This window comes from Pteronotus mesoamericanus, unplaced genomic scaffold (assembly GCF_021234165.1).
Source record: "Pteronotus mesoamericanus isolate MK-2021 breed Mesoamerican mustached bat unplaced genomic scaffold, CSHL_Meso_final scaffold_167, whole genome shotgun sequence".
NCBI classification, from domain to species: domain Eukaryota; kingdom Metazoa; phylum Chordata; class Mammalia; order Chiroptera; family Mormoopidae; genus Pteronotus; species Pteronotus mesoamericanus.
This window is the reverse complement of record NW_026555308.1, coordinates 2,169,857-2,313,631: the sequence shown is the minus strand read 5'-3', so window position 1 is coordinate 2,313,631 and position 143,775 is coordinate 2,169,857. Positions and strand designations below refer to the sequence as shown.

Sequence of the window (143,775 nt, the reverse complement as noted above, 5' to 3'; positions counted from 1 at the left end):
TAGTTATGGGGTTGTAAAGCATAGCATAGGGAATAGAGTAGACAGATATATGCATCACCCATGACCAATGGTGTGGGGATTGCCTGAGGGAGTGAGGGGGCTGCATAGAGAGGGGCCAAAGGGGGACAACTGTAATAGCATAAACAAAATATAATTTAAATAAATTTCCTCCTTTAGGGCACTTTAGAGACTCTATACCAGAGAGAACACATAGAAAATAAGAACTTAAGTAAACAATCCACTCTTAAGTTCTAGAGGGAAAGCCCCCAAGCAAAAAGTTAACAGGTAGCCCTGATCCAATACACACGAGAGTGTACACTGAACGTACTCAGTAAGCACCTGTCAGTGGAGTGACTCAAGTGAACGCTTAAAAAATCTTTTAAGGAGTTCAAACCTTTTGTTATCACAACTGTCCAGATGGATGGAAAAAGCTGCTTAGTATCCTTCCTTCAAGCTCTTTGTGGGAATTAATCTGTTCTCACTGTTCTAAAAACTGATCAAAATTCCAGCAATCTCAGTTTTAGTTTGATTCCAAATTCTCCTCCTGTCATTCCCCTCCAGTTAAGATAGCTGAGGTTCTCATGATCAGCTTGAGGTTAAAGTCTACTTAACGGTGGAGAGAACTCTGAATCTGGGATGTTCCCAGCACTTTGGCTACTTAGACCAGGGCAAAAAAGGGGTTGAGGATTTGGGAGCTAGGCTGGGTCAATGATACAGTGCTCAGAACCAACCTTGGACCCACTGTAAGATTATCATCTGACAAACTAAAAAAGCACAGTGTCCTAGCTAGTGTGGCTCAGTGGATTGAGCACCAGCCTGTGAACTGAAAGGTCACCAGTTTGATTCCCTGTCAGGGCACATGCCTGGGTTGCGGGCCAGGTCCTCAGTTGGGGGTGAACAAGAGGCAACCAATCAATGTTTCTTTCACACACTGATGTTTCTCTCCTTCTCCTTCTCTCTCTGAAAACAAATTTAAAAAAAATTTTTTTTTTAAAAACACCTTCAAGTTTCTCCTAGAAATCTGGGTATGGAGGAGATATTTGTGAGAACTTTAATATTAGAGACTGAACCTATGGTTTTGTCCCAGATTTCAGTTTTGAAATAAGCCTCAACAGATTTTGCTTTTAGGTTTTGTTTTGTTTTGTTTTGTTAAGTAATCTGCTCTTATCCCTGTGATGAGGCTACAGAAGTTCCTTTTTCCAACTCCCACATGTCCACCTCAAATTCCAAGCATAATTTTTGAGACATTGTACTGCTGGGTACTGGCTAACCTAGGACATTCCCACTAAAGGCTTCTTACTCCCCAACTAAGGTGTCCTACTCCTGCTTTCCTACCCAAACTTCTTCCCAACTGTCATCCTTAGTTTATGAAGTGTAGCCACCTTACTTTATACACCAATATGGGTGTAGAATTTGCCATATGTCTAGGTTTTTGAGGCATAACTCACAGGTTTCACAGGGTTAGTTACCAAACCATTCCTTGAAATCTACTGTACTCACATGAGGAATTAAAAGTAACTCCTACCCTCTGCCTAGCCTACTTATCAACAGAAACACATCTTGTGTACATGGGACAGTGGTGCACAAAACAAAGAAAAAGGAAAGACTAATAAGACCACAGGGAAAGGCTGCCTTGTCCACTTGAATAACTGACCTCCCCAGGATATGTTCCCTGACAACCAATGAGTCTTTCCTTAATATCACTGGCAGTCTCCTTTTTAATTTATTATTTTACTTTTCACCTACAGTCTTGTAAGATCCTAAGTGTCCCCATCAGTGTTACATCAGTTCAGTGGAGCATCTATAGGAAGCTAAACCTCTCCTGAGGGCCAAAGGTCAAGTGGAATGAAAATAAAAGTGGCAGAGCTCAAGTAGAAGAGCCACCTCTATTAAAACAGTCCAGGTTATACTGCAGAAACACACAGCACACAATATCTCAGTGGTTAAACCCAAGTTTATTTCTTGTTCCCACAGAGTCCATTATAGGTCTGAGAGGCTGATGAGAAGAGCTGACTCTAAAAGAAGCTGCAAGAACCACAAATGCATCTGCTCCTTTAATATAGTCAGCCTGCCAAACATATTTGGGGAGCAGAGAAAAGGGAATGAAATGAACATTGATTGAGCCATCGACTGTTGGTAAGGCTGGTAGGTGCTTTTCTTTCATCAATGCCTGTAATCCCTAAATGAACCTGAGGTAAGTGTTTTCTCTATTTTATAGAGAAAATGGAGACTTAAGAGTGTTTCAGTAACCAAACAAGAAACAGAAATGTTACGCAAGCTAGAAACAGATAGAATACAATGTCATCTAGGCTGGCTCTGCAGAGATTAACATACAAAATCCTGGTAATCCTGCCTTCTGGCCTCACTGATGAGGCTAAGTGATAGCCAACAGAACTTTGTGCCTTAACTTCCTCATTTATAAAATAATAGATTTGGAAGAGATAATTCAACCTCTAAAAGCTCTAACAAGAATACATCTGAGTCAAAGGTAGAAATAAAGGGTAAGTTATAAGAATATCCACAGCCTATAGGTTTTCAGCAGTATATCAATCACCCAAGACTACCTAATGTTGCTCTGAAGAGAACAAATACAGGTAGATCTTGCCTAATAGTTTACAGTGTAAGACAACCAATATGAATATGGACTGACTCACTTTTGCCAACCACTCTGCATCAGTTCTCAAAACAATCCTTTTGGAAATCTGGTCTACTGCTGAATGGATTCCCTGGTCACTATGCACAGCGAACCACAGAATGCTGCCTACAGCACACACTCCCATTTCCAGACACATAAATCTCTTCTGATTTTTAATAACAAAAGCCAAATGAAAAGGCAAACAAACAAAATCCTGAGAAGTTAACCCTGGACTCCATTAAATTTAGGCCTCAGGAAAGTGCTAATTTTTATGGCTATTTTATCCTATTGATACTGTGAGGGAAGGAAATAGTCATTTCTTTCATTGCATAAAATTATTCTTTACATTTAATATATTATCCCATGGCTAAAAATTCCAACCTGTTTCCATATAATCTCATTAGAAATGTTTTCATTTTTTCCAAACACCAATGAGAGGAAAGATAGTGCATTATTAGTTATCGGGCAGATTCCCTAGTGGTGAAGTAAACATGATTTCATTACAGTAAAACTTGTGCTAATATGACTCAAGAGCTAAAGTTGCTAAAAAGTTCAAGGAAAAATTCATACAATGCCCAGTGACAAGAGAAGAGGAAAATCCAATTTGGTTCTCAGAAAACTTTACATTAGAATTCATTCCTGTTCCATTAGATTGTTACACCTGTTACCTTGAAAACAATGGTATGCAATTAAATGAGCATATTGCTTTTTGTTTTGGAAGATGATGCTACAAATGTTTCTCTCATGCATATTTAAGAGTAGCTGGGGAGATCAATGCAAAACCAACACTATTCACCTCTGTGACCATACAAGACTGATTCATGGCTTCATCTACTACTTGAAGCTGAATTTGATATTTTGGCAGGTACAATCCCAAAACGGCTTTTCCCATTTTCAGAATGTTCCTAAAACACTAATCTTGCTAAGGAATTTCCTATAGGTTGTAAGTAAAAACAGCAAGTAGTACAACTTTAATGAATCCCCTGCAGTCAAATTTGATGCCTTTCTGTGCAATATGATGCCAATAGCGCCAAATATTCCACTGATGAAAATTTCATGCTTCATAACTTTGTATTTTTCCACAAACTTTAGCATCAAGCTCCACTTGGTGACTTTGTTCAGACTGAGGACACTGAACAAGGTCCCCCCTTCACTGGTGGAGTTTCTGGTGCCTAAGAAGGCTTGACCGCCTGCTGAAGTTTCTTTTGCAAGTGTTACAGGAATAAGGCTGTTCGCCTGTGTGGGTTCTCCGATGTTTAATAAGGTGGGAGTTCTGACTAAATTTTTTTCCACATTCATGACACGTAAAGGGCTTCTCTCCAGTGTGAGTTCTTTGGTGTGTGTGGAGATTTGTATTTTGACTGAAGCTTTTCCCACACCATGAGCATTTATATGGTTTTATTCCTTGGTGTGTTGTTAAGTGCTTATTACGATCTGAGCTCCATCTAAACCTCTTATCACATTGTGGGCATTTATATGGTTTCTCTTCAGTGTGGATTCTTTGGTGCTTAATAAGGTCAGAGCTAACTCGGAAGCTTTTCCCGCATTCCTGGCATTTAAAAGGCTTCTCTCCTGCACGTTCTTTCTTGTGACGATCCATTAGTTTCAGCAGCTCTTGTTTCCAGGTTGCAAGTTTCTTTCTTTTCTTCACTGTTAAATCTTGGTGCCATTTCCCCACCCTGTTCATTTCACCATGATTTTCTTTGACTGTTGTTTTCTGGGGAACTTTCACTCTAGCCTTTTTTGATGTTACGTCTCTGGGTGCTTCTATTTCTAAACCAGAAAGACATATAGGCTGATGACTTTCAGTGTCATTTTTGAGCTTTAACCCTGTTGGAATTAATATGATAATCAGCCAACTGAGTACCAAAGAAAGAAAACCACAGGAATGGAAAAAAAAATCAAAGATCACTGATTTTTAATAAACAGATAAGTAGAATCTTAAAAAGTTAAGTCCTTGGCTCTGGCCAAGTAGCTCAGTTAGTGAGAGCATCATCCTGATATCCTAGGGTTGTGGACTCAACTCCCGGGCAGGGCACATAAAGGAATCAATCAATGAATGCATAAATGGGTGGGTCAACAAATCTATGTTTCTCTTTCTCCCCCTTCCTCTTCCTCTCTAAAATCAATACATAAAAATTTTAAAAAACATTCCTCTAAAAAAAATGTTAGGTCCTCTCAAAGGTTCCTATTAAGGCACATTACCTAGCTTCTCATGGTATATTTACCTATAGGCAGCTCTCCAGGACTGTCCATGAACTCCGTGGATGCTTGAACCCATGGCTCTTTCCCTTGTTCTAAACAGGAGATCACTTCAGGTTTGGGGAGCACAAATATGGCTGTGAAATGGAAAAACTGAGGTCAAAAACTGGTACCTTACCCTCACTGGTGTGGCTCAGTTGGTTGGGCATCATCCTGCAAAACGAAAGGTTGCCAGTTCAAATCCCAGTCAGGGCACATGCCTGAGTAGAGGGTTCAGACCCCAGAAGGGGCACATATGAGAGGCAACTGATCAGTGTTTCTCCCATTGGTATTTCTCCCTTCTTTCTCCCTCCCTTTGCCTCTAAAAATAAATAAATAAAATCTTTAAAAAAATAACCTGGTACCTTAACAATGATCGACTAAATCCAAACTATTTCAGTAAGAGTAAAGAATACTTAGCATTTGTCACCCCCAAATGGTTGAATGATTAGACTCTTATATCAGGTATCAATTTTATATTTTACTGCACTTATGGGTAGATATACAAAGTGGAGATTGAGAAATAAACCTAGCTTGATCAATGGAAAGGACATAGGTCATGGGAATTTTGTAAATGTTCTCCCTCTTCTGCCACCAATAACCCCACACTTGACCAAGTTGAAATAAAACTCCAGAGGCTGCAGGGAATACAGACTGGTTTTCTTACTCTGAAGACCAGGTCTAGCAGAGCCAATGTGAAGGTCAGTGGGTTGGGTATCATACACATAAGTGATTCCTGTCATAATTATACTTTGTATTTCGCTCTTGAGCACCAGACACTGAAATAGGAAAGATTTATACCACTCCTACAGCTCAGGGGTTCATATACGGTTGGACAAAACCTATCGGTATCATTTAGTGACAAATGTTTTAAAAGAAACTAAAGAAGGGTAAGAGAGCATTTAAGACTCTGCTTCTGTGAAGCTATTTGAGATATGGCTGTGTGGGAGGTCTCTTTGAGAAAGTATTTCAGCAGACCTAAAAGTGCAAGTTTTATCATATGGCAGAAAAGTGTGCAAGATAGAGAAAAAGGGAAAGTAGAAATGAGCATGGCAAGTTCCAAAAAACAAGCCCTGGCTGGATACTAGGTAGCACAGTTGCTTAGGGCATCATCCTGATATGCCAAGGTTGTGGGTTTGGTCTCTAGTCATCGCATATAATCAACCAACAAATGCATAAATAAGTGGAAAACAAATCAATGTTTCTCTCTCCGCTGACCCCTGCTTCCCCTCTCTCTCTCTAAAAACCAATTATAAATAAATAAATAAATAAATACCCAACAAGAAGACCAGTGTGGCTAAAGAGAACTGAACAAGGGCACAGTGGTAGAAGACGAAGGCAGAAAAGGGAGGAGACTCCAGATCTTGAAAGGTCTTGAGAAACTTGATAAGGAAAAATTTGGATTTTATTCTGAATGTGGTAAGAAGTCATCATAAGGTTCTGAAACAGGAAAATGTCATAATCTGATCAGGTTTTAACAGACTGGCTGCTGCACAGAAAAGATTCTATAGGAGGGCAAGAGTGTTGGGAGCAGGAGCCAGATAAAAAGCTACTAAGGCAGACCTGGTTTGAGATACTACTGGCTTACACCAGAATGCTAAGAAGGCAAGAAGATGAGATACAGCTGGACTCAGGCTACACTGTGAAGATGGAGTGAGGATGGAACCAAGAGAATAGTGATGCATTAGCAGTAAGGTATGATGACAAAATAATGAGAAAGGATGACTATGATTCTTGCTCTGAGCAACTGAGTGAAAAGAATTGCTCTCTACTGAGATGAGAAAGATATGAGAAGAGCAAGTTTGGAGAAAAGAAAGAGACCCAGAATTCGATGTAGGATAAGGAACGTGTACTTGGAAAAAACTCCCAGGTGACCTAGATACACCTTTACTCTGCAAACACCATCAAGTTGGCAACCAACCAGCTACTGGAACAGATTCTCCCACAGGGGAGTATTCACAGTAAGTCAAGAACATGATAGATTACTCAACTTCTATACAAAGCAAAGGGGAGAATCTTTACCTAGAGAGATGACAGTTTCATAGTTTTCATGCATTACATCATTGTATAGGGCCTTCTGACCAGGATCCAGTAACTCCCATTCTTCCCGTGAAAAATACAAGGCCACTTCTTCAAATGTCAATAAGCTCTAAAGAAAAGAATGGGCTTCAGCTCAGTACTTGCAACTCCAAAAGCAGCCTTAACATCTGGCCCATGAGGAATTAACAGCACATGATTTTTTACAAATGAGAAGGCAGAAAGAAAGGAGGCAAGGGATCAGCAATCAGCCTGGGAGGTGTCCAGTTCCCTAGGGAAAACATCTGGGCTAACATGCCTCTGAATATCTGCTGGGCAGTGTGGGTCATGGGCAGCAGAGAAGGGCAGCCCTAAACAGCTGAAAAGCACAGCTCACCTGAGACTCAGGCAAGATGAGCTGAGGCGCCACTGTCCAATCTTTGGTGTTTGTCTGCTCAGGAAAGGCTAGGGTCTGGTGAGTAGGCACAGCTGTGGGTGGAAAAGAGCCATCGGAAATTTTTCTTGCATCTATGAACATTCTAAGCACATTTCTAAAATATACACGATCCTGATTCTTTCAGTAGAGATAGGACTTCTTTACAAGTGTTACATGGTACCTTGAAGTGGCTATCTGTTACTACAATCAGTTCCCTTCTTGACTGTCCTCAGTTTACATGACTGAAATCAATAAAAGGAAATCTCATTATTTTTCTTACATAACATAAATTATTCTGAGTGGGGCAAAAATTAGAGATGTCTGAAAATACAGTACTCAAAGAGTCTAGTATGCCAGGTAAAGAAAGTGGGAAGGTAAAAACGAGCATGGGAAGTTCAAGAAACAGCAAGAAGACCAGTGTGGCTAAAGAGGATGGAGTCAGGGCATGAGTAGCAGGGAGGTGAGTTAGGGGCCAGATCTTAGAGGGTCCTACACACCTCATAAGGAGTTTAGATTTTATTCTGAATGTGTGAAAAGTTATTGTAAGGTTTTGAAACAGAAAAATGTCATTAACTCAGATTTTTTAGAGACTCTGACTGCTTCATGGAAAATAGACTGTGGGAGGGCAAGAGTGGTAGTTGGAGCATGAGTTGCAAAGCTGGTCAGAGAAGCCACTGGCTTAGGCCAGAATGCTAACAGAGCTAGAGAAGAAGACATGGTGGGACTCAGGCTATGATGTAAAGGTGAAGCCAAGAGGACCAGTGATGCATTAATAGCAGGGTATGATGGCAAGATCAGACTAAAGGATGACCCAGGTTTTTTGGCCAGAAATATTGGGTAAATGGTACCATTTACAGAACTGGAAAGATAAAAGAGCAGATTTGTAGGGGAAAGTGGAAAGAGGGATTAAGAAATTTAGGATAAGGAATGAGCATATGCAGTTCATAAAAGCTCCAGACGATCCGGATATACCATTCCCCTACCCACACTATCAAGTTGAGAACCAACTAAGTACTGGAACAGACTCTCACACAGGGGTGCATTTCCAGTAAGCTAATATTACAGACTACTCAACTTCTAAGCAAAGGGAAGGGAGAATCTTTACCTAGAGAGATGACAGTTTCATAGTTTTCCTGCATAACATCATTGTAGAGAGCCTTCTGACTGGGATCCAGTAACTCCCATTCTTCCTGGGAAAAATACACGGCCACTTCTTCAAATGTCAATAAGCTCTAGAAAAGAGAATGGGCTTCAGTACCTGCCACTCAGAAGCGGCCCTAACATCAGGCCCATGAACTACATGGTAGGCCATGCACTGAAGGAATTCACATCATATGATTTTTTAAAAGTAAGAAGGCAGAAAAGGAGGCAGCAAGGGATCAGCAAACAGCCTGGGAGGTGACCAGTTCCCCAAGGGGAACATCTGGGCTAACATGCCTCTGAGCACCTGCTGGGCAGTGTGGGTCATGGGCAACAGGAAAGGCAGCCCTAAACAGCTCGAAAGCATAGCTCACCTGTGACTCAGGCAAGATGAGCTCAGGCGCCACTGTCCAATGTTTGTTCTTTAACTGCTCAGGAAAGGCTAGGATCTGGTGAACAGGCACAGCTGTAGGTGGAAAAGAGCCATCGGAAATTTCTCTTGCTTCTATGCATATCCTGAGCTCATTTCTAAAATACAGAACTTGATTCTTTCAGTAGATGGAAAACCATTAAAAGTGTGTGTGATGCCCATAAATGGCCTTATCATTGTTAATAAGATCCAAGTATCTACCACTCCCCAGGAACAGGTTTTCCAGTTTTCATGAGCAAAGTTAATAAGACAGGAGGAGATGTATTGTTTATCATTTATTATTTTTTTTCCCTAGTACACAACTGTGTTCACATACTACCACTGACAGCTCATTTGTGATCCCAATTCCTTGTGTGTTTTGAGGATGGGGTGGCCCAAATCCTTCCACTTTTCTAAGGAACAGAGTTCATAGTATAATTACCATGGTTCTATGGTTTGGATATTTCTGTATCTTAGGCCAATCCCCACTTTCACCCATAGCTGGTCTATTCTAAGGCCATCTGTGGGGCCGGGGCGGGGGGGGGGGGGGGGCGGTGGAGAAGAGACGGAGTATTATAATTGCTAACATGGCTGCACTTGCATATCCACAGAGCTGGGCACCCCAAAAATGCTCACAATGTTCTGGCTGAACAAATTACTCTCATAGCTCCCAGCAGAAATTATGAAGCTTCTTACCCCTCTCAGACACAGGCTCAGTTTCTTTATGAGTATTCCTGCTCAGCTCTTGTTGTAGATCCTGATATGCACTCCAAAATTCTTCATCCTGGGACCTGCCCACTGGCTGGGCCTCTGTTGGCTTCAGTTTGAAGCCTGGGGTCTCTGCTGTTTCTCCCAATAGTACTGCCTCCTTTCCCAGCACATGGACTGCAACCTAGAAATAATTCCCATCCTTGTTACCAAAACTTACTTCAGGTTTGGGGCTTGTGGTAGAGGGAGGAAAAAGCATAGAGTCTAGACTATGGGAAGTGTGAAACACTAAAGGAAATGACAAAGAGGCTTAAAAAGATAATGGGCCACCAATTTTCCACAAAGAACCATCTACAAAATCTGGGAAATTTAGGATAAAAGAAAAAGGATGTGGCTACTGCCAGTCCTTCAACACAGCAGCCGCCACCCATCTGCATACCACTAGCAGATGACCACTCAGCTAGTGGCTCAGACCACTAGCAGGGTGGTGCAGGGCACCAGGTCTCATGTGTCCTCAAAAGCCTTTCTCTCTTGACTAAAACCCTATCTTAATGGTTTCCTGTCTTCTAGTTTTCTCAAAAGACTGAGAAATTGAATTTACCCATGGCCAGGATTTTCAGAGAGAAGGGATGAAATGGAGCAGGGGCAGGAATGATTCTAGCTCTAATCTCTCTCCAGATGATTTTGACACCAATCATATGCCCTACTCTGTATTCTTTATGGTAGGCCTGAAGCCAGTTGATGTGCTGCCGCCTGCCCAAAGGCATAACCTGGATCCCCACTCTCAACCAGAACCAAGGACCAATCACTAATGGAGGACAGGTGGAGGCTATTATCTATGGTACAAAGGACACTCTCTCTCAGTGTCTTTCTTCTCTGTCAATCTTGCGATTTCCAAATCTTTGTTTCCATTTTTTTCCCTCTTCTTTCTTCCTCTGCAGTACTGCCTAGTTTTTTGGTTTCCCTTTCCCTTACTATCCTCTCTCCTTTTGTCTCTCCATGTTCTCCCTTTCTTTTGGTCTGCCCTTCCTCTTCAACTCCCTGTTGTCCTTTGTTTCTCAGAACTTAAGACCCATCTCCTAGGCCAAGCCAAATGAGGCTTATTACTTTCAATACATTCTGGCTTCAAAGAGGGGGAAAATGCAACTCTGTAAAGCCAGAGAAGTCTCCAGGGAAGCCAGTCAGGATCTCCAAAACCTGTGGAATGACTATTACTGCAGGTTTGTCGTTTCAGGTCTTGCCTTAGATGGCCTAAAGCAACAACAGATCATTAATCCAATTCATCTTATTTCTCAGTGAACTGCCCCCAACCCCTATGTATCCACCTTCATTCTATTTCATTGTATATACCATGAATCATTCTTCTCACCCCATTCCTCGTTTGACCTGATTCACTCTGCAAGTGGTCTACCAAGGCCACGGCTTCCTCAATGCTCTGTAGGTGGTGCTTCTTTATCCGGGTCTGGGTATCTCTGGGCAGAATGGTCAGGAACTGCTCTAACACTAGCAGATCCAATATTTGTTCTTTTGAGTGTATGTCTGGCCTCAGCCACTGACGGCATAATTCCTGAAGTTGACCAACAGCCACACGGGGTCCAGCTGCTTCATGATAGTGGAAGCTCCGGAAGTGTTGGCGAGAGCTCTCAGGACTGAGACTGTCCATTTGTGTGGCGTACTTCTTACTCTGAGTGGAGCTCTCTGTTACAGGCCCCTTGGTCTCCCAGAGAGCCCTGATCTGCGAGTTCAAACACTCAGTCACCTTCAGATCTACTGTCATCATTCTGCCCAAAACAGCTGTTCCTGTGTTGGGCCCACCTTTGACAACTGAGGCTCGGTCTGGTCTGGAATAAAATCAATAAAAGGATCTTCTTCCTAAGGCACTGAGGGCACGGAAAAAAGTGCAGGTCAATAAGAAAGTCACATGAACTTTACTACTTGGTACATATTATGAGAGAAAAATGAAGAAAAAACATCCTGCCTTGCCTTCTCTTAAAGTCAACGGCCAGGCCCTTTGTTTCTCTTCTTTTCTTTATATTATTCAGTCGATCTATAGCACTGCTCATTGAAGACAAATGCCAATTAATGACTTAGCTCTACAAGAAAATGATAAATCAGGGAAGGTTGGTGGGTGAGAAAATTGGCACCCACTGGCTCCAAAGAGGGGGATTATCCAAGGAGTTCATTGATGTGCTTCCTATCGCATCTTCCCCATGTCAAAAGATTAGGAAAACATTCTAAGTTTCTCTTAAATTTTAATATATCATCTTAGTCTTCTGCTTTTAGTAAGGGTACAATTTCTGTGACCCTTAATCCTCTTGTGATGATGGAAGCCTTCACTTCGTGGAACATTTGAGACTCTCCTTTTCTTATATGAATACTGGAATGACAGCTGGGACACTGAGAACAGGGTAGAAGGAAAACAATTAGGGAAAAAAATAGCCTTTTCTTCTCAGAAAGCATCCCCCAATTAAGTAACTAGATGTTCAAATTCTTTGGTACTTCTTTGCAAGACGTATAAAAGGAATTACTTAGAAGATTTATACCTATATTTTAAAATTTCTGTTTACTTGAACTAGGAAAATTACAGCCGACCTTTCTTTACAAAATGTTTGTCCAAATATCAAGTCGTAAAAAAGGGAGAATGGCAGTTGGTGATGATTAAGGTGACCATTCTGCTGACTTTACATGGGTCTTTTAGACTTCTAAGGGAGGTTGAAGAGAGACTTTTGAGCCTCACTCTCCTTGAGGTGATGCAGCAGAACTGGCACCGAGGTTCTGTCCAGGATGCCACGGTATTCGCAAATGGCCGGCTCCTTGCTGCCCACCCTGGCTCAAGAGGCCCAGGGCCTTTTGCATCTGACGCTGAACTGCGGTTCTCTGGAAGTTAAAAACAGCCCGGAAAAACAAAAACAAAAACACACGCCAGCAGAAGTGGGAATGTGAACATTGCTGGTGGACAGTCGGGATTCATGAGCACTGTCCAAGCAGGCAGTGTACGAGAGCGCCCCCGCCGCTGGCCCAGAGCTATCTGCGCAGAAGGCAGAAAGAGTGGCCACTGGAGCCTGACGGCCGCCCTCGCCCGAGACAGCCTTGGCAGCAGGGTTCAGCCGCTCGGCCACGAGATATAACCGCTTCACCTCCAACCACCTTGCAGCGGCCCGGAGCAGCGACCGCCAGCTCTCTGGGGATCCACAGCCTACGCCGAAGGGGACCGATTCTTGGTTACCTCAAACAGCTGGGTTTTGCGGACGCCGCTCCCTCTTCCTCCGGCTCAGCCGCAAGTCGCCCCACTTCCGGCCGCCGCACCAGAGCAACAGCTCGCAGCCTCTCAACACTCATTAAAGAGGCCCAGAGATCAGAGACGCGCGTATTCTAGAGCGAAGCGAAACAGGCCCATCCGAGGCCTCGGCCCACTAAGTCCTTTTCTACGCTGCGGTCTAAAACCCCCGCGCTCCCACCGGAAGCGGAAGTGGAGGACTTCCGGGATGGCTCTGCTACCCAGCTGCGTTTGCGAGTTGCGGCTTCTAGCTTAGCGGAAGGAACCTGGCTTCTGCCTGGTTCAGCCCTGTCTCCTAGAAGAGTTAATGCCACGGTCTCCAGGCCGCAGAGCCTAGAAGGGTCCTCCAAGCAGCTCTGTCTGTGGGTGTCGCCGTCTCGCCTCCTGGCCCTTTCGCGTCCTGGTAGTTCCTGAGTCGCCTTCGGACGGCCGGAGGCTGGCTAATGGGGAGTCCCGCCGGGTAAGGGTTCCATCCCTTGCCCCCGCAGGGTTCTTGGCCTTACAGGTCCAGCCGGCTGAGCCCGAGCTCTCGTCCCGAGGCTCATCACAGTCTCCCCAGGAGGAGGCCTTTTGTTCCGTTCAGGATCAATGGCCCTGAGGGTTCTGTACCCTGTTTGGGGCTGTGCATCTTTAACAATTGCTTTTTCTTATGAGGTATGTGAAATAGGTTTCATTGATAGTTCTTAATGACAGAGAAGTTGAGGGCTAAGAAGTGACTTGCCAATGTCACATGCTATTGGAAGCCCCTAGCCTGGAATTTAGGTCCCCTGCTGTCCTTTTTCACTACAGCATGGTTCCTGTAGAATGGGAACTTTCTTCTCAGCTTGTATTTTTCCTGCAGTGTCTGGCCAAGTTACCTGAGTAAGATGGACATTCCACATATATTTATTGAATCATGTTTAAAGGAAAAGGGAGGTCATAAGCTGAACACTGCAGAAATTCTACGAATGGGAGTTGATTCTTGGTTGAAGATTATAAAAGACCTTGAGAGATTTGCCTGCAGATGGGAGTGGGCAGAAGAGAATGAAATTTTCAACCAGGGTGTCGCAAGAATTTTTAAAACATGTGATACCTGACTATTGAGTCAAGGGCACTGACTTCTTCTCCCTTAGATTGTCAAATTTAAAAAATGACAACAGCGAAAACAATAGCCTTTGTGAATGAATCAAAATTATACTTTTTTGGTTATATCGGCAAAAAATGTATTTCTTGGCGTGCCACAGAATTCTTGTGATTAGTTTATTTGTGCCATGCGATGAAAAACGTTGAAAATCACTGGGGTAAGGTAAAAGCATAGCCTTGAAATGCTGGAAGGATTAGAATGTGATATCTTTCGTATTTTTCCTAAATTTAATTGGCCTACATTTAGGGAAAGAGAGAAAATAAGTTCATGTAGATCTATGTGCTTTGAATGGGAGTGAAGGGAATGCATTGTACATATCTGAAGATCATTTGAAGGTTTTTGAGGGAGCTTTTTTCCAGGACAGTTTGTGTGGAGGTAAGTTTAAGGCGGGAATGAAAATGAGAGGCAATGAACCAGACCATTATGCTATTTTTGCTCTTAGGTGGACTCTTGTTATACTCCTCTGAGGCATAGATCTTGATACTTTTTGAGTGAAAGGATTAAACAGAGGTGATAATTATAAACATATGCCTGAGTCACACATATGTTTCAAAGGTTGATTTCCTTAGAATCTGTCAGGTTGGGACTAGACTAGTTTCTTCAAAAGTCATTGTTTCCAGTCTCTCAGAACCAATGGACAATAATGCTCTTAATATTCAGATCTGTATCAGCGAGCCCTAAGTTGGGCATATGATAGGAACTTACTGAATTGAAGAAATGAAGTTCTGCTAGCAGTGACTTTTGACATCATTGGCAGGCCTGATTCACAGTATGGGTAGGGCATTGGTCAAGGAGTATGGAAGAAAGAAGTGGGAGAAGAGACCATGTGAAAGAAAGAGGAAGCAAGGCACAAAATGGTGAACAGTGAATGAGGGTCACTGATGATTTTCACTGGTTTAAGTTTAATGCCATAATTACTTACTCTTGCTGTGGAGCCCATAAAAGTTCCCTGAGTCTTTTAATTTCACCTTGTCCTGTGTGAGCATGGTTTCAGAAATGATGAATACACAGGTAGGAAGCAATGAAAGCAAAAACGGGGAATTTATTCTGAGACACCACACAACTGCCATATTCCAGCTGAATGTTTTTGGTGGAGTTAATGGCACTACTATTGGCTGACAAACTTTTTTCTCTTTTCCATTTGTAATAGCTATTACTTAGTATTGCCTTAATTATAGCTGCCTCTTTTACAGGGTTGTCTGATCTTAGCATGTCACCACCTCCACACCCTATTAACTAGGATATCTTTTCATGATCTTCTTAGTGCTCCATAAACCAGTTGGCACTTCTTCCAACAAATGTTACAGGAAAACAAACAGGGTAGACTCTTCTGGGCTCCTAGATAAGAGGCTTGTGGGAATTCTATGTAGTTGAGGAATGACTGAAAGCCAGTCAGGCTCTTCCCTAAAGGAAAGGAAAGGAAAAATAATTGAAATACCAATCATTTTTCTCATTTCACTGACATACTTTTTTTTTTTTTAATTCATAGCACCTGGAATGGAAAAAAGTGGCAGTTTTTATTACTTCCCATGAGTTTCTGTATCTGGAATGAGAACTATGAAGTTAATATAGAGTAGGACATTTCTAAGACATAAATGGAACTTGGCAGCACCAGGACCTGAAAGGAACACTTGAGGGAGCTGAGCTATGGAAGACTTTGCCTCTTTGCCAAAGAAGGATTTATGGGAAACAATTGACCAGAATCACAACAGAGAAATTTTTAAGATTTTTTTAAGCAGTGGAAAAATTGAGTCTTGGTTCAAATTAAAGTCTACAATGAAGAGAAACCAAATGTAAAAACTGTGTTACTTAAAACCCTAATGTAAATTTAGGAAAACAAATAAAAGGATCTTTTTATTTTTAAAAATTTAGTTATGGTGAAATATTTGTAAAATTGTTAGACTCACTTCCAAGAATTGCCATGATTCTGAAACTTGGTAATAACCTACATATGGACCTGTTTCACTGAAAAATACTACTTGAGAATACAACAGATGTACACAATGAAGATCTAAGAGTGGTAAAGTGCCACTAAAAAATTATTTACCTATTTACAGATTATCTTGTTAAACACCAGTTTTTGAGAATGTGTATTGAATGTACTAAAAGTTGGATTTCATTCACATGGATAGCAGAAACTAACTTTCTTAACTTAAAGATACAACTGTTACTGAGTTCAAGCTCTGCAGGCATCCCAATGTCAGGGTAAGTTTGAGTTCTTTATCCAGGTGGGTAGACTGCTGCCTCGTGACCACTACATACAGAGCAATAGCAGTACCATTTTCTTTTCTGGCAGTGAGGTAAAATCAGGTACTTTTGGAAGAGGAGAAGCCTCACTGTGATTCTGCTACATAAGATTACTCTGTCTTTGCCTTTGACTCTTCCACATTCCCATCTTCTCAAGCACCACTTTTTATTGAGACTTATCTCACCTGGGTCTGTACTTCTTGTGAGCACATCCTGACTCCTCTCTTCCTTTTGTATCTTTTCCTGTGTTGACTTACAGAGTATGCAGGTATTCCTGTTGTTCCTGACTGGTTCTTCTATATCTGTGTCAAGGGAGAGGAGGAACAGGGGCATTCTGAAATCTGATCATCCATGTCTTACAGGAGCAACAGCTAGAGAGGACTTTGGCAATGACAGCTTTCTGAATTCATAATACCTTTAACCTCTCTAGACTAACATTTCAATCATGAGCCCTTATCCCATTTAGCCCATTACCCTTCAGTACAAATGCTTGTGCCTTATAGGGCACTGAGCTAGTTTTGGGTTTTTTGCTTTGTTTTAAAATATTTTTTTCCAATTCATTAAGGCTTTTCCCTTTTATTCTCCTGTTGGTTGTTTGAAACCAAATTCAGTATGAATAAGAGAGGGAAATATACAACACTGAATTTGGAAGAGAAAATGAAGGTTCTAAGTAGGATTGAAGCTGGACGATCTCTTAAAAGTGTAATGAATGAATTTGGAATCAGCAAATCAACATTTTATGACATTAAAAAGAACAAGAAACTGATTTTGGACTTTGTACTAAAGCAGGACATACCATTAGTTGGGGCTGAGAAGAGAAAGAGGACAACAGGAGCCAAGTATGGTGATGTGGATGATGCAGTCTACATGTGGTATCAACAAAAACGTTCAGCTGGTATCCCTGTTAGAGGTGTGGAGCTTCAAGCTGCTGCAGAGAGATTTGCACAGTGTTTTGGGCGAACAGACTTCAAAGCTAGTACTGGTTGGCTTTTTAGGTTTCGAAATAGACACGCAATTGGGAATCAAAAAGTATGTGTGGAACAAGTCCTAAGTTCCGTTTCAGAAAACATCAAGCCATTTCGAGAAAAACTGTACATGGTTATCAAAGAGGAAAAACTACTTCTAGCTCAGCTATACAGTGAGGATGAGACTGACCTCTTTTGGAAATTAATGCCAGAAAACACTCAGGCAAGTAGAAAAGATATCTGCCTTCCTGGAAGGAAAACAAACAAACAACGGTTTTCTGCTCTTTTATGTGCAAATGCAGATGGAACTCATAAGTTAAAGTCTATCATTATTGGAAAATCAAAGCTGCCCAAAAGTGTGAAAGAGGACACAAGTACGTTACCTGTTATATATAAACCTACTAAAAATGTTTGGTTCACCAGAGAATTATTTTCAGAATGGTTCTTTCAAAATTTTGTTCCTGAGGTCAGGCATTTTCAACTTAACGTTCTAAGATTCCATGAAGAGGATGTCAGAGCCTTGTTACTTTTAGACAATTCTCCTGTTCACCTTTCTGCTGAATCACTAACTAGTGAGGATGGTCGAATAAAATGCATGTTTTTTCCCCACAACACTTCAACCTTGATTCAACCAATGAATCAAGGTGTGATCTTAAGCTGCAAACAACTTTATAGGTGGAAGCAACTTGAAGAGAGTCTTGTAATTTTTGACAAAAGTGATGATGAGCAAGATAAAGGAGGAAAAGGAGTTTCCAAGATTAAAATCTACAACATAGAAAGTGCAGTTTTTAATTGGGCAAAGAGTTGGGATGAAGTCAAACAAATAACCATAGCAAATGCATGGGAAAATCTTCTTTATAAAAAGGAACCCAAATATGATCTTCAAGGATTAGAAGATAGGCATCATAGACAAAGTCTTAAGAAATGTGGGGAGTTGGAAACCCAGCTGGATGGTGATAAGGGGTGGTTTTACGGGGATGATAAAGTAAAGGGTAGTCCCCTCAAATCAAAATGTGGGATTACAAAAGAAGTTCAAAAAGGAGGAGATCAAGAGCAGATTGCTGAATTTAAATTATCTACTGTAAGAAAGAATTTGGACTACCTTCTTGACTTTGTTGATGCCACACCAGAGTTTCAAAGGTTCCATTTCACACTGAAAGAGTTGCAACAAGAAATAATCAAGAAACAGTTCCAGAGCAGAGTCCATTCTAGAACTGGTAGTTTTTTGAAAACTATGCTTCATGATATTAAGGATTTTTCCACTATGCCTTCAACTTCTAGTTCTAGTAATTAGATTTCATGTTTAAAGATTTCTGCAGTTATATGATAATATATAATGTAGACCTATTGTGAATTGTCATTGTTTTTATCAACTGACCTCATTTTGCATATCAATGCCTGTTTATATAGTTTATAAAATACACAATTTGAAAATACTAAATGTATTTTTCTTTAATATGTAAATATATTCATTAATCTATATTTTTTTCTATTTTAGACAAGAATCTGTATGAGGAATTATTGTCCCAAGTTATCTATAATAGAATGGATGTGGGGAAAGCATTAAATTATACTTTAAATGTAATCACCAAAACTATATCCTAATTAGTTCTAGTTACCTTTAAGATAAGGATAGCCCGGGGTGGTGTGGCTCAGTGGAATGAACACAGGTCTACAGACCAAAGGGTTCCTGGTTGGATTCTGAGTCAGGACACCTGCCTGGGTTACAGGTCAGGTTCTTTGTTGCAGGCATGTGAGAGGCAACCAATTGATGTTTTTCTCTCATATCAATGTTTCTCTCCCTCCCTTCCCCTCTGTCTGAAAAGAAATAGTAACTTTAAAAAAGAAGGTAAGGATAATTTGTTCTTCAATTTAATGGTATAATATGTTCTTGTTTTTTAAAATCTGTTGCCACCTATTTAGTGGTTGTTTTCCTCTTATTGTGGAAGTAATATGATGGTAGAAGATATATTAACAAGGTAGCACTCTTAACACTTCGGTATGTTTCATGTATTTTTAAAATAGGCAGATTACATTGCAAATACAAATTTATATCTTACTGTCTTAACATTCTAGGTTTTGGTATTAATAAATTAGCATTTGTTAAGAACACATTTCAGGCCTGGGGTAGAATGGCTTGTGGAAGATGTTGAAGGGGATGTCAGACGAGCATACTGGACAGCTGTCTAGTTCTTTTTGAGTCATTGAATCATTATCTTTTCCCCCAGTTCCCAGAATAAATGGTAGACAGACACACCCTTTTCAAAAGTATCTATTCTGGAAACTTCACATTGCCTTTCCTTGCTAGGCCCCCAACACAGCATTGGGCATTTAGAAGTAAATTACAAAGAAAACTAATACAAATCACTGTTGGATGTGTAAGAGCTAAGATGGGTGTGGAAAGGGCTTTGAAAGCGCAGGGGAAATCTCTGAGAGGATCAAGGGTGACTTTTGTGTGGGACTTTAAAGTTTAGTAAGGGGAGGGGAAGGGCAGTCTGGGCAAAAGGGAGCTTGAGCACAGGATCTTTGGTGTAAGAGTGCATCTCCTTGGGAAGCTGCACGGTCCCTCGATATTTGCTGTGGGAGCAGCTGGCAGGAAAGACAAATCAAGGCCAAAATTTCAATGCCCTTGGGGGTCATCCTAAAAATTCAGACTTTGATCTGGGTCCACGTAAAGTCCTGTCGAATCTACTTCCTCATGTCTCATTTCTGGTCTTCACTTGTCCCACCGCCTCACCGTTCATGTCCAAATCCAGGCTGCCATCACGCCCTGCCTTGGCTACTGCAAGTGTCTCTTTAGTTTCCCTGTCCTTACTTGTCCTCTCCCTATCCTTTCCCTAGCTCTACAGAGCTACGGAACGCACTAAAACAAAAATGTGGAGGAGCCTCTCCTGCTTAAGACCCTCTATGGACCTCCCATTGTATTCAAACCCCTAGAGTGCAAGCCTGCAGGACTGCCCCACCTCATCTCTATCCCCCACTCCACCCTCCCCCCACCCTGCCTGTGAAAGGTCCTTTTCCTAGTAACCATCCTCACCCAGTTTTGCGCTGGCCTCCTGTGGGAAGGAGAGGGCTGGCACATCCCTGCTGTCGGCCCTGGGTTGGCGCACGGGCATCTGAGCATCGGGACATTTAGGCCAGTATCTTCTTGTGTGTAGGCAGAAGGAAGCTCTACGGCATGGTTGACCTCCTCAGCCCTAGGAGCCGAGGCCTACGGGAGAGCGTGGTTGACGCGACCATAGAGCTCCCGCCAGCGGGCCAGAGCGGCCTGGGCAACGACCGTCTGGGGCGTGGGGCGGGGGCGGGTTGGAGAGCCCAAAGGAAAGGAGCCACCTGTTGAAACCATACAGCGCCTGCTGCGGGGCCAGTGACTGGGGTTGCGCAGGGCTGCAGGAGCGAGCGCAAGCCGGCTCAGCCGTGGGGCGCCCAGGCATGGGTGCTGGCGCGTGCTCGTATTCCCCTGGTTCGTCCCCGGTCCTGAAGGGCCGTGGCTGGAGGGCAGAGGGTAAAGAAAGGTTTGTCAGGATGCGGCCACCGACGCCCAGTCAGCCCTTACTCCTTCTGGGCCCGCTTGGGAGATGTCCTCGATGGGACCAGTCTGGTGGGGCAGGTGAACGGCTCTAGGGAAGTGGCTCCCTGTCCTACAAGTCTGTGGAAAGCTAAGCTGTGGCAGCCATAAATTCAGTCGCTTTGCCCCAACCTAAAAAAGGTAAGGGACTGAAATCTGGTTCTGGAAACTATCCCGAAGACTAGAGCTCCTCAAAGAACACCGGGCACCTCTCATTCCAAGGCCGAGGCAAGAATCCTAGATGTAAGCTGTACCCCTCCTAAGAAAACAGTGAATCCCTCAACGGCAGCTTCACCTTTGGAGTGGGGAACCACACCCAAGGTCTAGAATGTTTTCCTGCCTTGAGGGGAAGTGGGGATGAAGGGGCAAATAGTTGCTTTTTGTGTCTAAAACATAACCCTGGATTTCAAAGATAAACTATTTCCTTTCCCCACCCTTTCTGCACAGGGAAATCTTGCTATCTCCCTGGAGCAAGTCTGGATCCTGGTGAGTCACCAGTTTTGATTTGCCTGAAGCTTCTGAGACATTCAAGTTGTCTCAGGGGATATCACTGAGGGGACATCAAGGGGACATCAATTAGAAGATGTCAGAATTATACTTGTGGTCTGAGCCATTTTTCACCAACCATTTTGTCATTGTTGAATTTACATAGACCATTCCCATTGCCTAACTCAGGCAAGACCTAGACCCATTTAGTAAAAAGTATGTGATGAGAAGGAACTATATCAGTCTTTTTCTTTAAGTTTTTTATTCTTTTAGAGAGAGGGGAAGCAAGGGAGAAACAAACATTGCTCAGTCCCAACTGGGGACCTGGTCACAACCCAGGCATGTGCCCTGACCTGGAATCCAACCAGCAACTGTTTCACAGGCCAACAGTCAATCCACCTGAGCCACATCAGCCAGGGCCAGTCTCCCTTTCAAGAATGGCAATTACCTTTTAATCAGAAGTGCTTGCAAGCTATATTGAAGCCTTAAAAAAATGTTTCTAATAAGTGCACTGTTGCTTTTCATTCTTTTGCTATCCTTAATCTCCAGACACCCAACTAAGGAAGTCTCCTAGTGCTAATACATATGCTAGCTGGTTTCCTGTAACATACATAAAGACTTTTAATATTAAGTGGTGGTTTCAAATGCCTGTGAAACATTTACAACAATTACAAGTCTGAAAGCAGTGGTGGTGATTTTGCCTATTCCAAAATTGCATCAGTTGATAATTCAACAATTATCAATAGCAAATTTCAGATTATGATGTTGAGACCAATTCTTCCATTCCTATAGTAAAAATTCTTAAAATAATTTCTGGTAAGTTTTCCTGGGGAAAAAAAATTTAGTGCTTGTTTAACACTTCTAGTCTGATGCCAGGGGCTTTGTCCTTGTTGCTGTCTGGTCATCTTTTAATCTGCCTCTGCCAGGTGTTTTCACATTTCTTAAATGTATTATTGATTCTCCACCAAGGAGCCTTTCTGCTGGTCTCCTGTTGCTACATATGCCGATGTGTGACTGTTGCTCAGGATCAGGCCACGTCTCCCAGATCTCCTGTGTACCCATTTGAACTTAGGGGGCAGGGGTCTTTATTGCATCATTCTCCCTTTGAATAAAAGCCAGTAGGAATCTACTCCTCTTCCTTTTACAAGAGGAATAGCAGGTGAAAAGTATGTCAACAGAATGTGTGTCACATAAAAGTGTGAATGTAAACAAGCACACACTTGGCCATCCCTTGAAGTGACCTCATGGGAGCCTGCAGTAAGGGCCTGCTCTGCCATTGTGGTTTGAGGAAAGTGTTACAAACATTATCTACTCACAGATGGCACAAAGTTAATTTCTATGTGCCAGACACTGCTTTTTTTGCAGACAATAATTTGTAACATTATCTCATTAAAACAAGGCTCAGAATTAAAAAATTGTGAAATTTGCTAGAAAGGGAACTACGCTATTGGAAAGTAGAGGCTCCTACTGGAAAGTCTTTCTAGTGCCAAAAGCAAATATCCACAGGCACCTGTTGCTGTAAGCCTCAGGGAGCAACACCAGTTGGATACATCATAAAATCAACATCGGTGATATTATTGGGAGGGAGGAGGTGAGAGGAGGGAAAGTGAAGGGGGAGGAGCATTTTCCAATCCTGTAAGATTTACAATGCAGTTTGCCATCTTAGCCAGAGAATCCTTAGTGACATCACCTTGATACCACCCAACCATTTCATGGCATCAGCAGCCACATGTGATCCCCGTTCCACTCCTACCAATGTGGATCCTTCATTAATCTCTCAAATCCTCAACCCACAACTACCACTGCCCTCTTACAGATAAAAAAGGCAGAGAACTGAAAAACAGCAAGTTTTTAAAAATTGGCTCAGAAAACCAAGGAAAAACTCATACTACACTGAGACAAGACTGATAATGTCCTACTTCTAAAATACTTCTTGGTATTCCACCTCTTTCCCATAGATACACACTCCTAAAATTTCTATTGTTGATTACCCATTCTAAAATATGTTTTCTTATGATTTGCCCACCCATGTATTTTCTCTCCACTAATGGGCAGTAACTGTTATATCAGGACCTTCCTTTCCTGGGAATCATTTTTAAGACCAAAATATCCTGTCTCTGAAGAGCCCAACCTTTCTTCATTCAGTTACTCTCCCCCCCCCCAAAAAAAAAAATTCTAAAAAAATCAGACATTTCTGTACACCACAAAAAGAAAACCTTGGAGACATCACCCTAAGCAGCCAGAGCTTGACCCTTTATTACCATGGTGTAGCAGTTCCACCTTGGAGTTGGTGAGGGCCACAACCTACCTCATTCTGTCTGCTTGGCACTTTTGTGGGACCCTTCAAGACCAACACAGCAAGACTACAAACACCAGGTCCTCCAAAGCAGATGGGAGACAGATCAACACTGGGGGCCAGGGCAAAGGCTCTCAATGAAGAGTCGCACACTTTCATGTTTCCTGAAAATATTTATTACCATCCAAACATATTTTCAACAGGAAAAGGAATGATCTCTACTTTCCCTAAGATCCACGTTTTCAAAGACTCCTAGGGAACCCATCCTACATGGAACCCTCTGAAGACCCAAGAGCTCTTTTTATCTTTCTCTGATAGAGGTGGGGGAAGTCTTGATCTCTGCAAAGGGTAGACTAATTTAGACTTCAGCTCCCTCTGCCAATTCCTAGACTGACCTGCAAATTACTACTTTTTACTGTTTTCCTTAGGTCTCTGGGTCCTTTTTATCTGAGGTGACACTGATATGCATGGCCTGCCAATGGGCCCTCCTGTCAAGCTATTGAGGGGCACTGTCGCTTGCTTCCCTGTCAGGGCCTTTGGGAGAGCTAAACTTACCACCAGTCTTTCCTTGCCCTCAAGGTGGTTTCCCAGGAGACTCACCCCCTCTTCTTTGGTATCAAGGGCCTCAGGAGCTCAAATGCTCCTGCTGACTGTCCCAAGTGAGGAAGCAGTAACAAAAAGTCAAATGGATTCCCAAAGTTGCTAAGACACTGGACACAGACACAGTAAGGCATCCAAATCACAACTTGGCTAAATATACCAAGGGGGTGGGTACACCATGAGACAAGGTGGACTTCATAAGGTAATTCTGCCCTGAGCAGGTTGCCTCAAAGACTTGTCATCCTCACTAATTCAAAACAGAATTCCTTTTTAGTTTTATGCTAATCCTTTGCTGTCTCTGCTCCTTCCTCACACAGATTCCCTTACACTTCCTCTTCAGGTCAGCAGGACAAGAAGTACCGGCTGTCTGGGGCAAAATGAAACCCCATGGTTTTTATCCAGTGTGAGTTCTCTGATGACTCATAAGACGTGAACTCCGAGAAAAGCTTTCTCCACATTCAGAACATTTATAGGGTCTCTCTCCTGTATGGGTTCTCAGATGACGAATCCGATTGGAGCTGTGAGAGAAACTGTCTCCACATTCATGACAGGTATAGGGTTTCTCTCCTGTGTGAATTCTCTGGTGCCTGATTAAGTTGGATCTATGAGAAAAGTTTTCCCCACAAAGGGTACATTTATAAGGTTTCTCCCCTGTGTGCGTTCTCTGATGTCTGGTGAGATGCATGCCCTGCCGGAAGCTTTTCCCACAAGTCAAACATTCAAAGAGTTTCTTCTCTGCTTTGTGGGTTCCATGATTTGTAAGAAAAGGGCTGTCACTCATTGCTTCCCCATACTCGGAGAAAGGGTAAAGTCTCTCTTTCTCATGAGTTCTTTCATGTATGACAAGGTGGGAACTGCGAGAGAAACTTTTTCCACACTCAGCACACTTATAGGGTCTCTCTCCTGTGTGAATTCTCTGGTGCCTAAGGAGATTGGAACTGTGAGCAAAGATCTCCCCACACTCAGGGCACTTGTAGGGCTTTTCACCAGTGTGTGTTCTCTGGTGTCTATGGAGGTTGGAGTTGCAAGAGAAGCTTTTTCCACATACATTACATTGATAGGGCTTCTCGCCTGTGTGGGTGCGTTGATGGCGAGTCAGGTGGGTATTCTGACTGAAGCTTTTTCCACATTCGAGGCACTTATGGGCTTCCTCTCTGAAGTGTGCTTTGTGTAGTGATAAAAAGTGGGGGCTCCCACCAAAGATTTCACTGCACTCCACACCCATACACAGTTTTTCTGCTGCATGTATTCTCTGGTGCCTAATTAGGTTTGAGTTGTTAGAGAAATTTTTGCCACACAAGGGACATAAATGGAGCTTCTTTGGCAGCAGTTCCTTTGGTTGTCCCACTTCTCTGGAACTTGTGGCCCCCACTAAGGACTGCTCCATCCGATCATCTGGGGGAGGCTCCCAATGCCCTTCTGCCACATCCCCAGGCCGTCCCTGCTCAGGACTCCAGGGCACCTCCCCTCTGGCCTGGCCAGGCAGAAGCACCTGCAGATGGATGCTCTCGGGGGAAACAGACCGAGTACTTTCTTCTCGGCTCTCAAATTTCTCTTCCCCTGAGGGAGAGGGAGGGTGATTGGGAGAGAGGCGGTGGGGGACGGGGGGAGAGAAAAACCAAACCTCTACATTATTTCTACCCTAGAGAAAAAGAAAATCCCATAAGCCTGCTGCTACTAATGGTAGGTCAGTAGTCCAGAGAGGTTGCATCTGTGTCCTATCTTCCCTATACAGGGAAAGTACTCTAGAGAGGCACCTGGATAAAAGGTGGGGCCATGAAGGATAAAAGGTTCAGGAATCAGAGCTCAGGCCAATCTTATTCTCTTGGAGGGGTCCCCATATACATCTTTAGCTGAGCCTCTGATTCTGCCCTTTTGAAATGGGAAGGATGGAGCAAAGCTACTGAATAGGATGTGCAAGTGAGCCCATGAGTGAATGCTTCCTTATGTTTTGAACTCTTGGGTGTCTCGCCTGCCTCATTGGGATGGAAGTGGGCAGTGAGGACAAAGGACACATTGTACCTCCCTGGCTGCTGTGATGGGCTAGCTCCACACTGAAACACTCAAATACCTCATTCCTAATGGGGGAAACTAGCTGGGCTACTCATCTTCCTTACCTGAAGCTGGGCTTCTGGGGTTCAGTCCCTCCTTGCAAGTCTGGACACTGGGGTCCCATGGTTTTCTTCCTTGATCCACCTGAGTGCTCAGAGCCTCCTGACTGGGAACCTGAGATTCTGTTCACAATGAAAAAAATAGATTTCTGTGGCCACCACTTTCCTCCACCAGGTAGGGCAAACAAAGATAGTCTTGTTCCCTGTCCTCACTGGGTGGATACAGAGGGTGCAATTAAGTCTGACAGCAATTACTTGGAATATATACACTAACCTGTTCCCAAATTGGGTGAGACTATAGTTTTTATTTTTACACTTTTGTAGTACTTGGAACTTTTATTTTGCAATGTACACTTTGGTAATGAAAATAAACAAGAGTGGTCAAGGTAGTCAGTTCCTTGAGGTATTAGTTTAATATTGTAAAAGAGGCTTGACTCTTAACATGTAAATAGAGAATAGAACTTACTTTGACTGGGCAACTCCAGAAAGAGAAAATATATTATGATGGATAATCAGAAAAGGATCAGAGGGTTCTGAAAGGACCCTGAGGCCAAAATCCAAAGTGCTATTCCTGTGTTATGCTAAAAACAAAGACCTCACTCCAATTCCACTAAGCATGGCCTTTAAAACAGGTGACTTGAACTTCTCTTCATATTTAGCACTCACTGAAAGAGCTGTGCTAAATTTAGGGTACCAAACCACAGCACAGTGATGGAAAACCTGGAGAAAGTCCCAATGAAGGGAAACAAAAACCCCCAGCTGTGACCCCTTTGCAGAATTAGTGCAAATAGGCTGACAGCTGTGGTACTCTTTACGAAAACCTAATGTATGAAAACAAAGTCCAATGTGACTCTTCTACTGTGTGTGGGTCAATGTAGTCATAATCATAAAGGACATATTCCTGTCTTAGGTTGCTTTTTAAACCTTCCCCAACTTTTATTATGAGAGTTTTCATACATACATAAAAGTCGAAGGAATTAAACAATACCTGCACACTCTCCATCTAAATCCTATGAGTTTTGTGTACACTCTCCACCTAAAAAACTGTTTTTTGTGATATTTCATAGGCCTTATTTTAGATCTTTGCATAACAAATCAACACACAGATGCATCTTAATTTATGCTTGACTTATTAGCTCCAGTTTTGGATATATTTATCATTTCCAAATTTCCATAAGGTCTTCCCCACTTCCTGAATTTTTAAGGGCTGGGAGAGCTGCTAAACTGGAATGCTGATGCCACTGCCACTGATATTTGTGTCTTTGGGGAAGGGTCTAAGAATACTAATGAAGCATAGAAAACACAAGTGAGATCAGAAGAATAAACTTTTCAAAATTGCAAGGCATCAAGACCTTACAGTTCCACAGTATCCTAGGACACTGAGAATGTGTAATGTGGTTGGGGCGGGGCGGGGGTGGGGGCAGCAGTTACCCGATTTGACTTGTTCTGCCTTGGGAAACCCATTATGGCTCAGACTCCCTGCCTTCGGTTCTGGCAGTTGGGGCCCATAGGTTTGCCAAATGTGCGATTTGGAAGCTGTTTAACTGACCCTAGTTCAGTGGATTTTAGACAATGAGAGGTCTTCTGGAAAAATTGGGAACTTATATCCAGGAGGTGAGTGGGTAAGAGAGAGGAACCCAGTCAGAAATGGCTCAGTCTTCATCCCTGGAAAAGAAGTCCTTACCCAGTGAGTCCACATTCTCATAACTCTCCTGCACCGTGTCCCTGGAGACAGCCCTCTTACTAGGATCCTGATGCCCCCACTCCTCCTGGGAGATGTACATAGCCACGTCCTCTAAGCTCTCAGGCAACTGAAACAGCACAAGATCTTCTTTAGCCCCAGAGACACCAAGAACAATTCAAGCAGAGTCATGGGTTAAAGGGGCAAAACCTGGGAGTGCTGAGGATACATTTCATGAAGAAGAAGGATACCAGGCCTAGGAGTGAGGTGAGGAGGAGGCATATAAAGAAAGTGGGGGAGGCGCAGTGGTGAGGGAGAAAGGATCCTCTCCAAGTGACAAAAGGACCCCACCACAACAAGAGCAACACAGGGTATGGGGGTGTGTGTGCTGGGGGAAGACATTGGGAACTTCCACATCACCTGGGGCCCAGTCATCTTGTCTTCCAGGTTTCCTTCAGGAGGAAAGAGAGAAAGCCAGGGAGCAGATAATGCTGAAGGTGACAGAAATCATGATGAGAATGGCATTCCTAATGCTTGGCAACCCAAGGATTATTACAACACACTATCCATTCCCCAACACCCAGCCTCAGCTCTAAGGATTGAACATTGAACAAAAGAAGGCAAGAGAAGCATAATAAAGTCATGTCCAAAATGATATCCTAAATGCAGAGGTGAGGGTAAGAATACCAGTAGTCTGCAGCTTCAAGTCCTCAATCATTCACCTAGTTCTAAATGTCTCTGTTCCACACATGAAAGAGCCAAGAAATCTCTTTGCCACCTCCCACCTCCAGAAGAACCCAACCACCATTTCTAGGTCTTTCACTCCACTCTGGAATGGAACCCTGAGGGCAGAAACACCCTCTCCCTGGCACAGGTGCTCCATCCTGCTGGTGTCAGAACAAACCCAAAGCCCCTCCTCCCTCCCACCTACCCAGATAACTGTTCCTCACCCCTCTCCTTTACAGCCTGTGGGTCCCTTTTAGGGCTGGGGCCTAGCAGCTCCTGCAGCCTGGGCCCAGGGCTTCGCTCAGTTTCCATTGGCTCCAGCTTGAAGCTCGGTGACTTTCTTGCTGTTTCCAGAGACAAAGGCTCCTCCGAAAGCACTTCTGTTCCCTGCCCATGGTTTGTGACCTGGGAACCAACCCACATTACTCATCATCACAACAGGGCCCCACAGGAAAGGAAATTAGTACAGAATTCTGATGGCAAGCTTTTCAACAGTGAACCACTGGTGATCCCTTGGGCCCAGCAAAAGATAAGGACGGTTTCTAGTATAGGCTTTTCTAATCCCAAATACATGTGAGAAAATGGGGGTGGAGGGTAGGCGAAGAAGAGTCCACTCCCAGAGAACACATGCCCCACACAGCTCTTCTGGACACACCTCACTCCCTCCTGCCTCACCTTTTCTAGAGGCTTCCATCCCTCACTGCTGGATAAGTTAAACTTGGGTGACACTGGGGACATAAGAGCCCTCAAAGCCTCAGTGCCAAACTAATTTTCTAAGTCTACAATAAATTCCCACCCAGCTCTGCACAGCAGACCAGACTGCTAACACTAATATAACAATAGCTAACAGCTATTAAGCACTAACTATAAGCCAATAGTGTAATCAAAACTATAAGGCCCTGGCCAGGTGCCTCAGTTGGTTGGAGCGTCATCCCAATACACCAAAGTGGCAGGCTGAGTCCCCAGTGAGACGGCCAGGGCACATACAAAAATCAACCAAAGAGTGCATAAATAGGTGGAACAACTAATCGATGTTTCTGTCTTCTCCCTGGCCCCCAAAATAAACTTTTTTAAAAAGTCTGACTAATAACTTGCTTGATTGCTTTTCACCAAGCAAAACCAAAAACACGAGGTAAAAGTGTGATTCAAAAAGTAGTGTCACTGTTTAAAGCAGCGATTTTCAACAGGTATGTTACAAGAATTTAGGAAAAACAAGAACTACAGGCTGATCTCCCTCTAACCGTCAAAGGAACATTAGAGAGGTATTTCATCATTTTCTTTTTACCAGTGGCACATCTGAAGCTCAAAAAGATTCAATAACTTCCCCCAAATCACAACGCTATTATGAAACAGAGTGACGATTTGAACCCTGCGCGGTGAGTCCAGGCAGAGCTCACACTAATGCAGAGACACTGACTCCAAATGGAAACAGGGCACTCTTCACTACTCACTCATTTGGATAAAATCTGGATGATGAATGTTCCTAACTAAACTACAAAAGGAAACCCATATACTTGCCCATATACTCAAGGAAACCAAGTAAGTTCGTATACGGAACTGGGCCGCCATGCTAATCCCAGTTGGGGCCAAACCGCAAATACAACTCTTTTTCTCACCTGTTGCCTCAGTTTCCCAAGCTCTCTCTGCATATCTTCCACAAGGATCACTGCTTCCTCGCCGCTCTCTGGGTGCAGCTCCTGCACTCTGCTCTGAATCTCCTGGGGCAGGATGATTAAAAATTGCTCCAGCACCAGCAACTCTAGGATCTGCTCCTTGGTGCGCATCTCAGGCCGCAGCCACCCATGGCAAAGCTCCTGGAGCCGACTCAGGGCTTCCCGGGGCCCAGCGGCCTCCTGGAAGCGAAACCTTCTGAAGCGCAGGTGGGAGGCCTCTGGGCTGGGCCTTGGGTCCGGCGGGAGCAGCTCCTGGCTCCAGGCGCAGTCCTCCTCCAATTTCACTATCAGAAGCCCTTCCTGATCCTGGGAGCCCAAGCCCGACGCCATCGTCATGCCCTCAAAAAGCCTTACCCCGGAAACCAGCTGCGCCCGCCTGGAAAGGAACCCCCAGCCTCACGCAGGGATGGCCGGCGTCCGGAGGAGCCCGAGGACCCTGGGCTTCAAGTCCCGCCCGAAGAGCCAGCTCCAGTCGGACCGCAGCTGCCTCCAACGCCTTGGCCCCCGTTGGCGCTTGTAGCCGCCGCGCCAGCCCCCTTCACAACCCCGCCCCAGGACCTCCCCAGGACCCCCCAGGTCCTCAGGGAAGGACCTGAGCGCCACGCTTTTCGTTGCGTCGCGGCTCACGTAGAACTCGACGCTCAGCTCCCACGCCGGAAGTTTCAGAGCGCGAGTTAAGCGTCCACAGCCAGGGGCGCCTGCTCGGGACCAATTTCCAGGTCATGCTCTGCGAACTATAGCGCCCATTGGGTAAGATTTCTCCAGATTCTCCGCCGACCAACCAGAAAGGAAGATTTATCTGCAGGCCAGCGAGCGGCCAATTCGAGAGGAGAGGCAGGGCCGCCCGGCAAGCCCCAATATCCTAGGTTCCTGCGGTTGGCCATGGGCGTGGAAGGGTTGGCTAAGTCGATTTGTAAATAAATAAATAAATCTCAAAACAGGTGTCACTGGCAGGCTACCTGGGTCAGAATTCCTCGGAAAGCTTCCTAAGATGCAAGCCCTCGAGCCGAGCGAGATCCCGTGAGTCACAGTGCGGGGTGGGCTCGGAAACCCGAATTGTTACCATTCCCGCCCCCAACCCCACCCCCGAGAAATTCCTCACTCGTGGCTAAGTTTGAGAGTCATTGTCCTGGTCATAACTAATTGAAAGGCGCCCTCCACCCGCTCCAGTACATTAGGGTTACGAGAGAGACTGATCTGTCCCAGCGGCCTAGGAAGTTAAAGAGCAGGTATCCCAGAGCCAGCTCGGCGTCTCTGTGGGGACCCGGCAGTGAGCTGCCCCGCCCAGGCAGCGTCCCTGCGGGCCCTGCCGGGAGATGTAGTCCGTGGTGCGGCGCGCGACTACGCTTGCGTCCGCGCCCTGGGCAGTGCCGGAGAGAAGGAAGGCGGTAGGGCGAAGCCAGCGAGCTTGGCGGTACTGAGAGCATCGAACTGGTTGCAGGCGGCAGTCATCTGTCCTGCCAGGGTCCTTCTTTGGACAGCTGGACGTCCCCAAGGCCTCTAGGGACACGGCTCCGCGCCACTGGCTTCCGACTTTATTTCTTATTTATTTTTGGCTTCCGATTTTTAAATTGCCTGGGACGTGTCATTCATTTTCCAGCCCTGTGGGGCTAGGATCTTACTCATCTCCCTCCAAGCTCGGCCATGAATTTGCATCGTGAGAGGTGAATGGAAACAAACCTGGAAGGTTGGTTTCCTGTCTGCACAGTAGGGTGCTTTGTGCTGTTGAGGGAAGGGTGGCCCAGCTGTGATGGAGGTGTCCACGGCCAAAGATCTTCCAGTCTCTCCATTCCCTCCAGCAAAGTTTAGGCCCGTTGGCTCATGATAGAGAAGCGTCATAGGAGTGAATCGTGACAACCAGCACCGTTTATTGAACGCCTGCTTACATGCAGCCAGATCCTCACCACACACAAAACTGTAGGAAGTACACACTATTATCATGCCCATGTTACAGATAACAGTACGAAGTGTCAATTAAGTCACTTGCCCAGGGTCACACAGCTAGTCTGTCCCTGAAGTTCAGCTACCTTGTTGGTAAAAGGTAATATGAGAACACAGAGAAAGAATCCTGGGTTTTGGGGTTTTTTTTGGGGGGGGGGGGCGGTGCGCGCGCGCTTGTTCCACTCCAAGGAAAAAAGCTGTTGTAACAAATGGAGATCCAGAAGCCTTATAGTGCACTGGCAAGTATAGGTCCATTTCAGAAAACTTTGTGACCTCCGAGTTCTCTGAGATTATTTGTCTTGTTATAGACATATTTCAGGAGACTATAGATTCTAACCTTATAACCTGTTTTTTGGCATTTTTAATATGTCATCTCAGACAAGTTATTAAATCTTGTTAACATCTCAGTTCCCTCATCTGTCTTAAAGGACTAATTCTATATCCACTTTACAATGTGCAATGAGGATTAAATGAGCTAACGTAGGATCCTTAGAACAGTACCTAGCTCTTAGTGTGAACTCAATAAACATTTGCTATTAATGCACAGCAAATTCCTGAAGCCTGACCCTATCTCATAGAAAAGCTACTCAGATTGTTATTGCAAGATGTGTATGGGAAGGTTTGCAAAACTACACATACCTTGAGATGGGAAGAATGAAGAATGAATCATTTGCTATGTAAGTTCCTTTTTATTTTTGGTTATTAATGGGTACTTAAAGCTAGATAGACTTGCAAAGTTAACTCAAAATTACTGTTAATATTCCTCTACCTTGGAGGCTCATCTATATTCAGACAGAAAATAGCTGGTATTATGGAGTGGGGTTACAAGCCAACAGCTCTATAGGGGTTTATTTGGGGCAGAAGTTCTTTACCTAGAGTCCATGAAATCCTAGAGTAGCACTCTCCAGTAGGACTTACGTAGTGTTGACTATTGAGCACTTAAAATGAAGCTAGTGTTGCTATATGCTACCTTGTGGCTACCATATTGGTCAACAGAGTTCAAGAGGGTCGTGTGGTTCGATTTAGAGACTCTGTAAACTTTTTTATACTGTATGCAAAATCGCATGTGTATGTATATTTTCTAGGATGCTTTCATCAAGTTCTCAAAACCACCAAAAATATTGCAAACTACTACTTTAGGGCTTCGGTGAAAAGTGAGTTAAAGGAAGGTTGAGTATGCCTTCTTGTAACCACTGTTGAGTCTACTTTCTTATGCTTTCTTGTCCTCAGTTGTATGTGGCTCATTGACTATTAAAGAAAAAAACAAATTTGAATCTCAGATAAAGAACTCCTGTTACCCCTGGTCTTAGTTCTCATGAGTATTAGAGTCTGTCTCTAGAGGTGCTTTCAGTCCCCAACTGAGGTCTTATAAATTCCCTTACAATCAGGGATTTTCAAACTGACATTTGATGACATCTAGTATTAAGACTTCCAAGTCTGCGTTCTTTGGCATAGGAACAGACAAATGCAGCTCCTGTCTTTCTGAAAAGTTGCTAACCTTAGGATATTCTGGCCTCTAGGCTTCTGCCACCCTAAGCCTAAAGCTGTTTGCTTCTTTCCTCAGTTTTGGTTTCTTCCCAGTTTGACTACAGCTTTCCTGTGATCTTTGGCTAAGGGTTTATTTTTAAGTGCACCGCATTACTCTTTGATACCACTCTTAGCTTTGAAATCCAATCATAAACAAAATAGTGACTGTAAATGGCATTTCATTTGAAATGCATTTTATTTTTATTAATCTGAAATTACTGCCTTTCTTCCATGAAAATATAAAATAAGGCATTTTGCTCCACTTCCTACATTTTGATAAGATGTTTTGGAATTTAAATTTTTCTTCACATTAACATTAACCAAACTAACTTGCTAATATTATTTGTTAATGTTGATATTTAAACATTTTTCTCTATTTGGATATTAAATCACAATTTTCAAACCCACATGTTATTGCAGACCACTAAGCTTTGTTAGAGGAGAGGAGGGAAAAGAAGGGACACATAAAAAAAGGTGCAAACCTGTCCTGGCCAGTATGGCTCAGTTGGTTGGAGCATCATCCCCTAACAGAAGAGCCATGGGTTCAGTCCCTGGTTGGAATACATCATACCCAGGTTGCCGGTCAATCCCCGGTCGGGGGACATAAAAGAGGGCAACTGATCAGCGTTTCTCTCATGACAATCTCTCACTCTCTCTCTCTCTCTCTCTCTCTCTCTGAAAAAAAAAAGTCTTCCAGTGAGAATTTAAAAAGGGGGCAAACCATAACTAGTTTCACTGAGGGAAGAAGTAGAAAGACATGGAAGCAAATTCAGCTGGAAAAAATTTTACTAGTTGTCTTTAGATTGCTAGAAACAGTGTGTTAGGTAGTTGTTTTGGTTAATTTCAAGATAATCCACTCCTAGACTTCAGATAAAAGATCAGCTAAAAGAAACTTATAAAGATGGATTTTGCTGGTCACTAACCAACCCAGTTCAGATATCAATTTTTATTTGAAAATCTCTTAAATTAATCCAGGACATAGTTCCAAAACTCCCACTTTTACCTCTCTCTCTTCTCTTGGAACTCAATAACCCAACTTAGATAATTCTGTTATCAAAATATTAAAAAGATAATGTAAAACTAATTTAGTACATTACTTTAATACATAATTAATTAATTTCTTTTCTATAGGAAGAGAAGAGCTTTGAATTGAGCACAAAAGTAGCTTTCCCCTCATTTTAGTTTTGTTCTAATATTGAAAAACTGCCTGACAAAGGCTCCTGGTGAAATAAGCCTGAGAAGGAAATGGGTATAAAGGTTGTCTGCCTCAGAAATCAGCCTGAGTTCAGGAAAAACCAATGGTGACCCAAATAGCATGCCTCCTGTCTTTTTATGACTAGGATATCCACTACCACAGGCTGGCCTGATTTCCCTGTGAAGCATAGAAATATGATGTGGGTGAAGGGATTGCAGGATTTCAAAGAAATGAAACAAATATTTGACTTCAAAATAGATGAGTGTCCATTGAATATGAAGGAAGAAAGAAAGAAAATTTAGCCTTGATTGGAATAAAAGCTTTGGAATCTACATAGGTGTTTCTATCATCCCATTACTGGTTTAATAACACTTTTTATTTTTCTTCTTTGAACAAGGTAGCATTTCAATTTGTACTTCTTCTGTCAAGTTTTGAGATCAGGAGATAAAATAGAAGTAGGGAAAAAACTGGGAATTCTTCATCCATTCATTGTTCCTTTAGAGGGGAATGCTCCCCATGGTTCTGTTTTACCAAAAACAAACACACTAAAAATGTTTATAAAATCAATGTGGAAATCCCCAGATTTAGAAAATCTTATAGACCATCATAACCACTCTATAGAAAGAGAACCCAGGAAACTCCAACCTAGAAGAACCTGTCAACATTGCAGTTACTGAGCACCAGAGGATTCATTCAGAAGAGGAAACTTCTAAGTGGCCTGGCTGTGGGAAAAGCTTCCTTCTCAGACCTTTATAAACACCAATGCCTCCATACAGGGGAGAGATCCTGTGAATGCACCAAATTCCATGGAAAGCAATTGGACAGTGTATTTGAAGAATCTTAAAATGTTTCTCCTATTTGATAAAGCAGTTCCACCTCTGAAAAACTATTCTGAGAGGAGAAACCAAACCAAAACAAAATAGCAACAGAAGATCTTCATGATATAGGCCCTGAACTATGACAACAAGCAGTGCAGTTGACTTCTGCCCCACCCCAAGTCAGAATCACTTTCTTCTGGGCCTCCAGGTGCTTTGTTTAGACCTCATTTTTAGCACTTAACACAATTCACCTTAGCTAGGAGAGTTAGCTGCAATCATACTATGATCTGTGGCCACCTCTATCCTTACAATATGCATACATCAACATCAAACATGATTGCAGTTTTACAGAGTAGAGAACATCTATCAATAATCATTCCTCGAAGTGCCCTGTACATATTAAACATTAGTAAGTGTTTGTAGCATTGAATCAAGAAATGTCAAATAGCTCTTGGAAGCTAGGAACATAGAACATTGCGAAAGATATGCCTAGTTAGACTGAGTATTTTGAAAAGATAAGGGGAAAAAAAGTGCTCCCCTCCTAAGTATTATAAAGGTTAAGTGAAATATATTTAAATGCAGGCTCTATACAAAATTTCTAGTATTTCTTATTTAGGGATAAAAGCATTTAAGGTCATGAGTTTTCCTGTAAGTTCTGCTTTGGTTATATCCCCTAATTTTTATATAGAGTATTTTCCTTATTGATGATTTCAAAATAGTTGGTCATTGTAGTTTTCCTTTCATTTTTCAGCCAAGAATTGGTCAACAGTTGGTTAATCTGGTCAAGAAAATTTCCTAAATTTTTAAACTGTATTGATTAGAAAATGAGATCCATTCTATTTCTGCTTTTAAAGCTCACTTTGGTTTTATTTTTTAAAATTTTTTCATTTTTACTGATTTTTTTTCCCCAGAAAGAGGAAGGGACAGAGAGAGAGAGAAACATCAGTTTGTTGTTCCACTTACTTACGCATTTATTTGTTGCTTCCTGTATGTTCCCTGACTGAAGATCAAACCCACAACCTTGGTGTATTGTGACGATGATCTAACCAAATGAGCTACGTGGCCAGGGCCATTTAGGCTTTCTTGTAGACTTATATTTAATTGAACTTGTTTAAGCATCCTAAAGGCTCTAGAGAAGAAGGGCTCTGTTTGTAGGACAACAAATCTAAAATAGCCTTGAACCTCTCAAGTACTTTTATATGTTTTGAAGCATCCTTCATGCTCTTGTAAAAAGGAAGTGAGAGAGAGGAGCTAGGTTTGCTTCCCATTGTGCCTTCCTGGGTTTTATTTTTTACTTCCTCTTATCTGTTATAAGTTTTTTAGAAACTATTCTATGGATTTTATAAAGCAATTGTTAATAGCTGCTTAGCTTTTAATGCTGGCAGTAAAATGGGAGGTTAAAGGACCTACGAGAGAACTCCTCCCTTTCTCTAGCTTAGATAGCCCTCGTGAGATGCCACAGATTGTCTTCTTTAAAGCAGAGAAAACCTGTAGGGGTCACATTAAGATTTTGCGATTGTGATCTTTTATAATTTTTCATTGCTTTTTAGAGAGAGGAAGAGATAAAAACATCAGTGCAAAGGAGAAGCATTCATTGGTTGTCTTTCATATGCGCACAGACCGGGAATCGAACCCACAACCCTTTGGTTATGGAATGATGCTCCAGCCAACTGAGCCACACCAACCAAGGCTCTGTGGATTCTTTCACAGTGTGATGAGGATGTTGTCTAGACTGAAATCAGGGAACATACTGGTAAATCTCATCCTAAGGGGCTCACAATCTGGTGGGAACTGAGAGACTTTATGCTTTTCCCTCCTGCACTTCAATCACCTTCACATTCTTGAAAAACCTTCCTGAGGGCTCTTCAGGAGACTTTATGATCTTTAATTATGAAAGGAGTGCCTGTCCTGAAATCTGCTCTCATTTATACCCTAGTGATCTGGGCTGAATGATCTCAGAAATGACTAATGCTCAGTCTTAAGCCTCCTAGCCTGACTCCCTGCTTACTGTCTCAGGTTCCCCATAAAAATATGGAATGGGGTGAGAAGGAGAGCTCACTTCTTGGCCTCTCCTTAATACTGAAAATCAGTTTTATCAGCTCCCAAATCTCATTGTTTTAACACCTGAGATGGGGGAATTTTTTTTTTTCTCCCTAGAATGAGAACTGGTGCTAGAACAGTTTACTCAACAAACTAAACCATTGGTCCTCAGCCTTGCGCACAGTGGAATCACCTTAGGAGCTTTAGAAACTTCTGATGCCACCTTGGCTGGTGTGGATTAGTGGATTGAGTGCCGGCCTGTGAATCAAAGAGTCGCCGGTTTGATTGCCAGTCGGGGCATATGCCTGGGTTGCAGGCCAGGTCCCCATTAGAGGGGCATGCAAGAGGCAACCACACACTCATGTTTCCCTCTCTTTCTCTGTCCCTTCCCCTCTCTCCATAAAAATAAATAAATAAAATCTTTAAAAAATTCTGATGCCTAATGTCTTAGTCTGTTGGGGCTGCTATGACAAAATACCATAGCCTGAGTAGTTTAGAAACAACAGATATTTGTTTTGCACAGTTCTGGTTCCTGGAATTCCAAGATCAGATTGCCAGGGTGGTCAGGAAAGTGCTCTCTTACCAGAGGATTCAGACTGCCTATCTCTGTCCTCACACAGTGGAAGGGTCTACGGAACTCTTTGGGTTCTCTTATAAGAGAATTAATACCATTAATAAGGGCTCCACCCTCATGACAAAGCAATTTCCAAAGGCTCCACCTCCAAACACCATCACATCAGGAATTAGTATTTCAACCTATGAATTTTGAGAGGACACAAACATTCAGACTGTAGCACCTAGCTACCACCCCCTAGAGATTCTGATGTATTTGGTCTGGGCATCAGGATTTTCCAAAGCTCCTCAGATGTTTCTAGTGTGCAGCCAAAATTGAGAACCACTGATCTAGACATCAATTTGAGGAACAGAATAAGAAACTTGGAAACAACAGGCCCGGTAGAAAATTTTGAAAAGGTTGTATGTTTGTAACAACTGTTGAAAGAAATGAAAGAGGTGGCTTGCTCTGTTTCAGTGAAGGTTACTATAAATCATAGGTCAGGTTGAAATTCCTATTTAAAAAATCTTTATTTTTAATATCTAAGTGTAGCTTAGATAGTGTTAAAATGGCTACAATGTCTTCATTACTTCTTTTATTGAGCAGGGGTGTCTGATCCTCTTCCCCTGAATATAGACTGGCCTTTGTGACCTGCGTAGGCACTAGAATGAACTGGAAGTGACTTTCTAGGACTTCATAGGAAGTCTTGAAGCTCCACATAGGGCCTCTTGAAATGCTAGCTCTTGAAACACCAGCCACCACTTAAGAAGCATGATTACCTTGAGTCTGCCATGCTATGAGGAAGCCCAAGCTATGCATATGGAGAAACATGCTCGGTCATCTGCTGTTCCAGCCATCCCAGCCCAGGCACAAGACATACTCATAAACAAACTATTTCAGACATTCCAGTCCCAGCAGACCCAAAGGGAAGAAGAACCAAGGAATCACCAGCATACAGCTGGTACTGAGGCCCCAGACATACAACCCCAGTCAAATATAGCCATTCCAGTGATCTCCAGACACTTTAGCCACCCCAGCTGAGGTTCCACTCATGGAGCTAAGAGTTATCCCCACTGTAAACTTAAAACCCTGAGCTTACTAAATAGATTGTTTTTACATGACTGAATTTTGGGGTGTTATGTATCAGTAGATAACCAAAACAACAGTAATACATGAATAAGTAGTCATTGAACAAGATTCAAAGAATATAGATGCATACAAAGAAAAGAAACTTTTCTATCACCCCCTCACCAAATTCTCTTCTCTTTTTTATAGGCAAGAGTCAGCTGTCCATCCAGCCAGTCTCCCTCTGCTATATGTTTACATACATGTGTGTATTCATTATATGTATGCATCATATAATGCTATATATACATCATGCTATATATACATCGTTTCTTGGGGGGGGAATGTTGGGGATTTTTTTTTTACCCTCACCTGAGGACAATTTTTTATTGCTTTTAGAGAGAGAAGAAGGGAGAAAACATCAATGTGAGAGAGAAACATTGACTGGTCCTCTCCCATTCGCACCTGGACCAGGGATTGCACAAACCCACAACCCAGGCATGTGCTCTGACCAGGAATCAAACCCACAACCTTTCAGCTATGGGATGATGCTCCAACCAACTGAGTCACAGCGGCCAGTGCCTTTTTTTTTTTTAATAACTGAACAGTGTGCCATTGAAATCTATCTGAATCAAGACCATTGGTCTTCCTTTCTCTTAACAACTGCACAGTATGCCATAGTATGGGGATACCGGAATAGTACTTACTATCTTCTCTGCTGATGGACATCAAGGTTGTTTTCAACTCTTGCATTAACAAACAATTCTGCAATGAACATCTAATGCAATTTTGTGTACAGTCAATAACTTCTTTAGGTTAGAGTCTTAGAAATAGAATAACTGAAGCAAAAGGACATGAATTTTTCAAGTTTTTGATAGGTGGTAAAATCTGTGTAAAATTTACCATTTTAGTGCATTCACATCACCACCATTCACCTCCAGATTTTTTTTAGAGGGGGGAAGTGAGGGAGAAAGAGGAAGAGAAACATTGACGTGAGAGAGAAACATCAATCAGTTGCCTTTCATGTGTGCCCCAACCAGCAACCAAACCTGCAACCCAGACATGTGCCCTGACAGAATTGAACTGGTGACCCTTTGCTCTCTGGGACAGTGCTCAACCAACTCAGCCACATCAGTCAGAGCAGATCTTTTTCTTTATTTTAAATTTTATTTATTGATTTTTTTGAGAAGAAGGGAAAAGGAGAAACATTGATTTGTTGTTCCATTTATACATTTATTGGTTGATTCTTGTATATGCCTTGATCAGGGGATAGAACCCAAAACCATGGTGTATGAAGACAATACTCTAACCAACTGAGCTACCTGGCCAGGGCTCCAGAACTTCATCATCCCAAACTGAAACTCTACCCATTAAATAATAACTCCCATTACCCCTTCCTCCCAGCCAGTAGTAATAATTATTCTACTTTCTGTCTTTATGAATTTGACTATTTCAGGTACCTCATAAGTGGAATCAAACAATATTTGTCCTTTTGTGCCTGGTTTGTCTCACTGAGCATAATGTTTTTAAGATTTGTCTATTGACTTATGTTGTAGCATGTATTAGAATTTTTTTCCTTTTGAAAGCTGAATAACTGGGTCAATACATCACATGTTAGTGTCATACAACTGGTCAACTATAGGGACGGCATTCTCACATAGGCAGTCTGACCCAAGAGCCTGTGCTAGGAAGGCATGTAACAGCACATTAGTCACATGATACTTGGTAAATATATTCAATATATGTTAGCTTCAATGAGAAATGCCATCCATTCTACTACTTTCAAAGATGTGATTTTTGGTATTTTGATACCTCCACCAGCACATCAGTCTTGGAAATTTTTTCTGCGGTCTTTTATGTCCAATTACAGCTTTGACTAAAATAATCCTTTTTTTCCTACTTTCTGCAGCAGTTAATTGTTTTCTGCCCTGGCTGCGTGGCTCAGTTGGTTGGAACTTCCTCTGGTACACCAAAAATTTGCCAGTTTGATTCTGGGGCAGGGCATATGCCTAAGTTTCAAGTTCAGTCCCTGGTTGCGATGCATAGGAAGGCAGCTGATCCATGTCTCTCACATTGATGTTTCTCCCTTCCTCTCTAAGAATCTATGGGAACGGGTCCTCAGGTGAGAGTTAAAAAAAATTGTTCCCAGCGCCTGACTTCTGCAGAATATTGTCCTTGGGGCTGGAAGTGGATGTGGGTGGCGGGGGGAGGGGGGGGGCGGGGGGGGGGGACCGGGGGCGGTCCAGCTGCAGCCCTAGAGACCAAGTGAGAGGGTGCTCTCTACAGGGTGCCATGAGAAATGCAACACCTGAGTTTGGCTGGGATGTGAACATTGGTAAAGTACTATGGATGAAAGCACTCTCCAAAAACCAAGGCTTTCCTAGGCAAATGGCCTTTCAGTCATTTCAGTTTACCTCACTCATATTTTAAAAGTTTTAGCTTCCATTCTGTAGCTTCAAGGGATTCAAAGCATAAGACCTTATGCACTTGGTAGAGTCGGTGTATACATTAATTTGATGCCTGCAGTGTGTGTGGGGGAGGGGGTGGTATGTGTATCTATGTGTGTGTTTACTTTGGAAGTATACCTGTGCTGTACTTCCTTCAGTATTGGCAAAACCTCACATATTGTTTGAAAACCTGACATATTTTTTTCTCTATGAGTACAGTCTGCTTTTTAAAAACTATTTCCAAATCCTCTGCATGCAGTAAAAACATTCCATTTAATGAGGTTTTAAGTTTTTTTATAAAAATAGTGAGCAAAACATTAAAGTCTTTCTCTAACATTTAGCTTGCTATATTTTCTGTTTTGCCTTATAATTTCACATGGAGAACATATTCATGGATTATGTTTCATGTGCCATAAAATGTTTAAATATTAAAACAAAAATGTATAGAAGACATAGAGTGTAAAGCACAACCCCTTCCCCCAATTCTACTCTCATTTCTTGAGTCTCCCTTCAGATATTTAATTTTTTAAAAATATTTCTACTATTTACAGACATGGGATTATACTATCACATTGTACTATAAACATGTTCTTTTCATTTAATATATTTCGTCAATCTTTGCACATTAACAAATGGAAAACCACCACATTGTTTTCAACAGATACAGTGCAATCCATGGAATAGAGTCACCAAAACTTATTAAGCCAGTATCCTATCAATAGCCATTTGTTTACAGTTGCTAACTAATTGACAAGTGTGGCAGGCAAGGGAATGCTCCAGATAGAACACAGGGATTTAGGTAAGAAGGTGTCCCACACCGTACCATGCAGGTGAATATAGTCTGGCTATGTTTACCTGAGATTAGAAAATAGTCTTGATGGTGATGCCTGGCAGTACCAGGGGAGGTCAAGGGAGGCCTCAACACAACCCAGGTTCACCCGATCCAGGTTCTTGTCACAGAATGAGAAAGGATCCAAGAGCTTGACAGAGGGATTTAGCAAAGCATAGTAAATTTATTAAAGTGATAGTATACACTCAAGAAGTGAGAATGGCCCACTTCAGAGAATGAGACATGCAGATGGAGTCTGGGTGGGAAGTTTTTATTAAAAGTAGGCAAGGCAGGGTTAGGGTAGTTTCCTGCTTCTGGCACTGGGGGGGGGGGGGGTGACTGACTTGGCTTGTTCTTGTCTCTCCAGGTAGCAGTTTCTTTCTGGTCCTCTCAATTACAGGAAATTGTAGAGGAGGAACAGGTGATCAGTGAAGGTCACAGCTGTGATGTTCTAGCCAAGACAGTAAAGGGGGGGCGGGTAGAGCTTTAGGTCTTTATTCCCTATTTAGTTTTCCTGCCTCAGTGGGAAGAACAATTTAAGTCCTTCCCACTGAGGCAGGAACTAGAATAGTTGTAACTAGAAATACAGATAGGCCACCCAGCTGGGTGTTCCACCACCCTTGTCACCCCCCAGTACACTTTGATCAAAGAAAATCTTTCTTGAAGATGAGATATGCAAAACAGTTAAAAAGTAGGGGCTGCTATGGCTGATGTGGGGGTCTATGCCTAGAACCTCCTTGTAGGTTCCCCCAGGTGGAAGTCAAGGACATCCATGAATGCCTTTAAATGATAAACGAAGCTGTAAGTGCATATATCCTTTTCTACCATTATCCTTATGGAGCATAGATAGCATTGAACAAGATTTTTCCAAAGGAATCATGATTCAGAGACGTTTAAGGGTCTGTACTCTAGGGTTCCTAGGGACAGTGTTTAAAAACCGAGATGGCAGAGCTGATGTTGGTGTAAAACAGGGGTCCCCAACCGTCAGGCTACAGACTAGTATCGGTCCATGTCCTGTTAGAAACCTGGCCACACACCACGGAGTGAGCGACTGGCAAGTGAGCGAAGTGGCATCTATATATACAGCCGCTACCCATCACTGGCATTACCTCCTGGGCTCCACCTTCCATCAGATCAGCAGCAGCACTAGATTCTCATAGGAGTGCAAACCCTGCTGTGAACTGCACATGTGAGGGGTCTAGATGCTGCTCCTTATGAGACTCTAATGCCTGATGACCTGAGGTGGAGCGGGGGCGATGATGCTAGCCTGGGGAGCGGCTGCCAATGCAGATTATCGTTAGCAGAGACATTTCACTGCACAGAGACCATAATAAGTCAGTTGTTTGCAGACTCACGTCAAAAGCATATCAGTGAGTGGCAGGTGACAAGCTGCATCTGGTGGCAGGCGTTAAGTCAGAATCTGACACTTAATTTTGACCGAGGTGGCTCACCCATTATTTTATTTACCACTTCGGTCTGCACGTCTTTCCCACACTGCATACTTTTCTGTCACAGTTTTGGTAAGCCCACATGCTAACACTAGCATGTGAGTTGTGTAATTATTTCATTATATATTACAATGTAATAGTAATAGAAATAAAATGCACAATAAATGTAATGTGCTTGAATCACCACCCCCTTCCCTCCGTGGAAAAATTGTCTTCCACGAATCAGTCCCTGGTGCCAAAAACGTTAGGGACCGCTGGTATAAAGGACCCATTTCTTTCACAGCTCTTACCATGACTTGAAATTATCATTTACTCCCCTCTCTCCTGAGAGGAGCCCCTTGGGGCAGTAATCTTACCTGACGTGACTACCCTCACCCCTGGCATAGTCATAAGTAGCTACATACTAGGCACTTGGTGAAAGAGTGAAGGAAGTCTACAGGGTCATAGAGGTGGGAGGGATCGGAGCGTCACCGGCTTCGGCGCAGGTCGGAGGCGCCGAGCACCGAGTCGAATCTACTTCCCGGGATTGTTCTCGGAACCAGCGGCAACAACCGCTCCTCCTCCGTGCCCAGCAAGAGGCCAATTTGACAAGAAACAGCTCATCAACGATGAAGGGGCCCAGCGACCTCTAGGAGACTAGGACCGAGTGAGCCCACCCTCCAGCCCTCGGATTAGTCCCGTATACTCCCTGAGCCCCCTGGGAGTCCCACGAGCATCTGTATTCGCCTCGTGGAGGACGGAAGCAGAGGCCTGGCAGGAGCTGCCCGCAGAGATGGGTCGCGTCTCCCGGAGCTTCCCCCTACCTCGAGCAGAACCCTCTGAGCCAGGTAGAGGGAGTGCGCGGGGCGGGGGGCTCGACTCCAGCCCCTGCCTGCCTGTTGGGGCTCTACCCGGACACTTCCCCTTTTAGCTTCGGGCTGCTCTTCCCGTAAGCAAACGCCCTCCTCCCCCAAGCCGCTCCTTCTAGGAGCTGTTGCCCCAGAGAGGTGCTGCAGAGCTTCGCACCCGCCCAGACCACGCCTTCCTGTCCCCAGGCTGCAAACCGGGTGCGGGCCGTGTCCTGGAGGTGACCGTGTACTGGAGCAAAGATCTCTACCTTCACTGACACAGTCCAGATGTGCCGGGCACTGGAACACCAAAGAATGAAGTTGACACAGCCCACGGTGCCAGGCACTTCTGCGTACATTATCTCATTGAATTCAGGACACAACCCATTTGACAGGAAACGAGCTCAGAGAAGTGCAGTAACTTTCCAGGTCACATAGGTCCTAGATCTTGGAGTCCCGTATTTCCCCACTACTTCTTGCAGCTCCCAAACTCATTGTCAGTGTCCCTCAGTTTCAGTATGAGGTGGGAGCAGGAATGACAAGCATGGGCAAGAGGGATCAGCTCTGCCAGGGGTGAGAGGATGATGAGGGGGGAGTGGGGACAGGATTATGTAAACCAAATTTCAAAGGGTGCGGCAAAAGGAGCAGTCACCCTCTGAGTGACTGTGTTGTCCTCCTTCACTGACCTGTAAGCTTTTTTCGTTTAAGGACTGTATGCCCAAAACGAGCTTCCTAGGGTCCTTACAGTGGTAGAGCAAATTTTTTTCAATTTTTAAAATTATAAAATGTTTAAGTACATAGAAAAAGTTAAAGACTAAAATGAACACCCATTGACCACCTAGATTAACAATCGGAATAAATAATGTGTATAACACATTATAGCTTATAAAGCCTCTTGCTTAAGTTACCATATTGCAAATGAAGCCCCCATCGGTGGGCTGGTTGGGGACCTATTCGGATCTCATTACTGCACCACCTCAGCAGGTCACAGTCACCCACTGAACCCCACTTTGGAAAGCTGGCTTCCTCTTCTTGGTTTTCATCCTGCTCAGGATATTGTAGGTTGCCCCAGAAATCAGTTTGCCCTCAGCACAGTCACAAGCGTGTTTCTCATTGGTAGATTCCTTGCCTGAAATTTACTTGGAACTTGAAGGGTTAGCCCCTCAGAGTCTCAGATTTCTTCCTTAAAGTTCAATACACTGGAGGCAAGGGAGAATTCATGTCACAATGGGATCCGTTATTCTCCACTCCAGCTTAACACAGGAACTCTTCCATGATCTTCCCAGCAGTTCTTTCCATTTTCTCAATAGCAGGTATGTATCATATTTAAATACTACTTTAGAGACATCTTTTATCATGATGGTTGGGGGGACAGGAGTGATAGCACTTTAGAGGCTAAGGTAATTATAAAATACTTTTTAAAAACTGTCTTTTTCTTATTATAAAAAGTAATACATATTGACTTAAAAATAACAAAATGATGCAAAGATGAATGTAATAGTGTTGCTGGCCAGGGTCTGGGCCAGGAGAAGGTCTATGTTGGGCCCACCAGTAGTGTGTGGGTCTTGATTTTGTGTAGGAAATATTTCACAACATGAGTCCAGGTGGTTTTCAAAGTATGTTCATTAAAGCTGGGGACAGTGAAACAAAGGAAGAACTTAAGGTAAAAAAAAAAAAAAAAAAAAAAAGCAGCAGGAAAGAGCCTAGGCAAGGCTGCTTTGGCTCACTAAGAAATAAAAGTCATAGTGACAGAAGTGAGCTCCCTGGCAAGTCAGAGACAAAGAGAGCCTTAGAGACAGGTTCAGGATGAGCTGCTGCTGCCTGCTGTTCCTCTGATTGCAAGTCTCGTGGGGTCACTTAGAGTTTAGGAAAAAACAACAGAGATATGAGGCATGTATGAGAGAGTACACCGTGTGTCCTTTGTTTTGAGACTTTTCTTCTTTGGCTGGTTGGAATCCTAGGGGAGGTCTAGGGTCTTAACAGAATATTCATTAGCTTTTCAGGTGTGTCCTTCAATATGTTAACTCATCAAAATGTGCATATAGAGGGGTCAGGGGTTATTTTCTGGTTAGTTTCATTTTTAAAAAACATTATTAAGAACATCATTGAAGAGGGACTGGGACCTAGGCTGTTCTGTCCCAGGACAGTCTGGAATGTGTAAAACATTTGCTCCTAAGAGTCCTTCGTTAGGGGAGATAAAATTTTGTGATTCATTAGCTGACTGTAAATTGCTCATATCCTGTGGCCTTAATTATTTTGTCGCAGTTTCTCTTATTCCATTTGTCAAGGAATTTCCCTAGATTCTTACTATCCTGTCACAGTAGAAAGTGAAGCCTCTGATGACCAGGAATGGAGTAAAGACTGGAGTGTCTCAGTTGTGCATTACTTAGGAATAAAAGGAGAGTCTGGACCCTATGCAGCAGCTGCATTGGATTTAGACTTAACACATTGTCCCTAAAAAGGGCACACATAAGTCACAGAGGTATATGAAATAAGAGTGCAACACTCCACTCAAATTGTTAAGTCAAAGATGTAAAATGTACCCCAAGAGCTATAATCATATTTTCACATTTCTTCATTATAAAAACTCACTAGAGCCTAAAAAAATATAAGCTTAATGAGCCTCTCTTGACCTAGAAAGTCCTCAGTGACATCAAAACATCACTTTTCAAGAAGTCCCTTCCTCAGAAAGGCCCATTGCAGAAGATGTCACTAAAATTGCAAAAGAGAGTGGAAAGCCCAGCTTCATATCCAGCTCTGTCATAGGTGATTTAGTCTCAGCTTAGAGGAGTTTCCTGGCCAGTCAAGACAGGATCACAGACCAAAGAAACACAAAGGACTCTGTAATCGTATCATTTCATCATTTTTGCGTCAGCAGTGGGAGGTTACCACTTTCCATAATCTTGTACTGGCCCTGGTCCTAGAGACACCCCAGTCAACACGCTTCTGACCAACCGAAGAATTTCACAATCTGACATTTGCACCAGAAATGCGCATTTGGGTTAATCCGTTTTTTAGGGAAAATGTTGGGTTGGGGGTTATCTTTTCATCAGGCTCCAGAGAATAGGATGTTGTCAGCTGTTAAACCAAAAGCACTAAATACTCTATAAAATACAAAGCCCATGAGTCAATTGGACAATGCGATAAATTCAGTCAACCAGAACTCATTGAAGCCGTGATCTCAAGCTGATCACACACAGGGTTGTTTGTTCAGCCAGGCATCAAAATGTTGTCACTGACCTGTGGGAGTGGTCAGTAAGGCTCATTTTGAGCTTCACTGGTCAGCTAAAAAGGTGACATCCATACTTAGAGATGCACAGGTAAAAAAAAAATTCATACAGGAGACAACATTGCAAAGTGACTAAAAGAGTGGGTTTGAATCCTGGCTGTAGGCAAGTCACTAAGCCACTAATTCTGTCTGTAAATGGGGTGGTGAATCCTGCCGTGAAGGGGAGCTGCAGACACTCTGGGAGGGAATGGATATAAACCAAGCTGCACCTGGCACAGAGTGAGCACCGTTAGAAGGTAACTACGTTACCAGCAAAACATCTGTAAACCAAAAATGTCATGAGAAAGACAAAGGTTAAACCAGAATATGGATTGTATGTCATAATCTAAGTGACAGAAATATCACCATTTTTCAACCACCATTGTAGCAAATTATTTAAAAAAAGGTCATCAATGAATGCTAAAACCACGGGGTGAAAGATGGTGGGAGAACCAGACATTTCTGCACGATGAGGTTACTAATTAATTACAAAGAAAAATATCCCTTTATAATGGAGAGACCGCAAGGATGCCTGAACCCTCAGTCTAATAATAAGGAAACAGTCACACAAATCTAAATTGAGAAAAATTCTATTTGGAATAGGCTTTTCAAAAAACATAAATGTCTTGAAAGAATAAAAACAGAGCAGGGAAGTGGGGAAGTGTTCTAGATAAAAGGACACTATAAAGACATGACCAACTAAAAGCAATGCCTGATCTCTGATTGGGCCCCAGATTTAAAAAAACAAACAAACAAAAACAAAACTGTCAAGGGCATTTTCAAGACAATTGAGGAACCTTTATTTAACAATGTTACATTTCCTGAGTGTAATGACTGTATTCTGATTATTTGAAATAATATACTTGTATCCTTGTTCTTAGTATTTAGGATATCTAGAGTATTTGGAGTGCTACCTGATAACGTTTTTAATTCATTATCAAATGGTTAAAAAAAAAGTGGTGCATGAATATAAGAAAGGTGGGGGGAGAGAGAGAGAAGAAGAGAATATCACCAAATACTATAAAATGTAAACAGTTTGTGCATCCAAGTAAAGGCTTTCTATGTGTTCATTGTACTTATGCTCTCAACTTTTCTGTAGGTTTGAAATTTTGAAAATTTTCAAAACAAAAAGCTGGGGATAAAAATCAGGTTATGCAGAAAGACAGAAGCAGTTAACTGAGGAAGAGGTCAGCTCATCACACATACAACTGCCATGAGCGCCCCTGGGACCCACAATGGGCTGTGAGTTCCAAAGGACACCTATTCCTTTTTTCACCTTGTTTCTCGAGCCTCCTGACAGGGTGTTCAGAAGATGTGTCCTGTGAATGTGCATAGAGGAGTGTTCTCTCACTTGGACATGGTCCCGGGAAGCCAGAGCAGTCAGCCCTGGGAACAAGCAAATGAGGACGTTGGTCCTGAGCGTGGCACTATGAGGCCCTCATGTTGCCGGTGGTACCGACAATTGGAATTGCACCCACAGGGGTGACGCTAGGGCTTGCCTCCTGACAGGGCCCTCAGGCCTTGCCTGCCTTATTGGGCAGAGAACCTCAAAGCTTGCAGGACTGTATTTGCTGCTCCCTATTCCCTCAACTATTGGCTCTGGATGGTCAATAAAACCCAAGAGTCTGGAAAACAGTTGGCCAGAGGGGCTGACCCTCATCATGGTCCTTTCCAGCATGGGACCAGGGACTCTGTTCCCATCCCTGAATCCTTAAAGTAGGAAAGAAGGAAGCATGTGAGTGCCTGCCCAAGGATCCAGAGACTGGAATCCAATCCCAGATGCTCCCTCACAGACTTACTCACAGCTCTACACTCTAGCCCTTGGAGATGAGATCTGGGGCACTGGAGGACCACATGTGTGACAGGCATTGAGCCCTCCCAGCTGGAAAAGCATCTGAATCTAGGAGAAAGAGAACACAAGCCACCAGTGACCTCTTATAGTCTCAGTTCCCATCAGAGCGCAAGGTATTTCCTGTGCCTTTTCCGTTATTTCACAAGTTCTTCTCACCCTCTGGGCTCCAAGACAAAGGGCCTTTTCTCCTCCCAGAAGCCAGACAGCTGGCTCCAGCCTCTCCTGGTCAACACCATGGCCAAGACCCCCAGTGACTATCTGTTACACTCCCTGGAGGAGCTGGTGCCCTATGACTTTGAGAAGTTCAAGTTCAAGCTGCAAAACACCAGTATGGAGAAGGAGCATCCTCGGATACCCCGAGGCCAGCTCCAGACAGCCAGACCAGTGAAGCTGGCCACTCTGCTGCTCACCCACTATGGGGAGAAGTGTGCCGTGCAGCTGACACTGCAGGTCCTGAGGGCCATCAACCAGAACCTCTTGGCAGAGGAGCTCCACAGGGCAATTGGCCCAGGTAAGCAGACCCCATGTCCCTTCCTCTGCTAGCTGTTCTTAAGGTGGAGTGTAATGTGCAAGAATGAGCACTCTATAACTTAGGGGCTAGGATTCCCAGGTCTGCCATGGCACTAGTAACTTTGTCAAGCAAGGCCCTTTTTCTGCTCTGGTCTTTGGAGCTGGATTAGTAAAACTAAGGCTCCCAATGGCTTAAAAAGGACAGCAGCAGGGAGTGGGCAGCTGGGATTATGACTCAGGGAAGGATCAGGAGACTCAGGAGCGAGGTGCCTGCTCTCAAAGAATTCCTCATGGTGTTATCAACACCTGTGCACAGACAAGTATCTAGGTGAGCAGAAATGGCTTGCTAACTATCATATTAACAGAGTTTATAGGTGATCTTTTCATTGTTAACCATCTAATTTCAGTTTTGAGTTCTCCGTTAACACATTTTACAAAAGCATTTTAAAATTGTCAAGAGGACTTTCTCCTTTTTCTTCTCTTCCCCTTTCTCTCTTTCCTCCTTCGCTCCCTCCCTGCCTTCCTTTTTTTCCTCTTTCTCTTCTCTCTCTCCTTTTGCTTCCCCTTCTTCTAGTTGTTCTGCTACCCTTTTGCTATACTTTCCAATTTTGTTATATTATAATCAAATAATGTGGCCTATTTGATTTCTGCTTTTAAAGACTTTTTAACGATTTGGAGGCAGCTAACAAATGGTTAGTTTTTTAAAATATTCTTTGGTGTTTGAATTTTTCTCTGATTTCTACATTTTAAGAATACATTAGGAATGCTTTTCATGTGTTTCTATGTGGGAAAAGTTTAAATAACATAAAAATTCTCTGCTCTTTGAACGAATGATAGAATTAAACCAACTGTAATCTGAATCTGGATTAATTTGATAAATAGAATTTTTAAATAACTTTTTCATGTTTTTAAATCTGGTTATTAGCATCGTCAGGGTTTCTCACCAGTTCTTAAGCCAGCTTTTGTAAATTACGTTTTCTTACAAAGCCAACAGCAAAGTGTTTTAAACAATTTAAAATAATTTATTAAGAGTTTCCTCAAACCAAATATTAAAGTGCTAATTACAGGTTACCTTCATTTCTTTATTATAGTAGTAGTAGTTTTCAAATTATATCCCAGGATGAAATTTCAGGGATTATTTTGAATATTAGCAAATACTTGATTCAAAGTTTAATTTTTTTAACTTAAAAAACCCTACAAATTCATATTAAAGTGTATCAGTAACCAAATTTTAAAATACTGAAGACTACCAGTGTGATAGCTCATGCTTGAACTCCTTTTTATGTAAATCTTGGAATTAAGCCTTTTCTGTCATTTCTTTTTTATTAAACAGTATCCTGAAATTTGAAGGCAAGCTGTTTTGTAAAAAAAATTACCATTTATACTCACTTATCTGTGTGAGTTAGGATTTTCTTCACCTCATGAAACCAAAGGGGAAAACAGAAATAAATTACTTTCTGAAATTTTAACTGTCCTTCATAACCTGATTTCAAATTTTTACGCCAAGCACCTTAATTCTTTTTTTCAAGTTTTACTGAGAAATAATTGACATACATTACTGTGTAAGTTTAATCATACATACAGCATGATGGTTTGATTTACATATGTTGTGCAATGATTACCACATAGTTTCAGCTAACACCCTTTTTCTCATACAGTAAATGGGAACTCTTAGAATTTGCTCTCTTAACAACTTTCCAATATATCATACAACAGTGTGGAAATTCTCCTCACCCTAATTATCTGGGGACAATGCCACCTAGCACCCTCTCCAAATGAAATTACTCTCTTGAGGTTTTTTGGACTACATGAATAATGTGAATTTGAGCAGAGGCCTACAAGAGAGCACTTGTGTTTACAAATCTTCAGGATTTTCCTTCTCTACTATATCTAATGTCAAGATCTACAGGTACACATTCTTTCTGTCCTCTTCTGTATGGAAGGTTTTCTTTTTTTTCATTTAAAACCCTTAAATATGGATTTTCAAACATACTCAGGGGTAGAGAGTTCTATACGCCTCTTTTGTACCCATCACCCACTTCAGTGATTATCACTATTTCGCCATTCTGAATACAGCTATTCTTCCCCTTGCTTACTATTGTAATTGAGGTTTGTTTTTCTGATAAATTTATTTATTTATTTTTAACTGAAGTAGCAGTGGTTGCTAATGTTTCAAGCGTACATTATAATTCAATATCCGTATGCACTACAGCTTGCTCACCACCAAAAGTCTAGTTTATGCTTGTTAATTCTTTATTAATTGATTTTATAAGTGAATTATTTATTTATTGATTTTATAATCACACACAAATTTATACCAAAAACTAGGGTTTTATTTACTTTATGTATGAAGAACTCTGTTTTTTGGAATTCTTATATTGGAAATAAATTCTCCTGCCTAGAAAGTTTGAAAGCACTATATGAAAAATATATAGCAAATAGTATGCTTTCATTTAATGGCAATTGACTACTATTGTTTAGAATGCTTGGAATTGTTCTAATTTCTGAGAGGGTTCTGTCCTCTCTCTTCCCCCAGTCCTTGGCCCTGAGCACCTAACATTTTCATGCCTTTACATCTCCTTGTCTTTTCAGAATATCCGATACAAGAAAGTGGAACTGACTGTTCGGCAATGTCTTGTTCATCTGGTGAGAATAAGCTCAAAAACCTGAGGATACCAGATGGCCTGGAAGGTGACAGGCAGCAGCAAGGTGGTGATGGGGCAGCTAGCCAGCCAGAGGCCGGGAAGGGGCCCCAGAAGAAGCCTCAGGGCAAACGGAGAGACCAGAAGGGCTCAGAGGGCCTGGATGTTCAGGGCAAGACAGGCACCAGGGGTATGGTTCTGTCTTCCAGGAGAGGTCCACTCCCAGGCAAGCCGCAAAGGGAGAAGGGGAACAATTCGAGTGTCAGGCTACGCAGAAATGCCAGCTCTGCAGGAAGACTCCAAGGACTCTCCAGTGGGTCACTTTCTGGGTCTCCAGGGAGGAAAGAATGCAAGATATCTGAAGCATATGTACCTTCAGAACAGAATCGACCCAAAAGTCTTCAATTTACTATTTCTTCAGGAGAGAGAGAACTGCCCAATCCAGAAACTCTTCTGCTTCAAGATAAAATGAGAAGTGAGAATCCTGATTCAGCAATTACTGCCCACAAAGTGGCCACTCTGGATGTAGGGGCTACTGTAGCTCTGGAGAAAGGCTCAGGAAATCCAGAACATTCTGTGATCCTGGATGGGGAAGCACCCAGGAATATGCTTTCCAATATATCATTGGCTGGAAAGGAGAAGACCTGGGAGCATCCAGAATCCACAAGAATTCTGGAGAAAAATAAAAGTGAGGGTCCAGAGACCCCTAGGACCTTAGGAGAGGTGGTAGATGGTGTGTTCCATGAGCTTTCAACCCCAGAAGTCGTTGCATCTTCAGGTAAGAAAGGACCCCAGAATCCAGAAGACCTGGTATCCTTAGGAATGGTGACCTGTGCAGGTATTCCTCCACAAACCTTCTTTTATCCACATTGCATTTTGGGTGCCCTCTGAAGTCCCCAACCCTTTGAGAATCTGTTGGAGGCTGTGAATCCTGAAAAAAACCTATATATACATACCTTCACAAAATGTTGCCTTAAATTTCAGTTAGTAATTTCTTACACACTCTGAAGTCCTGCTTTAGAAATCCAAGGACTTCATGGGACCCCAGGCTGAGCACCAGGGAAAGACTGGGTAAAAATATCCCCTTTTCTCAATAACCCTATGGCCATATGTCATGGGGCCGAGAATCTGCCATTTGCCTCTCAGGGAGAAGAGCTGTTGGCCAAAACCCTAGATCTCTTTTATACTAAGAAGGCAGAAATTACGATTATGTTGGGTTTTGAATGACATAGTAACAGTAAATGAGTAGCCTGGGTGGTTTTAAGTGGTAAAGCAAACACTGGCCAAAATGTCTGTCTTTTTATCACCTGTTAGATCAGTGTATGTGTGAGAAGAAGGCATAGAATTTATAGCAAAAGGCCTTTCTTCAATGTAAGAATTCCAGGCCTCAGGACTGTCATCAGATCTAGCCCTTGGCTCTCAGTACCAGGGACTTGTCTGTTGCCTTGCTGGAGTGAAACTGGAGGACAATCTAGGAAGTGGCCACAGTCTAAAAGAGAACCCACGTGACCTAAACATGGGCTCTTTCTCTCCTGTGCTTTTGCATTACCCTTTTGTAACATCTTGGGTTTGTCACTCAGGAGATGTTCCCACTGTTCCATCCTAGGGAGACTGCAGAATGAAGCTGTGTGTCCCGTCTGCCGTGCCCAGCAAGGAGACCCAGTTGGTGGCACTTGTGTGCACAATTCCTGCAGCTGCTCCATTGATTCTAGGGATCCTAAGACCCCGGGTGGTTGCTTGCCCAGCTGCCCCAGGTGCCAGGCCTCACTCCCAGTGAAGAGCTCTGGAGGCCTTGAGAAACAGGAGGGCCTACAGACGGCCAGCCTGAACCCCAAGCCCCTGCCGCAATGTGCGCGTCACATGAAGCAGGTACAGTTGCTCTTCTGCGAGGACCACAGGGAACCTATCTGCCTCATCTGCAGCCTGAGTCAGGAGCACCGAGGCCACCAGATACGCCCCATCGAGGAAGCTGCCCTGGAATACAAGGTAGGGCTTCTTGCCTGGGGCCTCTCTCTGCTGAGCACTTGGACATGCAGGGGCTTGCTTCATTTTCCTCATAACCCTAGGAGTTTGGTGCATTAGTCCCCATCCTTGAGCCAAATGGCAAAAACACAACACAAACCAGGATAGCAAAGGGAGGATTTATCACTTTTGTGTAGCTCAGAGGTCCAAGGGCTTCACTTCAGGTATGGCTGAATCCAAATGCTCACAAGGTCATTATGAATTTCTTTTTCTTGTTTCTGCTTCCCTTGGTGCAATGGATTCATTCTCTTTTCTGGGCACCCCTCCATTTGCTCTTGGCTGCAACACCCTCTGCTTTACACCCCAAAGCAGATTTTTCCCTCTAGATTTGGCACCAACTAAACATGGCAGGAGACAAGTTTAAGCTTCAACAAGTACTCTTTGTCCAGGAGCAAATTCAGAAGCAGCTGAAGCATCTGAAGCAGCTGAGAAAATCTGGAGAGGAGCAGAGATCACAGGGGGAAAAGAACACAGCAAACTACCTGGTAAGGTCAAGCATGTTCTATGGCAAGTCTTTACCCAGGTTCACCCCTGCAGAAGGAGGGAGGGGACAGAGCATAAACAGGGGTCCCCGAGGTTCTGTTCTTGTTCATAGGAAAGCAGAGCTGATCATACATTTAGAATTACCTGCTCTTACGAGGCAGGGGGCAAGGAAGTAACAGGTGTTCAAGGATGAGCTTGTCCCTGGAGAAGGGGATCAACCACCACAGGGAGGGGTATCTCCAAGGATGCTGTCACACTTTCTCATACTCACCATAAAATGGTTTAGAGAAATTAATGCCAATGGCTATGGCTGAGGGATGGGATTAAGGGAAAGGAAGGAGAGACTTTTCAACTTTGAATACTCTTCTTTATTGCTTTTATCATGGTTGTTGTCCTTTTTTTTTTTTTTTTTACAAAAACCATATTGATTTTTCAAATTCAAATAGTTAAAGTACACATTTTCTTTAAAACCACAGTTTTGCAACGCCATAAATTATTGGCCTTCCTCTGTGGGGCTGGTGTGCAGCCTCTTTCTTGGATGCATAAATTGCTTCCATTTTACCTGCAAGTGAAGGCACCTACCCCACAGAGCCGTGATTTATCTGATTCATTTCTGTTGGTTGGATCCCATCTCCTCCTCTGTGTCCCAAACTACTGTTGGGACCCATCACATCACAATGGGAAACAGGTAAAGAGGTTACAGCAGCATGGGCCCCCATGAAAACAAGATGCCGTTTTCAGAACTTCTCTTTTTTCCAATAATAAAAAAGAAATGTTTTAATCATAAGGGGAAAAGAAAGCTCTTCTTTATAGCATCATGCCAGCTAAAGCAAGTATAGAAGAATAGCTGAATTAGAAATTTTCATTATACAACTATCAATATAACAATTGACACCAACAGGAATCATCGATGAATGCTAAAATTTTTAGAAGATCATTAAAGTACAGGATATTTACTCACATTCAAAGTACACTCCCCAAATTACTTAAAACTATAAAGGAAATCACGTATATTTATAGTGGAGAGATCTGGTAGACACCTCCTTAATCAAGTGACCAATCCTAATATTGCAATAATGGTAATGGACAAACTAGACATTCTTTGCCTCCCCATGAGATGTGCTAGGAAGACCACAGCATTAAATATGTGGTACTCTGGCTAACAATGCTTAGCCTGAATTTAATAAGCAAAATTATCAGACAATTTTAGAATATAGGCTACTGAACGAGACAACTGACCTGTCCTTTAAAAAAAAATTCAATGTTACTCCCATCAGTAACATCAAAGGGTGAGGAGGCATTTTTGGTTTAAAGAACTAGTTAATCCTGTCCTTTTGAGCCAAAAATGATGAGACTTCTTAAGTCCAGTCTTAGCGGATCTGAAGGGCCCTCACCCTCCTTTGCAGAAGCTTCTATGGTGCTCTAGAACCACTTCACCTCTCCATAGAAGCTTCCTAGTGACGATGAGAAACAAGGTGATAGAGCTACTGGTTGACCAGAGTGCCATGGTAGTGGAAGTCAAGTTCACTTACATTCAAATAAATGGACTGACTATCCCATTCAGAGCCCTATTGAGACCTTTCTGCATGCCATCACTTGGGGCAGGGGACAGGGAGTGAAGTTTCCCTTCTGGAGAGCTTGTGGTCATAATCTTGTCCACTTATGACCCTGAGTATATGCCATCCTCGCACTAGCTTTCAAGAAAGGAAGAAGGTGATATGTATCTTAGTGTTCTGTGGCTGCTGTAACAAAACACCACCAACTGGGTGGCTTAAACCACAGAAATTTACTCTCTTGCAGTTCTGGAGGCTAGAAGTCCAAAATCAAGATCTTGGCAGGGTTGGTGCTTTCTGAGGGCACTAAGGGAAGGACATGTTCCAGGCCTCTCTCCTCAACTTGTAGCTGTCTGTGTCCTCCCTGTGTCTCTTCATATGGTATTCTCCTTGTGTGTGTGTCTGTTGTCCAGACTTATCCATTCCACTGGCCTACCCCACTCCAGTATGACCTCATCTTAACTAATTGCATCTGCAAAAACCTTGCTTCCGAATAAGATTATATTCTCAGGTACTAGAGGTTAGAAATTTAATATATGAATTTAGAGAAAACACAATTTAACCTGTAACAGGTTTTAGGGCATTTTCCAAGAGCCAGTCCCTTTCACCCTCAGTCTGTTGTGGAAGGTTCTGGTTCATTTTGCCTCCTGCTCTGGAATTCAGGCCTCTAAGAGGCTGAGGGAGCCTGCCTCTTATCCACCTCCAGGAGGTGGGCTTCTGGGGATTCCTTGGGCACACATCTACCCTACTGCACAGACCCCTATACCTCCCTGTTCCCTGTTCCCAGAAACAAATGGAAGCCCAGAAGCAGAGAGTCAAATACCAGCTGGAGAAGCTGTCCCGGTTTCTGGAGCAGCAAGAGCAGCTCTTTGTGGTCTGGCTGGAGGAGCTGGGCCAGACCATTGGCAAGGTCAGGGAGACATATGACACCCAAGTGTCCAGGGACATTGCCCTTCTCAACAAGCTGATTGAGGAACTGGAGGCCAAGCAGAGCCAGCCGGAATGGGAGCTTATTCAGGTGAGTGTGACTGGACCTGGCCTTGCCCTCCACACTGTCCCCAGTAGGATGACATGGGCTTCCAGCACTGACATCAGCTTTGTCCAGGTCCTTGGGGCCAACAGTGGGACTTGGTCTTGGTGAGCTGCAATGCTTCTTGTGACCACACCCATTTGATAAGCTTTTAGGAGCTCAGAGTGGCCCAGAATCCAGGGGTTCGCCTGGCATCTCCCAGAAGAGATCAGCAGGGCTTGGGGGCAGTTATGTTGCAGGCCACAGCTGGGCTGCCACCTCGGGGAATTAGGATTAGAATTGGGAGAGGTGCTCCAGTTTTGCTGATGCCCTGGAGCCAGGAAGAGAGGCCAGTAGTCAGTGCATCCACTAGGAGACTGGTAAAGGAGATCTTCCCTCTTTTCTCTCCTAGGACATCGGAGTCACCCTGCAAAGGTATGGAGAGGTCCCCTGGTGATCCCTTGGGTATCCTGCAGGAAGCATTTTGTGAGGTAGTCCTAGAATGGAGATGTTCCCAACCCTGGGTTTGGGACTCCTCCCTCAGCTCCTCCCATTTCCTGTGGCTACCTAAGGCCTTTCTGGATTTGTGTAGGGAAAACAGGAGTGTCATCAGAAGGGAGAACATGGGCTTGAAGACTGGAAAGAATGAACACAGCCTGCTGTACTGATGGTGGCTTCCTAAGAAACCTTCCTAATAGATTGTGTCCTATGCAATTCACCTCATGAAAACTGTTCCTGCAGAGTGCTTGTGGCCTCAGGGAGGGAACCACTTTCCAGAAGTGGAGCTGCTAAGCCCAGGAGGCAGGGGAGGCGATTAGGGGGAGGAGGCTGAACATTACAATCACCTCAGGAGCTTTACAAAATACTGACATCCAGGTCCTGGAAGATGAATTAAAGCTGAATCTTCAGGAGTACAACCAAGAAATCAATTTTTAAGTCTTTTTTGTTGTTGTTGTTGTAAAATACACAAAAAATTCACCATTTTAACCATTTTTAAATGTACACTCAGTGGCATTAAGTACATTCACATTATTATACAACCATCACCTCCACCCATCCCCAGAACTTTTTCATCTTCCCAAATGGAAATTCCATTAAACAACTCTCATTCCTCCCACCCTGAACCCCTGGCAACCACCAGTCTACTTTCTGTCTTTATGAATTTGACTATTCTACCTCCCTCATATAAGTGGAATCATAAAATATTTGTACTTTTGTGTTTGGCTTATTTCATGTAGCATAATGTTTTCAAGGTTCATCCATGCTGTAGCATGTGTCAGAATTTCATTCCTTTTTAAGACTAAATAATATTCCATTGCATGTATACATCAAATTTTGTTTATCCATCCTTCCATCAAGGGACAATTAGATTGCTTCCACCTTTTGGCTATTGTGAATAATGCTGCTATGGATACCCATATGCATATATCTGTTTGAGTCTCTGCTTTCAATTCTTTGGGGTATATACCCAGAAGTGGAATTTTTCTATCATATGCTAATTATATGTTTAGTTGGTTTTTTTGAGAAACTACCATAGTATTTCCCAGAGTGTTTGCACCATTTTACATTCCCACCAGCAATGCTTAAGGGTTCAAATCTCTCTACATCCTTGTTAACACTTTTTTTTTATTTGATTGATTTCAGAGAGAGAGAGGAAGGAGAAACATAGATTTGTTCCACTTGCTTATGCATTCATTTGTTGATTCTTGAATGTACCCTGACTAGGGATTGAACCCCCAATCTTGGGATATTGGGATGATGCTCTAACCAACTGAGCTACATGACCAGGGCTCTTTTTTCTAAACAATAGCCATCCAAATGGGTGTCTCATTGAACTTTTTCCTGATCAATTATCATTTTATTTCAATAGAAAGAAAAAGACTAGAGAAGTGTAATTAATTTGACAGATAATTCTGGGCTGAGCATTTCAATATTGGAAGCATTTTAAGGCCATTATTGAAACTCATTGTGGAGTTAATATCAGTGGTTTTTAAAACTCCCCACGTGATGCAAATCCATGGCCAAAGTTGAGGACCAGTGTCTAGAACTTGAAGTCCAGGGAGGACTTTCTTTGTGAAGCCCACCCTGTGGAGATTGCACCTCCCTTCCATTTTATGAGGGCTTGGGCCACTCCCATGCTCCAGCCGTCTCTGGACAAGTTTTTGTTTCTAGGGCCAAGACAGTGACTATCCCTAAGCCATGGACCACCCCATTAGAGGTAAAAGAAAAGATCCACCTGATCCACCAGAAATCGGAGTTTGTGGAGAAGAGCATAAAGTATTTTTCAGGTAGGTGGGCTTGGGGAAAGATAGGAGGTGCCCACTCACTTCCTCCCTGAGATCCATGTATCCCAGAGCCCCTGGGCATCCCTTCTCCACCTCTCACAGCCTTCTGACTCTGCCTTCAGCCTCCCCCTGATCTTTCCCTAGTTCAGGAACTTAACTCTAGTTCCCTTTCTCCTTTAGAAACCCTGCGTTTGGAAATGGAAACCTTCAATGGTAAGTATGGTGGTGGTAATATGTGCTGAGCGGGAGTAATTGTGATATTCCCTTATACTGTTGATTTCTGGGCATTATTTAGAAGAGAGAAAAACACCTGTAACAAAGGCAAGAGAAAGGTCATAACAAGCCCTCACAGGCTCTGTGCAAGATTCCTTTAGGGGGGGCCAACTCATCAGACCACAGTCTCCAAGGCAGGCCCAGGTGCCTCGGAGGAATGGGGTTATAACCAAGCACAGAAACCAGGGTCCTGAACATGGGTGTCCTTGTCTTGTTGTGAGAACCAACAACAGATTTAACCCTTAAAATGGGAATGCTCAGGATTCCCCCCACCACCATCTCCTTTTTCTCTGTAGTTCCAGAACTGATTGGTGCTCAGGCACATGCTGGTAAGTGCCCAGATCAAGGTGAGGAGTCTTGGCCTGATGGGTCCCTGTGCTGTCCCTGTGTCCCAGAAGAACAGCCCTGTCCATGTTTCCTGGAGGTGGGGAGAACCTGTGGGGATGTTGTCCATGGACACCCAGCTAGGTATTCTAATTATCTCTGCAGTTAATGTGATTCTGGATGCAGAAACTGCCCACCCCAACCTCATCATCTCTGATGACCTGAAGAGTGTTAGACTTGGAAACAAGTGGAACAATATGCCTAACAGTCCAGAAAGATTTGATAGCTGCATCATCGCCCTGGGCTCTCCAAGTTTCATCTCTGGACGCCATTACTGGGAAGTGGAGGTGGGAGACAAGACAGGGTGGGTCCTAGGCCTCTGCAAGACATCCATAAGCAGAAAGGGGAGCATGACTCTATCACCGGAGAATGGCTACTGGGTGGTGATGAAGATGAAGCAACATGAGTACCAGGTGTCCACCTTTCCCCCAACCCGCCTGCGGATGAGGGAGCCCCCCAGGCATGTGGGCATCTTCCTGGACTACATGGCTAGATATATTTCCTTTTACAATGTGACAGCCAAATCTCACATCTACACATTCACCATCTCTTTCTCTGGGCCACTTCAACCTATCTTCAGCCCTGGGACTCATGATGGAGGGAAGAACATGGATCCTCTCACCATCTGTCCAGTGGGTGGCCAGGTGCCTCACTGAATGCCCTACACTCTTCATCTCTCTTCAAACTCCCAGCTTGTATCTTGAATTCATGCACTCAACAGTTATTGTATTTATACTGGGTTCTGGGTGCTTTGGGAAACAACAAATCAGAGAATAGTCCATGTACCCTAGGAGCTTATGGAGTAGCAGTAGAAGTAAGCTATGTACTCAAATAATGGTAAACCAAGGGTGAAAAAAGAAAACACATGTAATGATGACATGCCAAGTTTTCTTCAGAGTAGGAGGTGCATGGCTATTGCTCAATAAACCCTTGTATGGATTAGCGCCCTAAGAGGTTCCTGAGACAGAGATCCCACCCTCATTTTCCTTCAGGACCCCATGGTAAGGACATGTCCCCTCAGTTTATTCTCCCCTGTTTTGAGGACTTGGGAATTCTAGATTTAAAAAAAAACAAGCAGAGTGGCTTGCTATACATATTTTTTGTACCTGGATTAATGAACTATCATTCTTAAAGAGTACTGGCTGGGCCTGATAAACTGATTAGAAAATTTGATCATAATTCCATTTGTTGTCACTCAATTGACTGCTGTGAGATTCCACTTCCCAACAGAACACCATGAAAGGGATGAGGCTACTGTGGTGGGAAAACATTTGACATATATTCCAACTGTCCAATGATTCTGTCCTGATCTGTATCTGAAAATCTGTGGGCCTGTGGAATATTAAGTGCTCTCGTTCACAGATGTCCCTTCTATCATCCCTCATTAAATATAAAGGATGTAAGAAAAAAATAATCAAATAAAGATTAAATTTCAAACTCTTCCTACCCCAACTCCTCTTTCCATATCTTCACACTAGGGACTAGACTGAACTCTGGTTCTCCATGATTGTAACCAGGGCACAAAACACATGTTTTGCTGTCTTCATGGTGCTTTGTTCTATGTGATAAATACACATACTGATACAGTTCATGTGCCCTATTTGCTCAGCTGTTCCCTGTGGCTGGTCATTTGTTACTCCCAATTATTCCTGAGCTTTTCACAATCAGCTTCATGTATATTTTCCACCACCTCACTATACACTTATTTTTTTTTCTCCTGTTATTCTTAAAATAGTTCTAGAATGTGAACTATTTGATAACACTTGCTACAGTGGCAATACAATCCTCCAGATAGATTTAAAAATGTTTCATGCCCAAAGCAATGTTTGACATTATTTTTTTTTGCTGATTTAATAGAGATATAATGGCGTTTTACCTGTGTTTTGTTTCATTACCATTTATGAGGCAATGAATTTCTACTTTTTGCTTCATTCTATAGAAATGGTACAGCTCCTTTGACTATTTACTTGTAGAATCTAGATATTGAGCTTTTTGTTGGTAGTATGTTCTTCATAAATATTTTAGATACTAAACATTTGTACCTGTAAGATGAAATTTTCCCTGTCTGGTGGTTTTTTTATTGTGATTTAATTCACATATCACAAGATTCACCCTTTGAAAGTGCACAGGACTGCTCATCAAGATTGGCAGAGTGTGTAAAGCCTGTGCTTGCCTTCTCCCATGACCACATCAAAATTACAACTCAATTATAGAACCACCACCCTCGAGAACCATCTGAAAACTAGCTGAATGCAACTCCTAAACTGAGACTATAGAAAAGAAGCCACACTAAGGTTGGTAGGAGGGGCAAAGATGCAAAATAGGCAGTGGAGGTGCCTGCTGAGGTGCCAGGAATCCCAGTCCTATACCAGGCTCCCAAGCCCGGACCACCAGTGCCAGGAAAAAAATAAATTCTCCAAAACATTTGGCTGTGAAAATCAGTAGGGATTCTGTCCGGGTGACATGGAGGGCTGCTGTTGTCTCAGGTGTTCCTCTTCAAGGGATCGTGCATAGACTTACTCAGTGATTTACTCACTTGCTCTGACTCCAGCTCAGGGGCAGCAGCTCAAAAATGCAAGAGAGAAACAAGGGCAAAGCTGAATTATCTAGCTTCAAGGCAAGGACTGGAGGAACAGCTCTCTCTGGGACTATACTGCTGGCAAGTTTGTCCCTTTGTTGAGCCCTCTGCCCTCACAGCTGGAAGGAGCAGACTGGTACAAAATCTCAGTCTCCATCAAGCTCACCCTACTTTGGTGATTCCCTGAAACCCACCCTACCCAACTCACACACTAACCCAAACCCCTTTCACTGGCTGTCCTCACAAGCCTGCCAGTGTTGGCTCATGTTGTGGACTTTCCTAAAACCTCTAAGAGGTCCACAAACCCAAACAAGCAACAAGTGGCCTCAGCATGACCTCTGCCTCTTGCTAAATGACCCCGGGACTAGTGACAGTAAGCCTTGGTTTGCACCATAGACTGACTCAGGTGCCTCCAAGTTCAGCATAGGCAGCTATCAAATGCGGATCACTTTGTAGCTCCTACCACTTATCTGCAGACCAGGCATAGGTAGTGGCTGACCTTGGCCTGCATAAGAGCCCCCCACCCAAAAGGACCCAGAACCAACACATCTGGTGACTGGCTTCAGATTATACCAAAGCACCACCCAAATACCTCCACATATGATATACCCAAACAGTTGACCTAGCAGGCACCACAGTCCCAGTACAGTGAATAACAGTCCATGAAGTCTACCTCTGCACTACCGCTCATCCACTATAGTCACATCCAGTCCTCAGAGCCAGTCAGCCTGAGGGTCAATCCCACCCACTGACATGCGAACAGCAATCAAGGACCAACTACAAGAGAAAACACACAAAACTGACACCAGGGACACCTCTGGAGCACTCAGCTCAGGTGAGCAGGAGGTCTGCACCACCACACCCCACAGGACACCTACTAGATAAGGCCACCCTGCCAAGACTGGGAGACACAGCAGATCTACATAACACATAGAAACAAACACAGGGAGGCAGCAAAAGTGAGAAGACAAAGAAACATTTCCCAAAGGAAAGAAGAGGACAAAACTCCAGAAAAAGAACTAAACAAAATGAAGGCAAGCAATATACCAAATACAGAATTCCAAACACTGGTTATAAGGATGTTCAATGAACTTAGGGGAAGAGTAGATGATGAAAATTTATACAGATATAGAAACCATTAAAAAGAACTAGTCATAAATGAAGAATACAATAACTGAAATGAAGAATACATTAGATGCAATCAGCATGGTAGATGAAGCAGAGAATCAAATCAGCAATTTGGAAGACAAGTAACAAAAAACATCCAATCAGAACAGCAAAAAGAAAAAAGAATTTTTAAAAATAAAGATAGTTTAACAGACCTCTAGGACAACTTCAAGCACAAGATTCACATCACAGGGTACCACAAGAAGAGAGAGAGAAAGGGATTGAAAGCCTATTTGAAACATACATACAAGTTCAGGAAGCACAGAGAGTTCCAAAGAGGCTTGCACCAGGACACATCATAATTAAAATGTCAAAGGTTAAAGACAGAAAATTAAAAGCAGCCAAAGAAAAGTAATGAGTTACCTACAAGGTGCTCCCATAAAACTGTCAGCTGACTTCTCCACAGAAACTCTGCAAGCCAGAAAGGATTGCCATGAAATATTCAAAGTGATGAGAAGCAAGGACTTACAACCAAGATTATTCTATCCAGCAATACTGTCATTTAGAATCGAAAGACAGGTAAGGGATTCCCAGACGAGAAAACCCTGAAAGGATTTATCACCACTAAACCACTATTACAAGTAATGTTAAAGAGAATACTTTAAGAAGAATTTAAAACAATAAAAAATATGAATAATAAAATGGCAGTAACTACAGTCTTATCAATACTGACTTAAAATATAAATGAATTAAATGCTCTAATCAAAAACATAGGGTGGCTAAATGGAGAAGTAAACAAAACTTATACATATGCTGCATACAAGAGACCCACTTCAGGTCAAAAGACACACACAGACTAAAAGTAAAGGGATGGAAAAAGATATTTCATGTGAAAAGAAATGAAAATATCTGGAATAGCTATAGTTATATCAGACAAAATAGACTTTAAAACAAAGCTATAACAGGAAACAAAGGAGGACATTTCATACACAGTAGCCATCAATAGACAATGAATAATTATGTGGCACATAAATACAATGGAATATTAGTCAGCCATAAAAGAGAATGAAGTCTTACCATTTGCAAGAATATAGATGGACCTAAAGGGTATTATGCTAAGTGTCACACAGAGAAAAACAGATACCATGTGATTTCACTTATATGTGGAATGTAAAAAGAGGAAAATAAATGAACAAAGCAGAAACAGACATATAGATAAAGAGAACAAACTGATGGTTGCCAGATGAAAAGGGGGTTTAGGGGCTGGGCAAAAAAGATGAAGGGATTAAGAAGTATAAACTGGCAGTTTATAAAATAGTCACAAGGGTATGAAGTACAGCATAGGGAATATAGCCAATAATATTGTAATAAATATGTATGGTGCCAGGTGGCTATTAGACTTATTGGGGCGGATCATTTTGTAAATTACATAAATGTCTCACCACTATACTGTACATTTGAAACTAATATAATACTGAATGTAAACTGTAATTGAAAATATTTTTAATTTAAAATAAAGTATACAATTAAGTGGTTTTTAGTACAATTCACAATGTGTACAAAAATTACCACTAATTCCAGCACATTTTCATCACCCTCCAAACCAACCCTGCACCCATTATCAGAAGCTTGCCATTTGGTCAATCCATGCTGCAGCACAAGTCAGTAATTTATTCCTTTTTTATTGCTGAATAATAACCCATTGTATAAATAATACTACATTTTGTTTATCCAGTCATCAGTCAGCAGCTGATAGACACCTGGGTTGTTTCTACTTTTCAGCCATTATAAATAATGCTGCTATTCATGTACAGGTTTTTGTGTGAACATATGTTTTCATTTCTCTTGGCTTTATCCTAAGAACAAATTGCTGGATCATATGGTAAAATGTGAGTGACTGTCAAACTATTTCCAAAGTGGTAAAGCAACTTTTCAATCATTAAAGTCAGTTAGTTTTCTTCCTCTGTGTAATGACTTCACAGTCTTTGCCTTTGTCTTTTGTCAGTTGGTAGGTATTGTTTGTTGGGAATATCTAATTCTTTACCTGGCTTTTTACAATTATTTTCCAGTCTGTTTCTTGTTTTGCTTTAATATTGTTTTTTTCTGTTTTGATCAGGAAATTTCATTTATTCTAAGTTGTCTCCATATTTTTACCATAAAGTAAATCATTTTATCTTGTGTTGGATTTTCAAATTTTACAATAGGATTTACACTGTCAGCTTTATTTTGCAAAATGAACTACGTATTTTGCCATGTATAATGTTTGAAGGGAAAAATAAGGATGCACATTACACATGGGTAGTACTAATCTGCCACCGGTACATAAAATTTCTTGTACCTTGTATCTGTTCTTGTGTTTTGTAATTACTTGCTACATAAAATTTCTTGTACTGTATGTTCAAAAATAAATGCTAAAATTCCTTTATAATACAAAAAACAAGTATCTAAATATAAAGAAATAAATAATTGAATTTAAAAATTAAATCAAAAGGTTTTTTTTCCTGAAAGTTTGGGCTAAAAACATGGGTCCTCATTATACATGACAAAATACAGTAAGCACTTCCCTTTGTTGTTTTTATTGAATTTATTGGAGTGACATTTATTAATAAAATTGTATAGGTTTCAGGTATACAATTCTACAATACATGATCTGTATACTGTATTGTGTTTACCACCCAAGTCAAGTCTCCTTCCATTGCCATTTATCCCTCCTTTACCCTTTTCTACCACCCCCCAAAACACTTCTTTTTGATTTCAACAACTGGATGAAAAATGTTTAATGTATTATTAACATTGTTTTTAAAGGTCACACTGGTATATATTTTATTTTAAGACATCTCAGTTTCCTATTTTACTTCAACATTAAACTTAATGTTCTCTTAAGTGTTCTTTTATTTGTTATTAAATTCCATATTTTGTACGTAGTGTAAGGACAGGAGTCTTTTTTTTCTTCAAAAACCACTTTTTGCTAGCACCATCTTTTTTACAATAAGTTGAAATGCTGCCCTTTCATATAGGTCCTCATATATTCAGATCAATTTTGGCACTTACTATTATTCTTCTCTACTGTTCTATTTATTTACTCTTAATTCTAACTGTGCTGATTTTATTTAAAACATTTTACTTATTTATTTTTAGAGAGAGGGGAAGGGAGGGAGAAAGAGAGAGAGAGAAACATTGATGTTTGAGAGCTACATCCATTGGTTGCCTTTGTACTCCCCCAACTGGGAACCTAGTCTGCAACCAACCCAGGCATGTGCCCTGACTGGGAATCGAACCAGTGACCTTTCAGTTGGCAGGCCAGCACTCAACCCACTGAGCCATACCAGCCAGGGCTCAAACTATACTGCTTTTATTGTTTTTGTTTTTAGTAATTCTGTTGTCTAGAAAGACAGGTATTCTTTATTTAAAAAAACATTTTTGGTACCACACAGTTTTGACACTAGTATCTCTATAATATATTTTACACCATGGTTAAATGGGTCACCTATAGTTAGGGTTAAGAAAAGGACTCACTTATATTCTTACTTTCATCATCCTGCTGGTGGCCAATGTTACCCAGAAGAATAAAGCGATATCTCGGGCTATCCCAACCCTGATCAGTGTATGGGAACCAACTATGGGAACCATTCAAGGAGAAAACGCGCTGTTAGGCGTCCGTAAGAAGCCAAAATTGAGGATGGGAACGGCAATGGTCCGAAAACAAGGATTTCTTAGAAAGTAAGATGGCCAAAACAGTGTTGAAGATGGCAAGCGGGAGAAACGAGAGTCTCTTGTCTCTGATCTACTGGCCGCCCCTGACTGAAATGACAGCTGTAACAGGAGCCAGGACCCGAGAGAAGACCCGAACCACTACTCACTCCCAGTCTCCATAATGCTTTGACCCACTCCGGATGCTGCAACAGCAACCGCGGCGGCCTGGAGCAACCCTTCCGGTTTAGACACAACCCACTTCCGGCCGAGCCTCGGCTCTACACCGCCCCAGGACCGCGCCTGACGCCCTCTCATTGGCTGGTTGGAGCTGAACTACATTTCCCAACAGGACCTGGATTCAGCCGGTATCTGGAATAGTGCCAACCCGTCGTGGAGGACTGGAGCCAGCCCTCTGCTTTCCGTCTTCCCGGTAGAGCCAAAGAGAGAACGGCTGCCTCCAGCTTGGTCTCCCTCTGGCCCTGAGAGCTCCCCCAGTCAGCCTCGAGTCTTGCCTCAACTGCAGACTGCCCGCTCCTAGCAGGGAGACCATATTATCGCACCGGAAACGAGGGACCGGGCGTGACATCACAGATGCTGAGATGCCCGGCTTCCCAGAAGGCTCCGCGTCCCTGCCGTCTTCCCTAACTGACGTCTCGGCACACCAATAGTGTCTGGCGGCCTGTGAGGACACTCCCAAGGGCGAGGGGAGGGCTCGGCCTCTCGCGCTTAGTTTCCCGGTTTCTCCCAGACTCTAGGTCTCTGGGTTCTTCTCAGCGAGTGCCCAGGGGTGGCAGAGCCTCCGAAAGGTGAGGTGCTCCGCAAGGGCGGGAACCAGGCTTGAGGCGGCCTCTGGGGAGCGGAATGTAGTCCGTTGTTGGAAGAGCCTGGCCGGATAGGGAGCCGGGAGCGAACCCCAGGCAACGCCCAGTATGGGCTTTGCGATAAAGGTGGCCCTTGACCGGTGGGAGAGGTTCTAGTGTGTGCCAGGACCGGTAGGCCCTACTGGGATGTCCCCTGCCGCTTTCATCCGAGTTTTCTCAGCCTAAAGGAGTCAGCGGGCCATGTGAGGACACTTAATACGATCTTGCGTCTGCTCCTTCAGTCATTAGCTGTCCCCCGAGAGGACAGGTTCAGTGGCCAAGCTGACTGATGCCCTCGATATTGACCCCCACATTTCCTGTCTTTTAGGCTATTGCTCTAACAGCATGAGTTAAGCAGCTCTTCCCAGTGGAGTCTGCACTTTATATTTCTTAGGGGAATGTCCCTTGATCTTTTCCCGGTTGCCTTTTTCTCCCTTCCATTTGGTCCTTGTGGTTTGGACATCCTTTGGCGTTCATTCTCAGAATTTTCCTTTCAGTCCTTGCTAAGATTATCCACTTCAGTTATGAGTTCCCTACCCCAGCTTATCTTTCCTTTCTAACTTAGATCTCATGTGGTCTCACTACCCAAGCTACATTTTGGAGTGTAGGCATGTCCTGCCTGATTTTGTAGGTAACCCATGATTCTCTTGTCTGCAGCTTTCTGGCAGATTTTCTCCAGTAAGAGGTGGCTTTTGAAACTCTGCAGAAACGAGTGTGGTGTGTGATTTCAAGGCACGATGGCTGCAAAAGTGTTTCCTATGCCCCCAAAGCCAAAGCAGTCTTTTATACTGAGAGTTCCTCCAAACTCCAAGCTAGGCCAAGACCTACTTCGAGATGCTACTAGTGGGCCCAAGACCATCCACCAACTGGTTCTGGAGCACTTCCTCACCTTTTTGCCCAAGCCAGGACTAGCCCAGCCCAGTCAGAAAGTCAAAGAGACCTTGGTTATTATGAAGGATGTGAGCTCAGATTTTCAGAACAGAGGTAAGAACACTTTTCTGTTTCACTAAAAGAGGCTGGTACTCGGCTTCCTTGCCAGTAACAAACTCCAGTTAGGATGGTGGATATTGAGAAAAGGAATCAATTCTAGTAAGTCAACATGGTGGGGAAAGGGAGTATTTTTTTTCTCAAACTGGAGCTTGAGTGGTTGGCTGAGTGTGGGTAAGGTCATGGAATAAAGAGTCTGTCTCTGTTCTATAGTGTCAATTTTCCACAGACATTCAGGGGGTGGGGGGATATCTCTTTAGGATAAATAAATGTGGATGAATTATTGAATTGACTTCAGTTTATGTGGCAGTATGGAAATGCTGTGCTTGCCGTCAGAATCTTCAGACTTTACCTTCCCCTTACCTCCCCTTTAATAGTTACGGAAATTTTCAGAGGTACTTGGGGGAAACATTCTTTTCATAGGAAGGAGACACTATATAGGTTCAAGACATTGTGGTTTATGGCTTGATGTCTAACTGGGCTCACAGGAGCAGAAAAAGCCATAAGGTGCCTGCCAAAGGAGTGAGAACAACCTGGCTTCAGGGCATGGATAGAGTCTCCATATTAGAGTCACTGACTTTTCCAGTAACTACAGCTTCCTCTTTCCCCAGTGCAACCTCGTCCCTTAGTGAAGCTTCTGACCAGAGAAGGAATCCAGCAGAAACAGGAGACAGTATCTCTGTGTTTGAAAGCTGAGCCTGAGGTGGGGTTTGGTTTTCCCATTCACTGTTTGAGTGCATCACTTTCTCTGCTCTTGTTGTCCCTCCCCATTTAGCCAATCTTTGCATAAAATCACACTCTTGGGAGTTAGGAAGGAGAGTGGGGCTTGTGCTTCACTGCCTTATTAAATGTTTTTCTTCTGCTTTTCCTCTGGCTCCTCTATGAGCCTGGCTTTCCTGTCTGGTGCATATCTGTGGGACTTATAGATCCCTTTTACCATTCCTTCCTTCATCTTTGGGTCTCAGTCTTTCTTATCAACAGGGCTGTCAAATAACTTTTGTTAACTGACAGGAAGGGGGGCCTGTTGATCTTTCAGGAGCTCGTGGTCTTTGAGGATTTGAATATATTTTACTCCCAAGAAGAATGTGTAAGCCCAGATCCTACTCAACATCCCACCTCAGAGAAGGAAGAAGACACTGTTGGAGAGATGATGTTAATGGGTAAGAAATTAAGTCCCTTGTGTGTTCAGATTGAATGCTGTGGGAAAGGCATGTTTTTCTACTCCATCTTAGACTTTTTCAAGACACTGTTCACACCAGCTAAGCACATGTTTACACACACATTTAATTTTTGTTTTATCACATATAGCACAACCTGTTCCAGTTGTGGTTAGCCATTTTCCCTGTATCTTGGGGATAGCAAGGGCGGAGGGGATTTCTCTTGGTACGCAAGAACTACGGTCTAATATCCAACATTCAAACAGATAGAAAATGTGGGCAGACTATTTCCGAACCCATTTTCTGGATCCAGTGCTATTCTCCCAACAGGTATATTTTAAATTAGTGTTTTTAGTGGGCACATAACAAACTGTTAATGTCTTTTTTCCCCCTGTTGGTGTTCAATAGCTGTGAAGCCTCTTAGTATAAATGAAAATATATCCAACTATTGATAGACATAATGTCTAAGTACTTTGCATGTATTTCTTATCTCATAATTCTCATAGTTGTGTACTGTAGGGTATAGGAGTTATAACTATTTTATAGATGATGAAACTGTAGCAGAGAAAAGTTAAGATATTTGCATCTGGCAGCAGCTCAATCTTAGAGATGCTTCAGCTTTTTTCTATAAGCACACTGTTACTGTAAAGTCAGGAGCCTTCAAAAATTGTTTAGATGAGTGCCTTATACTTTTTACCTTGATTTCAGGGCTCTTTGCTTCTGGGGCAGGCTTTGAGGAGAGAGTGGGCTTTGTGAATTGCCTGGGGTGACAAAAATCTATAATGACTGTTGAACTCTGTAGTTTTCTCACACAGTATGGTCTGGGTAGTGCTACATAATGGGCCAGGTTAATTTCCCACAGATTGTCCTGTTATATTTTCTTTATTTTAGGGAAAAGTATAAAGAGATAAGATTTATTGGACAAGTTTTGCATCAGTCTTGGGCAAAGCTAGCATTTATTTTTGGTGACTGGTTGGTGGATGTGTTGCCAACACCAGGAACACCTTTGCCATGCACCTTGAGGTCTGGAGACCCAATGCTTACACTCCCTTTCATTACCCATACCATGAAACTGATGAGTTAGAGTCAAACAATAAACAGCAAAGATATGCACATGATTTTCAAAAGCACTAAGAGTATTTACTCAACGACTTATTTAGTAAACACCACCTGTTTTTTCTCATGCAAGGTTGGGTTTTAGAGTTGATTAAAAAGATACATAATGCTCCATTCCTGCCCTCCAGGAATTTCCGGTTTGTTTTGTAAGATAAGTCATTCATATAAAAAGATAAACAGTGTGAACCTGTTATAAAGAGGTATGATGAGGTTGCGGCAGGATTTGGACTAAGAACAGAGTTTGGAACAAGATGGATTTTATTTCCATAGCAGAAAGTAAAATGAGATTATTCTCTGGGTACTTGGACATTAAGGATTGGAAGCCAGGTGTAAGGACATACAGATTTGGGAGTCATCAGCATGCAGCTGATGTTGAAATAGTAACTATTTGATCAGCTCGCAAAGGTAAAAATGTAAGAGAATGAACTTCATGGGGACAAATCAAAAAAGAGCTCTTGGTAGAAGAGGACAGAATGTGTGTCTCTGTCCAAGTGAGTAACATGAAAACAAGTGGAAATGTAGAACACTTAAACTAATTCTCAATGAGATGGTTCTTAGGGTGTTATCTGTCTCTACTGTGGTAAGAGAATACATCTTTACAAGGTTGATACACATGGACTGCATGCCTTGCAATAAAGAGAGACTCAGTGGATTCCAAAGAGTAGAAATAACAGAATAGAATCTATCCAGAACAAATAAAAGTTAATAATAAGATCATGGGGGGGAAAGTCCTAACTGGAAATTTTAGAAACTATTAAGTAACCTTTAGTCAAAGGGAAAATACAAATTAAAATTACACAATTTTTCCAAAAACACCATGTATCACAATCTACGTTATAACCTAAAGTGGTTTATGGCTGTAAAAACATGTATGTTAATGTAGAAAAATGAAATTAAGACTCTAACTCAAATTTAGGGAAAAAAGGAAAACAAAGTATTAATAAGTATTAAATTAGAAAAATTAGTAAGTTAAAAGAACTAATAAATTGATTTTAAAACAAACCAGTTTATACTGAGCAAATTGAAATATTCAAAAACTAGCCCCCCCTTCCAAAAAAAAGGATCAGCCTCACAGAAAATTCTTGGAAATTTCAGCTTCACAGAAAATTCTTGGAAATTCTTAAAAACTGGACAGTTCAAATGCTATGAAAAATTTCAGAGTACAGAAGAAAAGAACTTCCAAATTGTTTAATGAAATTCGTGTAACAAAGACATGCAACCTGATAAAAACTTGACCAAATAAGATTTATTCCAGAAATGCAAAACTTATCTAATACTAGAAAGTCTGTTACTATCTATCTTATAATTTAAAAAAATCTAAGATCATTTACATAGTTATTGAAGAGGTATTTGACAAAATACAAACTCCTTCATTAGAACACTTAACAAAATAGTACTTAAGAATAGTACCTAGTATTTACGTAGTACTAAGAATGCTTCCTTAATGGGGTACTTATTTTTTCAGTCAGCATCATCTTTTTTTTTTTCTTTTATTCATTCCAGAGGGGAAAGGAGGGAGAAAAACATCAATGTGAGAGAGAAACATCAATTGGTTGCCTCTTGCATGCACCCTAACTGGGGGCCAGACCTACAACCCAGGCATGTGCCTGATGGAATTGAACACACGACCTTTTGGTTTGTGGTACTACACCCAATGAGCTAAGCCACACCAGCTAAGGCTGTCAGCATCATCTTAACAGTAAATACTGTGAAGCATTCCCACTAAAATAAGGAGTACAACCATGAAGCCCACCATCACAACGTCAGTATTTAATATTGTGTTTTGGGTATTAGCCAGCACAGTTAAATGAGAAAGAAATTAGATGTATAAGAATTGAAGAGAAAGGAAAAAAAACTACATCTATTTACATATGATGTAATTGTATAGCTGGAAAAACATAGAGGATATCTGAAAACTTACTACAAATAATCATTTAGTATGGCAGTGGGATATAAAATACTACAGTATATGGAAATCATTAGCTTTCTAGGCAAACACAGTCATTTAGAAGATATAATATAGGAATGAAAAAGATTAAACACCTAGAAATAAACTTGAGAAATGTGCAAAAATTATGAGGAAAACCTTAAAACACAGTAGTGTTTTTCCTCATAAAACACAAGTTAACTTCTGTCTTAGAAGTCTAAGACAGAAGTAGACTTGAATGAATGAAAAGAAACACCATGTTCTTGGCTAGGAAGATTTAATAGAAAAAGGTCAATTCTCCCCAAGTTGACTCATGAATTCATTGTAATCTCTTGAACAATACCAATAGGATTTTCCCGCTGGAATCAGACAATCTGATACCAAATTAAATAGAAAAATAAATACAAGTAATCAAGAAACTTGAAAAGCAGTGGGATGGGAGGAGTTCTAGCCTTTTCATGTGTTAAAGCAGCCTCTAAACCTAAAGCCTGTGTCATAAAAATAGTGTGGTATGGCATTTGACTAGGGAGATGAATGCAACAAAATGTTCCGAAATAGGCCTCCCAGTGCTTACCACAGGCTGTGTTCTTATACTGACTGTACAGAAAGCGGAGGCAGAGTAAACCCATCCCATATACACCTCAGCCCAGGCCCTTTGCCTGGTCTGTATTGTGAATGGGGGGATATGGAGGGGAAAAAAAATGTTCGGAAATATTCTCAAATACACTGGGGATTTAGTTTGTGATAAAGGCAGAATCTTCAGACAGCAAGGTAAAAAGGGACTTTCTGATAAAAAGTGGTGGCGCAACTCAATAACAAATTGGTGAATAATACCTTATTTTGCACACCAATGGAAAGTCCAAATGGATAGCAGATTTTAAATGTTTAAAAAAAAACTTTAAAAGCATCATTAGAGAATATGGATGAATTCCTTTCATAACCCTGGGATAGGAAAACTTTTCTAATTAAGGCTCAAATGTCCAGAAGTGTTGAAAGAAAAGATTAATAAATAAATAAAAGATAAATGTAAGTTAAAACAATAAGTTGGGGGATATTTATAACTTAGACAAAAGCCTACTCCTTCTAATTTATAAAGAACCTCTAGAAGTAAGGAAGAGAAAGTCCAAATGACTTGCTTAGAAATACAAATTACACTTAAACACATGAAAATATGTTCACCCTTAATCATAATTAAAAATGCAAATTAAACCTGCACTGAGTTACCATTTTTTTAAATCATATATACATAAATGAGTACCATAACAGCACCTTGGTAGTGAGGTTGTTAGGAGATGTCTATATTGCTAGTAGGCATGCAGAATAATACAGTCCCTAATTATGGGAATCTGTAATTACTCATATTACAGATGCATTAACCCTTTGATCCAGCAGTCCCATTTCTAGGAATCTGACCTACCGGCAATATCAACAGCACACACTCAAAATAATGTACAGTTATTCATTGCGGTACTGTTTATGAAAACATAAGATTGAAACTAATCCAGGTATCTGCAGGTTTGAATATGGTTATGATGGTATGTCCACACATACCATGATAATCTCTATGGACTGGCATGCAGTGTTTGAAGTAAAACAAGCAGAAATATATGTAGTATACTACGTTTTATATAAGAAAGGGAGAGAAAAAGAAAATTTATTGCCTAAAGAAACAATAGAATACTAAAAAGAAACTAGTAAAAACTGGTGCCTGTCTAGGGGAATGAATAGAATGGATAGGTACAGAGACTGAATTAATTCTTCTCATTGTGTACCTTTTCATATGTTTCGATTTTTGAGCGATGTAAATACATTAGCTATTAAAATCTTTTAACTTAAAAAATTAGTACATTAAAGAAAAATCATAAACTTCAATAAATTGTTACCAAAACAGATATTTAGCCCTTTAATGTAACGGAACATTTAAGTCATTCATAAAACACTGATAATAATACCTAAAAACAGAACAAAATGAAGAAACTTGCTGTCACTACTAAGCTATCACTATTAATATCATTAACTAGGTTTCCTAAATCAAGAAGATGAGACAAAAGGGTTAAGAAGAAAAAATATTGGAGCCTTGACAGGTGTGACTCAGTTGGTTGGGTGTCGTCCTGCAAAATGAGAGGTCGCCAGTTCGGCCCCTGGTTGGGGTGTGTATGAGAGGCAACCAATGGAGGTTTCTTTCTCCCATACATGTTTCTCTCCCTCTCTTTCTCCCTCCCTTCTTCTCTCTCTAAAAACAAATAAAACCTTTTTAAAAAGAAGGAAAAAAATATTGGAAAGAGAGGGGATCCTTTATATACTTAGTACAAACCTTGATTTCTACCTAGAAAATCTGAAAGGATCAACTAAAAATTATATTTGATAGTTTTAAAGTAGGTAAATAGTAAATAAATATATAGCTATCAAAAGCATTATTAAATAAAACAATGAAAGCTCTCATTCAGAGTGTCTATAAAATAGGAATAAACTAGAGATGTTTGTTGGTAAATAATAATGTTAAATATTGAAGAAACATGGGTCTAAATGGGAAAATTAATATAAAGATAACTATATTTATATTATTATAAATATATAAATTTATATATATTTATAAATTTATATATGTTTATATATTATATATTATATTAATATAAATATAAAGTAAAGATAACTGCACTCCAAATTTATTTATATTGTACTTAGGGTCAGAGTCAAAATTTTTAATAAGGTAGAAGTGAATGTGCTAGCTGGTTTTACCAATATTAGACATGTTACAAACAAAAGTGTGATATTAAACTCCAAATGGGGGTATTTGTGGTGGAGCTGTGCAGTCACAAATCCTGCTGGAAGTGCTAAGACAGTGGGGACTGGGAAGTAGAGTATGACTACCAATTCAAGGCAGTGCTCATCTGGGGCTCAGGTGTGGAAAAGGCCAATGTGCTATCCCACTTCACCCACAAGAAGTTCAGCCTGTAGAGCAAGAGCACCATTGGCATGGAATTTACCACCCACAGCATTTAGGTGGATGGTAAGACAATCAAGAGGCAAACCTGGGACACTGCCTGCCAGGAGTGCAACTGTGCCATCACCTCTGCATGTTACTGTGGCCCATTGGGTGTGCTGCTGGTGTTTGACATCACCAAGCACATGGCATGAGAATGAAGAGCACTGGCTGAAGGAGCTATGGGACCATGCTGACAGCAACATCGTTGTCATGTGGGTGAGCAGCAAGAGCAACTTGCACTACTTGTGGCCTGTGCCCACTGACGAGGCTTGTGCCTCCACAGAGGATAACTTGTCCTTTATTGAGAACTCAGTCTTGGACCTCATTAACGTAGGGGAAGCTTTCAAGAACATTCTCACAGAGATCTACCACATCATGTCACAGAAGCAGATTGCAGACAGCAGCCCACCAATCCCTTGGCAACATGTAGTGGACATCAGCATGCTACCCACTAACAATAGACAGAAGCCGAACTATATGCAGTGCTGCCAGAACCTGTAATTGCCTGCACCTCATCCAAGTGTGCATGTACATCCTCGTCCTTTTCCCATCCCTCACCATAATATCCTCAATGACCCAACTTTCTCTGTCCCTCTGTGACTGGCTCCCATCCTTCCATTGAGCTCTGCACAGTCATCTCAGTCTTAGGAAGAACAGAAGTAAAGCAGCTCCTATACCCTCTTTCCCAGGAAAGGTCAAAGCCCTCCTGCCACAGTGGCACTTGGGTTCCAGTGGGCCTCTGGCCAGGGGGCAGGCAGGGTGACAGGATGGACAGGGCCAGCCAGAGGCAAGAGGATGGGCACATCTAGCAGGCTTCTTCAGTTTTCCACAGCAGTCTACAGGGAGCAATTACCTCCCTCCCTCTCTGGCCAGTTGTCCCAGTTGGCCCTGGTCACCACTCAGAACTCCCATCTAGACTCAAGCCTGAAAAGCAAGTAATAGGGGGCAGAGCAGACAAAGGCTCCTGGTACCCTACTCCTCACATACAACCAACATTGGCACATGCCTTCAACTTCAGCGTATCCCAACCATGCGTGAATCCAACTTCTGCCTGTAGACTTATTCTGGAGAAGACAGCCCTCCTTCCTTTCTGCATGCAGTGTGCTCCCCACACTACCCCCTTTTCTCTGTCCTGTAAGGAACCTTTTTGCAAGTGAAACAGTATCTCAATGTTTTCTATTATATGCTCTTGTAGCATTTGTTTTTTCTTATTGCAGAGAAACACGAGTTCTTTATACATGGATGGAAAAAAACTTCCAAATGTATGAATTAACTGTAAAAAGAAGTCATAAAAAACCAGCCAGAAAACAATAGAAATTGATCAGATTTTGTAAAAGTGTTTTTTGTTTCACATTTTAAGTTGTGGAGTTTAATTACAGAAGACTTCAATTTTTAAAAAATTCAATAATGATTGACAGATTTAGAATTTGTAATATATAGAAGTTTTTTAAATTTATATAACTTTCAGCCCAATAGTTTGCATAATGTGCAAAATAAAGCTACAATGTAAAACATTTTATACTTATTAAATATTTTTAAATGATATTTAATGCTGGCAAGATATGCTAAAATCATTACCCACATGTACATGGTTGTATTGAAATTGGCATATGCTTTGACCCAGCATTTTCATTATCCTAAGGGAATAATTTTAAAAATAAATAGAAAAAGCCCATTAATATGAAACTACTAAATTCTGAGATTCACAGTCCAGCTTCCGGATCAGCCACATATCTAAGTGGCTAGTTTAACCCTTTATTTTTAGTAAGTTGCCCAGAGTTTAGGGGTCCTACCTGTTTACAGCATATATTCTTCCCACATTGTTGCCTAGTCTTTATCATCTTATTTTACATGTTTTGGGGGGATGAATAATATAAATACAAAAAAGTGTACAACTCAGATTTTCACAAAATGTACACATTTGTCTAACTACCACCCAAGATTGACCATTCTTAGCACCACAGAAATTCCTGCTGTGGCCCCTGCCCAGTCACTACTTCCCTTCCTACCCCCAAAGTCCAAACTACTGACTTCTGCCATAGTTTTGTTTTATTGGTTGTAGTGATCACTTTAATACCCAAATAATGTGTGTGAATATGTTATGTCTTTTCTATTTTGGGGCATTTTAATTGTTCATAGTTTTTCATTATATATAGGATAATATTGTGTAATACAATAATACTGTAGTTAATGTAGTGAGAATACAATAATACTGTAGTTAATGTAGTGAGAACCTAGAAGTAACTTGTGTTTCCATTCACTTACTAGCCTAAAGATTATGAGTGTTACTCTTGTATTTATGTCTTTCATCCCCTGGTACTTAGCTCAGTGCTCTACACAAAATATAAGCTCAATGTGAACTTCATTAGTAAAACAGACATATGAAGTCTTTCAGTATGGTCTCAGTCATTTCATCTTTTTTCATGTGCTTGCATTATGGGGTATGGAGAGATTTATTAGTCACTGTCTACAGCCATACCATCCTGAACACACCCAATCTCATCTGATCTCAGAAGCTAAGCAGGGTCAGGCCTGGTTACTACTTGGATGGGAGATTTATTAGTCATGTATCCCCCTCAATAAGAGTAGAAAAGGCATGTTGGTGATTATCTGCCAGTTCTCAGATTTGTGATTTTCAAAGTTATTTAATGAGAAATCAGACTTGTTTTAATTTTCCCTCCTGGTGTCATAGCCCTCAAAAGTTACTAAATTCTTTTCTTTTTTTTTTTTAACAGTCAATGATGACAATAATCCTGAGAGTGAAGATCAGAGAGAAAAGTCTTCAGATTGTGATGAGATTGATTGTTCCATGGTCTCTGAGCAACCTCCAGATTGCCATAAAGAAAAAAGACTAAGTACATCCATTCCAAATGAAAGGAAAATGAGAAATCTTTTAGTTACCATTGAAAATGATACTCCACTAGAGGAACTCTCAAAATTTGTGGATATCAATATCATTGCACTTAACCGAAATCGAAGAACAAGAAGATGGTACACTTGTCCACTGTGTGGGAAACAGTTTAATGAGAGTTCTTACCTTATTTCCCACCAGAGGACTCACACAGGAGAAAAACCCTATGACTGTAGTCACTGTGGGAAAAGCTTCAATCATAAAACAAACCTTAATAAACATGAACGAATCCATACAGGAGAGAAACCTTATGCATGTTCAAAGTGTGGGAAAAATTTTCGTCAAAATTCTCATCGTAGTCGCCATGAAGGAATCCACATAAGGAAGAACCTATTTAAGTGTCCAGAATGTGGGAAAACCTTCCTGGAGAACAAAGAATTTGTGCTTCATCTACAGAGTCATGTGGCTGAGAGGCCTTATGGTTGCAAAAAGTGTGGGAGAAGATTTGGTCGGCTGTCAAACTGCACCCGCCATGAAAAAACCCACTCAGCATGTAAGACCCGAAGGCAGAAGTGGGATCGGGAAAGGTCAGATGGTCCTGCCTCCACCTGAGATGTTTCATAAGGAATTCTGAATTCCCAGGCTGTCTGAAAAGATACAGATATGTGAAAACTTCATAATAGCCCAAATTGGATAAATACGCACCTTGCCTGAAGCCTCAAATTTTTAGGAAATTCACAGTGAAGAAAATATCCTCAAAGTCTATACCTCAATTAACATCCAGGCTTTTTTAGACTAAGGAGCTTTCCTTTGTGAACTTACACAATATACATAGAGGTCTGCAAATATGAGTCTGCAAAGTGAACAGAGCAACTCGTGTACTGAAAGTATATCCATTTTCCCACCACATTGAATTCACATTTGAGAAAAGATAAATAATGCAAAAGTCCTTTTCTGGACTGGTGTGCTCCTGAAAGGCCTAAACTACTGATTCGGTAGACCAACAGCTTCTATTAGTTTGTTAACCCTCTAAGAACAACATCCTGTTAAAGCTTGAGTTTTGAAAGGGATTGTTTGCTTTGGAATATAGGAAAATACAGCAATTGAATATCAAAGGCTTACTCTGTCATTTGTGATCTAAACTATCAATTTCAATAATGTTTGCAACTTGTGTTCAATAATGTTGCAACAACGTAATTTTAAAATGTCTACATTCTTACTCTTTGTTCACCTAGTAATTGTTCAAACAGCTCTCTGATGCCTTTCCCTTGCCACAAAAGAAGTTTAGATCACTCAGGTCCAGCCACCCAATCCCACTACTGGAAAAGCTCTTCAGAATCTTGCTGCTCTGCTGGGCCAAGACTTGCTAGGAAGAAAACCCCAAGAGCCTGAAAAGGAGGAGAGAAGCTCACTAGTTTGGAACTATGGTTGCTCAATATCTTTACCATATGCTTAATTCCCCTCTGAGCAGTTAGACCTTTGGCAATGGGTGGTCGCTACCTCACAAGCAAAGTGTTTTATTTTTAGAAATTATGTCTCCAGTGGCTAGCTCACATTTTCCCTCAAGAAACAGGATTCCAGTATTTTCATTGTAGGTATTTGTTCTCTTTGGCCTCCTGATATCCAGACTTTCCTGACTTGTCTTTCCAGAGGCAAGGTGTCTTCCTGGGACCAGTCCTATGGTGTGTGAGTTTAAGGATTCTTGATCAGCTTTACACTTTCTAGGTTTCCCAAATTTTTTCATTGGTATTTTGATTGGAATAAGTTGATCCTCTAAACTATTTGGAAAACTTGTTAACTTTACAAATTTTGTTTCCCATTCAGAACCATGCCTTTTCATTTATTTATTCCTGAGTAAATTTTTCTCATTTTTTATTGTAAATAGTTTTTTATTATATTTTTCTAGTTATAGCTCTTATATAGGAAAGTTGCTTTTAATTATGTATTTGTGAAACTAGCCACCTCACTGAATGTTCTTAATTTTCAATAATTTCTCAGTTCTGTTAAAATTTGTGGTTAAAAATTATACTGTCTAAAAAAATTATACCATCTTCAAATAATAGTTTTGTTTCTTTTTGCCTATTGTCCTTTTTTTTGTTGTTTTTTAAACAGATCACTCTAAGCTTTGTTTTGCTACAAAACATTTTATAATACAGTGCAGTCCTGAGTTCTAATTTTAAAACAATAACAAAAATCAATACTTAAAGACCACAGAAAAATTGTCCTTTATCAACTTTGTATTTCAAGCCTACAGTGCCCTTTAAAACAAGGGACAAAACTAGCTGCCAATGTTATTCTTTTACTCCTCCAGAAGTCTTGTCAAGGTCCACTGGTTATTGCACAGAAGACTGGCCCTCGCACCTAGAGTACTTAAAGACTGCGTGCTGCAGAGCAGTGACTGGAGAAGTTGGGGTCCCTGATGTGAGATGTTCTCTAAGGCCTGTGGGTGGGTGATGCTCCCACGACCTAAAGAACCTCCCAACACCTGGGAGTTTCCCTCTGTCCTGGGCCTCAGTATGTTGAAGGGCCAGTGCAATCAAGGCTGTGGGTGCCTACGCTTCTGGAGGGCGGTGCCTGGGCCAGCCTGATTTTTCCCATGCCTTCACCCTCTCCCAGGAACACAGGGCCAGGATGCTGCCAAATTGCAGAGAGCTCCAGGAAGCTCTTAAGACGTGTCCCCTGCTGCAAGTTGCTGAACCAGAGCCTCAGGTGGACAAGAGAGGAAAAACAAAGGCAGTGGCACCTGAGTACCCCTTCGCCACCAGGACCCTTGCCTGGCAGGAACTTTGGGAGTAGGAGGCTGGTGGAATCACTGGCTTGCTTACCACTACAGAGCCATAACATTTTTATTTCCTTCACCATTGTTTTGAAACAGTTCTGAAAGAAAGCAAAGGTTTATGTCATGTTCTATTATTCTTGGTGGCCCTGAGCTCAGTGTCTCAGCATGGGAGATAGAATATATGAATGTAATATCAAAGAAGAAGAAAACACTTTAGTCCTTAATTTGAATTGGAAATATCAGTATGAACTCATGGTGTATGCGTATCTTAAGAAAATGTTTCTGTACTGTCCACTGAAAGAGTTAGGGAAACATGATTAGCTCATTCATAATGAGCATCACTTCCCACTAAAAGGAACAGGGAACATTAGCAAATTAGTCGATTCTGGAACTGGGGGAAAAAAAATGCACAGAATGAGTCTAGAACACCTTTTCATATCAGATAACAAGGATGCTTTCAAAAGACTGCCCAAATTCTGTCAAAAGAAGTCAGAAGCAATTTATAGAGGTTCCTGCTGGCCATATAGGACAATCTGAGAATACGCATAACTGCAATTATTGAAAAATATAAAATATATTTAAGTCTTTGAGTTTATATTTAAATAAAGATGTTATATTTAAAAATGAAAAATAGAGCTGTGCTATGATCCAGCAATTCTACTTCTGGGTATTTATCTGAAGAAAACAAAAACACTAATCTGAAAAAGATATGCACCCCTATGTTCATTACAGTGTTACTAGTAATAGCTAAGATGTGGAGGCAACCTAGATGTCCACCAATCGATAAACAGATAAAGCAGATGGGATATATATGTGCAATGGTATATTATTTGCCAACAAAAAGAATGAAATCTTGCCATTTGTGACAAGTGTATTAGGGACCTAGAGTGTATTATGGAAGTGGAATAAGTCAAACAGAAAGAAAACATGATTTCACTCACATGTGGAATCTAAAAAAATGAATAAATGAAACAAAAATAGAAACAAATCCATAAATATGGAGAACAAGCTGATGGTTGCCAAAGGAGGGATGGGTAGGGGGTAGAAATTTAAAACAAAAAAAAAATCTTGATCATTGGAGTATTAATATTGAACCAGTTCATTCTTTTGAACACTTACAAAGGAAATAGTCTAGCATTTATCCTGTCTTTTCTATAGAAATTCCTTGGGGAACAAAATAGCAGGTGAGGGGAAGTTTCTCTTTATAAAAATATTGTAGTCAGTGAGTGAAAAAATAATAAAATGAAGTATTCACAATTTTGCAATCTGTAATGAATTCATGGATCTTCACATTAAGTACCAATGCCTGCCTGTTAACATAAAAAAAAAAAAAAAACCAGACATACCACTTTATTGAAGAACACACCACTGTCTATTATATAGTCTTGCTTAAAATACTGAACTTGAACCCAGCCAAGCCTCTTGATCTAAATTCCATATTACAGGGAACAGAGGAATACTTTAAATGACACCATGGAGATGCAATTATCAAAATTCTGACTGTGGGAGACTACAGACAGTAGCTCATTTCTTCAATAAATATATTGCAAGAGTAAATGGTATGGAAGGGAAACTTACAGTTTGAGAATTTGAATGATAGTTAAGAAACAACCAATGATAATGTGCTAAGATTTTGAGTCCTGATTCAAAAATCTGAAAAGAAAAAGATAATGAAACAATTAGAAATATTTGATAAAATTAAGGGATTACTCTTAATTTTCTAAAACAATAATATGTGGCTATGTTTTAAAAAGCAGAGAAAATCCTTACCTTTTAGCTATGTAGAGAAATATTCATGGATGGCATGATGCCTGGGATTTAAAATAAAACAGGGGAAGGAGGTTGAGGGCATAGATGAAACAATATTGGCCATGAATTATTATTGTGTCTAGGTGATGTATACATGGGGGTTCATGTGTTTTAAATGGCCACAACTTTGATCTGGTGAAAACAGTTACACTTTCTGATGCTACAACTCATGAACTCTGTATTTTCCCTCTAAATTCTTCTTTAAAACCAGTTAGTTATTTTCTGAGTTCATTGAGCTTACTATTTTCTCCTTGTAATATCTAACCAAACTCAGCAACCAACAACCAACCCATACTATCAATGTCCTGTCTCAAAACTTCATTGCTAAATGCCATGAATACTTTAAGTCTGCCAAGTTACCAAAGGGAACAGTTTTACCATCTGTATCACCACTGCACAACCTGGTGATCACTTCAATTCTGTAAGAATTTCTTTATTTGATCCTAAGACAGATACCACACATTTTAGGCTTTTGCTACAACACTTTCCACATCTGGTACTAAATTATTGCTGCAGTGGTACTGCAGAGAAGATATCACCAAACTCAGTGGATTATATAGTGTTTATTTTTTCACTTATGAGTCTGCAGATTGGTTGATAGGGCTCTGCTTCACCTAGTGCTTTGGGCTGTATTCAGTTCATTCATGTGTTGCATTCTGCAACTTGGACTAAAGGGGAAGAAGCTACCTGGTAAATGTCCTCCTTATGGTAATCACAGAATGCAAGAGCCAAACCTAGCTGCACACGCAGATTTAACCACTCACATTTTGCTGACTTAGGTAAGTCACACAGCCAAGTTCAAAGTCAGTAGAATAGAAAAGTATATGTTACCCCCAAGGAAGTGGAACTGAATATTTTCCAAACAATAATCTATAGTGATCAAAACAGACAAAACCCTTGTCTCTGTGGAGCTTACATTCTAGTAAAAAGGATAACTATAAAGAACTCAGAAATAGGGATAGTGTGGTCTGATAGGACATTCTTGCTCATGTAAGCACATATAAACAAATTTATATCCAAAGATGTCTTATGAAGCACACTTATAATGATAAAACATGAACAATCTAAGTATTCAGCAATCTCAGCTAACTGTGTGTCAATTAAATAAGCTGATGGGGACTCTTCAGCTACTTATTTTGATCAATATGATATTTCTATGGTATGCATTTCTTAAAAAGAATGAGGTTAAGTCTGTATGTATTAAAGAAAAAGGTAAAACTGATTAAGAGTTTTGAGGTATCTCCTAAAAAAATATGACAATATAATCTTTTATTAAATCTACATAAAAGAGATCACTCTGTAAAACTGTTTTTTTTAAGATTTTCTTTTTAGAGAGAGGGGAAGGGAGGGAGAAACATCAATGAACAAGAGAAACATTGATTAGTTGCCTTTTGCACGCCCCCAACCTTGAGACCTGGCCCGCAACTCAGGCAGGTAACCTGACTGGTAATCAAGCCAGCAACCCTTTGGTTTGCAGGTCAGTACCCAATCCACTGAACCACACAAGCCAGGGTTGTAAAGTGCTCTTTAAAAAGTATCTTGGGACTTCTTTCTACATCAAAACTTACAAATCTACTGTATTCTTTAAGGGGCTGTATTGGATGCCATTATAAAGATGGTTCATAATTTATTAGCCTTGAGTAAAGATGATCATGATACTTACCTCATGGCCACAATTATAAAATAGATATGATAGAGAAAGGTCTTGGCCAACTGTCTAGCACATAATTAGTTTTCAACATATAGATATAAATGATTAGCATTTTGCAAATGATAAAAGTGGTGTTACAAATGAATGAACTGAAACAATTTTGTATATATATGACAAAATAAAATTAGATCCATAAGTGCAAGTTATTTATTTAAACTGTAAAGACCAAAAAACTAGAAGAAAATATAGCCAAAGACTTAATGACAGAATGGGAAGAAAATAGAAAGCATAAAAGAAGTCACCTTGGTCCTGGTGCGGCTCAATTTTTTGAAATGTCGTCCCATATACCAAAAGGTTGTGTATTTGATTCCCGGTCAGGGCACATACCTAGGTTGCAGGCTCCAACCCCAGTTGGGGATCCTATAAGAGAGAACCAGTTGATGTTTCACACTGGTAGTGTTGTTGTTGTTCTTGTTGTTCTTGTTGTTTTTAATTTCTAAATCATGTTAATTCTATCACAGTTGTTTCAATTTTTACCCCTTTACCCCCCTCCACCCATCCCACCACCACCCCCCACTCCCACAGTCAATTCCCACTCTGTTGTCTGTGTCCATGGGTCATTCATACATGTTCTTTGTCTAGTCCCTTCTCCTTCTTTCCACCATTTTCCTCTTTCCCCATCCCCTCTGGTCATTTTCAATCTGCTCCATGTTTCCATGCCTGTGGTTTATTTTGTTTGTTAGTTTATTTTGTTGAGTAGATTCCACTTATAGGTGAGATCATATGGTATTTGTCTTTCATCAACTGGCTTATTTCACTTAGTTTTTAATATTCTCCAGTTCCATCCATGTTGTTGCAAAAGGTAGGAGTTCCATCTCTCTTTTTTCTTTCCTCTCCTTTTCTTTTCTTTTCTTCCTTCCTTCCTTCCTTCCTTTCTTCCTTAAATGCTGGTTAATTTTATTTATTTTTTAAATGTCAAAGTTAATTATAAAATATTTTTAAAAATTAAAACCATTATATCTCAGCAATTAAATCAACACGACACCAGCACAGAAATAATCAAGCAGATCAATGAAATATAATGAGCATTCTAGAGACAAATGCATATATCTGTCTAACAATATAATATATTATTAATATGACATTTCAAATCAATGGGTAAAATAAGGCTTATTCAGCAAATAAGGTGCATGGACCACTATTACTTGAAATAAAACAAATATAGAGCCCTGTTTCACACATTATACAAGAAATACTCAGGTGAGTTAAAAATCAATATGTAGAATCTAAGGAGTTTTAGAAGAAAATAGAACTAATATTTTTCATGACCTGAAGTAAAATATTCAAACCCAGAAGCTACAAAGTAAATGTTGACAATACAACGTATTAAACATTTAAGACTGTACAGTAATATTCATATAAAAAAGTTAAAGGACAAGTAATAGAATAGGAAAGTATTTGGAACATATCTAAGAGAGGGTTAATGGTTTGTTTTGGGGTTTGTTTTTGTTAGGGAGAAAATTCTACAAACCTTTAATCAAAAAATGAATAAAGAATACCAAAAAATCATTTAAAGCTTTTTTAAAGTAATAGAAATAGGCAAGTATACAAAAACAGGTTTAGTTTCAACAAATAAAAAAGGAACAATTAAAATAACACATCACTGTCACAATCAGATTAATACGTATTAAAAATATTGGTAATATCAAGTATTGGCGACTGTGAAAGGAACTGGGTATTCATAGACTCTCTTTCTTCATCTTAAAGCAGTCCCTTTAGCATATGTTGCAGTGCTGGTTTGGTGGAGGTGTATTCTTGTAGCCTTCTTTTGTCTGGGAAACTCCTTATTTGTCCTTCCATTTGCATTGAGAGCCTTGCTGGGTAGAGAGTCTTGGTTGCAGGCCTTTGCTCTCCAGGACTTGGAATATTTCTTGCCATTCCCTTCTGGCTTGCAGTGTTTCTGTTGACAAGTCCGCTGCTAGCCATATCGGGCCTCCCTCGTATGTTACGACCTCTTTCTCCCCTGCTGCCTTTAGGATTCTCTGTTTGTCTTTGATATTTGCCATTTTAACGATGAAGTGTCTTAGAGTGGGCTCATTGGGTTCCTCTTGAACGGGACCCTCTGTGCTTCCTGGACTTGTGTGACTTTTTCTCTCCTCCAATGAGGGAAGTTTTCCATCATGACTTTTTCAAACAGGTTCTCTATCCCTTCCTCCTCCTCTTCTCCTTCCGGTATCCCCATTATACGGATATCATTACGTTTCAGGTTGTCCTGCATTTCCCTAAATGCCTCTTCGTTCTTTTTGAGTCTTTTTTCATTTTCTTGCTCTTTCCGGGAGCTTTTTCTACCTTGTCCTCCAGCTGGCTGATTCGGTCCTCAGTTTCATCTAGCCTGCTTTTGATTCCTTCTACTGCGTTCTTCAATTCAGAAATTGTATTCTTCATTTCCTACTGCCTCTTGTTGATAGTTTCTATGTCCTTTTTCACGCTGATATAGTTTGCAGTAAGGTCCTCGTAGTTTCCCTGTAGTTTTTTGCAATTCTGTAGTCTTTTGTAATTCTCTCTGAGCTCACTGAGCTCACTGAGCTTCCTTAGAACCGTTGTTTGGAACTCAATATCTGATCGTTTACTTGCCTCTATTGCATGCAGTCCTCTTTCTGGGGATTCCTCCTTTCCCTTCGACGGGGGAGTTTTTCTTTGTCTTCCCGTTATTTGTGAGACTCTTCCCTTCTGCTTCTGATTCTTAAGTTGATCTGTCTTGACTTCCTGACTTTGTGGTGTGAACGTCTATGGTAGGAGACCGCTGTCTTTACACTCTGGATCTGCCTCTGATGATGTCAGATGTCGTCCCTCTCTGACCTTAGGCAGCCTGTTCGAGACTTCCAGGAATCTGCTGTCTGTGGCTGTCTCCTTCAGCTGTTGATCTAGTCACTCTGCTCTCAGCAGGCCGCCTCAGACAGCTCAGGGTGGAGCGGAGTCCCTCCTGGGGGCGGGGTTACTGGATCCTCTCAGGCTGCTACCGTATGGGGGAGGAGTCAGCACTGGGATCCCACCGGCTACTCTCTCCGTTCTCTCTCCAAAGCCTCTGTCCCCAGTATCTCCTCAAGTGTCTCCAGACCTCTCTGCGTCCGCTTTACCCAGGGATCTACTGTCTGTGGCTGCCACTCTGCACTCAGCAGGTCGCTTAGACAGCACAGGATGGGGTGGAGTCCCATCTGGGGGCAGGGCTATTGGGTCCTCTGACCTTGCTGCCGCTCAGGGGGAGTGGTCTCTGCCTGAGCAAGATGGCTGCTGCAGCATGGGGGATGAGGCAGCACCGGGATCCCGCTGGCTGCTCTCTCAGTTCTCTCCCCAAAGCCTCCTTCCCCAGTCTCTCCTCAGGTGTCTCTAGCCCACACTGTCCCCGCCTATACCAGACACCAGGGTAAGTGGCTGCAAATAAAAATGTATGCATTGACCCTTTAAACGGTTCTTTGCGTCTCCAGCTGCCTGTCTCTTCTGTGCTCTTTTTGGGCCCTGGTGCTGTGCGCTAGAGATCCCCGCTTTTGGTTTAGACCCCGCTCTTCTCAGGGGGATCCAACTGGCCGTTTCAATATCCTTCTGGTGCTGCTGCCCGTGGGCGCCCCACCCACCTTCTCGAGTCTCTACTGCACTCCTTACCAGTTAGATTGCGCTTAAGCTGATTCTTCTGTCTCCAAGGCTAGAAGGCTCCCCTCTCGCTATTGTTCAGTTGTTTGTTCCAGGTGATTTCTCCACAATTTAGCTGTAATTCCAGGTTGGTCCTAGAAGGAGGTCAGTGTGACTTCCCCTCACTCCTCAGTCATCTTGATTCCTCCTCACATTGATGTTTTTCTCTCCCTCTCTTTCTCTCTCTCCCCACCTACCCCCTCACCCTTCTTCTCTCTCTAAAATCAATGAAAAAATGATCATGGGTGAGGATTTACAAAAATATAAAACCATGAAGGAAGTGGAAGTAAACACAAACTGAGTGCTTGCTACTTTTATTATATAAAATTAAAATATATACTATGTACAGAAAACCATTAATAAAACCCAGAGGCAAAAATATACATTGTGAAAGCTAGTTTCAGCATTGGTGAAAAGGCATCTGACATGCTCAAAAAATATTGTTTAATAGTTTACTATTGAGTCAACATTTAAAGAATTCTCACAAATAACAACAATTTAAAAGAAAAATGCCCTGGAAAGAAACTGTAAATCAAGAACCCAGCAAAACTATATTTCAAAACTAAGGTGACAAAAACTTTCCCAGATAAACAAAAACTAAGAGAATTTGTTGCCAGCAGACCTGCTTACAAGAAATACTAAAGGAATTGCTTTCTTTTCCTCACCTGACATTTTCTCATTGCTTTTAGAGACAGAGGAAGGGAGAGGTGAAGGAGAGGGAGAAGCATTGATGCAAGAGAGAAGCATCAATTTATTGCCACTGGAACGCACCTTAACTGGAAGATGGAACCTATAACCTGAGTACGAACCCAAAATGGGAATCATACCCACAACCTTCACTTATAGGATGATGCTCCAACCATTGAGACACAGGAATCAGGGCAGGAGTTTCTTCAGGCTGAAAGCAAGTGATCCCAGGTAGCAATTCAAATCCACACAAACAAGCAAATGGCATTGATAAAGTTAATTAAGTAATTATAAAGAACACTATAAGTACATTTTAAATCTTTTCCCCTCTTAAATGATTTTTAAAGCAATTGGATAAAATACTATGTAGCAATGTATTGTTGAGCCCATAGCATATAGAAATGCACTATATGTGCTATATATTTGCCAATAAGAGCACAAAGGAGGTACATGGGAGTAAAGTTTTAATGAGCTAAGGGTATGATCATAGATGGTAAAGTAATAATTATAACAATGTATTGTTGGGTTTGTAACTTTGATAAATTATATGTAAAGCAAAATAAATAAGTAATACAGAAAGGTGGGAAAGGGATTAGAGCTATACAGGAGAAGCACTTCTATATATAATCAAAGGAGTTGAGCTAGTATAAACTGAAGCTGATTTTGATTAAGATAAGATGTATATGGTAAAACTTAGAGAAACCACTAAAAAGAATCCAAAAAGTATAGTTAAAAAAATCATTAGTGGGGTTAAAATGCTACATTAGATAACATTCACTTAATGCAAAAGAGCGCAACAAACACACAAAAAGACAGAAGATTTTTAGAAAACAAAAGTAAAATGGCAGGCATAAATCTAACTATATTGGTAATAATATTAAAGTTGAGTGGATTAAACAATCTAACTAAAAGGCAGGGATCATCACACTGAATTAAAAAATATGATTAAAGTATATGTTGTCTACAGAGTACACACTTTTAGATTCAAAGACATAAATAGATTGAAAGTAAAAGAATGGAAAAGATGTATCATGCAAACAGCAACCACAGGAAAATTGCACTGGCTATACTAACATTAGACAAAATAAAATTTAAAACAAAATGTTACTACCGAAAAAAGAGATACTTTATAATGACAAAAATAAAACAGGGATATATAACAATAATAAACATACATTCATCTGATAACAAAACACCAAAACATGTGATACAAAGACTGGGGATTTCTTTCAAACTTTCAAGGAACAGGTACTTCCCATCTTATTATAAAGAATTCTTGGATATACACAAAGTTGAAAATGCTACCATTTATTCCTTCCAGCAAACATACTCACATAAATGCACAAATATGATAAATATTAAAAAAGAAAATCATATGATAAACTCAGAAACAGCCTCTGATTCTGAATTGTCAGTTTTCTTTCATTTTTACTTTTAAAAAATTTTTAGTAAGAGTTTATTTGAGCCAAACTGAGTACAGGTGCCAGGGAGCAAGATCTCAGATGTTCCCCTGTTAGATTTTTTACAAGATGTCATCTTACATCTCTCTCTGAAATTAAGGGAAACTCCTTTATTTTCCTCTTCGTTGCTCAAAATCCAGGGCATCCCATTCAGTGAGATTTTAACCAGTTTCATGTATTTGTCAATTTTTTATTTCATGCAATTATTCTTTTTTTGATAGATATATTTATTGCCATTTTATTATTCATATTTTTATCTTTCTTATCTTTCGACACTTTAATGTTTCATATACTAATAGTTTGGTGGTGATGAACTCCTTTAGCATATTCTTCTCTGGGAAGCTCTAGATGTCCTTCTAGTCTAAATGATAGCTTTGCTGGGTAGAATATTTTGGTTGTAGGTCCTTGCTTTTCACCACTTCAGATATTTCTTGCCAGTCCCTTCTGGTCTGCAGTTTCTGTTGAGAAATCAGCTGACAGTCTTATGAGAGTTCCCTTGTAGATAACTAACTAACTGCTTTTCTCTTGCTGCTTTTAAGCTCATTGTCTTTAACCATTGGCATTTTAATTATGATGTGTCTTGGTGTGGGCCTCTGTGGTTCATCTTGTTTGGGACTCTGTGCTTCCTGGACTTGTATGTCTATTTCCTTCACCAGGTTTAACAACTGTCTTTCAAGTAAGTTTTCAACTTCTTCCTCTCTCTCTTCTCCTTTCAGCATCCTATAACGCAAACATTGGTATGTTTGAAGTTGTCCCAGAAGCTCCTCACACTAGCTTCATTTTTTTTAATTTTCTTTTTGCTGTTCTGATTGGGTGTTTTTTGCTTCTTTATATCCCAAATCACTGATTTGATTCTCAGCTTCATTTTCTTTACTGTTGATTCCCTGTAAATTATTCCTCATTTCAGTTAGTGTATCCTTCATTTCTGACTAGTTCTTTTTTACAGTTTAGGTGCCCTTTTATTATGCTGTTAAATTTCTCACTAAGCATCATTGTAACCACTGTTTTGAACTCTGTATCTGTTAGTTTGCTTACCTCCATTTAATTTAGTTCTTTTTCTTGTTCCTTCACTTGGGACCTGTTTCTTTGTCTCCTCATTTTGGCTGCTTCCTTGTATTTGATTCTATGTATTAAGTAGAGCTGCTACATCTCCTGGGCTTTGTAGAGTAGCCTAGTGTAGTAGGTGTCCTGTAGGGCCCAGTGGCACAGCCTCCCCATTCACCTGAGCTGGGCACTCCAGGTTCACCACCCACCACCATGTGGACTGTGTATACCCTCTTGTTGTAGTTTAGCCTTGATTGCTCTTGGCACCTCAATGGGAGCAACTTACCTTCAGGCCAGTTGACTGCAAGGACTGGCTGGGACAACTGTACAGCATAAGCTTTGCAAGGGCCCACCCCAAAGAGTGGAACTTACTTCAATGGAGCTCTGGTGCCCACTGAGTCCGCCCCTTGAGTGTGTTGCTTGTGGATGTGGTTGGGTAGTGCTTCAACATGGTCTGAAGTTGTCCACTGGATGCATTGGCTCTGGAGCCTCCTTGGAAGTGCAGGCCAATTTCAGCTGCCACCTGTGCTCTTCCCAGGGCCTCTCATCCTAGGCTACAAAGCAATCTGCAGCTGGCTGCTACTTGTGCTGGGCTTGGAAGTGCCCAGGAGAGGCCAGACTGCAAACTAAGGCTGACTGTGCTAGTGCCAAGCCTAGGACTACTTAGCAAGAGGTACAGGCACAGCAAGACAACATGCTACTTGTTTGAGAAATTTTAGGAAAGTCTAAAGCATGAGACAAGAAGCCATTCATAATGGAAAATCTATGGGAAACAGCTAGGGTGGGCCTGCAAGTTGGATGGGGCAGGGTCTCAGAGAATCACCAGGGTGGGGCCAGCAGCCTTAGGTTGACGGAGATTCAGGTATGGCACCTTCCTGCTGGCTCAATGGGGGACAGGCTCAGAAAAAGAACAATGGCCTCTTCCAGCATTTCTGTTTGTGAGAAAGCTGTCCCTCCAGCTCTCACACTGGTGCCAGGCAATTCATTTCCTCCCTCTATGTCCCTGGTGACTTTCAAGCTATTGCTCCAGTGGTGGAGCTCAAAGGAAGTGAGTCCAAGTAAGTCCTAAGTCCATGTGCAGGCCCATTAGGAGGAAATGTCTGGGGCTCCAACCACCCTCCATCTTACTCAGCTACAATATCGACTGGTTTTATAGCCAGAAGTTATGAGGACCTCTCTTCCTGGCACTGGAAACCTGTGCTGGGGATCCTCATGTGGAGCTTGGACCCCTCACTGGTCAGGGGGAACCTCCACAGCCAAGATATCCCTCCTGATTTTTATCTGCCTCACATGGGTGTGGACTAGCTTGTTCTGCAGCTCTGTTATTCCTACAAGCCTTGATGTGGCTTCTTTTTCATCTTAGTTGCAGGACTTCTGTTCAGCTAGGTTTCAGGTGGTTCTGAATGATGACTGTTCAGTGGTTTAGTTGTAATTTTTGATGTTGGTGTAGGAGGAAATGAGTACTGCATTTACCTTGCCACTTTCTTGACCAGAAGCCTACAATCATTTTCAAAATAAATTTAAAGTCATACTTTCAAATAGTAAATTTCTTTATGTTTTAATTCAGAAACAGAACTACGAGTAAGTACATGGCACTTGATGGAAATATATAATGGAGGTAAAATAAAATTGTGGAACCTACATAGTAATTTAGAAAAACTTAATCATAAACAAAAGTGGAAAATCAGTATATGAATTAGTATCTATATAAAATATTTCAGGAATTGACAATTGAAACAGAAAGTGAAAAAAAATGCAGTTGATTGGCATGCCTGGTCATTGATATTTTGAAAGACATTTCTTTCTTGTTTAACTTACCCATATTCCTGTTGTAATGTTGTGTGACACATGCAGCTCAGATAAGAAAATAAAAAATGAGTAGCCTGGGTGTGTGGCATAATTAGAGCTTCCTGGAGTTTTAAAAGAACACCTTCCCCTTCTTGCTCCAAGATCAGCCTGACCTTGTTAGATGTACTCATTATCTCTGTATCTCCCTTGTTAAAGATAAACCAGCCCTGACATCCATGAATTAGCCTGGCACTCACAGCTAGGTCCTTGTGCTCTCCTATTGGACATAGAAAATTTCACAGAATATCACTATCACACAAGGCCACACTGTGGAGCAAGACAAAACAAGACCATTCTGTAATCATGTCTTAATGCAAAAATAATGAACATTGTCCAAACCAAAAATATGACCAAACACTCCCTATGGTGGATGATGTACATAACTGCTACTTCTTTGCCACATTGTTCAAGCCACAAAAATTACCAAATTCCCCTGATGCTGGATCATACGAGTGACTATTACTTCTTTGCCAATCACAGCTTTGGCCTCCATTTCATCTTCCCTTCTTCTAGATAAAATATATTAAGATATCTAGCATCTGATCCAGAGCAAAGACCAAACTCCTCAAATCCACACCAAAATTATTTCACACAAGCCCAAGTCTTTTAATAAATCCTTTCTAGCTCCTTCCTCCTAAGATTCCTCATTATTCACCTATGGTGGGTATTCTCCCTTGTTATAATGAGTAATAAACCAAATTTATTCAACAAGAGGTGTGTTTCTAATGAGTTTTGACTGGAGAGCACTGGCAGCTGGAACATTTTTTTTTTTTTTTTTTTGGTAAAAGGACCTCTCTTTCCATCTTTAACCTGAAGAGGGTGTATCAAGTTTTGTTTTCTCAAGATATACAGATGATTCTCTTACAAAGGACAAATGATAAGTTTTACATAATATAAAAAGCAAACACAATTTTATTAGAAATTAGTTCTCTTGGTGATTTTCCTAGCCTGTTTCATTTTCAGTAGAAGAAAATTTCATAGCAACCACTTTTCTCAGAGCCCATTTTATATCCTTGTTTCTCAGGCTACAGCATGAAAGTCACCACTGTGTACGTCAACACAGCTGCTATGCCTGTCTCAGCTGAGTGGGAGGATAAAGGGTTAAAATACAGAAATATGGTGGTGTCATAGAAGAAGAAAACTACAGCCAGGTGGGAACCACAGGTGGAGATGGCCTTCCATCTTCCCTTGTCAGTGGGACTCTTCTCTCAGGACAACACAACTGATAAGGGTATATGACAATAGGCTGCAAATGAAAGGAATGATCATTATCCGCCCTACTTAAATAAGAATAATCATCTCAACCCTGGCTGGTGTGGCTCAGTGGATTGAGTGCCAGCCTGTGAGGCCAAGGGTCACTGGTACAATCCCCAGTCAGGGCACATACTAAGGTTGAAGACCAGGTCCTCAGTAGAAGGCACATGAGAGGCAACCACACATTGGCATTTCTCTCCCTCTCTTTCTTCCTCCCTTCCCCTCACTCTAAAAATAAATAATAAAAAGTTGTTCTTTTTTAAAAACCTTAAAAAAAGAAGCATGATCTCAGGGATCTCCCTCTAGGGAGCATGTCTGTGCCTTTCCCTGTCCCCTTCTTCCCTGCAGATGTATTACCTTTGCCTTTTCTTCTCCTATGCTTTAAGGGCTATTATTTTGCTTCTGAAACTTGTTTCCTCAGCCTACAGAGCCAAGCTGCATTCATTTCTACTACCTCTGTAACTTTCTAAATAAATTTTCTCTTATAATTTGAAAAAAAAACAAAGAATCATCATATCATTGAGGTGTGTGTGTCAGAACAGGAGAGTTTCAGGAAAGGAGTCACATCACAGAAGAAGCGGAGGATGGTGCTGTCTACACAGAATGAGACTTGAGCCATCAGGAGGGTATGCAATAGGACATCCAGGTTGGCAATGACCTATGACCCAGAGGAGCAGGACACAGAGCTGATAGATCATCTTTGTTGAGTAGAATAAGTGATAGCGTATGGCAACAAAGCAGTCACAGACCAACCATCACAGCCAGGAGGAAATTGTCCATATCTATGTGCATGAAAAGAAAATAAATCTGCATAAGACACCCAGAAAAGATGTTCTAAATCCTGAGTATGTGGTTTGACAGGATCTTGGGGACTGTGGAAGAGAAGCAGATGTTCATGAAGGACAGGTTCCTGAGGAAGTATATGGGAGTGTGCAGGTGAGAGTTCATGCTGATGCCCTAGAGGATAAGTAGGTTGCCTAGGACCATGACTAGATACGTGCTCAGGGAGAAGAGGAAAAGGAGCAGCTGCTGATGGGACTTCCTAGAGAGCTCCAGGAGGAGAAACTAAGATACATTTGACTACTTTGCTCCTCTCATGGGCCTGGAATCAGATGCAGAGATGCAAGGATCACAAACCAAAAAGATAAGGGTTTAGATGCAACAACCCAAGCTCCAGTGATGGTCATGTTAGTGAAACCTGTATTTGAGTTGTTCCATCAGGATCTTCCCCTTGTCCCTACACCCTCTTCCAACTCCCAGTCCTAGATGATACTGGTCCCACTGGACTCAGTTTAAAATTTTAATCAAATATAACATAAAAGGAACACACAGGCACATACAAATCCTTTCTCTGCCATTATATAGGTCTCTTTTAGTAGCTCGTAGAGACAAAAGAAACAACCAGTTATTACTGAGTTTATCTCAAGCTCCAGGTGATGTATTCAGGACTCCTATTACTCCCTGGATCTCAAAGGAGTTCTTCAAAGAATTTCACTCATTAGTAAAGACATTTTGACATCACTGATATTATCTTAACTGGGAGAAGCTGTTGCTATCAAGTATTCACCTTTGAGGAACTGGTCAATGCTTCTCTTTATTATAAGGTTTGGAAAGTCTTAGAAATATAGGTAGTTCCTGAGCAGGTGAGGACCAAACGTTCATGACCTTAGCCCTCTGTGTGGGAAGAATGTTTGGGGAAATTAGAGGTGGATATTTACAGTAGTTTTCATGGCTGCTGGGACCAAATTCCCTCAGAACCTCATTAGAGACAAGCAAAAAGAACTGTCCCACCTATTTGTTGGTCTCTGGGGACCCAACAATGACAACAAAGTATATTATAAAGTCCTAAGTCAGAACCTGGAGATAAAGCAATCTAGGTAAAGACAGGATAGAAAATTTATGAGACCTCATTGCATCACCTTGTAAATCTAGGCTTATGTTTATGGATTTGAAAATTCCATTATGAAATTTTTTTCTTCTTATTTTCTTAGTTCAGAAATTGGGGTTACTGTAGTATTATCTGACTGAGCCTTATTTTTCTCTCATATCTGGTCATTTATTGTGCAAAGTTAATGATGTGTTTGCAGATACGCATCAAAGTTAATGATAGGGACATGGCATTACAGAGTTAGACTTAATTATTTAAAGTATTTGGTGTGAAGAATGATCTGTTTATAATTGCAGGGAGATATATATCAGAGAGAACACAGCATGAAATAACTGAGAAACTCCAGGATCTTAGAATAGACTTCTTTTAGGATGTCTTCCCAGCTCACAATGAGTCACCTCTTTCTGAGAACGATCCTCTAATCCAGAGTTACAGGACTGTGGCCTCCAGTAGCACAATTTATACTGCTCCCCCTCCTGCCTAGTCAGAATTCATGATTGGAGGGGGGGACTGGAAACTGAGGCAGAGGGGCTGCAGGTCATTCTTAGTATGACTTGATCTGAATATGTAAACCTAGGAGTTTACAAACCTCTCCTGACTGCCTCATAAATGGAGATGCAAAAGGCTATAGAGTAGGGTAAAAATGCAAACAAAGAGAAGCAGAGATGAACTGGAGAGAGTACGATAGTTTTTTAGTTCTGGGTTCAAGTCCTTTTCTGATGATTGGCTACATTGTGGCCTCACTCACAGTTCTTAGCTGCAAATAACAAAAAGCAAGTTTTGCTGAACTAAGCAGAAAATTATTTCTTGAAAATGATAATGCATGCCTTTCAAAAACACTGAGCAGCTGAAGAACCAGGCTCAGAAGGTCACACGCAAGCTATAATGGCCCAAAGCATGCCACAGAACTGGTTTTATTAGCATACAAATGGTTCCTGCTGCTCCAAGCATAAATGTTATAGTTCATGGCTTTGACACAGCTATCACTGGACATAGGCTGCCACAAGTAGCAGTGTTGCCCTGAGAATCCATCTGGCTACAGTGGCTGCCATTGCTAGCGTGTTACCCTTGGTTTCCTCTTCATGTCAAAGGTTAAGTTAAGATACCTGATGGATAGTCACATGCCCACATCTCAGCTGCGAGAGAGGCTAGGAAACAAGTTATTCAGGGTTCCCTTAAATTGGAAGAAGTAGACTTTTTACTCAGCCAGGATTATTAGGTAAGGGATTACCTAAACTTTGGAAGGAGTTACAGAATTTGGGAAGCCAAAAAGCATGATAAATTCCTACTAAAATATACTCCTCCAGCTGCATAATATTAACACGTGCCTCTTACCAATTTACCCTTCAGTAGAAGAGAAATTTTCTGGCCAAACATAATGCAACTGCCCTTCTTACAATAGGAAAACAACTTAAAATCCCATCACTTACTGTATCCACATCCACAATCAGGATCTCTCCTATGCTAATCATGATTCCATCATGACAACCTATAACTTCTAAATCAAACTTGAAAGCTAATCAATAACTGCATACCCTGTGTGTATATTAAGTAGAACAAATGGAGATAAAAAGTGGCTGTTACTCTTTAACTCTGAAATGTCACAAAGAGGCACTCTGAGGTTGGTGCCCACAACCTAGAAACACAGAAACAAACCTAGAAAACTGGTGCATCCCATGAGCCTTCGGCACTTCACCTAGTCCCGGTCCTTTAGGTCTCAGTCCCAGCTGTCTGCCCTTCCCAGTTAGGGAGGTGTTAGGGATTTTCATTTTCAACAGGCTGGGACTGTTGGAGGCCAAGTCTGACTCCCAATCTGATATCCTTTCAAAAGGCAAGGTTGAGTGGGGAGGCAGAAATGCATAAACGTACGTTGGTGGCTCAGATCCTTCTCAGAGTAAGGGCTAAGCCCTCGCTACTCAGTGTGACTCAAGAACCAGACGTTACCTTGGTGATTGTTGGAAATGCATAATCCCAAGCTCCACATCAGACTTCCTGAACCAAAATCTTCACTTTAACAACATCCCCAGGTAATTTCTGTGCACATTAATGTTTGAGAATAACTGCTTTAATCTTCCCAAGATTGCTGGTCTAGGAGGTAATGTTGGTATGTGTATTTGTTTCTGCAGATGGTGGCTTATACTACAAACCTAAAGGAGATGTTGAGGTTTGAGCTTTGTGAGTCAGATTTAGGGTCTTTATGACATCTCAGGCATCACTTCCCACTTAATCAAGATGATATAATGAAAGCCATGTGAGGTAACATAGATAGAAAACCAACAGTGAGCATTTGTATCTGAGAATGCTCAGAAATACTCAGGAAGGGAAATTAATTTACTTGAAGAGGCACTTAATGAGCCTGAGGTTGAACAAGTGACAGGATGTGTATTAGGAATAAATGAATCTATTCATCAGCTTGGCATCCTACAAACATCATTTCTAACCAAGAAACTTACTTTATAATAAAAAGGATGTGGTAGCCAGTCGCCAAAATGGCCCTCAATGATCATAGTCTTGTGTAATCCCTTCCCACTTTGTATTGGGCTGACTTTTTGTCTTTCTCCATTTGGGCTATAATAGCACAATACCATAAACTGAATAGCTTATAAATGACAGAAATTTATTTTCTTACAGTTTTGGAGGCTACAAAGTTGAAGATCAAGATGCTGGCACATTTAGTGGCTGATTAGACCTCACCTCCTGATTAATACATGGTGATATTTTCAGTGTAACCTCACATGGCAGAAGGGACAAAAGAGCTTTCTCAGGTCTCTTTTGTACTATCCCATCGATGATGGCTCTACTCTCATGACCTAATCACCTCCCAAAGGCTGCACCTCCTAATACCATCACTTTTGGTGTTAGGATTTCAACCTATGAATGTTCTGGGGACACAGTCCATAGTACTGTATAAGCAATACGATGTTGTGGAAATGGTGGTATGTGACTTCTGGAGCTCAGTTATAAAAGATTATGGCCTCTATCTTGCTCTCTTGAATCCCTTGTTCTGGGAAAACCAGCTATTCTGCTGCAAGGCCATATCAAGTTAGCTCAATGCAGAGATTCATGTGAGAAGCTGAGGCTTCCTGCCAATAGCTCTGAGAGCGAGCAAGCTTGGAAACCCATCTTCCAGCAAAAGTCAAGCATTCAAATTAATAAGCCCCTGTTGACAGCTTAACTGCTACATCATGAGAAGCCCTTACCCAGCACTAGTCAACTAAACCAGTACCAGATTCCTGACCCAAAGGAACTTGTGAGATACATGTCTACTGTTTTAAGTAGATAAGTTCTGGGATAATTTGTTACTTGACAATAGAGTAACTATATTAGGAATAAGGACGAGGTCCACAGGCTCATTGGTATTTACTTGTACAACATCACCAGCAACAGTTGATGCCTATGAAATAGAGAAATGGTCTTTTAACAACTCAGTTTCAGCACCAGTTGAGGTTACCATGTGAGGTAAGGGGGACTGTTTCATACCAATATATGCTGAACTTCCTCCCAACCAGGAATTTATGAAGCAAAGAGACAAGAGGTAGAAGTACCATATTTTGCCATGTATAATGCCCAGTTTTTTGCCCAAATTTTTGAGGGAAAAATAAGGATGCCCATAATACATGGGTATAATGATTACATGCCATGGATATAATAATCCCATGTATAATGCATACAAAAATGTGGGTGCACATTATACACAGCAAAACACTTAATGATCTACTTGCAAATGTTTCTTCTTAATGCAGGGCTCTGGAGAGACTTCTTGCTGGCCACTTTGGGCTCCATTTGCTACTGGATAAACTGACCAAAAGGGAGAGATTCTAATATTGTTTTGACTTGGACTATCAATAAAAAATAGTTTTGCTGCTACACAATGGTAGCAGAGAAGATTATGGATGGAAAGATCTCCTTGAGAGAATTCTAGGATTGCCATGTCCAGTGATGACAATTAATGAAACATTAGGGTAATCTTACATGGGTAAGATCAAAAGGGCACCAAATCTCTCAAACATGAAATTTTAGGTTACCATATCAGATTTTAATAACCTTGAACAACTGAGATGCTGCCTAAAGACAAAGGGAACATGAATTAGATTGTGGACAGGAAAATGATTACTATCAACTAAGGATTCATGACTACCTGTAGAAATGAAAACTACATTATCCAGTCACATTTTCCTCTTTCCTTTGTTATATATACATTTATGTATCATCAGAGAAGGGTGAGGAAACCAGAAGTCTCTTTAAGTACATGCCCAGATGTCTTTGAATGAAAGTTTTTTAAGTTAGCAAGACTTAGAAAGCTATCCATAGACTATATCATTTTAAAAAGAAGGACAACCAGATATAATGTGTCTCCTGAGGGGATGTGAGAGGCAATAAACATCAAATCTGTAAGTAAATTTTTCTAATAGCCCCATTAAAATTTTTAAAGTGAAATTCATTATCTGGTACATACATAATGTCCAAGACTTACCTTGTTTTTTTCCTGCCCAGACCTCCAACCATCCCTTTCTCTAAGGAAACATATTTTCTTTTAGTATGGAATGGTGTTTAGAAACCAAAATCTGGGTGCTAATTGGTACTGGATTGTCACTTATTATGGGTTTGGTTTGTTTTTTTGTTGTTCGCCTTTACTTTTAAAGTAGCTTACTAATTTATCCTTGTGCCTTAAGTGTTCCCTCTCAATCTTTTGCTCAATTAAGCTGATGGAGCAACTCTAGTGGATCACGGTAACTAGATTTTTGTTGTTGTTCAAGGGCATTCCTTCCCATTTTCATTCTTTGATTTATTTGGGGAACTCCTCCACTCCTCCATTTTGTCCTGGTGATAATATTCATCACTGGATTCCCAAATGGAAGGGATTTGGTTTATGACCCAGGAAAACTAGAATACTCCCCTCTTTCATCCAGAATGGTTGGTTCATATTTGGGCATATGATCGAAGAAGGGGTGATCACAGCCTTGCCTGGAGTTAATAAACAAATACTAGCAGAGAGAAGTCTGTGTGCCTTGTGATAGCTAGTCTGGGGGAATGTAAATTTGAAGCTACTGGTGGCCATCTTACCTGCTACAAGGAAAGAGACAGTTTTCAGAATGAAGTCAAACAAAAGCAAACAAAGTAGAAAGATAAATACAGGTCCTAAAGCCATTATTTGGGTCCCTAAACTAGCCTTGCTTGAAACACAGAGGATTTGCAAGAAGAAATTCGCACTACGCAATTACATCAACCAATATATTCCATTTCTCCTTAAGCTGTTATGAGTTGGTTTTTCATCACGTGCAAACAATGCCTTTACTGACCCTGTGACTATCCTCTTACCCCTTCCACAAATCTTTGTAGAAGGGGGATGGCCTATTTTTAGAGATAGGATGGACAGAACTTGATGTCTGATAACATGTATCTGATAAAGACAAGAGGGCTCATTGTAGCCCTGAGGTTCCTATCCTGAGTTACTGGAGTAGTTGAATAATTTTGTATTTATTAAGATGCTACAGTCAGGCAAGGAAATTATTATTTATAAATTAATAGATTAGTTAGAGGAACATTCTGGTTTCTAGAGAATGGAGATGATGATTCAGTTGCCACTTCTGGCCCAGATGCATGGTTTTTATTAAAAACTCTTAAATATTATCAACTCAGAAAACTAAATTACAATGCATAAGATTGAAAGCTGAATGGGCACCTTTTAAAGCCAGATTTTGCCTTCAGAACAACTGTAGAGTGATACACATTAGATTCAGGAATTCTCTGTTCCTCATTGGCATCCATGTTCTACCAATATATAAATGGACTCAGCAGTGGTTCCTATGTTTAACCTATTTACCTCCAAATTATAATATTGAATAAAAGACTTGCCCCCCTCTTCCCCTCCTTCATGGCTTCTGCACACTTGCTCTGACCAATCACTGCTGCTCTAACGTGTCCAGGTTGGCAGGGGTGGGTGGCAGACACTCAGAGCTGTGAAGGTCCCCTCCAGATGCACCAGATGCAGCCCCAATTACTGAACAACAGCAAGATGTAGAAGACACAAAACCTGACAAAGTGCTCAGGAAGAGAGACAGTGAATTGGACTCAGCCCACTCAAAGGCCAAGAATGGTGTGGAGGAGAAAAAGAAGGTCTGCAGGTCACCAACAGCCCAGTCTCCCATCCTGTCCAGTGAGGCCCAGTCCCCAGACCAGAAGAGAATCATCTGCCTGTGGTCAAAATCCAGCTTTGATGGTATAAGAATGTAAAACAGAAAGCAAGAATCACTCTAAGACTGAAAAGAAAAAGTCTTCATCTTCTAGCCAGTACAAGGCAAATAGGCACTTTTCACAATTTTTTTCTTGATGTCCCAAGTGAAAAATAACTGAGGCAAAGTTTTACCTGTGCTCTGCAGAAAGAATTACTATATCAAGGGAAGCTCTTTGCATCAGAAAGCTGGATTTGTTTTCATTTCAAGCTCTTTGGAAAAGATACTAGATCTCTATTCTAGCTTTCTCTGTAACCCTAATAAAGAAAATCAGCTCTGGCCAGTGGCTCAGTTGGTTGAAGCATCATGGTACACCAAATGGTTTTGGGTTCCACTGCCAGTCAGGGCACATACCTGGGTGGCAGGCAGTTTGATCCCAGGTCAGGGAATGTAAGGGAGGAAACTGATTGATGCTTCTTGCTCTCTCTCCCTTCTTCTCTCTTCAAAATCAATAAGCATATTCTTGGGTGAGGATTTTTTTAAAAAGCAAATCTGCCCTTCTGCTGCCAAATGCCCTGATTATAGCAACATTCACAGACAGGTACATATTTGTTTCCTTACTCTCCAGAGATTCATCTTATAAACTACTAAAATCTACATGTGGACACCTAGAAAATACAAGTGTTGGTTGGTTACTGTCCCTATCCATCTTCTCTTGAAAACAGTTTCCAGTTCTGGGCAGACTGCCCCTCATTTTTGCCTCTGGATTTCAATGATGAATTCTTAGGTCTGGATAGAGTGGTTCAACAAAGAAGGAAGCAGCAGTTCTGGTTCTCAGACTCCCAAATCTGGGAACTCTAGAGATTTCCAAGTGACAAAGTCCCAGACAGCTCTGAATGTCTCCAAGGGTGAAGCAAGTGCAACTAGGGCAGATGCCCATGTGAACAGAATACCTGAAGGAAAAACCAAGAGTCTCCCTGCACATGGTCAGTAAGAAACCCCTGGAATCTTACGTAAAGTAAAGGCTCAGAAATGTCTGACTCTCGGCCATATTTTTATATTCTATGCAAATGTTGTCTGTGTATTAGTCATCTCGAACTTCCACATGAGATGCAGAATTAATACTCTGGCAGAGCAGCTGCAGTCACTAATCTCCATTGCGAACCCATCGATCTGAACAGGCAGCACCATCCAGCCTGAGCCATAAGACCAATTAAATGAGGAGGTCCTCTGCCGAGAGTTTACAGCTAACAAAATGAAATTAGAAAAGATACGGAACAACTTAAAAAGTTGTTTGAGAATGGCCACTGACCCAACTGATTGGTTCGGTCAACGTGATACCTGACGCTTCCCTTTGAAAGTGTTCCCGCAGGCGGCGTTCTGGTGGAGCGCCCCCTGCTGGTCAGAGTAATGAGTAGCGGGGCATCCCCGGCCCTGTTTGCACTTGCAGGTCTCCAGCTCAGGAAAGGGGGAGAGGTGATAGTTTTGGTTCCCGTGCAATAAAAGTTGACCTTGACTCTCTAAAGAAGTTCTCCGCGCTTCTGCCTGAAGAAAACAGGCCCATCTCAGGAGGTCTCAGGAAGAACTTGGTGGAGGCTCTCTTGGATGACTGTAGTTCAGTGGGCCATCGGCAGTGCGTCAGCAAACATCCTCCACAACACGCCTTTTAGACCTTCCCACCCTCCCTTATCCCCCAGCCCTCAAAGAAAGACGTATATCTTGTACCAACAAACTGATATGGTCCTTTAAAGAATTATCCATAACTTTCCAAAAGTAATAAGGAGGCCTTATGGACAGGCTTGCTTCAAAGACATAACATCAGCATTCTGTCTCCTTTTTTTTTCCCTTCTACTGTTATGTTTTGGTTTAAATCACCTGTGTATCTTAACTTCTCAATTGAATATTAGCAAGAATGTTGGGCAAAGCAGATAAATCATCCTATTTACTGTATGTTTTGTTTTGTTCCTCTAACTAATACTTAACTGGGCTGATTATCACCCACCTCAATCAAGAATCTGTGAGACATGGGACTGAAGTAATAAATAAACTTATTCTGAAACCAAAACTAATCTTTAAGTATAATCAAAAGTATAATGTGATCTGATACAGGATGAAAAACACTGAATTTTTAAGATTATAGATGGATTATGTTACTTTTGAAAAAGGATATCTGTATTAAATGTTGAAACCCATTTCAGCATGATGATAGCATGCTTTTTTCCTTTTGCTGAGTAAAATAAAGAAATAACTGGTGGTTTTCTAACTTCCACTTGTCTGGTTTTTATTCATAATTATTTAGGCACTGTAAGATCTGTAATATAAAAGATATTGTTTCTATTTGCAATGCATTCTATAATCATTTTTTAAGATTTTATTTATTTATTTTCAGAAAGAGGGGAAGGGAGGGAAAAAGAGAGGGAGAGAAAAATCGAGGTGTGAGAGAGACATCAATTGATTGCTTCTCACACAGCCCCAACTGGGGACCTGGCCCACAGCCCAGGCATGTGCTCTGACCAGGAACCTAACTGATGACCTTTCTGTTTGCAGACCGGCACTCAATCTACTGAGCCACACCAGCCAGAGCACATTTTATAGTCATTTCTGTGAAATGTAGTTTTTTAATCAGATAAGCTAATAACTAAATTGGTTACATCATTTGTATCTGTTAGCCTACTGGACAAGAATTGTGCCTGATACACCTGGCTTTTAATAAATACTCATTGGTTAAAAAAGAAAAAGAAAAAAAAGACTTGTCAACTGGCTTCTTACAAAAATCACTGTTGACATATAAACATGTGACGGCATTACAAAACGATACTTTTTCAAGACCTAGAGGATTTGGATGTTGTAACCTGTTGGGTTATTTTTTAACTTAATGATATGACACTGGTTAACAAAATTATACTGGTTTCATGTACAGAATCCTACAACACATCATCTGTACACTGTATTGTGTGTTCACCACCCAAAGTCAAGTCTCCATCCGTTACCATTTATCCTCCTGTACCCTCGTCCACCTACCCACCACCCACCCTCCCCCGTGGGCAATCACCACACTTGTCTATGAGTTCTTTCTCTTTTCTTTCTTAGCCCTCAACCATCCCAGCCCCACCCCCCACAGCTGTCAGCCTACTCTTTATCTATGAATCTGTCTCTATTTTACTTGTTAGTTCATTTTGTTCATTAAATTCCACATATGAGTGAAATCATATGGTACTTGTCTTTCTCTGACTGGCTTATTTCACTTAGCATAATGTTCTCCAGGTCCATCCATGCTGTCCCAAGGGGTGAAATTTCCTTCTTTCCTCTTTTTTTATGTCCAAGTAGTATTCTGTTGTGTAAATGTACCATAGATGTTTTATCCACACATCTACTGATGGACACTTGGGCTGCTTCCAAGTCTTGGCTATTGTAAATAATGCTGCAATAAACATATGGTTACCAAATGATATTTATTCAGAACACAGATGATTCAGCAGTGAGTGAAGGATGTAAATATCATTTAATACCTTTAGTTTCCATGCAGTGGGCATGGTCCTAGCCCAGTGCATCAATGAGATTAGGTATACAAGGTTTTCAACACAAATTACTTTATTTAATCTGTACAACTCTACAAGGTGAATATTATTTCTCCACTTTACAAATGCTGAAACTCTGTGATTCTGTGGAGGTTGGTAGCTTTCTCAGGGTCATATTATTGTCAGTGGTGGACCTGGGAAATGTGTACAGATCTGTGAGAACCCAAAATTATTCTCTTAATCCCTATACAGCACCATGTATATTTTCCAACTAGGATACCATCCTGGCTCAGGTGGGGTATAAAATACAAGACTATGAATTTTCTCTAACTGAAGGGTCACTGCTAATAATTACCCCTGCAGTGTTTCCAAAGTTGTCAAGTCCTGAAAAAGCAATTACATAACTCTGATGACAGGATCTTTATTATCAATGCTGGATCCAAAATTGCCCAAGGAGAAGAAACAATCACTTTCAGCTTGTCTCTACTGAGTCCCTAGTGGCCACAGGATTCCTGTAAAGAGCTGGACCTGTGATTCCCCCAAACATTCTTCCTGCACTGAGGGCTGAGTCTGTGCACTGCAACCTCTTGTTCATGCAGACTCAGCCTGAAAACCCCAGTGAGAGTTCCTCTCCCTCAGACCAATAATCTCTGAGGGGGCTTTGAATCTCCCTGGAGTACATAATCTCAGGCCAGGTCTGGAAAAGTGAAGCAACCCTGGGACTTCTCATGACCATGAAGACTGCCATTCTTCCTGGGTAAGGGTCAGATCAGTGGGACTTCATCTATCACTGCTTGTTAAGGTGTAAACAAATAAACAAAAGTTTAACAAAATAACTTTAAGACAGGGATGGTTCCTCCACAGAAATATAACTTCACAGTCAGCCTCAGGGTCTGTGGCGGTCCCTGGGAAGAGTCATCCTGGGCTGTGACCCTGGCCCATGGTTGCCTGGAAAGCAGGAAACTTTCTCCTTTTGTGCAAAGCAGCTCTCTGTGATTGAAACTCCTTAAGGGCCAAAGTCAGCCAACCAAAAAGGGGCCTCTCACAGCCTGATATTCAGATGGGGCACAGGACCCTGTTCCAATGGCATGCATCCCAGGACTAGGTCCCTGCCCTTGCTTGGGGAAACTTTTCCCTGTCTGGGGCAGTGGGAACAGGGCAGACCTGGAAGCATCTAGGTGAGGGATTACAAGAAAATGGAAAGAGGCGGAAGAAGAAGAGAAGGGGAAGACAGAAAGGGGAGGTCGTGCCAACTCTAAGTGCTGTCACCCCATCCTGACTGGTAATTACACCCCAGCCTGACTGGTATGTAAATTACTGGATGCTTAGCAAGGGGGATTTGAATCTCCCTGGAGTACATAAGGAGTACTGAATCTCCCTGGAATCTCCCTGGCCTTGCACCCTCAAAAGTGTGTGACTGGGGGAAAGAGTTTCCTCTCACAGATTTTCTCCCCTTCAGGCCTTAAACTGACCATAGCCGGGGGCAGAGCACCCTGTCCCAGGGTGTCCACAGCTTCTGGACCCCCATGACTCCAATGAAAATTTATAAGAATTAGGAACCATCTTGATACTTTTAAAGCTTTTCTTTTCATTCCTTCTTGCAGCATTGGGTTTGATGCCAAATGGCTGAGGCCTCTGGGCAGTTCCCAGGTCTCTAAGAGGAAGGGTTTTGTTTTAAAAGGGTAACTTTTCTGAGATTTGAACCAAGGATCTTTTACACCCTAAGCAAGGCACTTATCCCAGATCAATAAGCTACCCAACATTCCACTTTATAATTACAGGGCTCTCCAGGGATGGGATGGAGAGGGCCCAGTAAAGTGGCAAGGAAACTCCGATTTCACACCTATCAGGAAGGGTTCAGTTCTGGAGCCGATGGGCTCCTGCATACCTCCCCACCCAATCTGGTGGCTCCCGCACTGACAACAACAAGCCCTCTCCCACTCCACACACCAGCTAGGAATGGCAGCTGGTAGGACTGGCAATCTGTGCATCCCCGCATCCTTGGGTCAGTTACAAGGGTGCTCGGGACTCAGTGGGGCAAAAGCCAGCAGGAGCTCCAGTCCGGCAGGGCAGGGTTGAGTGTCTTTTGAACCTTGGTCCCTGGAAGCCTTGAAGAGGCTGCACCCCTAAGGATGCTCACTAAACACCACCTACAGAGTTTCTCAGGACTTCGAGGTCCAAACCAAGGAAAGGAATGGCCCAAAGTAAGACTTGAACCCATGAACCTGAGATTTACAGTCACATGCTCTGCCAACTGGGCTAGCCAAAAGTCCCTAGAGATGTATTATCATATCTAAATTCTGCCGAGTGTGGAGACTCAAGATGGCGGAGGAGTGAGGGGAGTTCACACTGACCTCCTTCTAGGACCAACCTGGAATTACAGCTAAATTGTGGAGAAATCACCTGGAACAAACAACTGAACAATAGCGAGAGGGGAGCCTTCTAGCCTTGGAGACAGAAGAATCAGCCTTAGCGCAATCTAACTGGTAAGGAGTGCAGTAGAGACTCGAGAAGGTGGGTGGGGCGCCCACGGGCAGCAGCACCAGAAGGATATTGAAACGGCCAGTTGGATCCCCCTGAGAAGAGCGGGGTCTAAACCAAAAGCGGGGATCTCTAGCGCACAGCACCAGGGCCCAAAAAGAGCACAGAAGAGACAGGCAGCTGGAGACGCAAAGAACCGTTTAAAGGGTCAATGCATACATTTTTATTTGCAGCCACTTACCCTGGTGTCTGGTATAGGCGGGGACAGTGTGGGCTAGAGACACCTGAGGAGAGACTGGGGAAGGAGGCTTTGGGGAGAGAACTGAGAGAGCAGCCAGCGGGATCCCGGTGCTGCCTCATCCCCCATGCTGCAGCAGCCATCTTGCTCAGGCAGAGACCACTCCCCCTGAGCGGCAGCAAGGTCAGAGGACCCAATAGCCCTGCCCCCAGATGGGACTCCACCCCATCCTGTGCTGTCTAAGCGACCTGCTGAGTGCAGAGTGGCAGCCACAGACAGTAGATCCCTGGGTAAAGCGGACGCAGAGAGGTCTGGAGACACTTGAGGAGATACTGGGGACAGAGGCTTTGGAGAGAGAACGGAGAGAGTAGCCGGTGGGATCCCAGTGCTGACTCCTCCCCCATACGGTAGCAGCCTGAGAGGATCCAGTAACCCCGCCCCCAGGAGGGACTCCGCTCCACCCTGAGCTGTCTGAGGCGGCCTGCTGAGAGCAGAGTGACTAGATCAACAGCTGAAGGAGACAGCCACAGACAGCAGATTCCTGGGAGTCTCGAACAGGCTGCCTAAGGTCAGAGAGGGACGACATCTGACATCATCAGAGGCAGATCCAGAGTGTAAAGACAGCGGTCTCCTACCATAGACGTTCACACCACAAAGTCAGGAAGTCAAGACAGATCAACTTAAGAATCAGAAGCAGAAGGGAAGAGTCTCACAAATAACGGGAAGACAAAGAAAAACTCCCCCGTCGAAGGGAAAGGAGGAATCCCCAGAAAGAGGACTGCATGCAATAGAAGCAAGTAAACGATCAGATATTGAGTTCCAAACAACGGTTCTAAGGAAGCTCAGTGAGCTCAGTGAGCTCAGAGAGAATTACAAAAGACTACAGAATTGCAAAAAACTACAGGGAAACTACTAGGACCTTACTGCAGACTATATCAGCGTGAAAAAGGACATAGAAACTATCAACAAGAGGCAGTAGGAAATGAAGAATACAATTTCTGAATTGAAGAACGCAGTAGAAGGAATCAAAAGCAGGCTAGATGAAACTGAGGACCGAATCAGCCAGCTGGAGGACAAGGTAGAAAAAGCTCCCGGAAAGAGCAAGAAAATGAAAAAGGACTCAAAAAGAACGAAGAGGCATTTAGGGAAATGCAGGACAACCTGAAACGTAATAATATCCGTATAATGGGGATACCGGAAGGAGAAGAGGAGGAGGAAGGGATAGAGAACCTGTTTGAAAAAGTCATGATGGAAAACTTCCCTCATTGGAGGAGAGAAAAAGTCACACAAGTCCAGGAAGCACAGAGGGTCCCGTTCAAGAGGAACCCAATGAGCCCACTCTAAGACACTTCATCGTTAAAATGGCAAATATCAAAGACAAACAGAGAATCCTAAAGGCAGCAGGGGAGAAAGAGGTCGTAACATACGAGGGAGGCCCGATATGGCTAGCAGCGGACTTGTCAACAGAAACACTGCAAGCCAGAAGGGAATGGCAAGAAATATTCCAAGTCCTGGAGAGCAAAGGCCTGCAACCAGGACTCTCTACCCAGCAAGGCTCTCAATGCAAATGGAAGGACAAATAAGGAGTTTCCCAGACAAAAGAAGGCTACAAGAATACACCTCCACCAAACCAGCACTGCAACATATGCTAAAGGGACTGCTTTAAGATGAAGAAAGAGAGTCTATGAATACCCAGTTCCTTTCACAGTCGCCAATACTTGATATTACCAATATTTTTAATACGTATTAATCTGATTGTGACAGTGATGTGTTATTTTAATTGTTCCTTTTTTATTTGTTGAAACTAAACCTGTTTTTGTATACTTGCCTATTTCTATTATTTTAAAAAAGCTTTAAATGATTTTTTGGTATTCTTTATTCATTTTTTGATTAAAGGTTTGTAGAATTTTCTCCCTAAAAAAAACAAACCCCAAAACAAACCATTAACCCTCTCTTAGATATGTTCCAAATACTTTCCTATTCTATTACTTGTCCTTTAACTTTTTTATATGTATATTACTATATATTCTCAAATGTTTAATACGTTGTATTGTCAACATTTACTTTGTAGCTTCTGGGTTTGAATATTTTACTTCAGGTCATGAAAAATATTAGTTCTATTTTCTTCTAAAACTCCTTAGATTCTACATATTGATTTTTAACTCACCTGAGTATTTCTTGTATAATGTGTGAAACAGGGCTCTATATTTGTTTTATTTCAAGTAATAGTGGTCCATGCACCTTATTTGCTGAATAAGCCTTATTTTACCCATTGATTTGAAATGTCATATTAATAATATATTATATTGTTAGACAGATATATGCATTTGTCTCTAGAATGCTCATTATATTTCATTGATCTGCTTGATTATTTCTGTGCTGGTGTCGTGTTGATTTAATTGCTGAGATATAATGGTTTTAATTTTTAAAAATATTTTATAATTAACTTTGACATTTAAAAAATAAATAAAATTAACCAGCATTTATGGAAGAAAGGAAGGAAGGAAGGAAGAAAAGAAAAGAAAAGGAGAGGAAAGAAAAAAGAGAGATGGAACTCCTACCTTTTGCAACAACATGGATGGAACTGGAGAATATTAAAAACTAAGTGAAATAAGCCAGTTGATGAAAGACAAATACCATATGATCTCACCTATAAGTGGAATCTACTCAACAAAATAAACCACGGGCACGGAAATATGGAGCAGACTGAAAATGACCAAAGGGGATGGGGAAAGAAGACAATGGTAGAAAGAAGGGGAAGGGACTAGACATAGAACATGTATGAATGACCCATGGACATGGACAACAGAGTGGGAATTGACTGTGGGAGCGGAGGGTGGTGGTAGGATGGGTGGAGGTGGGTAAAGGGGTAAAAATTGAGACAACTGTAATAGAATAAACATGATTTATAAATTAAAAAAATAAAAATAAATTTTTCCAAGTGCCTGAAGGCGGTGGGAACTAGGTTAGGTAATGAATTGGGCCTTGGCACCAGGGGCAGGTCAACAGCTAAAGCTTCCTCTTCTATAAGAGGGGTATTCCCAGTCCAAGATTTCCCTTACCACCCCGTGACCTCTAACTGAGAAACCGGCCTGGCCCTGTGTCCCCCACCGTGCTGCTGGCATCATGTGCTGGGAGGAGCAACCCCAGCAGCTAGGAGAAGCAAGACAAAGGGAGAAGGGCGTGGCATGGGTGAAAATTTAGGCTGAAATATACCACAGTTACATTATTGACCTCTGGAAGGACATCTGGATTATTTCCAGTTTTTTTGACTGTTACAACATAACAGCTATAAACACTTGTGTACAGTTGTGTGTGTGTGTGTGTGTGTGTGTGTGTGTGTGTGTGTGACCACAAGTCATAAGTCTTCATTTTTCTGGGATAAACACCCAGTGTCTGTACCATTTTATATTCCCACCAACAGTGTTTGAGTGACCCAGTTTCTCAGATGAAATGTTCAATAAAAACAGAGTGTCAGCATCCTTGCTGCATTTCCAGCCTCAAAGAGAATGTCTTCAAGGTTTCATCAAGTATGAAACTTGCTATAGTATTTTGTAGATAACTTCAGCAATGTACAAATATTACCCCTTTTTTCTAGTTCACTAAGAAATTTTAAAATCATGAGTGAAAGTTGGATTATATCAAATACTTTCCTTTGAATTTACTGAATACATTAATAAATTTTCTAATGTCAATCACTTTATATTACCCAGGATAAACTCAACTTGGCCATGATATATTGTTCTTTTTCTATGTATAAGTTTTGGTTTTTGGCCCTGGGTAGTGTGTCTCAGTGGATTGAACACCACTGCAAACTGAAAGGTTGTGGGTTGGATTCCTGGTCAGGGTACATGCCTGGGTACAAGCCAGGTCCCCCTCGCCTCCCCTACCACCCCAGCTTGGGGGCGTGCAAGAGGCAACCAACTGATGTTTCTCTTACATATCGATGTTTCCTTCTCTTTCTCCCTCCCTTGCCCTCTCTCTACAAATAAATAAATACATAAAATCTTTTAAAACTTTTTTGGTTTGTTAGTATTCTGTTTAAAAGTTTACATCTATTTTCATGAGAAAGATTGTGATTTTTCAATTCTTTTTTATGTTGTTTGTGTTTAGTTTTGATAACAGAGTTATGCTAGACTCTGTTGGGAAGTCCGCTCTTCTAATCTATATAAAGCTTTGTTTAAGATCAAACTTTTTTTTTATCCTCACACAAGGAATGTTTATTGATTTTTAGAGAGAGAGGAAGTGGGGGAAGAGAGAGAGACATCGATGTGAGAGGGAAATATCAATGATCAAACCTGAAAGCTAGGTATATGCCCTGACCTGTGATCCAACCTGCAACATTTTAGTACATGGGAGGATGCTCCAACCAACTGAGCCACTGGCCATGGCAGCAGCAGCAGTGGTGGCAGTAGCTGCTGCTGCTGCTGCTGCTGTTGCTATTGCTGCTGCTTCTCCTCGTCCTCCTTCTTCTGCTCCTCCTTCTCTTCCTTTGTTGGGTCTTTTTATTTTTTTTAGTTTTATTTATTTATTTACTTTCAATTACACTTGACATTCAATATTATTTTATATTAGTTTCAGGTATACAGCATAGTGGTTAGACATATAATTTAAGAAGTGGTCCCCTGATAAGTCTCATACCCACCTGGCACCATACATAGTTAATACAATATTATTGAATACATTCCCTATGCTATACTTTACATCCCCATAACTGTTTTGTAACTTACCAATTATACTTCTTGCATCCTTCATCTTTTTCACCTAGACCCACCCCCAACCCGTCCTCCCATTGAAATTTTCTTTTTTGTAAAAAAAAAAGTTTCTTTTTTATAAAAAAAAAAAAAGAAATTTTGTTTTTTGAAAACTTGGTAGCTCACTCCACTGAAGCCATCTGGGTCAAGAATTTTCCTTGGAGGATAATATTTGACTATTTGTTCACTTTCATTATTGGTTTTAGATTCACATTTTTATTCCATTAAGGCATGTTTTGTATTTCAAAAATACATATATACATATATATTTTTTCTAAAGTTTCACAAAGTTGTTTAGAATATGCCTGAAGTATCTTCCTAAGTTATGGAACAACTCTAAGTCATTCTTATCCCTGATATGGGTCAAGTGTGTCTCCTTTTGTTATTTCTTATTAATCAGTTCTTACATTTTTTTTCTTTTATTGATTCTAGAAAGAGGGGGAAAGAGGGAGAAAGACAGGAAGAGAAACATCAATGTGAGAGAGAGATTGCCTCTTGCATGCTCCCTGACTGGGGACTGAACCCACAATTCAGACTTGTGCCCTGAACCAGGAACCAGAAACCAAACCCATGACCTTTCAGTTTGCAGGACATCACCCAACCAACTGAGCCATACCCACCAAGGCAGCTTTTGCAGTTTTATCAATAACATTAGCTATGTCCAAGATATGTCTTCAGGGTTTGTCACTAATCTCTATCGCATCCTTGTTTTCTGCTTCATGAATTTCATCTTTTATCATTATTTTTCTCTTGTTCTAACTTCTTTGTATTTATTATTGCTGTTCTTTTTCTAACTTTCTGTCATTAGTTTTCAACATTTCTATTATGCACATTTAAGGCTGTCAATTTCCCTCTAACTACTGCGTTAGCTATGCCCTACAGGTTTTGGTATGTAGTGTTTTCATCATCATTTTCAAAGTGTTTTCTGAATCCTATTGTAATTTCTTTCTTAATCCATGGAAATTTTAGAATGTGTTGTTTTATTTACAATAAGATGGGGATATTTTGAGTTTTCTTTATTTTTGTATTTGTTTTGACTTAATTTTAATTGACTATTTCTCTCAACCTTTGCAATTTAAATTGATTGTTACATACATCTATTGACTTTTGTTTTAATTTTTGTGTTTTTATTTTTAGAAGACCATTCTTTTTTATTCTTCTAGAGAATTTTACATAGTTCCTATTTTCAGAGATATTTTCATTATTGTCTTTCATGTTTTTATACATAATAAGGATAGTTGTATTATAGTCTATGTCTGGTAATCCTGGCATCTGAAATCTTTGCAATTTTATTTCTATTGCCTATTCTTCACTGGTTATTGCTTATAGTGCCTTGTTAGCACTATAATGCCTTGTTTTTTATTGTGAGTTGCCCATTTTCCTTGAAAACATTTTTCGTGCAGGGAATTTTGTGAGATCTAGGGAAAAAAAAAAGTGTATTTCATCACAGCAAATTGTTTATTTCTACCAGGAAGAGGCTCAAGAGCTTTTCAGTCATGAGTCAGTTTAAACTAAATCTTTTTTAGGGTGTTTTTTTTTTCCCAGTTGGCCCCCTTGTACACAGAATTGGATTATTCATGACCCTTGGTTCATGGCACACTCTCAAGCTCACCGTCCCTAACAAAAGGAAGACCCTGCTCACAATAGCTGTCCAACCATACGGCCCTCTCCGCCACCCGACCCCTCTCCGGCGTAACCACCCCTCAGACCCTGCGGGAAGCAGACGCCCCGGCCCTCCCGGGCACACTTGTCTATCACCTGCTGAAGGCAGCAGCGGGCAAGCACCTGGGACTTCATGAGAGGACTTCCCCTGGGCCCCCGCGCTAGGCAAGCAGGAAAGGGTGGAGGAGTTAATCCCTCTGCCCTGAGTCCCACTTTCCTCTCTCCCCCAGGTAGGTGCGTAGGGGGAGGGGAAGACGGCTTCCCAATGAGGGAGTGTTTCGTAAGAATTTGGCGCCAGGAGGCATCCCTGCTCAGGGTTCTGCAGAATAAATGTTCACCCCTGTAGAGCTCTTGAACGTGGTCCGTTAAACTTAGTCACAAGTACGAGACATTGTGACAAAGTGTGTGGTCTCGTGAACCCAGTTGCTTGAAGTTAGTTACTAGTGGGTCATGGCGTAACGACATCGGACCATATAGCCCTGGAAAAACAACACACCCGCTACTATTTCCAAATGCTTGGATTTTCTAACTATTCCATGTTAGTGGGATCAGGTGTTCATGGCTGGGCTCCCCCCACCCACGCACACTCGGAGCCCCAGAATAGGGCGGACGGGACCCAGCTCCCGGTGGGTGCTGGGGCTCAGGACCCCAGTTACCTGGCGCAGGAGCTGCCGGGACTCCTTCCCGACCTCAGGCAGGGAAAAAGGGGAGCACCAAGGGGCCACACCTAGATGAGGGGTGACCGGCGCGGGGTGCAGGGAGGCAGCCTTTGGAGGCCTTGCTGCAGAAGCTCGCAGCCCGGCTTCCTCCTCCCGAACCCCCAGTCCCGCTCGCGGAAGCCCTGGCCTCTCGAGCTCGGAACTGGAGCTCGGAACTGCGGGGCGAGGCCCAGGCTGGACGTTTAAAAGGTGTCCAGCGTCTGACTTGAAAAGAATAGGTTCCTGATGTACACGGGAAGGAGCTCCCTACTTGAACTGACAAAGTAGAACGTCGGGAGACAAGGTCTGGAGTTTTGGAATTTCCTTATTTTTTTTGTTTTTTTAAAGGGTAGTGAGAGGCACTGAGGCTTATATAAATTGTCTCCCACGGAGCCAAGCTTCTCGATCCTGCACTGAGATCTCAAGGCCCATCCTAGATCTCTGATCACCATCCAGAGAGTTAAAGAGGGTCATCGGGGGTCTCTAGCACCCCTAGACCGGCTCTTTGTGGCTGGTGGGGCATCTCAGGCAGAGCCTGCAGGGATGGTGCATCCGCACCGGGAGGAGACTCCGATTTCAGACCCGCCTGGAAGGCAGCCCAGCGTTCCCAGGGCCCGCAAGGTAGGGAACAGCCTCTGTGCCCCCACAAGTCCAGCGCCGACCCTCAGTTCTCTGGCGGCCGCTGACTCGACTGCGCACTGGAACAGCAAAGATCCTCAGGCCAGGGAGCCCGCGAGTCCACCCCCCCCCCGCCCCCCCCCCCCCCCGCCGCCGCCTTTGGGTTGCCTCGCACGCTGGGTCGGGCGGGGCAGGTGGGCGCTCAAGAGTGAGGCAAAGGTGTGTGGAGGTTCTGGAGCCCCGATCCCTTGGGACCCCCGCTTTGAAAAACACCACACCCCCACGAAGTGGCACCCAGTGGGTGCCGACCGGAAGCCCGCGGAGTGCACAAAAAACAGCCGCCACCGCCCCTGCTCTTCCCCGGCTCCTGCCTTTCCTGGCGCTGCTCCCCGCTCCCACCCTGGACAAGATCAAAACCGAGAAAATGAGCTGCGGGTGGGGGGCCTCCAGTCCCGGAGTTGAGGGTCGCTCTCTTCTACGGACCAAACCAGCGCGCTAACAATGGTCCTGGCCTCAAACGCCCTGCGATGGCTTGGCTCCGGGAGAGGCTCTAGAGGGAGGCGGGACAGGCCCCCAAGACCCCGTGCCAAGGCGGGTCAGCGAGGCGCTCCCCGGCTCACGCAGGCGAGGAGTGTGAAGGCGCGCCACCCCTCCGCTCCACGCCGCTAATCTCCTCGCCCTCCCATCGAGGACGGCCCCGTGGCCCGAGTGCGGGCGACAGGGACCCCTGAAGTTCTGCCCGTGGAAGCCCGAGCCCCCACCTAAAACGCAACATAGAGGATTTAACCCAGGACTTGAGCAGCGATCATTTTGAACTCTAAGAGATCTGCACTCCTAGAGCCACCAGCGAAGCACTTTCTCTTACTCATAGATAATCTCCTGTTTCCCGGAATAGTCTCCTCCAACCGCCGTAGGTGGGTTGGCTGGCAGCCGGGGAACCCCTCTGAAGGGGGTGCTCTCTGCCTCACTAGGTTCCCCGCCCTGGTTGTGCCAATCGGTCTCCCGTCTTTCGTTGAAGACACAGAAGGGGAAAGAGGGGCTCATGCAGGATTCGAACCTGGGATCTCTTGCACCCAAAGTGAACCAAAGCCGCGTAGACCAGGGATTTTCAACCACTGTGCCACAGCAGGCACACGACTGTGTCACAAGAATTTTTAAAACATGAAACACCTAGTTACTCAGGGGCATGGACCTGTTTTCCCTTAGACGGTCACATTTTAAAAAAATGACAACAGCCAACACAATAGCTGTTCAGTGTGAATGAATCAACATTTTTTATCATATCAGCAGAAAAAATATTTTTTGGTGTGCTGCAGGATTTTAGTCATTAGTTTATGTGTGCCATGAGATGAAAAAGGTTGAAAATCGCCCCAGACCAGCAAGCCTCTATGCTACATTTGCTTTGCCCCCGCCCCTGCTCCCCTTCTTTTTCTTTCTCTTTCTCCGCCCGCAGCTGACACTGGAATGCTTACAGCAATCAACCTGGTAGCTCAGTGGCAGGGCACCCACGGTGGGCTCCCAGCCATCCATTCCCACCTCAGCTGAGATTCTGCAACTCTGGAAGTCCCCCAAAACCACCCTCTTATGCCTCCTGCCAGGGAGGGTGGTCTCCTTTGGGCTTCCAGTGGAGGAAAGGAGAGTCAGAGAGTTGCAGCCATGTCCCAAGTCAGGTGGCCCCCACACCGGGACTGGTACTCTGTCCAGGCAGCAGTGTCCACCCTCCTTGGCAGGAGGCCTTTAGTTCTTAGGGAGAAAGGGAGGGACAAAACACTCTAGAATTCCCAAACTACTAAACATTAAGACCCCTATACCCATCTACCTGATCAGATAGCTGCATCAGACTCGCCCCCAAAACTGTCTCATGGAGACTATGGAAATGAGTCTGGACAGTGTTGCTGAGCAAGGGGTTAGCAGTAAAAGGAGTGTGTAGTGCTTTAAGGGATGATTTTCGCTTAGTGTGCAAAGAGGGTCAAATCCTGGAGGAGTCCAGTATTCAAACTTTCTTGTCTTTTAACTCCCTGGGGAGTTAAACCCTTGTGGGACTCCTTCCCAGGGCTTTTGCTAACAAGGAGCAAGAAAGCCCTCAGGTTTGCCTTAAAGGGTTCATTGGTCCTTGCCTTGCCCTGGGATTGGGGGGCTGAACTGCTGCTCTCTTGGCCCTCCAGAGATGGGGGAGTCCAGAAGGCAGATCCTGGTTCAAGGTGCAGACCCTCTGAGGGTCAGAACCCAGCATAGCTTCTTGGGGTGAGTGGGCATATGCTTTTATTATAATTGCTTTTATTTTAACTCTCATTGTGCCCCAACAGGGAGCTTTTTAGACCAAGGTGGAAAATCCATAGGTGCAAAACAAACTACGAGGGACCAAGAACCCGAATGCCTTAATGGCCCACAACTGGTAATGTTCTTTTTTTTAAAATACCCAAACTGGTTCTCAAACCCATGACCCTGAGATTAAGAGTCTCATTGTGGATTCCTTCTTCCTTTGAAATATTTTGCTGAACTCAGATTCAAATCCACCTGAGTTCCCTAGTGGGAGCAGGCCCTCAGGATCCAGCGTCTTCAGAGGGAGAGGCACAGAGCCAGAATCTGACAATTTGGGACTAGAAACCGTTCGGTTTCCTGCCCAAAGGGGTCAGGAGGAGTGTGAGGTGGGGAGGTGGGAGAAGCTCAGGGAATTGAGAGGGGACTTGGGGAGAAAACCTGGCTCCCACCAGACCAGCGGTAGGAGTGGGGCTGGGATGGACAGGCAGGCTGGGAACTCAGAAAGGAGTTAATGTACTGTTACAGTATTGAGGCACTGTTCTAAATGCTTCTTAAAAAAAAAATAAGTTTTAATGCCCCAAATAAATCTGTGAGGCATGAGGTGCTATTATCCCCACTATACAGATGAGTAAACTGAGGCCCTTGAGAGCCCAAGCAACATAGGTCCAGATTTGTGGAGTCCAGGCAGGGAATTGAGGAGCCTGGTCCTATAATCCTCCCCCATCCCTAGAAGAACTGTTAGGATTTGTGTCGTGGATCTTTCACACCTAGGGGAAGGCTCAAGACCCCACACCACAAGTTAATTGGCTGTGGAATTTCCCAGTGCAAGATTTCTCCAGGAAGCACAGAGTTCTCCAGAGACTGCAGTTCAGGGATGGAGTCCATGCAAGGAAGTTTGGATGCATGGCTCTTGGACAGGAGTCAGCTCTTTGTGTCTACCATATCCCAAAGTGGGTATGAACAATGCAGGGTGGCGTCTTGGGCTCCAGGAACCTCCTCTCTCCACTCTCAACCCCTTTGCTCTCCTCTGTCATAAATTAAAGGGACCTAGATTTTGGATCCACCATTTTATCTGTATTACAAAAATATTCTATGTGCAAGGGAAGCCCTTGTCAAGTATCCAAATCCAGGGTTTCTCACTCCCAAAGCCCATAGAGTATCCCTAGGTTAACATACTCATCAAGGTCAGTTTCTTTACCTGCCTCTCTTCCTTTCATTGAAGAAAGTGGTTTTGCCCCCTGTCCTGTGGGGCCTGTAGCCATCCATTCTTCTGTAAATCACTGGCTGAGACAGGCCTTGAGCTGGGGGTGCAGTGAGTGCCAACCTGCCCAGGGACCTGAGGGACAACAGGGCTGTGGTCAGGGACAGGGTCTCCTACGTGCTAGAAGGGGTCGCTGGAAAGAAGCACAGCCAGGCTGGAGCAGGGGAGGTGAGCGTGGTGGGGGTGGGGCTGCCTGCATTTGGGAAGGGAGGGCGGAAGTCCCCAGAAATTGGAGTCAGGTTTAATTTTAAACGTGTCTGTTTTTTACTCCCTGTACTCACTGTCACTGGGGCTCTGACTCCCTCCTGAGAGTGTGGGGGAGGGAGGAGGTGCTCTGCTTCTGTGGGTCTGAATACAACCTGTCTGGAAAAGGCCAGAAGGCACATCTTGGGGTGTCATTTGGGTCCTTTAATTTTATGGGTTCCAGTTTAGTCTGACCTCTGCCATGGGATGGTAAAATTTGTTCGAGCTGGGAACCCAGAGTGGAAAGAGGCCTCTGTTAAACCCACATCCAGGGCCATAATAGGTAGCCCAAGGTGGGGTGGGGTGCAGGCCAAGTCGCTGCAATCAACCTCAGCTCAGCAGGCCCCTCCCCGCACAACCGTATAGCGTATAGCGTCCTGCACTCGAGGTCTGACTCTGCCTTTCTATGTTTAAACCACCTCCCCCAGAATTAACCCTCCAAACACAAGGAAGGAATCATATCCAAGCACAGCATAGAAGGAAGAGCCCAGAGTTTTTTCTCGGAAGACCTCTAAACAGAATTAGTTGTTGAAAAGCCTGGGAAAGCCCAAGTGGGGATCAAACCCAGTGCTCATATTAAGAGAGCTCTCTGCCCTTTGATCTGAGACCTCTGGTGACTTGGTTGCTGAAGTTCCAATGCTGCAACGAGAGGAAACGCGGAGAACGGCGGCACGGCTTGAATCCCTGGATAGTGGCTGACTTACCAGAGCTGCCGCATCTCCGGAAATGGATCCACTTTTCTTTCGGTCTCTGACAGACCTCCACGCTGTGTGTTTGGTTGGGGCGGTTTAAGGCCTGGGGTCTCTGAGTGCGCAGCCCCAGCGCCCGAAATCAGAGAAGTGAGGCTGCCTGTCTCTACATTAGCATGGTCCTGGGTCCCAGCCCCAAAGGCATTGTCCTAGGACATGGCGTCAGGTGGAGCTGTGTTTAGGGGCAGGGATCTTACCAGAAAGGGCACGGAGGGGGTGAGGGATGGGGCGCGACGCAGGGGGAGCCCGGAGGTGCCGGTACCTCTCGCCTGAGCGGGGCCCTAAACGAAGGAACCAGCAGAGGAACCATCACAGCAAAACGCTGAAAGAGTCACTGCCGTGAAAGCAGGGCCCTTTCAGCCCCACGGGCGCTGCACCTTGAGGTACCCATGAGCTCTGGGAGCAGCCAGTGTGGGAAGCGGGGGGGGGGGGGGGGGGGTGTCCTAAAAAGGAAGCTGGCACCCGGTGGCCTAACAGAGAAGGCACTGGCCTCCTAAACCAGAAATATGGGTCCCATCCCAGGCACAGAAAGTTTTGGCACCTTGTGCTGCAGTGGTGTCCCCGGCCAATGATTGTCAGCTACCACTGAAAGCTGCACCTTCTATATGACTGCAGATGGGTGTTTCTTTACAATCGTGAAGGTGAGAAAAAAAAAGAAATGGGCTTCCCTGGGTGGTCCCCGTAGGAGTGATCCATGCTGTTCAATGTCCCCAACCATTAGAATTCCCTGTCTCTGAACTGGCCAGAATTTTCACCAAACACTCATGGGCACCTACCATGTGCCGGGACTCTGGGTTAAGCGTTTGTTTTTTTTCTAACGTAACTTGTAAATGTTTGCCATATGTGCTGTTATGGTCCCCATTTAACAGATGATGAAAATAAATAAGGCCTAGATAGCTAAACCTCTCCTCCAGAGCCTGGGGTGGGAGAAATGAGACACCACCTGCTGCACACCTAAACCAGAAGGGAAAGTTTTTATGGTAATGGTCTGTGTCAGCATTTGTTCCCAGGACCTCTGCCTCCAACAGCGAGAGTCATGCCTCTGGACCAGCTCAGTCCTTTATTGTGGGCCACACACGTGAATCACATTTACCATTTAAAATTTTCTAGTAGCACATTTTTTTTAAAAAAAAGTAAGAGGAAACAAGTAAAAATAATTGTGACGATATATTTTACTTAATCCAATATAGCCAAGATATTCCAAGGCATAATAAAATATCTTACTATTTTTGTACCATGTCTTCAAAATCCCTTGTGTATTTTCCACTTATAGCGGCATTACCTCAGTCAGACCCGCCATATTTCAAGAGTTCCATAGCCGCATGTGACTCGTGGCTACTGTATTGGGAGTGCAGCCCTAGGCCAAAGGGTCGCATGGACTTTTGCCTTGTTCAGCTTCCGCTGCAACTTGGGACTTGTTATCATCCCCCATCTGAAGTAAGGGGAAACAAAGACCCATAACTTGGGCTCAGATGGGGACTTAAACCTGGGACCTCTTACACGCAAAGCCAAGAATCATAACCCTAGGGCAACGAGCCTCCCACCTGAGTTGCCATGGTCTCCCTGCACCGGACACTGGGCCTGGGGCTGAGAGTAGGGACTTCACTCTCGCTGGAAGGAAACTGAGTTGTGGGGAAACGGGGACCGTGGTGGGAGAAGCCCTGGAACTGGGTCTCCTGGGGAAGGGTAAGACGTTCTGCTGCCCTGGGTGCTCAAACTCCTGTTCCCTTTCCCCCATGGACTCTGGTTCTATTAATAGGACACTGAGAGTGAGGGCTGGTGTGTCTACTATAGCCCCACTGCCCCTCCTTTATCCTTCTACCCCATTCTTGGAGTCTTGCAAAATCCAGAGCCTTGTCCTGGGTCCCAGCTGGGAAGGAAGGTCCTGATGTCAGGCTCTCCTCCATCTATTGATATGATTGTCACAAGATTGAATTCCCTGCTCTTGTGAGAGAATGAGAAGGGGTGGTGTCAAATCTTATGCCTTGGGTCTCTAATGAACTCGGAAGCCCAGGGTCAGGAGGCAGAGGACCTCACTCCTTTTTACCTAATTCACATCTGCATGCCCTCTGGGGAGGTTCAGATAGGTAGATCCATGGGCCACTTCCACCGCAGGAGTCCTGACAACTAGTCTCCTCAAAATAGGTTAGAAACATGCCCATCCATCAGGGATGGGAAGGCATCTGAGCATGTTGTATAAGATTACTCAGCTGCAGGCCTGATTCTGGGCCTCTTTAGATGACAGGAAACAACCTAAAATCCCAAAAGGCAAATAAATAAATGAGACTTGGGACTTGAGTGCCTTGTCCACCTCACCTCACCCTGTCAGAGGCCACCTGACCCTTTTGAGGAGGGAGGCCTTTCCCTTCTTTACCAGGGCACCACACCGTGCCTGGAGCACAGTTGCCTGTAATCCTACATGGAAGGTAGTAAGTAGTGTCAAGGTGAACCTGGTTCCAGAGAATCCTGTTCACAGGCTCTCTCTCAATAGGAGGCTTGAATATATGGCCCTGAGATTAAAAATCCACATCTTACAGACTGAGTTAGCCACTGGCTCTCTTTCAAGGGGAGAAGGAAGTAATCGTGAGGCACAATAAACCCCATCTCCACCCCTACCCCACCCCACTCCCCACACCAGTGCTGTCTCCAGCTTCACTTCACTGTTCCTCCCCAAAACTGCCCAGTAGCCTCAGTACTGAAAGCTGTGATGGAAGGGAGAGGGAGGGGACCACCTAGTCTGAAATTTGGAGGCCTGGTGGGATGGGTGCTCTGACCCAGACAAACAGACACAGGCCCAGGCACTGGACGGTGCTGGGAGGCCAGTCCCTAAAGGCACCAAGCCTCCCGCTCCCCGCTGCCCAGCTCTACACCCAAGTCCCAGGTCTGCAGGCAGGGGGCAGCAGTGCTAAACTGCCTTCTTCCCTCCCATTTCTGGTTCTAGGACTGAAGCTTCCCCAGAGCTGTCCCTACCTCCAGGGAGGGAAGCTGGGGACCCTCTTGCGGATGGGAGGGCAGAGTCACAAGAGTCAAGCTTACAAGAGGTAGGTGGAACAAGGAATCCTTCTCCATAGTGGCCCCTAGGGCCTGCAGGAGCTCCTGGGTCCAAATCCCTGATGAGTGTCACTTTCAAACTCTCAACTTCCTCCCCTTGTATTCCACTCTGCATACCCCCCCTAACTCACCCCCACCCTGCCTTTGGACAGGCAGCGTAGCATGAATGGAAAAGATACAGGGGACCCACTAAAGACCTGGAGGGGGTGCTGTACCCTGGAGGTGTGGCCAGGGCCACCTTCTTCCTTTCCGGTAGGTTTCTGTAACCCTCAACAGATACCAGGGAGTACAAGCGTGGTGCCCCAGCCCTGCGCATTGGTCCAGCCCAAGGACATCCCTGTGGGGAAGGGGCTGCCTGAGCCAAGGAGAGGAACTTGTAGGGACCCAGATCCACACAAGAGTTTTGGGCACTGACCCCAGGGGATGGCAGCTTGGCCGAGGTCTGCCCAGACCTTAGTTGCCTTCCTGTAAATAGGTGACACTGCTTTGACCCGGGCCCATGGCCCCAGCTGGCCAGTCGGGAGGGCAGGAATGCCTTAGTTCCAGGTTTGGGTCACAGGGAACTCATGTGCAGTCTTGGAGCCCCAGTCAGTAGCCCAAGTCCCCTGACTGAGCCTGGGCTGGAGGGAGGTCCTGGTGGCAGATGCGGGGTGGGGGATGCAGTGGATGGGACTTACCTTCGAAGTCTGGGACCTGCAGTGTTGAACCTCACCCCTATCTGGAAGCTGAGCCAAATCTTCCCACCATGTACCTCTTCCCTCCAGGCAGGCATCTGGGACATTGCCCAATCTGAGCAAGAGGGAGAAAGTAGACAGGATCAAGGACACCTACAAAAGACTATTTTGTTTGCTGGTATAGGGGTGTGACTCTTGCTTTTGATACAAGTGGTCCCAGGTTCAAGTTCTATATGAGCTCTATAATTCAGCTATGTTTCATCCCAGGATGATCGGGTTGCTATATCCAAAAAGGGCCAAGGTCCACTCAGGGCTAGCGTGGGCCTGGGCTCACCTCTGATAGCTGGAAGTTGCCAGCACTTTGGCATGGGGTGGAGCAAGGACATGTGGTGTTTCCCTGAGCTGCAGATCCCAGTGTCCTGGGGCAGAGGGAAGCAGCATGGTGCCCGGCCTTCAGACATGACCCAGTTGGCACCTCAAATCTTAGAGATGGGAGCACCCACCTCTTGATCCAATCCCTCTCTCACACACGAAGGGAAATCCAGACTGTGCGGCAGGCAAATGAGAGAGAGCAGAAGTTAGAGCCACCAGGGACCACAAGCCAAAGGGACTCTTTTGTCCATGAATATTTTTTTTACTTTAGATGTGGGAGGTCCTGAATTCAATCCCAAGATGTCTCCTGTTCTAAAGCAGGCAGTGTGGGGCCCAGCTGTGATGTTATTTGGAAGCAAGAGAGAGGGACAACTCCAGCAGGCCTGGGGTCTTGAGCCCTTAGCATTGGCGGCAGCTAAGAGCTTGGATTTGTTAGATCAGGGTACCACTCAGACACAGACAGGGCCTTCCAGCTCAGGGTACAGATGCCTCCAGAACAATCCCCCCCCCCCAGGGCCCCTCCTGAGGAGCCACCAGCAGGAGCTCCCTCTGATTCCAGCTACTTCTCTTCCGAAAGCACATGACTCCTATACTCAGGGTATAGATGCTTTGGACCTAGCTTGTGGTTCACAGATTGTGTGTGGAGGCACCTTCATAGTGTTTAAACCATACTGTGAAACTATTAACTCGAGGTGGTTCAGTTCCAATTTTTTATTATGCTATATTTTTGCAAAGCTGGGTTTTCTATGGTTTCTGTAATTAAAAACAAACAGTGCAGGAAAATCAGTGTGGAATAGGAATTAAGAGGAGCAGTAGGCAATCTGATTCCAAGGTTGGAAAAGCTCTACAGGGCCCATCAAGTGTACAAATCCCATTAGAAAATAATTATGGTTATTTTATAAGAATATAAAAATTTTTTTCCAGAAAAATACTGTCCTGGGTTAGGTCGTGTCCTCCCAATACTGCCGGCCACCCAGAACTTCAGAAGGCAGTGTCTTTGCAAATATAATTATTTAAAGTGAGATTACACTACAGGAGGATTGGCCCTAATCCAGTGACTGGTGTCTTTTTCTTTTTAATCCTCATCCAAAGATATGTTCATTGATCTTAGAGAGGGGAAGGGGGGGAGAGAGAGAGAGAGAGAGACATCGATGGGAGAGAGAAACATTGGATCAGTTGCCTCCCATATATGCTCCAACCAGGGATCAAACCTGCAATCTAGGTATGTGCCCTGACTGGGAATCAAACCTGCAACCCTTTTTATTTTTTTCTTTCTTTCTTTCTTTCTTTCTTTCTTTCTTTCTTTCTTTCTTTTTTTTTTTTTTTTTTTGGCGTATGGGCTAATGCTCCAACAAACAGAGCCACCCAGCCAGGGCCAATGATTGGTGTCTTTATAAAAAGATTATATGAAGACACAGAGGCTCACAGGGAAAAATGCCATATGACTGATAAGAGATGCAGAGACTGGAGGGGTCTATAGGCCAAAATTGCTGGGAGCCACCAGGCGCTAGAAGGCAAAGAAGAATTCTTCTCCAGACCTTTGAAGAAGAGGGTGGTTGTTGGTCCATGGGCCTCCTTCTCATCTCAGGTATGAGAAAGCCCAGAGGAGTCTAGACTTGAACTCTTCTGAATATGTTTGGATGTGGCCTGAAATGTATAAGGAAGAGCAGGCAGAAGACCCTCCCCAGAGCTCTGAGGAGGACAGTGCTTCCAGGGCTGAAAGAAATGGGGGCTGCAGATAAGGACACCGGCTCAGGAACAGAGCCTCCTGAGGGAGAGCCAGGAAAGCCCCAGGCCCCTCTGGAGTAACCAGCGCACCTATCCCAAAGCCTCAAAGAGACCCACACTTCTAATCCAAATTGGCTGCCAGATGGAGCAGAGTGGCAGCTGCAGCACGGGGCTCCTCTGGACAGAGGAATTTGGGAACCGTGGCTCCACCCTGCACCTTGGGCGATAGAAAGAGAAAAGGACTCACGAGTTCAGCAGTGGTGAAGGCCTCGGTTTGCTGGGCACGGAGAGGACAGCGAAACCCAGAACCAGGGGAAGCAGAACAGAACTGCAGACCCCCAGAGCTGCAGTCGGTGCCGGGTCTGGAGACACTGAACCATCCTCCCCTTGAGGGCTATTAATATACCCCAACCCCAAGTGGGGCCATTTGAGAGCAGGAAAGGCCTATGATACGGTGGGACAAGGGAACAGACAGGTGCAGGACAAGTTTAGGTGTGTGATTCAAACCTCAGGTGCTAGATAGAGGTCTCAGGTTTGAGTCCCACCCTTTCTACTCCTTTCCGTAGTATCCATCTGGAATACCTCACCCTCTCTAGCTCCTGAACCCTCAGAGGGAGCACCCAAGCAACCACACTAGAATGATAACACCAGGGCCCTGGTCCAGGAAGCCCCCCAACTAGGTTCACAGTGAGCCAGGCTCTGACCAGTGGCCTTACACTACTTCTTATTGTTACTAATGACCAGTGCGGTGTTAGGATGCCTGAGCATACACTTCACAAAATACACCCCTCCCCTTTGTCCTCAGTTTTTCTTCATCTCCCCTTTCCCTTCCTAGGATCTGAGCAGAAACTGCAGGGCTTTTTCAGCCTGTGACCCAGCGCCCTAGCATCAGCCCCCATATCCTGCCCTGCATTTTTCTGGCCTCTAATAACGGACATTGTCATTGCCCCAACCTTCTGTTTGTCCACGTAGAGTAAGACTCCACAATCCTCTCCCCCAATCGGAAGCTGTCGGTGGAGGCCTAGTGAGGATTACCAACTCCATTCCTGCCCAGCAGTAACGGAGGTCCCACCGGGTGTGAACTACCTCCGCAACAACGGGGCGGCGCCCTCTTTTCCCACCAGAGGGCGCTTTTGTCAAAGGCAGCTGGTAAACCAGAAGACAAAAAAGATCTCTCTCAGAATGCCGAAAATGTCCAAGATCCAATGAAAATCACTGGTCATACTAAGAACCAGGAAAATCTCAACTCGAAAGAGAAAATCGAGAGATACCGACTCAGAAGCTGGAACCATTTGAGGGGGAGTAGAGGTGGTATAGCAGCCGCCATAAACATGCTTGTTACAATCGACTTGAAACAAATTCAAAAACAGAAAGTCTCAAAGAAATATAAGACATAAAGAATAACCAAATGGAAAACTTAGAACCAAAAAATACAATAACCAAGATAACAAATCTTAATGGGGAAGCAACAGCAGAATGAACAAAGAAGAATTTGTGAACATAAAAATAGAATGATAGAAATTATCTGATCTGAAAAAAGAAAATAGATTTTTTTTTTAAAAGAAGAGCCTCAGTGATTTTTGGGCTTTCACAAAGTGTCTAATGTTTGAGTCATTGGAGACCCAAGAGAGGAGAAAGATGGAGCTAGATAGTACTAGAAGAAATAGTAGCTGAAATTTTTTCTATGTATTTTTAAGAGTTTTAGGTACACAGCAAAATTGAGCAGAAATACAGAGTTCTCATAAACCCTCTGCACAGCCTCCCCTGAACTTTATATTTTAAAAACCTCTCTGCTCTGGCTGGGTAGCACCCAGTTGGTTGGAGCATAGTCCCAATGCTCACCAGGGTTGTGGATTGGATCTCCCCTTTTCTTCCCAGGGCACATGTAGGAATCAACAGCTGAATGCATGAATGAGTAGAGCAATAAACTGATGTCTGTCTGTCTGCCTCTCTCTCTGTCTCAGAAATCAATAAATTTTTTTAAAAACCTATCTCCCTCCACTTTTTTTTAACATATTTTAAAGAACATATAGTATTGCTTTACCCATAAGTGTTTTCCTTTTTTTTCTTTTTCTTTTCCTGCAAATATCTCTACAAATAAAGTCCTTTTGTTTTAAAATATCCCCAAGGCCATGAGTATGTCCAGCAACATTAACTTTAGTATTCACTCATCCCGTCTGTGTACAGGTTTCAGCTGCTCACACCTGCCATGCAAGGACCGACCTGCTTCTTCCAGGGATGCTTCACTTTGACCCCTGAATCCTGAAAGACTGGATTCCAAGGCAAGAGGCCTGGTGGCAGATTACTTGGTGGACACCCTGAGGTCTCTACCCTTCTCTCAATCAGAGCCAGGTGGTAGGTTCCAGCAGCTCAGAATTACTCAAAAGGCAGACCAAGAACAGTTTGGGCAAAATAATTTTTTTTTAATAAGATAAATTGTTTTTGGTCCTGGCTCAGTTGATTGGAGCATCATCCCATACACCAAAAGGTTAGGGGTTCAATTCCCAGTCAGGGAACATACGTAGGTTGCAGGTTCACTCCTCAGTCTGCATGCAAATGGGAGGCAGCTGATAGATATTTCCCTCTCACATCGATGTTTCTCTGTCTCTCCCTTCTCTTTCTAAAACCAATAAACATATTTTTAAAAAATAAAAAAATAAATGATTTTCAGGCAATTCAAAGGAAGTATAAGTGGAGTTATATGAACAATTGGAATCCAGTAAGTCTAATAATTATTTTAAGTTCACAGATTTGTTAACCACACACAGGGCAATAGGGTCCCATTGTCATTTCCTCATTTCTGGCCACATGTCTATGGTTGTGGGATCAGCTCCTATGCACGGGTCTGCCCTGCATCCTGCTCACACCCCAGGGCTCCCAGCAGCCTCTGATCCACTGTCTGTCCACCTGTAGGTCCCCAGTCCAGCTGGGGATGCCACAAATTCCAGGCCGTCCCAACATGTAGGGTGCCCCAAGGGGAACTTCAGGAATGGCCACGTCCCCACTGTCTCCAGGACCTGATCCACCCAGTCATTTTGGTTCATCCACAGCCAGTCAAGTTCTGAAACTTAACTGCAGCCTGTTTTTCACATTTGCCTCGCTACCCTAGTAGGAAGAGCATCAAGACTCTTAATCTCAGAGTCATGGATTGGAACTCTATGGGAGGGGTCCTTTTTTGTTTTTTTATGGAAAAAGTTTATTTTGATTTTTCTAAAAATATCAGGAACTTCCCTGGCTGGTGTGGCTCCGTGGATTGAGCGCCAGCCTGCGAACCAAAGGGTCATGGGTTGGATTCCCAGGCAGGGCACATGCCTTGGTTGCAGGCCAGGTCCCCAATAGGGGGCATGTGAAAGGCAACCACACATTGATGTTTCCCTCCCTCTCCCTTTCTTTCTCCCTCCCTTCCCCCTCTCTAAAAATAAATAAATAAAATCTTTTATAAATAAATAAATAAAACCATCAGAAGTTATTAAATAAAACAAGTTCAGTAGTGGACTGTACCAAAAGCGAACACAAGTAAAAAGACATTTAGAAGTCATGTTTAACCTTAGGAAAAACATGTTTTAAAATACCAAATTTAACACTCTTTCTTCCTCCACAGAGCAAAACCAGTTTACTGAACCACAACACTGAAGTGGACTTTTTAAACGGACATAATTTTTAAAAGTAAAATTCAAAGAAACAAAGCATTCAATTCTAACTGGAATGTCATCATTTATAAAATAACATGCCCAAATGTCAGTGAAAATAAACAGTAAACTTGAAAACAAATCTTTCATTGAATAGATTCAGTTTCCAGTAGAATACAGCACTTTATAGCTGGGGGGTATCCTTTTGACAGCAAAATATGTGCAAATTGCACAGACCTCTGAGCAATTCCTGGCATACTTGGTTTAGGTACAATCTCTTCAACGCACCAGCAGCGAATAGTCTGCCGGCAGGGGAGTGCGCAGCCTGCTATTGCACTCTGCCACCCTCAGGTGGAGGTGCCTCTTCGCCTTGAATCTGCTTCTTTCCTCAACTTCCTGTCTGTGCAAAGAGGGTCCATTGGAAATTTGAACATAGCTACCAAAGAAAAGCCACCCACGTGTTTTCCTTTGGTTCAGTCAACAGAGCAAACCACTATTATTATCTCCTTATCTACAGGACAGCCCACCCACAGTCATAAAAAGGTTAACTTTTACTAAATCATTACTCAACACTGGGCGGCCAGTCAGGGCAGAGCAACCCAGACCACTAGGAGAAAGGATGAGGGTGTCCCCCTGGGTGCGCATGTCATCTCCTAGTGAACACAAATGCAACAGCAGAGCTCAAGGACTCTTAAGTTTCAGCGAACCCAACCACCAACCACTCTTCAAAGAGGGGGTAAGTGGAGTGTTGGAACCTGGAGCCTCTCACACCCTAAGTGAGAATCCTATTCCTAGACTAACAAGCCACAGTCCTGGGGTTAACATTTGTCTTCCTTGGTGAGCTCAACCCAGCTGTGCCCTTGAAGATCTAAGACTGTCCTGGTTTTCTTGTCCACAGACTGCCCCTTCTTTTCCAGTGGGTGACCAGGAAGGATTTGATTTGGGTCCCCATGCAAACAAGGGGAACGGAAGAGGTTCAGCATTGCCACATGCTGAGACTCCAAGTTGGCAAGTCTCCATCCAGATTTTGGGCTGTCCTTGGTCCCCTGCTCTCCCTCCACTCATCGAAAACTGAAACTATCAGTTTGCAGAAGTGCCCCGAGGTCCTCCTTTGTGCTGCTAAGAGCTGGGCTGTGGAGTGTAGCTGGGAACAAATTTTGGGCTCTTCCTTTCCCCACACCCACACTCCTAGGCTTCTAGAAGCTCCCAGGACCACACCACCTCCCGCGGCACACACTGAAAGGACCTGCCCACTGATTCTGAGTCTCACACCTGCTTCTGACCAGGGACCCAACTTCTGGAGCCCAAGACCAGCATCTCAGCACAAGACACAGCCAGGAAGGCGTACAGGAAGGGAGGGATATTTTAACAGGGAGCAAAAGGACGAGGAAGGACGTTGAGGAAATTCACAGACCCCTCAGGGGAGACATCCTACATTTCCAACACCCATGACCTGGGGCGGGGTGTCTCCTGGTCCACTGAGCACACCCAGACACTTGGCCTCAGTGCCCAGGCCCAACCTAGCTACTGGGGTCCAGCTGGGATCTGCACCCACCACATGGCCTGTCTCCCATTTACCCCCACAATCCCAGAGCCCAGTCCACTCTACTGGGGGCTCCATGTACACCCTAAAATAACCAGAAAAAACAAACTATGGGTTCCTCTAGAATTTGAAGCTGAATCAAGAATAAGACCCTCTGCACAGGGATTTTCCTTTGCAGCGTGCACTAGCTGTCCTAGACTGTGCTCTCCCCATTCATTGGACAAATGACAGCTGAACCCAGCTCAAGCCGGGCTGGATGGAGGCTGGGTGTAGAGGGAAGCAGATCCTCGTGCAGAAGTGAGAAGGGGACCCTGAGGGAGGATCAACATAGAAGAGGACTTCGGAGAGGAACTATGTTGTTTGCGGAGGCAGGAGTGGTTTCCCCTTCAGGACTAGGAGTCTTAAAATGTTCTGGCCACCAAAGAAGAAAGCCTTGGCCAGGGAGCCTGGTTTCCCCTTGATGCTGTGGACCCCAGGATTGGGAGAGACCTCCCTGCACATCCAAGTAGGCCTGGGTTCTGCGCAGGAGACCCACTCACTCAGGAACTCAATAGTCAGAAGGCTTGAAAGAGGCACCCAGATCACCACCCCAAGGCCTCAGTAGAGAAACCCAGGGAGGTTTAGATCAGAGAGACAGGCCCAATGGCCTGCCTGCCAGTCTGCAGGCTCCAGGAGGGTGGGGTATGGGGGTTGGGGTAGAGGGAACTCTGGCCCTGAAGCAGCTTGCAGGAAAGGGGGCTGGGTGCCTCAGCGGTAATCCCGGGCCAGGCAGGACTCTGTGATTGGGATCAGGAAATTCTTCCCAGATTGGAAACCCCCAGAAATTTCCTCAGTCTCTGCCTCTATTAGCCACATCTTTTATTTTCTGTATTCTAGTGTTCTGACTGACCCTCCCCAAGTCAGCTAATTTGTGGAGATAGCAAACAACTCATCCACGAGCAGACATTTTGAATGCAAACCAACCAATCCAGAGTCCACAACCTTCCGCCAGCTCTTTTGTCTGGCTCTCATGCTCAGGGCCACTGTGTACCTTCCAGAATCACCCCAAGGCCAGGAAGCAGACAACCCAGGACAGCACCCATGCCCCAGAGCTGGTAGAATTATCAAACTAGCTAATCGAAACCTGTTAACATTGCCTCACCTGTTTCACCTTCTGTGAAACCACAATAAAGTCTCTGGCCCAGGTTTCCCCCTCACTCCCTCTGCTTCTTGACGAACCTTGGGGCTTCTCCTGAGGCCCCCTTGTGAGGCATGTCCTCCTCCTCTCGGGAACTGTGAGTAACCAGCCATCTTTACAATGGCTGCAACTGTTGGTCTCACCATACCTGAATAATAATAAAACACTGCAGTTCTTCCAGCATGAAGAAAAGACACCCTGTGTCTGGAGTGCAGCCTCAGGAGGACTGTGAGGACCCCAGGTCCTTGGCAGCCCCAACACTGAGGCACAGGCCCTCCCACCCCATGCTCAGTCTCCCGCTACAGTTTTTTTAATTTTATCTTTTTAAAGATTTTATTTATTTAGTTTTAGAGAGGGGGAGGGAGGGAGAAAGAGAGCGAGAGAAACATCAATGTGTGGTTGCCTAATGTGCATCCTCTAATGGGGACCTGGCCTGCAACCCAGGCATGTGCCCTAGACTAGGAATGGAACCGGCAACCCTTTGATTGGCAGGCTGGCACTCAATCCACTGAGCCACACGAGCCAGGATTGCTGTTTTCTTCTTTCCCCTGCTTGTGGAAGGCCCTTTGGGCAGCCCCTCAAAAAGGAAAAAAGACTTTTGAACACACGGGCTCCTCCAGAATCTGAATTTATAACCTTTCACACCCAAAGCAAAAATGTATTCCCAGGCCAAGTTGCAATGGTCACCCCAGATCCTGAAACTGCCTGGCACATGCTGACCAGTTCTCCCTCTTGCGGAGAAAGGCGAGACTGCGAAGACTTGCGCCCCTCTCGGTCCCCGGAAGCAGGGTCCTGCACCTGACCCAGGAGGGGCGAGAAACTGTTGGAAGCAAGGCCAGGGTGCTGGCAGCGGGGACCAAGCTTCCCTTCCCTCGCTCAGGGTAACAAAAGAAAGGAAAACAACTCTGGTTTCTGTGGCTTAGTGGATTAAGTGCGGGCCGATGAACGAAAGGAAACGAAAGTAACTGAAAGTTCACTGGTTTGATTTCTAGCCAGGGCACATGCCTGGGTTGCGGGCCAGTCCCCCAGTTGGGGGCGTGCGAAAGGCAACCAATTGACGTATCTCATTCACATTGCTTTTCTCCCCCTCTCTCCCTCCCTTCCTCTCTCTCTCTAAAAGTAAAATAAATAAAAATTTTAGAAAAACAAAACGGGCTCGTCCGGGATTTGAACCCGGGACCTCTCGCACCCAAAGCGAGAATCATACCCCTAGACCAACGAGCCAAGGTAAGATAGTAAGTCTGACACTTGTCATTGGAAGTCTGAGCCGGTGGCTCCGCCTTCCTGGTTTCCCAGTGGCTGGAGAGATGTGGAAGGGGAACTGAGAGGGGAGGGTTGAGTTTCAATTCCAGAAAAGGAGAAGGAGATGAGGCGTCGCCGGAACCTGCCCGGATAGGGAGCTAAGGCCCACCTTTGAGCCCAGACCTACGAAGCCTGACTCCCCCCGGACCCCGCCGGCGGCCACCAGCCCCAAGTAACTAGAGGAGGGGGCAGGTGACGAGGGAGGTCATGTGGCCTGGGTGAGCATGGAGGTCTTTCATGAGGGACCCCAGCCCGGAAATTTCACCCAACGTGGGACACAATTTCAGGGCCCTGAAAATAATGCTCTGTCGCCCCCGGCAAACGGTCTGCCCAGGAAATCCTCATATCATCTTGGAGTCCCGCACAGGTCCCAGGGCCTCTATCCTCAGCTGAACCCCCTCTTGGTCTGGCCTCAGCCCCAGAAGACCCTTGCAGCTCTGCAACCCCCATGCAGGGGTCAGAGATGGGATCGGGATGCACTTCTTCCCCAAAGGGCAGGTGCTCCAACGCCCCCAACTTTTCTTTCCTCCTGCACTGGCAAGGGACCCAGCATCCACCAGGGATGGAAGGTCTTCCTCACCTTTTCCCCGGGCGATGCCCTGAGCCTTGCTCATTTGCTTCACGCTGCTCTCCCTAAAAAGGCTGAGAGTCTGAAAATGAGAGTCTGTTACTGGAATCAGGTAGTTCTCACACTCTAAGTGAAGACCCCACATGGTTCCTTACTGGTCATCTCTAGTGACACTCATCTCAGTTCCCTTTCTTGCCCTCCACTTTCTGGCTCTCCGGCTCCTGCTTTCCGGAGGTCCTGGGGCGAAAGGAAAACAGACAGGAGCCTGAGAGCTCCCTCCCTTCCTGCTGAAAGGACCAGCAAATTCAACGCTCCAAGGCCCAGAGGGCAGCGTTCCCGGAATCCTTAGGACAGCGAAGTTCTAGGCAGCTTCAACTAGCTTATGGGGTGATGAACCCTTACAACTACCTGCCCAGCTTAGTTAGTAAAGCATGAGGCCCTGAAGTTCCAGGTCGTGGGTTTGAGCCGTACGTTGGTTGTGACTTTTGCCCCGGTGGCTTTACAACTAAGCAGAGGTGATTGGGTCTGTATAAACCAAACCTCTTCACAAGAAATACCTGTTGCTGGCCCATGGAGGCCGGCACGCAGGAGCTGACCTCCGATCTCACCAGAACAACTTGCTTTGACTCATTAGTGTTCTATTATATATCTTTTTGTAATTTAAAAAGTTGAAATTGACACAAAGGTGGCCAGGAGCCTCTCTGAGTGGTTTTCCTTCTAGGAACTTTGAAATTCCCACCATCCTGGCAGGCACTAACCAGCCAAGAATTACCGCCAAAGTACTTGGACTTGAGCCCACTTAAGAGGTTGAGTCTCAGCTCTACAGCTGAACAAGAACGACATTAAAATACTTGGAAGTGGGTTTCCAGCTAAAGGTAGAAAGAACCTCACTAACTCGGGGCCTGAGTCGTTAATTAATGGGGTGCCATCTGTATCCGCGGGCGCAGATGCTCCCCGACCCAGAACTCTCGCCTCCTCCACAATGCTGTGCCGTCCCCACCGCCTCCTCCCCCGCACCTGCCTCGGTTTTCTTCCCTTGTGGGACAGAGATGCGGCAGTGAAGGGAGTCCTTCACCGGGTTATCCAGCTCTGTCCCAGCCCCTCTTCCCTTCTAAAGCAGAAAGAAAATGGGAAGTCATGAGATACTCCAGGTAGAGGTTAGGTGGCGCCACTCCCGCGAGAAACAAGCAGCCAGGGCAGTGTGGGTGCCTTTCTGGGAATGGAATAGGGAGCTAAAGGTTTACCGGTGCTGGCCCGGAGGCTCCACATCAGTGAATCAGACGTCACATCATCTTCGGGGTATCAGGTTCCCAGAGGTCCATTCCTCCCGGTGCCCCTGCACCTCTGGCACCTAGCCAACTCTCGTTTCTGGCTCTATGCCAGAAAAACGAGGCTTTCATGTCCTGGGGTGCAGTGGGGTGAGGGGAGGTGAGGGCTAGGGAGTGGAGAGGTGCCTGCTGGGTCCCTCTTGATGTCTGGGCGAAGGCATCCTACAGGTGCCCCAAAGAGACTATCAGATTACTCAGAGAAGAGAATAGAGATTACACACACGCACACGCACACACTGCAGTCTTGCTTCCCATGTTGAGTTGGAAGATAGTCAGAGGTAAAATTCCTTCCTTCTCAGGGAGCCTTTTTCCTTCAGACCTTCAACTGATTGGATAAGGCCCACCCACAAAAGGAAGGTAATCTGCTTCACTTGAGTATATTGATTTAAATGTTGATCACATCTGAAAAAATACCATCACAGCAACATCTAGGCTGGTATTTGACTAAATATCCAGGCACCACAGTCTGGCCAACTTGACACAGAAAAGTAATTATTACTGGGTCCTATCAAGAGCTGGGTTTCTTTCTTAATAATAGGAGATACAAGGGACAAAAGCCTAACTTCTACTTTGATGCATCCCAGTACGTACCATACCAGAGAACAGTCACTCCTAAGCTCCTCAAAGATGCTGGTGCCTCCCCTCAAGTGTGCATGATTTCTTGCCTTGGTAAATGGTATTTCCTCCAGGCACAGCCAAAATACATAGTCAGCTGGTGAGTTTGTGCTCCGATACTGTAGGCATCCTAGTATGCCTGTATCTCTGTCTCTTCTGAATCCTTCCTTCACAATTTGCCATGGTATTTCTGGCACCTCTCTTTCATGTAATGTAGGCCATTGCTTTTTCCATGCTTCCAAGAACCATGCCAGCAGTGCATCATAACGAATTTGAGGGACTCTTGCCAGGATGTTACGTCTTGTGCCATGGAAGAGTGACTCATATTGATAGCTCTCCATTTTCCAGCTTTTTATTCTCTCCACCCTGATCCAGAAACCTCTGGATACACTCTGGGCAAACTCTCTTTATCATCTCTGACATGTTATCCTGATACTACAACTCCTCTGCAGTCCCAGTATTTTCCCAATTGGGTCATGCTGAGATATGACCCTAGCATTTGGTCATGTGGCCTGGAGGGGAAGTAGGAGCAGGTCCTCAAGAAAGCAAACATTGTCCTGTAAGGTACCTGCCTCATTTGAGGTTCTTCATAGTCTGAAGACAAGGGTTCGGAGGCCTGGGCTACTTCAGCAGGCCCAGAGAGTTCAAGGTTCTCGATGCCTGCAGATAGTCCCATTCCAGGTCTCAAGGTCACTTCTTCATTACTGGCATCCTGACATGGGCATTAGAGATTTGCTGAGGTTGAAAATTCAACTTTTTCTCAAGTTCTACTTTCACACTGATGCCTGCCTTGAGCCTGGTTTTCAGTTTTACTGGCCTTTCAAATATAGGAGATGTGGGTCGACTTCAATGCTGCCAAAGTAGCCTCAGATTTTCACACTGATTTGAATTGGTGACTAATCAACCTGAGCCTGTTTTTCCTTTGTTTAAATTCATTGAAGACATTCAGCAACAACCACATAATTCCACAGTCCTTACAATTACCATTTCTACTCTGTCACTGAAATGTCACTCCATCCTAGTCAGACACGGGCAAAAGTCTCAATAGTTGCACAGCTCCAGCACGCCAGGGTCCCTCTAAACTCTACCTACCATCAGTGACGTGGTCCTCAGTACCAGGCAGTCAGCAAGTGATTCAGCTTTAGAAACTCACTCTTAGAGTCTGGCTCCAACTGTTTTATTACAAGTTTCCTAGAAGCAAGCCTGAGACAGCAACTTTTGTGTAGTCAGTTCATGAAGGGAACACAGGACACATCTGTAAGTAAGTGGGAGAAGCAGGATAGGCAGGTGTGCCGGTTATTACATTCTTCCCTTCCACTTCAAACTCACCCTTCTTGACTCTATTTAGAGATAATCTGCATTGTCAGTTGGTCTTTGTAGGTTTTGCCAAGATGAGGGTCTAGAGAGACTGAAAGGAAGAAGAGACTGGAGGAGGAAGAAAGGACTCACTACCCCCTCTTTCCCTTTCCTATTGCCTCCTTCCACTTTTTTTAATCCATGCAGCAACCATTCCAGAAATCACTGCTGAATCCAGTTTGAAATTATCACAGCACTCACAGAATCAACCTCATCACAGCTCATTAGAGACACCAGTGTAAGCTGACTGAGGTCCCCTCCTCAGAGCTCTGCATTCCAGCTCTTCTGAGCTCAAAGACATGCATGCTAGTTGAGTGGCACATCTCTTTTGGAGATCTGCTTTCAAGCTCCCTAAATCCTCTCCAAACTTCTAACTTCTAATAATCTCACCTCATCCTGGTAGGGTAGCTCAGTTGGTTAGAGCATGGTCCCAAGGCATCAAGGTTGCGGTTTGATCCTAGGTCAGGGCACAGGCAAGAGACAATTAATTCATGGGTGGGTGAAGCAACAGATCAATGCTTCTCTCTCTCATTTTCTCTCTCTCTTAAATCAATTAAAGACAAAAATCTCACATCTTCCCTTGGTCCCCCAGTCCTATAGGTGGTAGCTGCTTTCTCTGTGTCCCCTTTCTGCTTCAACTGCCTCATTAACAACTCTTTATGCCTAGTTAATAATTTTTTCATTAATAATCTGTTAAAATAGCAAGTGGGTTTTCTTTTTCCACCTAGCTTTATTGAGATATAACTGACAAACAAAATCATATATATTGAATGTACACAATAAGATTTGATATAACCATACATTGTGAAATAATTATGGCAATCAAGCTAATTAAAACATTAAGACAACCAAAAGAAGGACAACAACAAATTTAAAAACAAAAAATAACCAGAACTGCCAGAAAATCAAACTGTATGGAAATCCAATAACCAAGGAGTTAAAGAAGAAACATTCACCCAAACTAGTAGGAGGGGCAGAGGTAGCTGCCCATGCAGAGAGGATGCATGGCAAGGCAGCAGCTGGCAGACCAGGTGGTCCCATATTTGCATGTGGATAAACCAGGAGGAACAGCTCGGGAGTGAGAAAGACCATGCAATCTAGGATTCCAGTGTGGGAAAAGAAAACCTCAAAGCCTCTAGCTGTAAAGGGATGTGGCAGCAGGAGAAACTCCCAGCCTCAGGGGAGTGTTCATTGGAGAGACCCACAGGGTCCTAGAACATACATAAACCCACCCACCCAGGAATCAGCACTATAAGGTCCCAATTTGCTTGTGGGTAGTGGGGGAAATGACTGAAAGTCCTCCAAGAGCCGAGCAAGCAGTATTGGTCCCTCTCTGACCCCTCCCCGACATACAGCGCCACAAAGCAGCAAAGATATTCACCCTCCATGGTGAATACCTAAGACTCCTCTCCTTCCAACATAACAGGCATGCTGAGACAAAGAAATATGGCCCAAATGAAAGAACAGATAAAAGCTCCAAAAATAGAACTAAGTGATGAAAAGATAGACAACCTATGAGATGCACAGTTCAAAATACTGGTAATCAGGATGCTCACAGAAATGGTTGAGTATGGTTGCAAAATGGAAGAAAAAGTGAAGGCTATGCAAAGTGAAATAAAGAAAAATATGCAGGAAACCAACAGTAAAGGGAAGGAAACCAGGACTCAAATCAACAATTTGGAGCAGAAGGAAGAAATAAACATTCAACCAGAACAGAATGAAGAAACAAGAATTCAAAAAAAAATGAAGAGAGGCTTAGGAACCTCTGGGACAACTTGAAACAGCCCAACATCCAAATCATAGTGGTGCCAGAAGGATAAGAGAAGGGGCAAGAAATTGAAAACTTATTTGAAAAAAATAATGAAGGAGAACTTCCCCAATCTGGCCAAGAAAATAGACTTCCAGGAAGTCCAGGAAGCTCAGAAGACTCCCAAAGAAGTTGGACCCAAGGAAACACACACCAAGGCACATCATCATTACATTACCCAGGATTAAAGATAAGGAGAGAATCTTAAAAGCAACAAGAAAAAGGAGACAGTTACCTACAAAGGAGTACCCATAAGACTATCAGCTGATTTCTCAAAAGAAACCTGACAAACAAGAAGGGGCTGGAAAGAAGTATTCAAAGTCATGAAAGGCAAGGACCTACATCCAAGATCACTCTATCCAGCAAAGCTCTCATTTAGAATGGAAGGGCAGATAAAGTGCTTCCCAGATAAGGTCACGTTAAAGGAGTTCATCATCACCAAGCCCTTATATGAAATGTTAAAGGGTCTTATCTAAGAAAAAGAATATCAAAAACTATGAACAGTAAAATGACGACAAACTCACAACTATCAACTGAACCTAAAAAACAAAACAAAACAAAACACCCAAAAAACAAAAACTAAGCAAACCACTAGAACAGGAACAGAATCACAGAAATGTACATCAGAGGGGAGGGGAAGGGGGCGAATGGAGGAAAAGATACAGGGAATAAGAAGCATAAGAGTAGGTACAAAAGACAGGGGGAGGTTAAGAATAATATAGGAAATAGCCGTAGCTGCTGTGGCTCAGGAGATTGAGCACCAGCCTTGCATCCAAAAAGTCACCGTTTTGATTCGGTTAGGCACATGCCTGAGTTGCAGGCCAGGCCGCCAGTAGGGGGCGCGTGAGAGGCAACCATGCATTCATGTTTCCCTCCCTTTCTCCCTCCTTTCCCCTCTATCTAAAAATAAATAAGATTTTTTTTAAAAAATAGTATAGGAAATGGAGAGGCCAAATTAATAAAAATATATATAAATAAAAAAATAAAATAAAATATTCATCACTTCACATGGTTACCATCAGTGTGTTGAGAACACAAGATCTACTCTCAGGAAATTTCGAGTATGCAATATGTTATTACTAACTGTAGTCACCATTCTATACATTAGATCCCCACAATTTGTGACTAAAAGTTTGTACCTTTTACCAACTTTTCTCCATTTCCCTCACCCCCCAATGGATGGTATTCTGACTGCTCATTCTGGCTCAGTAATGAACTTGAGCTTGAACACAGTACTGAGCTCCTTGTCAACACGAAATGGGAGACTGGTAATTATGGCACCTGGTAGCA

At 43.0% G+C, this 143,775-nt stretch overlaps 4 protein-coding genes, 2 non-coding genes and 2 pseudogenes across 6 annotated transcripts; 5 read left to right on the top strand and 3 right to left on the bottom strand.

Annotated features, from left to right (window-relative positions):
* Positions 1–1,900: 1,900 nt before the first annotated feature.
* LOC129083633 (zinc finger protein 75D-like) lies at positions 1,901–13,027 on the bottom strand. Its single transcript, XM_054589489.1, has 9 exons — positions 12,812–13,027; positions 10,955–11,982; positions 9,574–9,769; positions 8,843–8,934; positions 8,434–8,560; positions 7,290–7,381; positions 6,899–7,025; positions 4,864–4,974; positions 1,901–4,465 (listed from the first exon to the last, which is right to left on the bottom strand). Exons 2-9 carry the CDS (start codon positions 11,363–11,365, stop codon positions 3,786–3,788), a joined length of 1,836 nt encoding a protein of 611 aa, XP_054445464.1. The 5' UTR covers positions 11,366–11,982; positions 12,812–13,027; the 3' UTR covers positions 1,901–3,785.
* Positions 13,028–23,706: 10,679 nt separating this feature from the next.
* Positions 23,707–30,842, bottom strand: ZNF263 (zinc finger protein 263). Its single transcript, XM_054589487.1, has 6 exons — positions 30,282–30,842; positions 28,890–29,070; positions 28,360–28,430; positions 27,943–28,069; positions 26,265–26,381; positions 23,707–25,707 (listed from the first exon to the last, which is right to left on the bottom strand). Exons 1-6 carry the CDS (start codon positions 30,672–30,674, stop codon positions 24,542–24,544), a joined length of 2,055 nt encoding a protein of 684 aa, XP_054445462.1. The 5' UTR covers positions 30,675–30,842; the 3' UTR covers positions 23,707–24,541.
* A 19,530-nt stretch (positions 30,843–50,372) lies between these two features.
* On the top strand, positions 50,373–62,130 carry MEFV (MEFV innate immunity regulator, pyrin). Its single transcript, XM_054589486.1, has 10 exons — positions 50,373–50,659; positions 53,251–53,877; positions 54,901–55,286; positions 55,712–55,807; positions 58,146–58,376; positions 58,780–58,802; positions 60,540–60,655; positions 60,833–60,865; positions 61,222–61,254; positions 61,415–62,130. The coding sequence occupies exons 1-10, from the start codon at positions 50,383–50,385 to the stop codon at positions 61,963–61,965; spliced, it is 2,373 nt and encodes a 790-aa protein (XP_054445461.1). The 5' UTR covers positions 50,373–50,382; the 3' UTR covers positions 61,966–62,130.
* A 7,248-nt stretch (positions 62,131–69,378) lies between these two features.
* On the top strand, positions 69,379–82,454 carry ZNF200 (zinc finger protein 200). The gene is made up of 5 exons (XM_054589494.1): positions 69,379–69,493; positions 70,205–70,531; positions 71,146–71,237; positions 71,571–71,694; positions 80,456–82,454. The coding sequence occupies exons 2-5, from the start codon at positions 70,285–70,287 to the stop codon at positions 81,181–81,183; spliced, it is 1,191 nt and encodes a 396-aa protein (XP_054445469.1). The 5' UTR covers positions 69,379–69,493; positions 70,205–70,284; the 3' UTR covers positions 81,184–82,454.
* Positions 74,550–78,221, top strand: LOC129083253 (ras-related protein Rab-11B-like; annotated as a pseudogene).
* Positions 75,292–75,423, top strand: LOC129083947 (small nucleolar RNA SNORA51). Its single transcript, XR_008530520.1, has one exon. It is a non-coding gene; the product is annotated as a small nucleolar RNA SNORA51 (small nucleolar RNA).
* Positions 82,455–102,650: 20,196 nt separating the features above from the next.
* On the top strand, positions 102,651–106,196 carry LOC129083283 (GRAM domain-containing protein 2B-like; annotated as a pseudogene).
* Positions 106,197–136,661: 30,465 nt separating this feature from the next.
* On the bottom strand, positions 136,662–136,733 carry TRNAP-UGG (transfer RNA proline (anticodon UGG)). The gene has a single exon. It is a non-coding gene; the product is annotated as a tRNA-Pro (tRNA).
* Between the last annotated feature and the right edge of the window lie 7,042 nt (positions 136,734–143,775).

Coding starts and splice junctions, on each gene's coding strand:
- LOC129083633 (XM_054589489.1), bottom strand. CDS start 11,365: ATGATGACAGTAGATCTGAAGGTGACTGAGTGTTTGAACTCGCAGATC. Junction 8,561..8,842: donor TCATCTTGCCTGAGTCACAG/GTGAGCTATGCT, acceptor TCTCTTTTCTAG/AGCTTATTGACATTTGAAGA. Junction 4,466..4,863: donor TCCTGGAGAGCTGCCTATAG/GTAAATATACCA, acceptor TAATTCCAACAG/GGTTAAAGCTCAAAAATGAC.
- ZNF263 (XM_054589487.1), bottom strand. CDS start 30,674: ATGACGATGGCGTCGGGCTTGGGCTCCCAGGATCAGGAAGGGCTTCTG. Junction 28,070..28,359: donor ACAAGATGACTGGGCCCCAG/GTGATGTGGAAG, acceptor GTGCTGTTTCAG/TTGCCTGAGAGCTTAGAGGA. Junction 25,708..26,264: donor CCCCAGAAGCCCAGCTTCAG/GTAAGGAAGATG, acceptor CCTCTCCCTCAG/GGGAAGAGAAATTTGAGAGC.
- MEFV (XM_054589486.1), top strand. CDS start 50,383: ATGGCCAAGACCCCCAGTGACTATCTGTTACACTCCCTGGAGGAGCTG. Junction 60,656..60,832: donor GAGCATAAAGTATTTTTCAG/GTAGGTGGGCTT, acceptor TTTCTCCTTTAG/AAACCCTGCGTTTGGAAATG. Junction 61,255..61,414: donor TGGTGCTCAGGCACATGCTG/GTAAGTGCCCAG, acceptor TTATCTCTGCAG/TTAATGTGATTCTGGATGCA.
- ZNF200 (XM_054589494.1), top strand. CDS start 70,285: ATGGCTGCAAAAGTGTTTCCTATGCCCCCAAAGCCAAAGCAGTCTTTT. Junction 70,532..71,145: donor CTCAGATTTTCAGAACAGAG/GTAAGAACACTT, acceptor CTCTTTCCCCAG/TGCAACCTCGTCCCTTAGTG. Junction 71,695..80,455: donor TGGAGAGATGATGTTAATGG/GTAAGAAATTAA, acceptor TTTTTTTAACAG/TCAATGATGACAATAATCCT.